The sequence below is a fragment of the Panthera leo genome, chromosome C1 (assembly GCF_018350215.1).
Source record: "Panthera leo isolate Ple1 chromosome C1, P.leo_Ple1_pat1.1, whole genome shotgun sequence".
In the NCBI taxonomy this organism is placed as follows: Eukaryota; Metazoa; Chordata; class Mammalia; order Carnivora; family Felidae; genus Panthera; species Panthera leo.
The window spans coordinates 42910192-43052007 of record NC_056686.1 but is presented as its reverse complement, the minus strand read 5'-3'; the positions used below and the strand labels follow the sequence as shown (position 1 = coordinate 43052007).

At 51.6% G+C, this 141816-nt stretch overlaps 1 protein-coding gene across 1 annotated transcript; it reads left to right on the top strand.

Moving 5' to 3' along the window:
• The first annotated feature begins 42153 nt into the window (after positions 1–42153).
• Positions 42154–132908, top strand: GLIS1 (GLIS family zinc finger 1). Its single transcript, XM_042951433.1, has 9 exons — positions 42154–42316; positions 49054–49936; positions 110883–111044; positions 115620–115730; positions 119398–119524; positions 124143–124299; positions 129177–129355; positions 129975–130142; positions 132436–132908. The coding sequence occupies exons 2-9, from the start codon at positions 49142–49144 to the stop codon at positions 132591–132593; spliced, it is 1857 nt and encodes a 618-aa protein (XP_042807367.1). The 5' UTR covers positions 42154–42316; positions 49054–49141; the 3' UTR covers positions 132594–132908.
• The last annotated feature ends 8908 nt before the right edge of the window (positions 132909–141816 follow it).

Sequence of the window (141816 nt, the reverse complement as noted above, 5' to 3'; positions counted from 1 at the left end):
CAGATCAGGCAGAGTTTCTCAGAGCAGAAGACACCTAATCTGAGACATGAAAGGGGAGCTGGAGTTACAGCTGCAGGGGTAAGGCAGAGAGAACGATTAACATGAGAAAAGATGGAGCTTAGCTCTGTGTGAGACTGGAAGAAACCCCTATAGCAGGAGGGAGGAATGCTTTACTGGTGGCATGCTCAGAAGGCTTCCTGGAGGAGGTGGCATTTGAGCTGGATATTGCAGGATGGATCGGCACATAGAATGACCTTTGCAGAGGCCTGGAAATGTGAAGTGCTGTGGTGAGTATGGAGTGCAATAAGCAGTGCCAGCAGGGTATTACAGAGGTGGGGACCGGAGGGGTTGGCAAGACCCCACGGAGCAAGGCCTCATGTGTTGTGCAGCGACTTGAAACTCTAGCGGTGTGCCGGGAAGACAGTGCAAAAGGACCCAGACTCCTCCGGCCTGCAGTGTCCCGAATAATCTAAGTCGAGCTGCTCTGCCACTCGTTCCCCCATCAAAGAAAGGCGGCAGCCCTGATCCCAGATTGCCAGGCAGCTGATGTTTATAATTTCAGCTCCTACCGTCACAATCTTTGTTCATCAGGCTTCATAGGCTTGATTTATTTGACGGGCACTGGTCCTTGCTCATAATGGGGAACAGAAGCAGGGCAGCAGGCTGCCTGGGGATTCATCAGGGTGGGTGTGCCCTGGCCCGAGGGGCTCTGGGCCTGCTGGGCCACTGAGGTGTCTTGGCCCTGGCCAGCTGGCCCCAGGAACAGCCTGTGAGGCTCAAGGCCTGGCGGCGCCTGAGGGTGGGGTAGACGCCATGTGAAGGAGAGCTTTGCGCTCAGCCTAGGGAGGGCGGTATGCAAAGGACAGGCTCTGGGGTGGGGCTGCCCTGACCATGAGACCTGGGCCAAGTACCTCACCCTTGGCATCAGTGACTACCTTGTGAAAGAGAGGTAATACGCACCCACCCCTCCTCAGGGCTGGGGAATTAACTGCGGTGCTGGCCGAGGCAATTCTCAGTTGCGCAGAACAAGTGCGCAGTAGTCATTAACTCCTCTACTTTTTCCCAGCACAGATGGGCAGACTGGCTCTTCCTTCCCGAGAGGAGAGGTGGCCACATGTCAGGAAGACGTGTTAGGGATCTCACCCTCACTCCACCAGCGAGGTTGCCTGTCCCCAGCATCCAATTATCATCACCACCCCTCCACTGTCCTTATCAACTCAAAGCTACATAATTCACAAAGTGCCTCCATATCCTCAGTCTCATTTGATCTGTGTGACAACCGCACAGGGCAGAGTTAAGACACCCACAGTTTTTCAGGTGAGGAGCCCAAGGCCCAGAGGGGAAGTGAGTTCCCCAAGGTCACGCAGAGTCAGGACCTGCACCCAGGGCTTCACCTAGAGTGCTGGGACTCCTCTGGCTCCCCCTGCCTTCCTCCTTTCTCAGACACTACTGGAGCTCCTACTGTGGGCACCAGGAGGTTGCGATAGGAAAGCTGTTCCTGCTCTGGGGGAGCTCGTCTGTGGGAGTCAGCAGATGGGCGGAGTGGTTCTGCACTGTGCCAAGCAGGACACAAGAGGGGACAGCACAGGAGCCCAGAGGCGTCAAGGAGCATGCCCTGGAGGAGGTGAACACTGGAGCAAACCTTGTTGGAGTATGAGTTCTCCAAGGGGAAGGGCTTTCCAGGCTGAGGGACCAGCATGTGCAAAAGCCAGGAGGCCAGCTTTTGTTGAAGGATGCTGGTTCTTTTCATTTGTGGAAGGACAGCTGACATTTCCAGGACTTTCTGGTTTTGCTGCTCATAGATCCCTTTGGGGTAATGCTCAGGAAGGCAAGTAAGGCTCTTTGTCTGGACGGATGGGTTGGTCCAGGGAAATGGGGGCAGGACTCACAGTCAGGTCTGGGTTTAGACTCTGCTGACTCTAGGGCTGATGTGTGTCTTCAGGCAGGTCCCTCTGCCCCTCTGGACCTCAGTGTGAGACATGAGGTAGAAAAGCCTCCTATAGGAGGAGGGCTAATGGTCTGAGCTGTCATCAGGTGAGGCCCCTGGATTTCCCTCGAGCTGGGTTGCTGGGATTCTTGGGCCCTTGGTTAGGTGTCTCTAAGTAAAAAGTGGGAGAAGGGATATTTGTTTCTGAGCTGCCGCAGAGAGAAGCCATTGGCCAAATGCTCTGAGGTCAGGCATGGGAAGAGGCGGGAGGATTCACAGGGCTTGATGGGGAGGCATTTCTGACTGTGTTGGGAAGAGAACAGGAACAGAAGCACTGTCGCTGGCAGAGTAGGGAGGGACATTGGGTAGTATGTGTGAGGGAGTGGGTACCTAACCCCATCAGGATTTCTACTCTCAGAGCCCACAGTGGTGGAGCACACTCCTGGAATTTGGTGCTTGAACCTGCTGTGGTTCCCTACTGCCTCTGAAAGCCACAAGCACCTTGAGGGGCAGGCAGAAAAATGGCAAAATGACAAGCACTGAGGTCAGACATACCCGGGTTTGAGCCTTGGCCCGACCTCTTTCCATGGAAAGCACTTCACACCGGGTCTGGCTCCAAGTGTTCATTTTGCGGGTCCCAGTGCCCCATTTTCCATCCATCTGTTTGTCCATCCAGAGCTCACACAACCAGGGCGACCCTCTGGAGCCGGGAGGCCTGGAAGCTGCTGGTTGTGGAGGACCAGCTGGGCTGCTGATTGTTCAGAAGAGCTGGGGGCTCTTTCAAAGGAAACTGCAGTCAATTAGTGGAGAGTGGAATTTGAAAGGCCCAAATCCCTTTTTTCCCCAAAACTTCAAATCTGGTTTTCGTCAGTGGCTTTGAAAACAAATACCAAAAGAACCCTTTTTTATTATTTTTTCCTTCTCCCCTTTTCCCTTCCCTCTCTTGTGCACTCTTGTTTCTCAGGCTTTTTTATCTCTTTGCAGAGTCAGCTTTGGCAGCCTGGCCTGCCTGGCCTGGCCACACCGTGGTGCTGAGCAGGTGGCCATCGGACTGTCACAGCCTCTCCCTTTCCAGAGCTGGTGCTTGGCAGGAGAACCTAATGGGACTGTATTGCCTGTGATTTACGGTCCCTTCTGAGTCCCTCGGGTTCACCTCCATGTTCCTTGGGCCCATCCCAGAAAAGGAGTCAGTATGGGTGCCCTAAAGGAGAGGTGTAAGGGGAGGTGGATGGACAAAATGCTTTCAGGGCACAGAGAAGACACAGTGGGGGAAGCACAGAGGCTGGTTTTCAGGGAGGTGTTCTGGCTCCCCATCCCTGCCTCATCCATCTGTTGAATTACTAACTCATTCATGCCACAAATGTGCACTGAACACCTGTTCTGGGCCAGGCCCTTGGCTGGGGGCCCCAGGTGAATAGACACAGCATTAGCCCTGGAAGAGCCCAGAGTCTAGGAGAGGGGAGTATGTAAAGCTGTGTAACCCAGAGTGAGCATGGCTGGGGTGGAGAGAGGCCAGGAGCAGCCAGAGCCAGAAAAGCCTCTAGCCTAGCTTATAGTAGTGAGAAAAGGCTTCCTGGAGGAGGTGGCTGCTGAACTGAGTCCTGAAGGATGAGTAGGACTTTGCCAAGGAAAGGGATGATGGAAGATATTATGGGCAGGGTGATTCCGAGAGCATAGGCCCAGAGGTGGCAAAGAGCCAGATTGCTCTGAAAGATGTTGGGTATAGCTGTACCCTAAGAGCAGGTCATGGGGAGAGGTTGGCCGAGGCCAGGCTGCGGGGGCCTCGGGAGCCAGGATGAGACCTGTGCTGTGTCCATCTTGTCATAATTCTCTGTTCTTGGCTGTTCCATTATAAGGGCAGGGAGGCCGTGTCAGCTTGACCTCTGAAACTGTATGTCATCTGGTGTTGTTTATTCTCTAAAACAACCCTCTGAGGTACGTGTTGTTATTCCCTTTTTACAGATGAGGAAACTGAGGCTCAGAGATAATAAGGTCATAGTCCTGCTGTGACTCTCAGCTGAGCCTAGACTCTGACAGCTGCTTCAGCATGTACATGAGAGAAAGTGTGTGTGTGTGTGTGTGTGTGTGTGTGTGTGTGTGTGTGTGTGTAGGGGAACAGGGTAGGGGTAGGGCCAGTAGAATGGCTCAGACTGCCTGGGTTTCAAATCCTGCCTTTACATCTTTAATGACTTTGGGCCAGTTATTTAACCTTTCTGCACGATAACGCTCCTCTGTACGGCGGGCACAGTGATGGTGCTCCTACCTCGCAGGGCTGGGGTGAGGCGTGGGGTGGTCTGGGTGCTCAGCATGGTGCCGGCGCATGGTACACGCTCAGCAAATGGCCGTGGTTGTTAGATTCCACACACCCAGCTGGCGGGCGGCTGCCGATCCGGACCCCGCAGAAGGGCAGAGTGCCGGGGACCGCAGACGCCCTGCCATCCGATGAAAAACCGAGACCCAGGGAGGGGCAGGTCAGGATTTTAGCCAAAAAAGGTGTGGAATCACTGGCCTGCTTTTAAACCAAGACTCGTGGCCTAAATTTTATATTCCTCCTGTTTGGTTACAACAAAAAGTAGTTGAATCATTAACTGGTGCTCGGGTATTTTTCCTTCTTTCTGGGCATTCTTCATACAGGGTGTCTGTGGGACTGTGGAAGGGGGAGTCGGTGTTTGCCCTGCCTGAAGCCTGGCTGCCTGGGACCCGGCCGAGTGGTGCTGGCCACGGACTCTGTCTTCCGGGTGTCCCATCCCTGCTTCGTGGGGCAGGGGCCCAGCACACAGGCGCACCCATTGTGGCGTATTTTCCTTTCCTTTTCTTCTCCTTGACCGGCTGCCCCGGTGCCCCCTGTGTTGAGGGAGGGACCGGTCCATCCAGTCGGCTGCAGAGGAAGTTAAGAACGGCTTGGGCTCTGGAGCTAGCCTGCTGAACTTTGTGCCGTGACCTTGTCACAGGTGTTGAGCTGTGTTCCTTTCTGAGCACTCATCATCATACTAGTGACAGCTTATCAAATATATAAAATGTGCTGGACTCTGTGTAAGCTATTCCTGTGTATTATTTTCCTTTAGCCCTCGCCTCACTATGATGTGTTAAGTGTTCTCATCCCTGTTTACAGCACAAAACGGAAGTATAAACTGAGCCTCAGGGAAGTGTCAGACCTGGGGTTAGAACCCAGGACCACGGGCAGGAAAGCCACAGCTTTCGCTGTTGGTTTCCTCAGGCAGAGCCCCATGGGTGGCTGTGAGGAAAATGGAGTCCCGTGGGAGAAGGTGTTCGCACGCTGGGAAGCCCCACAGCGGTGCTGGCTGTCCTGGTTACTGGCTTCCCCAAGCCCAGGGGTCTATAAATATGCACTGAGTAAACCTGGGTTTGCTGTCAGCCCAGGAGAGAGGGCTGGAAAAAAAAACCCCACCCTGTCTCCGAGGTAAGACAGGAAAGAAAATATTATCGTCACCCGCTGGTGGATCCAGGCCCGGCCCTGTCAAATTCTGAATCACCTGAGAGAGTCTGGTTTCACGGCAACCGCAGAGAAGGGCCAGGGTTCCAACTCAAACAACTTGTGCGCATCTGCTTGGAATTTATTGATTGATTTATAGGGCGCCTCCTGCCAGCCCTGAGGAGATGGACAGGCCCTCTCAGAGCTCCTACCCTGTGGGACGAGTGGAGAGGGGAAGGCGAGTGGCCCTGGGGGCCAAGGAAAACTCTGACTGAAGCGGGGAAGCCGAAGAGGTTTCCCCGGCAGCCAGGCACAGACTTGGTGCAGCTGGGAGGATCTGGGAGGAGCGCAGGGGCCTGGTGGAGGCTGCTGGACCCCCCAGCCTTACCAGGCTCTCTTGGCGTAGATCTGGAGAGTGTGAACGTTGTCACATGGCTGCTCTGCGTCTCCTGGTATGGTTCAATCTCTAGAACAGCCTTATGAGGTGGTGTTATTATACCCAGTTTACAGATGAATAAGGACTTGTTCCAAGTTGCACGGCTACCAGAGGCAGATCCTGATATTGAGGCTTGTGCTGTCACTATGAAGCTGAAGGGCTTTGGAAGCATCTGGTCCAGCTTTCTCCTTCTGCCCTCCACCCCCTGACCCCCATTTGTGGATGAGGAAGTCCAGACCCCAGAGCCCAGTGGCCCTCTTCCCACTGGTTCTGCTTCCTGTGTTTCCCAGTCACCCGGTCAGGTCCCACTTCCTTCTTCCAGTGACCTCCCTAACCACGCCCCTTCAGGGTCACTGCTGGTTTTATGTCCGTTGGCTCCTCCTCCACATCCCTCCTTTGGCCTCTGGGTAAGTGAATTTTTAGTGTTGGAAAGGGGCTTATTGACAGCCGTCTGGCCCAGACTGGCCGTGACAGGAGCTGGCCAGGGACACACAGGGGTGTGCAGCTAGGACATGGACACGGGACTCCCTGCTCCCAGGCTCCTGAGGCCTTGCTGTTGCTCCCTGTTGCCTTGGTGGCTCTGCTGAGGTTGGGAAGCTGCTGGGCTGGCGAAAGAGAGAGCTCGGATCACGTTCAGGACTGGCTTGGCCATTTCTACACTCTGACTCTGCGGTGGCCTCTGGTTAACCCCCTGTGGGTCTTGGCCTCATCTGTCAGCTGAGGGAGGGACCTGGACTCCTGACCAGCTGGGCCTGAGATGACCTGGAGGAAGCCTGTCCTTTTGAGCCAGTATCTGTTTTGCTCAGTCTTTCCTTCCTGCAGCTGACACCCATTATAGTCGCTGTGATCGTAATGAGTCGGCGGGCACCCTTGCCTTTGGATTTCTGGTGTCCGGCACCAAACAGACCTGTAGTTATTATCTGTCAAAATGAAAAAAAAGAGGGGGGGGGAGGGGAAACTTCCTTTCCCTAGAGATACTTTCCTGGTCTCCCCAGACCCCTTCCATATGCACTGTCTCTCTCAAGTCAGGCCCCGCCTTGAACATGACAGTTACCTCCATCATGTTGGATCCCTCTTCACACCCAACCAGAGTGATCGCTCTAAGCCCAAATTGGATTCTGGCTACCCTCTGCCTTCGGGATAGCACCCAGGCTCTGGGATCTGGCCCACAAGGGCCAGGGTGTTCAGTCAGTGTCCTGGCATCGGATCCTTCAGCCAGGCCCCCTGAGACACCAGGCTCTTTCAGGTGCACATCCTCTACTCACATGTGTCCTGTTTCAGGAACAGCCTTCTCTCCCCTGCCTGTTTGACATATGCTTATCCATTATTGCTTGGCACGTGGTAGGTGCTTGGCAATTTTGGTAACTGTGATGGTGCTCACGAGGCAGATGGTGACATTTCCCTCGCAGTGATGGAGCCACTGCAAGGCCTGTGCTGGACACACTCTGCTCAGTGCCATGGGCCAAGGCTTGCAGGACCTTTGCAAACTGGAAGTAGAGTGTCTGTTCCAGCTGGGAGGTCAGCCTTAGCCTTGGAGGGATTATTTTGAATCTTTTTTTTTTTTTTTTTTTTTTTTTTTTTAATTTTTTTTTTTCAACGTTTATTTATTTTTGGGACAGAGAGAGACAGAGCATGAACAGGGGAGGGACAGAGAGAGAGGGAGACACAGAATCGGAAACAGGCTCCAGGCTCTGAGCCATCAGCCCAGAGCCTGACGCGGGGCTCGAACTCACGGACCGTGAGATCGTGACCTGGCTGAAGTCGGACGCTTAACCGACTGCGCCACCCAGGCGCCCCTGGATTATTTTGAATCTTGGCCCACGTCACGGGCTAACATGATCAGCAAGTGAAACTCAGTTGTACTCTTCTTCCCTAGGTCTGGACCAGTTTGATTTTGCCATCCTCAGGAGACCGTCCAGATTCTTAGAACCTAAGGGTCCAGGATGGGCTTTAACATATGTGCACAATCTGGTGACTGTGTCCATGCATTTTTCTGGGGGGAGGGGGAGGGTCCACGGTTTCATACATTATAGGAGTGACCTCTCTCGTCTCAGTGCCCCCCTTATTCCTCATTGATGCTCACGGCGCTTTACCCTCAAGAACCTACCTGTACCTCCTCCTCCTGGGAGACTCTCCTGACCTTACAGGCTGGGTCAGGCACCTTCTTGTTCCCACCATCCCATGTGGCCACTGTCAGCCCTCCGCAGAGGGGCTGGTCTCAGTGTGCCCTCTTTGTGTCCCTAGTAGCCACCCAGTGTAGGGCAAGTATAGGGTAGCTGCTCAGTGCATAGCAGCAGGAATAGTCTCTTAAGGAAGAAAGGCAGAAGTTGATGTATGTTGGTAAAGTAGAAAGGCCCTGCCTGGGAGACAGAATTCTGCAGCTGCAGTCACAGTCCATTTATTCATTCATCGTTCAGCAAGCACTAGCTGGGACCTGCTGCATGTGCAGGGCTAGGGGCACAGGTGAAGCAGACCTGGTCCTGCCCACAAGGAGCTAAAGAAGCAGAGGGCAGGACAGTCCAGCCTGCAGAACAATACAAGAGGGGTCCCGGCCCCCAGAATGCAGTCTGTGAGGAAGGGAAGTCAAACACACCATAGGTCCAGAGCAGCGGTAGGCAGAAAATATCAGGTGATGAGTGGGTTCACAGACAGCCCAGCAAACATTTGCTGAATGACTGAGTGAGGGAGTAGGGGCAGGATTAAAGACTGATAAAGGAAAACAGAAACAAAATCAGAACAAAGAAAAAAACAGGTAAAGCTCAAGTTGGAACCAGAGGTGGGAGCGCTCAGTGTGGGCTAGAAACAGAGAAGCCTGGGCGTGGATATCAGGTGTATTCATACATTCTAAATCTTGTCATTTCTTTTTCTTGCCTTTCCATTCTGGCTAGGACCTCCTTCTGACATTATTATATAGAGTATGGTATAGAATGTAATAGGAGTGGAGGACGGGGGATAAAAGACAAAGATGAACATCCTGGTCTGCTTTCAGTATCAAAGGGAAAGCTTTCAACATTTTACCACTGTCTGAAATTTACTTGTGGCTTTTTGTAACATACTCCTTATTATATAAAGAAAGTTCCCTTATTTTCCAGATTGGCTAATTGTTTTCTTTTTAAATCACAAATGGATATTGAATTTCATCAAACGCTTTTTCTGCAGTTATTGAGATGCTTTTATTATTTTTTGTTTTTAAATCTACTGATGTGGTGAATAATGTTACGTGACTTTCTAATGTTAAACCAATTTTGAATTCCTTGGATATACCCAATCTGGTCATTATATATTTTTTTCCATTTACATACTGCTGGATTAAATTTGTTAATGTTTTATTTAAAAATTTCCCATTTATGTTCACAAATGGAATTGACTTGTGATTTTCCTTCCTCATACTGTCTTTTTTGAGATTTAATAGCAGGGGTTCCTTAGCCAAATGAATTGTGCATTATTCCCTTTTCTAGTTTCCAGAAGAGTGAGAGTTAGATTAGGATTGTTTCTTCCTTGAATGTTGGGTGTAAATCACTGGAAAAGGCATCTGGACCTGGCATTTTCATGGTAGGGAGATTTTAGACCATTTACTCCATTACTTTAGTGCCTATAGGACTATTCAGGTTTTCTATTTCTTCTTTAATCAGTTTTGGTAAATTACATTTTCCTGGGAATTTGTCCATTTTGACTACCTTTCAAAATTGTTGGCATAAAGATATTCAGAATATCCTCTAAACATTTTTAAATTGCCTGTAACATCAAGTGTTGTCTCTTTTTTCATTCTTGATATTAGTTATTCATTCCACTTCTTCTCTCTGGTGATCTGTCTTGTCAGTTGTTTGTTGATGTTACTCATCTATTCAAAGAACCAACTTTAGACTAATTTACTGATCTCTATTATGTGTGTGCACATGTGTGAATATATTTTCTATATTCATGATTTCTACTCATATCTTTATCATTTCTTTCTGCTTTATTTTGTTCTTTTTAATGTTAATGTTAATTTTTATTTTTATTTTAGAGAGAGAGTGAAGGAGAGAGGCAGAGGGGGAGAGAGAATCCCAAGCAGTCTCCATGTTCAGCACAGAGCCCGACACGGGGCTTGATCCCACGATCCTGGGATCATGACCCGAGCCAACCAAAATCAAGAGTCAGCCACTCAACTGACTGAGACAACCAGGCACCCCTGTTCTTGAAATGGATATTTAACTCACGAAATCTCAATACTTCTTTTCCAAAAAACACACTAAAGACATTAAAAGCCATAATTTTTTCTGAAGCACTGCTTTAGCAGCATCCCACACGTCTTGCTATGTAGATGTTTCATTATCAATCATCCAAAATGTTTGGTAGTTTCCATTGTGTCTTTGAGCTGTAGCTAAAGGGGCATGTTTCTTCTAAACCTAGGAGATTTCTAATTCTCTTTTATATTGTGGCCAGAGAACACGTTCTGTTCATTTCAGTCCTTTGAAATTTCCTGAGGGTTGCTTTGTGGCCCAGTTTTTGGACCCTCCTCTCACTCACTCAAGGACACCTCTGCTCCAGTGTTTCTCCCCTTTCCTGCATCAGTTTTTGCATCCCTCCTGGATCATTGCCATCGGCACACAAGCCTGCTGTTATTTCTGACATCTTTAAACAAACAAAAGCAAAATCCTCTCCTGACTGCATATCCATCTCCAGTCCCCTTCTCTTATCCTTCCCATCTGTCTTACCCTGTCTTCCCCTTGAGGCAGAGATTTTCATGCTCTGGTACAGGTAGTTTTCTTGAGAGGTGATTCCAGGGAGCCCGAATGAGAGATGGAGGAGTCAAACAAGGCAGTGGGGAGAGCCTGTCAAGAGAGTCTTTCGCATGCCTAGCGGAGTGCTGTCAGGGAGGAAGTACTTACTCATGGGTGCCCATGCCTGCTGGCCAAGGGTGCTCCAAAGCATTAACCCCTTCCCACGTTAGGGTTGGGTGTGTGGAGTTGCACCGCACACACTTGTTCTGTAGGAGGCGCTGGCAGGCTGCCCCTGCCTGAAGCCCGAAGCCTGCCTGCACCTGGCCCCCGCAGCAGTGAGAGGCAGCCGGGAGGATGGCAGAGGAGCATAAGAGAAGTCTGAGGATGCATTGTAGCAAACTGAAAGAGCTGCCTACGCTCAGCATCTCGAGTTTCTCTCCTCCCGTTCCTTCATGAATGAACTCCAACCACCCCTTCACTCCCTGCCTACCCCCAAGCAGCTCTGTTCAGGGTTTCTAGCGGCTTCCACATGGCCAAATCCAGGGGATAACTCTCAGTCCTCATTTTGGTTGTCCTCTCAGCATCAGGACTCTGCTCAGACGTGGCTTTCCTTCTGCGCCTCTGGCCACCCCCATCAGCTCTCTGACCTCTACACATTGGTGTGCCCAGGCTTAGTCCTTGGACTGCTTTCTTTTCTGTTTCTTAACTCACTCCCTTGGTGGTCTCATCCTGTATCACTGCATTTCAAACACCATCCATCTGCTCTTGGTCCAAAGTTATGTCTCTGGCCCTGATCTCCCCCCCAGACTCCACACTTGTCAATCTAGTTGCTATTCAGTGTCTTCATTTACATGTCAAAAAAGTCTCTCGGGGACGCCTGGGTGGTTCAGTGGCTTAAGCGTCCCATTGTCCCACTCTGGATTCCTCTTGATTTTGGCTTGGGTCACAGATCTCATGGTTTGTGAGATCGAGCCCCATCTTGGGCTCTGTGCTAACAGCAAGGACCCTACTTAGGATTCTCTGTTTCCCTCTCTCTCTGAACTCAACAACGACGACAACAACAACAACATTTGTTTTAGAAAGTCTCTCACACAGACTAAGACTGAGCTCCCAATGATCTCCCCCAAACCTGGTCCTTCTCCTATGTTTCTCATCTCCGTAAACAGCAGCTCTGTCCTCATAGGTCTTGAGGATATAAAACAGACTCGTCTTTTTCTTTCATTCCCCAAAGGTGATCTGTCAATAGATCCTGATGCCTCTGCACTCACAGCATATCCTCAATCCAGCCACTTCTCTCTGCCTTGGCTGCGGCTGCCATCATCTCACTGATTGATTGCAGTGGCCCCTTAGCTGGTTTCTCTGTCTCCGCCTTTGCCCCATCAGCACAGCGGCCAGAGTGGTCTTGTTAAAGCAGTGGTTCTCAACCAGGGCCATTTTGTCCCGTAAACAACATTTGGCTACGTCTGAAGACAGTTGTCACAACTGTGTGTGTGCACGTGCACACACATGCACGCTCACGCTGCTGAGGATGCTGTTAAACATCTTGCAATGTAGAGACAGCCCCTCAGAATGAAGAATTATTTGGCCCGAATGTCAGTAGTGCTGGGGTTCAAAAACCCTCTGTGAAAACATTAGTAATGTTGTTCCTCTGCTTAAAACACATCCAAATCAATCATCCCATCCAGATGTGGAAGTAAAGCAAGATCTGTATAAAGCCCTGTGAGGCTCTACGTGATACACACACACACACACACACACACACACACACACACCCACCTCTCTTGTAACTCTGGTCTCAGCTCCTCCTTTGTGCCTTCAGGCTTACTTACTCCTCTCCAACCACACTGGTCTGCTGCTGATCCTGGAACATGTTAGGTCTCCTGCTGCCTCCGGGCCTTGGAACTGGCTGTTTCCTCTGCTAGAATGTCCTCCCGCAAGCCCCAACATCTCATGGCTCCATCCCTCACCTGCTTCAAGGTTTTAGCCAAGAGACACTTCTCAGCGAGGCCTTCCTTGAACATCCTATGCAGAAGTACATGTTCCCCTCAAATACTTTCCATCCCCCTCCTGTTTTATTTTTCTCCTTATCACTAACATTCTGTATAATTTACTCGCTTATTTTACATCCCCTATTAGAAGGTGTGCTCCGTGAGAGCACGTATCTGTATTATTCCCGGCTCTATTCCTAGCACTTAGAATAGTCCCCAGTGCATAGCAGGCGCTCGACAAAAATGTGATGAATGAATGAATGATGAATAACGTTTTGTAAAGCGTAAGTACATACACGTGATATCTGTGATGATTATTATTACACTGTGGTCGCTACTAAGGGAGATGGTAGAAACTCTGCCATAAGGTCTTGAAAAAAAAGAACACAGATGGGGACAATTGGTTAACTATTCGGGGAAAAAAATAAAGTTAAATCCTCACCTACATTATCCTGCAAAATACATTCCAGATGGATTAAGGAGCTAAGTGTGAAAAATGAAGCCGCACAAAAAAATTAGAAGGTATTATAGGGAAATATTTATCTTATGTCTGGTTGGAAAAGGGCTAGCTTTACATAAAGCCCGTGGAAATGATCTCAACCAAAGCCCTGTTACATCGGACTGTGTGAAAATTTAGAAGACTTTTCGGTGTAAAAATGGATAAACAACAATAAAAGGCAGTCAACAAGTTGAGAAAAGCATTTGCTACAGAGAGCAAGCCTGATGTCTTTAGCACATGAGAAAGCCACCCCAAAGCAATAAGAACAAAGGAGGAAGGACAGGAGCCGGCAGTTGACTGAAGAAGAAATACAGAGAGCCAAAAAGTGTATCCAGTTTTTTGCCCCCTTTGGTATTCAGCTCCAAATAAAAATGAACTATCGCTTCAGTCTTGCAAAGTAGCAAACGCAAAGGAAATCCTGCCGCTCCTTGCTGCAATGTGCAGTGAAGTCACTGGTGTGAGTATAAATTGGGACGATCTTTCTGGAGGGCGATATTTTCCAGGAACCTGGAAAGTATTCAGTCCCTTTGACTCAGGAGTTCCTCCTTTGGGAAATTCTCCTGAGGAAACATTCAGAGATGCAGACAGTCATTTATGTCCAGGGGTGCTCATCACGGCATTATTTATAACAGTAAAAAATTGGAAACAACCTAAATGTCTAACAACAGGGAATAGATAAATAAATTATGGCGTGATCCCATGATGGAGTACTATGCAGCCTTTCAGAAGGGAGTTTTTGAAGAATCCTTCATGACAAGGGGAAAATGCTCATGGTTTGTGTAACAAATGCTAAATAAATGTCAGTATGTAATAAGATGCTGAATATTTGTGTATATATTTGTATGTGTGGGTACCTATAAACACAGACACATTCACACACGTAGGTGTAGTGAAAAAAAGGAGTGTGTCAAAATCTAAGCAGTCTGAGAGATGAGATTATGGAATTATTTTTAATTTGGGGAGATTTTCCTCTGAAGGTTCACCATAAATGAACATGCACAGTTAGCCATGAATGTATCTCAGGAGGGAAAGCCCAAGGCTCACACATTGCACGGTCTGTGATGGCTTTCTCAAGGCTGTGTGTGTGCGGGAAAGAACAAGAAGGCTCTCCAGGCTTTTCTAGAGTTCACCTGGTGTAGCAAAAATACGTACTGAGGCCAGAGAAACTCCCTGTCCTCATGGAGCTTGTGTTCGAGTGGGGCAGACAGACAGCAAATAGATGATATGTAGGTAGTGGCATGTGCTAAGAAGAAGATCGAAGCAGGTGAGGGAATAGTGAGTGGTGAGGAGGCCAGGGAAGGCCTCTCTGGGGAAGCGAGCTCTGAGTGACAAGAAGCAGCCATCCATGAACTGTCTAGGGCAGCGCACATCAGGCAGAGGAAACAGCTAGTGCAAAGGCCCAGAAGGAAAAGCAAGCTGCTGGTGTGGGATGGGGCCAGCGTGTCTGAGCCGTGGTGGGGAGAGTGGAGTAAGGCTCCCAGTGACGCTTCTCCTTCTCCTCTTACCTTTGGGGGGAGGCCTTCTCTCCAAGACCACCTCATGCCTCATTTGTTTCCAGAGCACCATTCTGAGCCAGGCACTGGGCCAGGAAGTGAGGCTAGCGGGAGAACTAGAGAGAGGACCTGAGGCGCCAACCTCAGGGGGGCAGCTGGGATCTGGGGGTGCATGTTTATGGGGCTCTGAGGCACAGAGGAGATCTGGGAGGGCATAAGCAGGAATGAGTTCGCCACGTTGAAGTAGATAGAAAGGCATTTCAGGAGAGAGAAGGGCACGAATCAGGACATAACAGGGGAGTGGGAAATAGCTGTTAGGCTATGACTGTATGGGGGTATGTGAGCGTAGGTGCAGAGAATCCCGGAAGATCAGACCAGAGAGGTGGTTCGGAGCCAAGGGCCTTGAATGTGCCAGGCCAGAGGTGAGACTCACTACTCTTGAGGTTTGGTGGTGGCCAAACACTAGGTAAGGCTGGCACTAGGCTGGCTGTAGCAGGATCCTCTGTAGCCCTCATAAAAGTACAGTTTCCTAGCCCATAACCCCTGAGGTTCCGATCTGATTTATCAAGGGCAGGACCCAGATATATTTTTCAGGTCCCCCAGGGTGATTCTGATGTGAATCAGAAGTTTGGAGCCCACTGCCACGGATGAGGAGTGGCTGAGAAGTGTAGACGGAAAGAGTCAGGACTCTGCCCTCTGCCCTGGAAGTCCTCCCTGATGGTTGCCCCTTCTGACCTCTCAGGGTGGTGTTTCCTGTTCCTGTATTTGAGCCTTTGGTCATTAAGTCCATCCTGTCCCTGCATTTTGCACCCCTGGCTGCCTGATGCTCAGCACATAGTAGACTGCACTTAGACCCACTACGTTGGCGAGTGGGGTGGGGCTCTGACGGGTAAGGGGGACCTGACGGGTGGCCTTGGTGCACATCCCACTTGATCACGGCTGAGCTGCCACACCTTTTGAGCCTCAGGTGGGGGTAGTTATCCCTTCCCCTAGGTTGATAGGGTTAAATTAGTATATAAAGTGTCTGGTACTTAAGCTCTGGGTAGGCTGTAAGTGGGCACCATGTCCAGTTCGTGGTTCTATCACTGGTGCTGGTACAGAGTGGGCATCAAAACGGTGTGTTGAATGAATCAGTGAGGTGCTCTAAAATATCAGCTTCCTCCCCTGGCCATTCCCCTGCCCTTGGTGGATGTGATCCTGGTGTTCAGGTGCTGGGGCAACAGAGAATTCAGTAGAAACAGCATTGACCATCTCCTAGGTGGCCGTGGGAAGATGCAGGGATGGATAGGGTTATATTTATTTGAGGCAAGCCCTCTGGGGATCAATAAGGCAAACACAAAAATGCTGTAATTGAGCACACTCTCTTGAGGGCAGAGACCCAGGCCAGGTCCTGGCCTGATTATGAGCTCAGGAAATGACTGCAGAACACAGCCCAGGTAGAGAGCATAGGAAGGCTAAAAGGACCGGTGGTGGACAAGTACAGGGGTCACTTGGGGAGATGGCCCCTCAGGGTGCCGGAGCTCATGCTCTTGCTGTCTGCTTCTCTCTTCGGAGATCTGTGCTGTCGTATTGGGCCATCTCTTTTCCTATATCCTGTTAAGTAGAAAGAGCAGAGCTTTTGAGGCAGGGAGGCCAGGCTGTGTGGCTTGGAACAAGTTATCTTGGAGCATCTTAGAGTCCTCTTCTGTAACGTGGGGACAGTATCATGTTCTTCACGTGGTTGGCATCATGGCTTAGATAAAACAAGTCATGCCAAGCCCAGTGCCTGGCACACGGCAGGTACATAATTAATGCTGGTTCCTATGTCCCTCCTCCCTTCCTGTCCCACCTCTTCTCTGGTTGATAATCAGCCTTGGGAAGTCCCCAGTGGATTTCCCAGCCAGGCACATTGGCCCTGCGTTCTGCTATCTCTTCAAGATAATAAATACGAACAAAACCGAAATCCATTATTAGCTTCTTCTAGACTGTCTGCATGATTTATGGCTTCAAAGTGTCTCTAGTTAATCTGTCGAAAGGGATTTTAAATTTCATCCGTCTTCCCTGCTGGCAGCCTCCTCTACCTTGAACTCAGCTGTTTGACATGGCTAGTGCCGGGGTCCCATTTTAGAAACATTACAGTGGGCCGGCAGGAAAAAAAAAAATCTGAGATGGAGAGGCAAGTAGGAGGCTCAATTTGGCACATCTGCTTTTAATTCCACGCATCTCCAAAAGTGCAAATAACTTGAAAGTTCGCCCAGGGAAGAGGTCCGCTGTGCCCACGAGGGCTGCCTTAGGTGACTTTAAAGGAGAGAAGGATAATTACTGAAAATGAATTGTCACTGAAATAGAACTCTCCGACTGGCCAGGCTGACCATCTGCTGCTCACATGTTCAGGCGGCCCTTTGCGCCTCCCCCTCCCAGGCTTGCAGAGCGCTCAGCGCTGGGGTTTTCTTAACCTCTGCCTCCCAGGCTGCTCAGGTAATTGTTCAAGACTCATGCCAACCGTGGTAGTGGCTGCGCAGTTCCAATGCGTGGCTGTGATTATGGGACCTGGAGTTAGGGCACAGGCAGAAACTGCCCAGAATTCAGTTCAGCAGATGTACGGTAAGGCCCTGTGACCGTCAGGCCCTGGAAAGTGTGTGTGTGTGTGTGTGTGTGTGTGTGTGTGGTGTGTGTATGAATGCTCGTATGCATGTGCACATGGCACTCCACAGTTTGCAGAGTCCTTCCACATATATCACAGGTGGTGAAGCTGAATTGCATTCATTTATTTATTCAGTGAAATTGTATTCAGCCCCTGTGGCAGGCCAGTCCCTGTGTAAGGTGCCGGATGTGGAAGTGAATCAGCCACAGCCGTGCCCTCGGGCACCTGGGGGAGAGACTGCGAGGTCTACACCTCTGAGGGAGCTGAGCAAGGGTGTCCAGGCAGATTTCACTGAGGAGGCATCATTGAAAGCTGGGCCTTCTGGGATTCATGCATGTGACAGGTATTTGTGAATTCCTATCGTGAGCCAGGCTGTGTTCTCTAACCTGGGAAGTGATCAACACAGACCAAGTCCATGCCCGCAGAGAGTAGAAAATCAAAGATGTGAACAAAGAAACAAGATGCTGTTAAAGAACACAAAAGGCCGTAAAGGTCAAATAGGACAGCATGACCGTGAGGCTCCCAGGAAGCAAGGGAAGGCTTCCTGGATGAGGCGACGTTTGTGTTGAGACTGGAGTGGTGATAAGAAACTGCTGTGTAGACCTGGGAGAAGAGAGGCTAGAAAATGCAAAGCTCCTGAGGTATGTTTGAGGACGAGGCAGGCATCTTAGTTGGTCCAGGCTGCTATAACAAAGATACAATGGACATTTCTCTCTCACAGCGGTGGAGGCTGGGAATTCCCAGACTCCATCTCCAAATATACCATCACCCTGGGGATATTCAACATGTGGGTTTGGGGAGGACATGAACATTCAGCTCATAACAGTGAGGGGCTAATAAGGAGGCAGAGAACTTAGCCCCCAACTAGTTCAGGGGTTCCTGATACAGGTGGGGGACCATCAGACTTGGGGAATGGGGGTCCCTGAAGAAGGTTTGGAGCAAAGTTGGGGCTTCCCGGAGTGAGGTGGCAGTGTGTAAAGCCTGTGACTACTGGGCTATCGAGGTCAGACTTGGCAAGAGCTCCAGAGGGGAGGTAGGGGAGGCTGTCTCCCGGGGAAGTAATGGGTTGTCTGTTGTTTGTTTATGTGACTTGCCTGTGATTGGATTCGTGACCCCACTAGCTGCAGTAATGGGAGCTTCAGTATTTGGCCAGGGTCTGGTCATACCAGAGGTGTGGGCTCAGAGCAGAGGAGGCTAGACCTTGGCACCATGCACTGCCCCCCATGCCATTCCCAAGAGCAGTCCCCAACTCTGGGCCTGGTAGTTCTACAAGGAGGCGAAGGGATAGTGCATCCACTGTTGTGAGTGGCTAGAGAGGAGAGCCAGGGAGACTGGGTCAGTGTCCTCACTACAGCTCCAAGGTCACTCAGCCCGGGCATCTGGGGGCCCACCTAGATCTCTGTGATGGAAGGTGGCTCCACCTCTGATAGGTGAGGCAGTTGTGGGCAGGCAGGCGTGAGCTCTTCAGAGGCAGCATCGTGGCCACCTGTGTCCCCCACCTGTCTCCCTGGCCTACAGCGTGCACTTGGGCACCATTTCTGCACAGATGGATGGATTGATCTGAATAGGGGTTTGGGAGTCAGATAGGCCTAGGTTTAAATCAGTTTCTGATCTGAGCTTCTCATTTCTTCATCTACAAAATGGAGAAAACACGAGTATTAAATAAGGTTTTGCTTAAATAGCATCAGGCCCAGCTCCTGGCGTATAGTAGGAGCTTACTCTATAGGGGCTGCATTTCCCAGGGAAAGAGTGTGGGCTGGGAATGAGGGAGACAGGAATGTTAACAGTAGGTGCACAGTTAATGTCTGTTGAATGAATACTTAAATAAATGAAGAATGAATGGCTAATAATATGGCGTGCATATTGGGATTTGGTCCAGACCTGGGCCAAGTGATAAATCTATGGCTCTGTCATAATAGAGGATAAAGTCCAAGGTTACTGGAGTGGCCCACCAGGCCCCACCTGCCCCAGCCCTGCTCGTCTTACTTCCTGGGCTTCTTGGTCCTAGTTCTGAACACTCAAAACCCCCACATGCCTCCTGCCATTGCATATCTCTGGCTGGTTGGTGGTCCATGCACTTTTGATGCTCTTCTTGCCCTTTCTGGAAAATAATCTTTCAGGATTTAGCTCGAGAGTCATCTCCTCTGGAAGATTTTTCTGACTCCTTCCTGCTCAGAAGCAGGAAAAGAATCTTAAGGGGAGCCTGGGGTGGCTCAGTCCGTTGAGCGTCCAACTTCAGCTCAGGTCATGATCTCACGGCTCATGAGTTTGAGCCCCGCGTCGGGCTCTGTGCTCATAGCTCGGAGCCTGGAGCCTGCTTCGGATTCTGTGTCTCCCTCTTTCTCTGCCCCTCTCCCGCTCATGCTCTGTCTCTTCTCTCACTCTCAAAAATAAATAAATATTCAAAAAAATTAAAAAAAAAAAGAAGCTTAATACCAGGTATGTGATCCAGACCTGAAGCTGCCAGAAGCTGGGCTTACATTTTGCTTTCTGTTCAGAACTGTTCAACAAGAAGACAGTCCAGCAGTAGGTGTGCAGGTCCAACCTTCCAGCAAGCCAAGGTTGCTAGGACTGGCTGTCTCCCCGTTTTAATTTCCCTGGTGACTAAAAATGTGGAGCATCTTTACACCTTCTCGTGTGCATATTGGCATGTGCATATCTTCTTTCAGAGTCTATTCAAGTCCTTTGTCCATTTTTCAGTTGCACTGTCTGTCCTGTTACTGAGTTGTAAAAGTTCTTTATCTCTTCTGGATACAAGTCTTGTTAGATATATGTGTTGGGAATATTTTCTCACATTTTCTGTCTTGCCTTTTCATTTTCTCAGTGGTGTCTTTTAAGAACAAAGATTCTTAACTTGGAAGCAGTCCAACGTATCAACTTTTTCTTTGAGATATTTTCTGCTTTTTGTGTTCTGAGAAACCTTTGCCTGTCCCAAGTCATGCTCTCTTCTAAAAGTTTTATGGCTTTAGCTCTATGTTTAGATTGATGGTGTACTGTGAGTTGATTTTTGGGTATGATGTCAGAAAAGAGTCAAGGTTGTCTTTTCCATGCACTTATTTAGTTGTTCCAGAAGCATTTACTGAAAAGACTTCTTTCTCATTGGTTTGTCTTGGCACCTTGGTAAAAAATCAATTGTTCATAGTCGTGTGGGTTTATCTATAGACTTTTCTATTTGTTCCATTCATCTATATGCCTATTCTTCTACCACCACTACACTGTCTTGATTACTGTAGTTTTATAAAAAACCTTGAAATCAGATAGTCTAAATTCTCTCACTTTGTTCTTCATTTTTAATATTTGTTGGCTATTCTAGGTCCTTAATATTTTCAGATGTATTTTAGAATTAACTTGACAAATTTTGCCAAAAAGCCTGTGGGAATTTTTATTAAGATGGCATTAATAATGTTTATAGTCCATTTGGGTAGAATTGACATCTTAACCATGTTGAATCCTCCATCCATGAACATGGTATCTCTCCCCATTTATTTAGGTCTTCTTTTTTTTTTTTTAATGTTTATTTATTTTTGAGAGAGAGAGAGAGAGACCAAGCGCAATCGGGAGAGGGGCAGAAAGAGAGGAAGACACAGAATCCAAAGCAGCCTCCAGACTCTGAGCTGTCAGCACAGAGCCTGACCCGGGGCTCAAACTCACAAAATGTGAGATCATGACCTGAGCCAAAGCCGGACGCTTAGCCAACTGCACCACCCAGGCTCCCCTATTTAGGTCTTTTTTAACTTTCTGTCAGGAGTATTTAGTAATTTTCAGGGTAAAGGGTCTTATACAACTTTTGTTAACCTTATTCCTAAGCAATTTATGTTTTTTGATGTTATTATATATGGTATTATTCCTTAAATTCCATTTTTGCCTCATTTTCTCTAGTATATAGAATTATAATTTATTTTTATATGCTGGCCTTGTGTCCTGTGACATTGCTAAATTAATTTATTATTTCTGTGTTTTTGATTTTGGAGATTACTTAGGACTTTCCATGTAAACAGTCATGTCATCTGGGAATAAAGAGTTATGACTCTTTATTTTCTTATTTTCATGCCTTGCCTAATTGCACCAGCTACGACCTCTGATAAGATATTGAAGAGAAGTAGTGAATGTGGACATCCTTACTTTGTTCCCAATCTTAGGGAAAAGCATTCAGTTTTTTGTTTGTTTGTTTGTTTGTTTTGTTTTGTTTTTGCCATAAAGCATGATGTTAGCTATAGTTTATCATTGATTTTATTTTATTGTATTGAGGAAATTCTTTTCTATTCCTAGTAAGCTGAGAGTTTTTATCATGAATAAGTATTGCTTTATTGCTTTTTTTTTTTTTTGCATCTGTTGAGCTGATCATATGGCTTTTCTTTATTTTTTTAATTTAGTGAATTATGTTGATTGATCTAAAACCTTGCATTCTGAGGATAAACTTTACTTGGTCATAATGAATTATCTTTTTTATATATTGCTGGATTTGATTCACTGATTTTTTAAAATAATAGATAACAAACTTGATATCTTTAACCATAAATATGAAATTTTATTTTATTTATTCTTTTTTTTGAGAGAGCATTCAGATGGGGGAGAGGGGGAGAGGGGGAGAGGGAGGGAGGGAGGGAGAGAGAGAGAGAGAGAGAGAGAGAGAGAGAGAATCTTAAGCAGGCTCCACACTCAGCACAGAGCCTGATGCAGGGCTGGATTCCATGACCCTGAAGTCATGACCTGAGCCGAAATCAGGAGTCAGACAGTCAACTGACCGAGCCACCTAGGTGACCCATAAATATGAAATTTTAAAGAAAAAAGTAAGAAGTTATTTATAAGCCATAAAAAGTCCTAAACGATGGGTAAAGTAATAAATAAACTAAGAAGTCATGTACGCAGCCCTGTCACAGATGTGTGTTAATTGCCAGAGATAAACAATCTCAAGTCACTAGGTTTCTTGAGAAGTTAGCAAAAGAATCCCTTAAAAAGAAAAGAGTTGGCAAAATAGGAAATGGCATAAAATAATGATTTAGAAATATGTATATTAGATTCTTGAGGCTGCTGTAGCAAATTACCGTAAACTTTGTAGCTTAAAAACAACAGACATTTATTCTCTTACCCTTCGGGAAGAGTCTGGCATCAGGTGCTGGCTTTGGAGGCTAACGGATAGAATCCGATCTTCACCTCCTCCAGCTTCTTGTGGCTGTTGGCGTTCCTTGACCTGTAGTTGCACTGCTCTAGTCTCTGCCTCTGGGGACACATTGTCTCCTCTCCTGCGTGTGTCTCTCATGAGGATGCTTCCCATTGGCTTTAGGGCCCCCAGGATAATCCAGGAAGATCTTCCCATCTTAAGACCCTTAACTTCATTACATCCGCAAAGACGGTATTTCCAAACAAGATCACGTTCACACATTCCAGGGATTTGATGTGGGCTTATCTTTTCGGGGGCCACTCTTCAGCCTATTACACAGTGTAACTTTAAGATTTCCTGTATGAAACAATGGTACTTGATTTCTGATAATGAAATAAACTGAATAAATACTAAATAAGAAGACTAAATCAATCTATGATCCTTGATTTTGACCAATTTAATACTTTTTAAAATGCTACTCTGAACACAGAATGAAAACTTACTAAAACTAAAACTGTCTCCTCCAACACAAATTGTCATCGTTATAAATGGTTAAAATAAACAAGTTTTGGGTAACTGTTTGGGTAATTTGGGAATATTGCCATTTGGCAAGGTAATTTGTGGCTAATTGGCTTTTGATAAATTGGTCATTTGACATGTTGATTTTTGGCCAATTGGCTCTTGGAGAAGTGATGTTCGTCAAGTTGGACTGCCTCCCACATGGGCCTGGGGCTTGATGTCTGGGGCCAGGCTGTGAGGCCCACACGGGCGCCTGGCAGGCTGAGCGCCTGGTCCAGGATCCAAAGATCATCTTAGATCAGGAGGGGAGAATCCCAGAAGACCTGGCCACCCCCGCTTCATCGTGAGACCCTCCTCCAGGAGATTTAGGAGCTACAAATAATTAACAGAATGAGAGTGACCTTTCATTGACTGTGTGCTGGGCCCTGGGCTAAGTGCCTGTGGCATTTGACCCCTACAGCAAACCTGTGCAACAAGCATGATCGTCTGCATTTTACAGTTAAGGGAGGGGGAGGTTCAGAGAGTTTGGGTTACCTGGCCATGACCACACTGGCAGATGAGTGGCAGAGTGGGGATTCCAGACCAGGTAGGTTGTCTGTCTGTAAAGCCCATGCTGTTAACCACTTGGTCAGAATGAATCAGATACAGTCCTTGTTTTTAAGCAATTGCTGGTGCAGTCAGCTCATTCAGAAAGAATTTCTGTGGGCCTCATTGCAACCTGACAGTGAAGCCCTTTCCTGTTTCTCCAGATGAGGAAACCGAGGCCTGGATAAGGTGTGAGATTTGTGGAAGGTTGCACAGAGGATCAGCGTCAGAGCTGGGATTAGAACCAGGCGGGGCCTCATTCCTCCTCGATCGGCCACCTCCACCTCCAGCCCGGCTCCTGGATTTCTGCTCCTTTGTGTCCTTTGTGTTGTCTCTGAAAGTGGGACAGACCCCAGAGGCCTCCCTGCCTTCCATCCCCCAGCCCTCCTTGTTTATGTCCATGTTAATGGGCCTTTGCAGGCTGGTCCAGCTGCCGGGTGTGAGCCAGCGAGCCACCTGGCGCTGCGTCTGCCACAGAATGTTTACGGTGCGTGGAGCCGGAACGAAACAACATCCATCTTGTTGACTCTGCTCCCAAACACTGCACTCATTCATGGCCGGCCCGCTGACAGGGTCCCTGTGCTTGGCAGTGAGCTGCCACGGCTCACCCGGCAAAACCTGGCAGCCAAGCAGGGTGAGGAGGAAGCAGGCAGCCTTTGGGGACCTCACGTCCTGAGCCCAGGCCCTCCTGCCCCTTTCTGTCCCCACTCTTCTCTAGCCAGATGCCTGCGTTAAGATGGCACCCTGCAATGTCAGGGTTGGCCTGAAGAAATGATGCCGTGACACTGAGCTGGCATCAGAAGCACAGGTCAGTGATAGCCATAGGCTTCGGTGAGGCCCAGTGGGGCTATACAGGTTACCGTGAGGTGCCGTATGGTCAAAGCCAGCAGCCTAGCAGCCTGGCATCCTAGAGAGAGCCTGGGCGTGACCCCAGGCAGTTTACCGGCATGGTCCTCATTGCCTCCCAGACTTAGTTTCTTCATCTCTCCAGTAGGGTTAACGATGACCTCTGCCTTCAGAACTGACGGGAGAATCCTTGAGACGCACTCATAAACCAAGTTGTGCCTATGAATATCTTATCTCTTCCAGGAGGCTAAGGAGAGTGTTACCCCCTCCAGCCGCCATTAAGAGGTAGAAGTGAGGCACCATGGAGTGAGTGCCTCTTGGGGACTGCAGAGAACTGGGTCTGATCCTGACTTGGCCACTGTCTGTGTGAACGTGGACAAGCCCCCTTGCTCTCTGTGGTCCTCAGTTTCTCTTTTCTGTAAAACAGGAGGCTGAGATTAGATGATCGTTGTAATAGAGATTTTAGCCTGTTTTAGCCCTGGCATCTTAACATCAGAATGACTGAGGTGATGCTTCTTAGGATGTGTGTTTGTGGTCCCACTGGGAATGGCCTCCCTGGGCCTGTGGGTTGTCCTGTGGGTGGGGCATGGGATGAACACTATAACCCTGGCTAAGGGGTTATTCCAAGTCTAGAATCAAGTCCCAGGTCGGCTTGTTTCTAGGTGTGTGACTCGGGAGAAGTCATTTCACCTTTCCGGGCCTTGGTTTCCTCACCTGTAAAATGGGCTAACTGATCTATCTAGCAAGACTATTGAGAGGCTCATGTGACCCACTTAGCATAGTACTCTGCCCTACCAGGTGCGGACGTAACTTATGTCACGCAGTAAGGGCTCAGGAGTGGGACTCCCAGCATTCCTGGGAGCAGCCAGTCACAAGGCAGGGTCAGGAGGAAGTGGCCACGACGCTGGAGAAAGGATGAGTACCAAGGTATGCCACCTCATCCTTGGGGATGGGGGGCACTTCAGTACTGGTACTGATCCATCCTGATGTCCTTCTGTATTTAAAGGTCCATGTCACTCACCACTGACTGGCTCCTGAGGGCATCACCAGCGTCTGGCTCATCTCAGTGTCCAGTACCCAGGCCTGGCTTGGAGTAGGAGTGTCGGGGAGGGATAGGTGCTGTTCTCAGCACATTCCAGAGAAAGCCTTGGGTTCCTTTGGGAGGTGGCAGGCCCCAGGGTAGTGAGGAGCCCCAAGTGCTAGGGCCTGGGTTGGGGCAGGGGAGGCTGGGGCCTATCCAAGACCAGCCCCTCCTCTGGGTTGTGAGGCCTTTGACAGGGAATTCAGTATGGCTGTCTGGGTCTAGAAAGGACACGAACATTTAGGGGCGCCTCCAGTGCACTTCCTTTATTTTATAGGAAAGGAAACAGGCCCAGGGGCTGGGAGCTGCTGAAGACGTGCAGTGAGTCTTCAGGGAAGCCTAGAATGCCAGGCTCGGCGTCCCTGCCCAGGGGGCCTTTCCTCGGACTCTTGACCCCAAGTGTGAGATATGGGGTCAGCACTGAACGTGAGGGCCACTGGACCAAAATACACCATTGATGCGTTTACTTTTAATGAGAACCTGCCTGCCTCCCCACGGAGGTGAAATGTGACCTCGTGGGCAGACTTTTCTGCAATCACAGCAGCCATGAGCATCCTCGAATGGGCTGTCCCTCATCAGCTGCGTTTCCTAGAAACCTCTTCCTTGCAGCCTGCAAAGTCCGGGCGGTGCAGCTGGGAGCAGAGCCCGGGCTGGGCCAGGGCTGCGTCCACCCACACTTCCACCACCCCACAGAGGCCTGCTGCTGTTTGGAATGAAAACACTGCTAGGTGCTGCTTCCCAGACCCTCAGACACGTTTGTGGATATGTTCGCTGCGTTTCCATCCCCCACTTCTCAGGGGAATCTGTGGGTTTCGGTCAGTAAAGCTGTAATGGCTGGAGCGGAGTCTGCGCCTGGCCGGCCCACCCCCAGGGGCTGAATCTTAGAGAAAAGGCTTCTTGTCTCTCTTGCCTTTCTAGATCTGCCTTTCCTGGCAGCAGGGGTTCACGAGTCATCCAAAGCCTTGTTCGTGGATGTGTTCGCTTCCGCATTTTTTCTTCAAGTTTCCACCTGAGCCACACTGCATGGTGCACGGGGAGCTCTGACGGGGACCCAGGGCCGGGGCGGGTGGCGGCACAGGGGGCATGTGTGGTGTGGGGGGAATGGCAGGGACTCAGAGGAACAAAGAACAGGCCAGGTCTGTGAGCAGCTGGCCTCAGCTGCAGCAGGGAGCATGTTGGGAACGGCAGGAGAGGGGCTGGGGCCAACAGAAGGTGCTCCGTCTTGTTTTCCTGGCTTAGACATTCAGAAGCTATCTCATGGGTTGTGGGGGCCTTGGAGGGTGAGGAGCAGGGGGGTACTGGTCAGACTCTCGTGCTTTGGAAAGACCACCTGGCTGCTGTGGGGTGCAGGGATTGCATTCAGGGAAGAGGGGAGACTGTCGTCCAGGTGAAAGAGGTCGCTGTTTGAACTGAGGCAGAGATTGAGAGTGGTTAAGTGCGGGAATGGCGGGCTGAGGGAGAGAAGAGAGCTGAGTTGGGGAACATTGCAGGAGAGTGGGGAAGGTTTGGGGTGGGGGAGGAAAGGGGTGCGGAGGTGAGCTCAGTCTCAACCCCCCAGCCGCTGCTGATCAGCCAGTGCCGGGGACTGCACCTGCTGGAGCCCCTTCTATGGCCTGCCTCTCTGGGGGCTTCCCAGAGTCATCGTGGCACAGCCCACCTTGTGTCCCCAGGCCCCTTCCCTGGGGACCCACCTGGGAACCATGCACCTGCCTTCTTGACGGTCCTTCTGGGTTCAGGGCTCTCTCTGTGTCCCTGAATCCAGAAACGGACCATGAGATTCAAAGACCTCAAGACATGGGCCCTCCCTCTGTGTGTCTGAGCACTGTAGAATCAGACACACTTGGCCAAAAGGCTCTCTGGTACTCCCCTCACTATGCGACTGTGGAGGAGGCCTTGCTTTCCCCATCTGAAAAATGAGTTGGCTGCGGTCGGGGGTTCACATCAGCGCTTCCTTTTTCTAACAGAGCCCTTCTTGTCCTGCCTCCTTTACTCTCCTAAAATGAAATTCACAGATAATGTAACCCGCCTACACCATAATTCTTAAAAATTCCATATAATGTTTCATTTGTATTATAAAAAAGAAATGAAAGGGAAGGAACTCCTAAGTAACGTGCATTTCCCTGCATAAGCTGAGGCACAACCGTGCCAGGAGACGGGATGAAGTCGTCAGCTGCCTGCACCTGCGTGCGGCATCCCCAAACCTGCCAGCTACAGACGCACAGACATCACAAGCTGAGTGACCGAGGGTGACGTGATTTTCTGAAATGGTGAACAACTCCTGGGCAAGTTCCAAACAAAACACAAGCCAGTCTTTCCTCAATTTACATGGTAGTTCCATTCCTGGAAAATTCAGTATATGTTAAGACCATGAACAAGTTGTTTATATGTAAGATGGAGCTATGTTCTAGGCATTGGTGGTGAGGTTGCTCATTTACAGTTCTTTTAAGTATCTGGAAAGATATACAAAAGTTAGTGGAGAGCTGACCCTCCTTGGGGCCCATCCCTGACTCCTCCCCACTAAATGACAGTGACTTCCAGTCCTTGTGACCAACAGAAATTCCCCCAGTGATTTTCAGCATGCTCCCTGGGGTAGAACATACACTCTGGAGAGTCCCTGTTGCAGTGATGCCCCTTGGGCCTGGTGGGTGACAGTGCAGACTGGAACACTGGCTGTAGTTCCTCGACGAGGGCAGAGGAGGAGAGCAGAAAGGCTTCCTGGAGGAGAGGCCCTGGGAGCTGTGTGGATTCAGATCTGGGGTACCAAGGTCGGGAATTTTTTCAGAAGCCGAAGCAACTTCTATGACTTCTTCAGTAGGCTTTGCCAGCCTTTTGTGGCCTTAATACGAAACAAACCATCTTTTCCAGAGTCTGAAACTCTGATTCTCTCTGAGGGATGAGGAAAGGTTCCCTCTGCCTGCTCTGGGCTGCATCCCAAGATGCACCCTTTCCTGGAGGTCGAGGTGTCTTCCTGCAGGTGGTGGTATTTTCTCAGTCAAAACAACTGATCCTTCCGAGGGAGACCGAATTGGAAGGATGGGGATTTTAACGTGCTGGCATCTCACATCCTACCCCACATTCCCCCAGCTGCCCGGAGCTGGGCATTTCTCCCTATTGTTATGTCTTTCTTCTTGTTTCATATACTTTTGAGCACTTTGGGGGAATATTTCATCGGTTAGGGGGAAGAGCCAGCATGAGCATAGAGGTTAATTAGCCTGATTTAAAGGGAAAGAGGTTTTTTTTTTCTTTTTTTAAGTCAAGCATGAAATAATAAATATATGCCTCATGTAAACATTTATGGTCCTGTATTTACTGAAAAAAAAGACAGATGGAATATGTTTGTCTTTGAGAAGTTTTTATAGATTCAACAGTCATTTCCTCTGAATTTCTTGTCATCCTATGACTCTTGGGCTGTTTGGGGCTTGGATAAAAAGTGGTTCTTGGTGATCATCACTTTTGCTCCCTGATGATTTGGACCAGCCAGGGTCGTGCGTGGGCTCAGGGCACTCTAGGTAGTGGCAGGACTTCTGATTAGAGACATGTGGGATTTTACAATCCCAGAACCAGAGAATCTCCTCGTGTCTCATCTGTGACATCACAGAATCTTAGAACCGTAGTAATTGAAATGCTTAGCTTTCTAAAAATGCATCATCTCAGAAGGAGAGAACTGTGGAATTTTAGAATCCCAGATGCATGGAAATTTCTCATTTTAAATTTTGGAATCTTGATGGCTCAGCATGAGAAAGTGTAGAAACAGACTTTTAAGAGATACCAGTTTATTAGCCCTCCGCCGCCCCCCCACCAATATATTTACATACGCTAAATACACATAATGCTTTCTTCAGCCAGCCCCTGGGTTCCCTCCCCACTCAGCCTGGAATCTCAGTCACTCCTGGGGAGTGGGGGGAGCACACTAGCAGTCATTTACAACCAATGTGGGTGCAGCCTTTCAGCCTTTCCCAAGGATGGAGCTGGGAGGGGGAGGGGAGGAGTAGAAGGAGAGGGTGGGGAGGAGGACAGGCTAGGAGGCTGTGAGACAGCAGGGGGAGGGCAGAGGCTCCTCTTGAGGAGAGGAAGCCCTGAGTCCTGAGGACGTACTGGGCAGCGCATCTTTCGAATCAGTTCCCTTACCTCATGTGAACATGCCTATGTCCTTTAGGGCTGTTCTCTTCTGTAAGCCATTAAGAGGACAGGTACCCAGAGGTCCCCCAGGCTGGTGTCTGGGCGTGCTCACACGTACCCTGCCCCAGAAGTGCTTGTGGTGGGCTGGGAGGGAAGGGTATGCTGGAAGATGGTCTGTGCCATGTTAGGGACAGCCAACTCCATCTTGGGTCTATACTCAAGGATGGATTTTGGCACAGATTTTTATTAAAATAATAGAAAATATTTTGGAATGTGTAATACAGAGATTTTCAAAAGAAATTATTTTAAAATTTGTGTAAGGTAAAATTTACATCACATGTGAGTGTGAACAGTTCCATGCGTTTTGACAAATGCATAGTCATTACGTCAGGAGTGCAAACACCATTACAGTCAGCAATTGGGACAGTTCCCTCACCCCCCAAAGGAATGGCGAGTTTAGAAAACATTCCTATGATGAAGCCACCGCTCTCCCTGCATCATCTACTCTTTTCCTTCTAAGGTCTATTTTCAACACAAAACTCAGATGTGATCCCACACCATAGGTGAGATCTGGTTGCTCCTGCTTTCCCCCTCTGATGGCTTCCTGATGCATCAGGGTAAAACCCAGATCCTCACCAGGACCTTCCCAAGACCCTGCCAGTCAGGTCCAGCTTGCTCATCACCTGCCCCTTTCACCCCTGCTCGATGGGCTACAGCCACCCCTGGACTTCTTGTGTTCCTACTCTGGAGAACACTCCTACCTCAGGGCCTTTGTACTTGCTGCTCTCTCTGTGGGAATGCTCTTCCTCCTGGTTCCACCTGGATCTTTCCTTCTCTTAAGTTTCTGTGCAGACCCCTCAGAGACACCTGTCCTGACCATCTCCATCTCTGTACTTTCTAGCTTCTTACCCCTATTTTAATTCACAACGTTTATCTCTACCTGATATTGTAGGATATATTTGTGTGTTTGCCTTTGAAATTGTCTTCTTCTCTCTTAGCAGAATGAAAACACTGGGAGAATAGGGATTTATCTTCCTCATTCATCCCTGCATTCCTGGTGACTGGTACCTAGAACACTGCATTTCTGGTGCCTAGTGCCTAGTCCTGGCACATAGGCATTTAGTGTACATGTGTTAAGTGGGTGAAGGAATTAATAGCATTTGATGTACATTTTGCATTTGATATTAAAGGAAATTTTGCATTTTTTTTTACAACCCAGGTTATTTTCATGTCTATGGAATTTTGAATCCTGCCCTTTCCTTTGAATATACTTCTCATAAATATTTTCCCTTCTAATTAAAGCCTTTGATAAATCCAGCAAAACCTATCAGGTGCCTCGTGATGAGGCAAATTCATATAAAACATGATTGGCCGTTGCCTCTGCCCTCCATCCCTTCTCTTCACAAATGGGGCTTTGAGATTGTTCATTTCTCTGGGGCTTGCAAGGCATGCTGGTCTTAGGAACTGACCGCCTCACAACCACATGAGACTTTCTCAGTTCCTTGTGTGCTGTGTATTTTGTGGTAAATGGGCTATTCCCAACATATCTAATAACTAAGAACTTTTTTCCCACATATTAGCTGGAAAACCACCAAAAGTATAATTTTTAAATTATGTAATAACATAACTCTGTACTTCTAATTAATTATAGTTTTTGCGCCATGCTATTGCATTATGGTGAGATTTTACTGTATCATGTTTAATGGCCACGTGAAATTTCTGAAGAACCTTACTGTGGTTTACCTAATAGTTGTTGTATTATTAGATATACAGGCTGTCTCCTACTCTTTTCTGTTATAAACAACCCTGAACTGGTAAATTAAGAGATTTGTTTGTTTGTTTGTTTTAACAAGAATACCAGACTGGCGAGGGTACAGGGAAACAGGTATTTTCCTATACTGCTGATGGTATCAAATGGTATATTCATATTACTTTTGGAGAGCAATTTGAACTGCAGGTAGCTAAATTCTTAAAATTTTGCATGTCTTTTGATTCAGCCATCCCACATCTAGGAATTTATCTTAAGGCTGTAAATATGGACGGACATGAAGACAGGTCTATAAGGACATTCATTACATGATGGTTTCTAGCTTTAAACTTTTCTAAACAGTCTTAATCTCAATTCTGGAGGCTAGGTTAAATAAAGTATGTACAACCATATGATGGGATACTAGACAGTCATTAAAATTATTTGCTGGAAGGGGCTTTTTACATTTGGCTATACCAAGTAAGTTTGTATAAAATATAAAAACCAACTGTTTGAAGACATCAGAGGACTACCAAGACATCCAGGGCTTGAGAAACCAACATTCTGAAGAGAAAAGAAATGCACTGATGTGGATTTGACACTCTGTACCACTTCTTCCTTTCAGGTATTTGCCAATTTGCAAGTGGTGTAGGACTAAGAGAGAGCTGAACAGCTTTCTACAACCTTACTTTGCTGGAGAGACAAAAATTGGAGTTTAGGGTTACCAAGATAGGCAGTTCTGGAAGGGCCAAGATTCCATGGAGACAGGAAGTGGCAAAATGCAAGCCTAACATTCAGTGTGTTGCTTTTCCTTTCAAAATATTTGTTGCTTCTTAAGTGGCACAGGCTAAGTGGCTGAGAAATCAACAGAGTATGGCAGTTAAGAGGTTGAGAAGCTAAGCAGAGCTTTCAACAGCTTCAAGTTCTAGGAAGACACATACTGAAGTTTAGTGTCAACCAAGGAAGAGGAGCCCTGGCCTCCCAAGCTTTTAATTGGGACCCCTGAAGGGCAGCATCCTAGGAGAAAGGATGAGCAAGACATAGATCTACTTTTACAAAGACTTAAGCCCAGCTTTAAAGCAGCTAAAGCCTAAAGTGGATAAAGATGATCTTCCCCTCTTTTAACTACTTATAAGAAGCAAAAGAGGGGCGCCTCAGTGCTTAGCTGTTTAAGTGTCTGACTCTTGATTTGGGCTCAGGTCATGATCTTATGATTCATGAGATTGAGCCCTATGTCAGGCTCTGTGACAGTGTGGAGCCTGCTTAGGATTCTTTCTCTCTCTTCTCTCTCTGTCCCTCCCCTGGCTCACACAGACTCCCTCCCTACCCGCTCTCTCTCTCTCAAAATAAATAAACATTTTTTTTTTAAAGAAACAAAAGGAAATTCTCTCTTAGGAAGGTAACATCATCTGAGGCCTGTAAAAATTTCATACACAACATTGGAAATTTAGTCAAAAATTATCTGGGATACAAGGAAACAGGAGCAAGAGGGGGAGAATCATGATAAAAACAGATTCACAGGTCCACATTTTGGGGTTATCAGACATAGCATTTAAAATAACTGTCATGAATATGTTTGAGAAAATAGAGAAATGGAGAATTTCAACATATCTGAAAGCTGTAAAAATAAATGAATTGGAAAATTAAAAGATACAATAAGCTTAACGACTCAAAGGTGGATTTAATAGATTAGATATGGCTAAAGAGAAGATTAATGGATTGGAAAATAGATTAGTAGACAATATCTAGACTGAAGCTTGAGTTTAAAAAGATGGAATACAGAAAAGAGCATAAGAGGTTTATAGAACATGATGAAAAGGTCTAACATACATTGTTTCCCCAGGAATGTAGATGAAAGATAATGGGCAGAAGTAATATCCACAGTGATAATGGCCATCAGTTTACCAAAACTGATAGAAGACATCAAGCCACATATTTAAGAAGCCCTATGAACTTCAAGCAGAATAAATACAAAGAAATTCACATCTAGGGGTGCCTGGGTGACTCAGTTGGTTAAGCGTCTGACTCTTGATTTTGACTCAGGTAATGATCTCACTGTTTGTGAGTTGGAGCCCCACACAAGCTCCATGCTGAGAGTGCAGAGCCTTTTTGGGATTCTCTCTGTCCTCTCTCTTTGCCCCCCCCCCCCCCCCAACTCACTCTCTCAAAATAAATAAACTTCAAATAAAAGAAAATCACATCTAGGGACATCTTAGTCATAGTCAAACTGTTGAGAATGAAACGTGAAGAGAAAACTTTAAAAATAGAGATGGGGGGCAATGTAGTATCTTGAAAGACTTAAAGATGACTTTTCAGCAAAAATGATGAACTCGAGAAGACAGTGGAATGAATCTGTAATGTACTGAAAGAAGGTGACTGCCAACCTAGAATTCTATACCCAGCAAAAATATCACTCAGAAGTAAAGGTGAAAAAAGAATATTTTTAGACAAACAAAAGTTGAGAGAATTCTTTGCCAGCAGACTTAACAATTTTTTAAATACCTTCATGTAGAAAGAAATTGACTCCCATATGGAATCAGTAGAAGGTAAAATATTTGAATAAATATAGACTATATAAAACATTGATAATATCTGGTGAGGTTTAAAAATATATGTAGAATTAAAATACACACAAGAATAACCCAGCGAGAGAGCAAGAGAAAGAAAGTGTGTGTGTGTGTGTGTGTGTGTGTGTGTGTGTGTGTGTGTAGTCCTGAGGTTCTTGCACTTTACAGGAGATAGTAAATATATTAGTCTGTATTAGACTGCATGCAATAAGTCTACAATGGAGACTATAATTGCTAGAAAACCACTAATAATAAAAGAATGTGTGTTTAGCAAGTTAATAGATATAGAAACTGGTATGATAAAAAAAAATCCCTGATCTGAAAGATTGCAAGAGAGAAAAAGAATAGAGAGTAGGTGGGACAAATAAAACACAAGTAGTAAGATTGTAGATTTAAAGCAAAATATAAGTTACTTACATTAAATGTAAATGGTATAAATGAACTACCCAACAACAAAAGTTGTCACAGTAGATAAGAATTATTTTCTAGAAGAATATTGTATTAGTAAGGATGCTTTTTGTTTTAAGTAACAGAAAACCCATTTGAGATAGGCTTAAAATTGTATAGGAACTTCACTCTTCACACAAAACGTTCTTAGCGCCACCAATGCTATGATTTAGTGTCTCTTGGTTTATTGTTCTTGCCTTCCAACCAACTTCCCGTGGGAAGACAAGATGGCTCCCCCTAGCTGTCAGGGCCTCACGCCTCCTCACTTGCATGTAAGGGAGGAGAGGCTGCTCTTTCCCCAGTTGTCAACAGAAGTTCCAGGACTCTAGTTAAACCAACTTGCATTATGTGCCAATCACTGTGGCACTGTGGCTGGCAAGAGAACGTCATGGTGATTGGTTCAGGCTTCCACAGCCCCCTCTGGAGTGGGTTAATGAGGAAACAATGAGGCAAACACTCACATGGCGTCTACTATGTGCCAGAGGTACTATCTATCGTAGGCATTTTACGTGTGGTATAGGAACCCATTTCACCTTCATAAACCGGCACAGAGATGTTAAATAGTTTGACCCAGACAAGGTCACAGCTAGTAAATGGAAAAACCGGGATTCAAACCTAGTTACTTAGGCCCCAGAATCTGCATCCCACATGCTATCTATACTGAGTCTCCTTCTCAAGCCCCATAGATATAGGAAATATGGGACTCTGTTAAGGAATGAATACTATGTGTTATGGACTGGATGTTTGTGCTTCCCCAATCCATATGTTGAAAGCCTAACCCCCAGTATGACTGTAATTGGAGATGGGGACTCTAAGGAAGTAATTCAGGGTAAATGAGGTCATAAGGGTAGGGCCTGATCCAATACAATTAGTGTCCTTAAAAGAAGAGATACCAGAGGGTATGTGCATTCACTCCCTCCCTCCTTCTTGCCCTCTCCTCTTCTCCTTCTCCTCCCTCTCTCTTTTCTTTCTCTTTCTCTTTTCTTTCTGCATACACTGAGGAAAGGCCATACGGAAGACATAGTGAGAAGACCACCATCTACAAGCCAGGGAGAGAGCTCTCACCAGATACCAAATCAGCAGGAATCTTGATCTTAGACTTCCTGCCTCCAGAACTGTGAGAAAATAAATGTCTATCGTTGAAGCCAGCCGGGCTGGGGTGTTTTGTTATGGCAGCCCAAGTGGACTAACACACTGGGGAAGCAATCACTGCATTGCCTCTAAATCCCTTCATGATGGGCAACAACATCAGGCCAATCCTGCCTTCCAAGTCCGAGAGAGCTGGGCTTGCATCTCCCGACTCCACCCTCTGCCAGCTGCGTGACCTTGGACAAGTCAGTTACTCTTGCTCTGGAAAATGGCATTGGTAATTCTGGCATGGAAAGAGCCTAGTACTTCTCAGGTTTCACTAGTCTGAGTTCCCGTAAATAAATCTAGCTTAGCTTTAAAGGGGGAGTTTATAGAGTTTGGGGGATGTGGGATAAGAGACGATGGGCAGCCATGAGCCCGGTGTGAGGCCTTGAGCATTAGGCTCTGCGGCTCCAGAAGCCCTGACAAGATTACAGGCCCCCTGATGGCTGTGAATGCCCCAAGGTGGCTCCAGCGTGGGTGAGTGGACCTTGGCTAGCTCATCCCACCTGGTCTGTGGACATGAGAACGAATCTGGCTGTGTGCCTTCCTGCTTCTCCTCTTTCAGAAGCCCCCACCTCCTGCTGTTTGCGAGACCTTTGGGTTTGGTGAGGAGAGGGAGGTATAGGGTTCCTATACCACACATAAAATGCAGCCTGGTGAGGCCAAAGGGGTCCTGCAGGGTGGCAGTGCGGGCCCTGCTTCTGCTGTGTGTCCTGAGAGAACCACTCGCCCTTCCTGGGCCTGTGAAGTGGAGCCTCTTGTCTCCCACTCTGTGGGATCTCTAGTGTTCCTCCTGCCCTGGCCTGGCACTCCCACTACTCAGAGGGGAAAGCTGAGGCTCAGAGAGGGGGCCAGGGCCCTGCTCTACCCTGACCGAGCCTGCAGAGCCCAGGCTCAGACTCAGGACCCCATTAGCCTGAAGTTGCCCTTCTTTGGCCATTAGTGCTCACTACTTGGCAACACGCATTTCTGTCCCAAGAGACACAGGTCACCCTGGGAAGGCGATTACTCTGTCTCCTCAGCCCGTCAAGAAAGTAAAACAGAGGGACCTTTTCTAGGGTGCTGCACCCACCGTGCCTCTAAATACATTAACTCATTTACTCCTCACTGCTTTTTTCTGGAGCTGGGATTCTTATCCCTGTTTTACATATGAAGAAACTGGGGCTCAGAAGGGTGAGGTAGGTCATCTAGGGTCACATAACCTGAAAATTCAGGGTAGGGCCAGGGCTTCAATCTGGGTGGATGTGTCACAAAAACAAGTGACAGTGACAGTCCTTCCAGCTACCCACCTTCCCAGGGTTTCCAGGCACCTCCTGCGGGTCCAGCCGTGTGCTAGGAATGAGGGGAATATCTCCAAGGGGGCCTTGGTGTCTAAAGAACCTACTTACTGTGTGACCAAGATAAGCCTGTCCTTCATCTAGGTTCATGTTTTCTGTATGTGAAGTAAGTTGGACAAAATAATGTCTCAGGAGGCATTGACATTTAGCAGCTCTGGGGCTCCACAACTCTTGTCCCGAAGGTTTTTATAGACTTGTGGGGGAGGCAGGGTTCTAACTGCACTTGAAAGCATTGGTGTGGCAGTACAGAGTGGTGTAATCTTGATTTTGTGGTGACATGGTGGAGATTTAGAAATAAAATATTTCAAGTACTTGGCATGCGCTGGGTGTGCATAAAGTACACCTTGAATGGTAGCTGTTCACAGAGACTGCTGTGAGCTGAGGTAGGGGAGCTCGGAGGGCAGGGAATATCCTGGAAGGAGATGCACTGCTCCCAAGCTCTGAGGGCCCAGAGGAGTTTGGGGGGTGTCAGGCTGTCCTCACTGGGTGGGTGAGGATGTGTGCAGCATAGCAGCAAAGCACTATGGGAGTGCAAGGTAACGCCCAAGTGGAGGGATGGGCCCAGGCTGTGAGGGCCCCCCATCCAGGCCAAAGGGACTTCATTTATTGAATGCCTGCAAGGGACCAGCCCTGCATTCAGTATTTTCCAGGGGTTTTCACATCAACTCCACCTTCTAAAAATCTCCCCGTATTACAGATGCAAGAAGGTGCGATGGTTTCATATTTTGAACCTCTGTCTTTCTAACTGCAAAAACCCTATGTCTAAATGCTGCATGAGCTCAGGGGTTGGCAGATTACAGCCCCAGAATCAATGAGCTGTTTTTCTAGATAAAATTGTATTGAAACAAAGCCCCATTCATTTATTTACATATTGTCTGCGGCTGCTTTTCACTGTTGAGTAGTTGTGGCAGACTGTGACCTGCAAAACCTACAATATTTGCTGCTTTGCCCTTTTTTAGAAAACATTTGTTAGAGTAAAAATGTTTGCTAGACTAGATAGCTAAGTCAGAAGATTCAGTGTATGTCTGAGCCCTACACTTGCTGTGTGAGCTTAGGCAAATTGCTTGCCCCCTCTGAGCCTGCCCAGCCAACTCTTGACAATTGTGGTGAAGGTCACAGGTGATGGCTGCAAAATGTTTTCTATACTGTGAAGTGTGGTACCCTATCGCCAGCCTGGCACCTGGTGGACAGTAAAACTCTGCTTGTTGGTGAACGAGGAACAGTCATTGTGCAGGCCTTCCTAGACCCAGCTGCTGGCTGCTCCTGGGACCGCAAGGAGGTGGCATCTGGGCCTGAGATGCTGAATGCATCATTGTTCTTCTCGTGCAGACTTGGCAGGTTTGAGCATAAATTAAAATTCTTGTGGGGAGTCACCTTATATGTGGTACCACTTTATAGCCAAGTCATTACGGTAATTTGCAAAACTCTCTGGTGTGTAACTGGAGTCATTTGCTTCAGATTTGCTGGCTGTGACCTCATTCAGGCTGCCCGGTCCTGCATTTGGTGACCCTTGAGCCTTGGAGACTTGTCCTGAGTCTGGCCTCAGGGTTAACCAGACCTGACATTCTGGGGCTAGAATACAGGGGCTTTGCCTCCCTCATGGATAAATAGGAGAAGAAAATGATTATCATTATCATCCTCATTTCTTTTCAAGTGCTGTGAGCTAGGCACCATGCCAAAGGCATTGTGTCCATAATCTCTTGTGATTGTCCTCACAACCTTGTGAGTAGCTGTTAGCACCATTTTACAGATGAGAAAATAGAGACTTAAAGAGGAAACTAAACCAAACCCTTACCTAGTCCTGGGGGTGCCATCCAGGCTGTGCTGTGGATTTGCTGTCTGACCAAGGCAGGTCCTTTCCTTCTCTGAGCCTCAATTTCTTCATCTGTTCATTAAATGAGTGGGCAGTCGGTTCCAGCCCTAACATTCTAGAATTTCTCACTAACTTATAAAAGCGAACATAGGACTTCCTCACCCTCCAAGTCTCCAGTGAAGCTTCATTTACATGGAAACCAGGTCTAGTATCTGCTCTTGGCTCCAGTGGCACAGAGAGAGACATGGCTGTGGGCATAGCCCTTCCCAGGGCACCTCCCTCCCCCAGCCTGCCTCAGAGCAGCAGGGCCAATGTGCCCTTCTCATTCCTCTGCCTGTGCAGGGAAAGACTCCGCCCTTGCTCCCTGGAGATGAAGAGTGAGCAGGGATGGTTCTTGGGATGCCTTTGGGGACGGAGAAGCAAGATACCAGTAGGCGGGAGGGCAGTGGAAGGCCCCCTGGCTGACTGGGACCCGTGGTGGGCAGTGGTAACAGCATCTCTGGGACACACATTATAGTCTATGGTTTAATTTCCAGCCTTTGAGAAAGCAGGTGGCCCAGGGAAGGGTCTGGCATGGGCTTTGGGAGACCTGGGTTTGGGCCCCGACTGTGCCAGCAGTTGCCACGAGACCTGGGACAGTCGCTCGCCAGCTCTGATGCTCCCCTCCCTCTGCGAGTTAGGGAGGCTGATGCATTTATCCAGAGTGTTGTGAGGGTCACACAAGACAAGGGCTTGGATGGGCTTGGAGCCCTAAACAGTGCCAAACTGTGACCTGAGGGGCTCCTTCTTTCCTCCCTCCAAGAGCTGGCTTGTTTGTTTATTGTAGGAAGACATCTTACATATCCAGTGGAGAAGAAGCCAACGGGCCTTGATTATTTGTCGGGTAATAACTGTTTTTTCCCACGGAGGTGATGGGTTTGCATATCAGCTCTGCCCTTTACTCCCTGTGTGACTTTGGGTAAACCACTAGACCTCTCTGAGCCTTCATGTGCTTGTCTGTAGATGGAGTGGTCCTATCCTGTGACAAAGACTGAAGTTCAGGAGCCATTGGAATGGTTGTACTTTGACTTCCCACAAGACCCCCCCCAATATGATCTTCATTGGAGTCAAAGGTGGGGATGCCTGTTTGGGGTCCCCAGTTGTTCATCGGTTGGCTGAGAAGCAGCAGGACCGAACTCAAGCTTTGAAGTCTGAGAGATCTGGGTTTGAATTGTGACCCCCACCTCTTACCCCCGAGCCTGGTCAGAGGCACTTAATCTCTCCAAACCTCAGTTTTTCTCATCTGAAAAATGGCTCTAATGAGCCCCCCACACAGGGATGGACACTTGAAGGGAACCATGTGCCTCATGCCTAGGAGGGGCTTGATAAGTGCTGGGCTCCCCAGTGCCTTTCTGGGGGCTCACCTTCCATCGCTCCACACATACTCCTTAAGTGAAGGGAGGGTAAGCAACCCAGAGACCCCCAGTGGGTCTGGTGGGTTTTTGGAGGAAGCTCAGAACCACCTCCCCAACCCAAAGACTGGGAGAAAGACCCTGGCAAAACAGCTCTGTGTGATGATTAAGCTTTCTTTGCTCCAAATGCTATTAATGGTCATAAAATTATCCACAGTTTTCTGAGGCCCAGGCCCAGGGTCTGCCTCAATGGGACAATAAAATCGCATGCAGAAACGATTTGGAAAAGGGAGAGACCGCCAAGCAGAGCTGGGGCTAAACGAGCGGCAGCCTGCTCTCATTAACTCAGGCCATTCACATTTGTTACCAGGGATTTCTTTTTAATTAAAAAACAACCAAGTTATTAAAAAATAGGCTTGTGAGCGGCTGGCCCAGCAGCAGCCGGAGCCAGCGGGAGTGAGCGTTCCTCGCAGCAGGAATGAGCCCAGGGAAGGTGACAGGCGCTTCTGAGCAAATCTTCATGCGTGCCCTCTCCAGCAGGCTCGCCTGTGCTTGGGAATGCAGAGGCTCAGCTGAGCCCCGCCTCGGCCCTGGGAGCATTGCTTCCGGGCTGCAAACTGCAATGTGCTCGGCAGGTGGATGCCTGGAACCTGTCAGAGCTGTGGGCACTCGGCAAGTTAGCACGGAGGCTCCAGCCCCCCTTCGGGTTGGGCGAGGATTAGGGTTGGGTGAGGTGGATCCTTGAGGATGGGGTTGCATTTTTGTCTAAGAGGCTACTTTTTGTCACGTAGCGATTCAGAATTGGGGTTTGGGTGCGACAGACCTGAGCCAGAGATCCAGCCCAGACTCTTACTAGCTGTGTGATCTCGGGCAAGTGACATAAGCTCCCTGAGCCTCTGCTTCCGCTGTGCCTCTCCTCATCCTCAGTCTCGGCAGCTAAAATCAGGACCTGGGGGCAGCTCCCTGCTCATCTTAACGGCTTGTCTTGCTCAGAGTTGACCGTACTGGACAAATACCTGGGCCTGTTAATAATGCTTTATCATAGGGGTGCCTGGGTGGCTCAGCCGGTTAAGCGTCCGACTTCGGCTCAGGTCACGATCTCACGGCTTGTGAGTTCGAGCCCCACATCGGGCTCCGTGCCGACAGCTCGGAGCCTGGAGCCTGCTTCGGATTCTGTGTCTCCCTCCCTCTGTCCCACCCCTGCCAGTACTCTGTCTCTTTCTCTCAAAAATAAATAAAACATTAAATAAAAAAGAATAATGCTTTATCACATCTGTAGGACACTTCATGCTTTTCAGAGTGCTGTTTGACAATGAGAACAATTTCCATTCCTGGAGCTCACCCACTAGGTGCCAGCACTGTGCTGGGGGCTTTGCACCTCAGCTCTCAAAACCTCACGGCCATCTCTGGAGAGCTGGTGCGCCTGTCTTCATTTTACACCAGGGAGCGGAGGGTCAGCCTCGGGGAGGGATGTGTCCAAGGCACAGACTTGGTTAGGGGCGGTCGGGGCTCACCCCGAGGTCCATCAGGCCCCAAAGGCCGTGTCTTGTCCTCCTTAGGGTTATGGCTGCCAGGCGACAGGACAGAAAGACTGAGAACATAGCTTCCAGATTAACCCTCCTCGTGCTGTAGAAGAGAACGCTGAGGCCCAGAGAGAGGAAGTAGCTTCTAACAACTGTGCCTAACAGTTTTGTTACACTGTGTACAGTTTTTTTTTTTTTTTTCAGGGTTTTCATATCTTCTCCCTCAATTAGTCTTCATAAAAACCCAGTAGGTGGGCAAGGCGGGGCATGTGACAGGCTGTCAAAGAACCGTGGAGAATCGTGATGTGGTGCAGTTTGGGGAATAACGTAGATTGAGCTTCAGTGAGAACAAGAACAGATGCTGTTGAGCGAGCACCTGCTCCGAGACGTACAGATATCAGAGCTGCTCACCCGGCCTGCCCGGCAGCGCAGCCCCAGCATGCATCCGTACACCTTGTCACATGAGCGCTCGGTGACCAATGTGAGGGTCATAGATGGTTACGTTCCAGGAGGCAGGAGCTCGTCTGCCTGGTTCGCCACTGTTTCCTGCACCTGGCAGGGTGTTGGTACGTCGTCAGGGCTCAGCGCTTGTGTCAGGGTCCTTCGACTACTGGAGCTCGGCATCCACATCTAAGTATTGGGGATTTTATTCCCGATCCTGCTGCTGATTATGGAAATTAAATAAGGGATCCCCAGTGCTTTGAATGCAGCAGGGGTTCAGTTAGTGTGCTCTGTCCCACGCTGTGCCCTGGAGACTGCCCTCTCCCTGCACCCCTCTGCATGCTGTCTCCACTCACGTTGTCTCCTCTTCCTGTCTTTCTTTGCACAGTGAACGGGAGCTACGGCCACTGCACCCCAGGCTCGGAGAAGAGCCTGCTGGACCTGGACCTTGCGGAGGGCCCCGGCCCCACCTGCCGCCAGGGCCTTTTCCTCCCCGCGGGCACCCCACCACCCCGGGGCCACCCCCCAGCCTGCGAGAGGCTCCTGCACTTCCCCCACCCTAGCAGGTAGGTGCTCTATCCTCGCCCATCAGCTGCCTTCTGCGGACACTTCCTGAAGGTCAGGGACCTCACCTGGTCTGCCCGGTTGTGGGATACGCAGGGGAACTGTCGCACGGGAGGGCGGGGGACCAGCCAGAGCCCGGTAGCACAGTGGTGGCTGCCTGGTCTAGGCCTTGAACCTCTCGCGTCGCGTTGCCTCATGAGAGACGGAGATGGTTTTCTTGGGGTGTCTTTCCCCATTATGGAAGCTGAGGTGGCTTTTCACAGAGAATCAGTAATTTCAGAAGAGGACGATGCATGGTGGGATGGGGATGGAAAACCCAGCTCAGGGTTTGTATGCATTGTGCTGTCAAATCCTGGACTGCTCCTGGAGGGAGGGGCTCCTCCGCCTGGGGCCATCTCCTGCCCCAGGAGGCCATACCTCGCAGAGCCCTCCTGCCAGGTGACCTTCATTCAGTGCTTGCACATCTCCAGTGACGTCCACTTGCGGACAGATGTTCTATCAGATTGCGTATTAGGCTGGAATCTGCCTCCTGGGGTCCCAGCGGTGCCTCTGTGCCCTCTGGTTTGTGACCTCTGACAGGCAGAGGTCAACCGCCGGCAGGCCGCTGTTCCCATAGCTCAGCCCCAGGGCCTGCACCTCACCGCCTGGGCATGCTGGCCGAGGCCTGCTTCACAGATAAGAGATTCTAAAACCTGGCCCAGTTGCCTGTTCGCAATTCATTCTTTTATCATTTATTAAGTATGTGCTGTGCGCCAGGCACTGTAGGATGCTGGAGATGCCTTGGCAAAAGAAGCAGAGGGGCGCCTGGGTGGCTCAGTCGGTTAAGCGGCCGACTTCGGCTCAGGGCATGATCTCGCGGTCCGTGAGTTCGAGCCCCGCGTCGGGCTCTGTGCTGACCGCTCAGAGCCTGGAGCCTGTTTCCGATTCTGTGTCTCCCTCTCTCTCTGACCCTCCCCCGTTCATGCTCTGTCTCTGTCTGTCTCAAAAATAAATAAACGTTAAAAAAAAAAAAAAAAAAAAAAAAAAAGAAGCAGAGAGCTCCTCAGTGGCATTGATGGTCCAGTAAGAGTTTCAGGTGAGAGATATTACTAAATAGCAGGATGCTTATTCTTCCACACGGAGCCTTTTTTTTTTTTTTTTTTTTTTTTTTTTTTTTTTTTAGCACATAGGATCCCTGTGGCCTTCATTGGTATTAGTGAGACTTCTGATTTCTAGGAGTGTGTTAGTCTGCTTGGGCTGCCCTAGCAAAACACCACAGCCTGGGTTGTTAAAACAACAGAAGTGTATTTCTTACAGTGGTGGAGGCTGGAAGTCTGAGGTCATGGTGTCCCCTCAGGCTTCTCTCCTTGGCTTGCAGACGGCCACCTTCCTCACATGGCCTTTCCTTTGTTTGCACGCCCTTCGTCTTCTAAGGATGCCAATCATATTGCATTAGGGCCTCACTCTTACAACCTCATTTATCCTCATTTACCCCCCCAAAGGCCCTGGCTTCAAAGACCATCCCACGAGGGGTTAGGATTTCAACATGGGATTTTTGGAGGGACGCGATTGAGTATGTAACAAGGAGCAAGCATCTTTTCGACTTCGAGCCACGTGTTGGTCGGTGACAGGCCAGTGCATTTATCTGCTTGATTATTCACTGAGGCTCCCCCAGCAGCATCTGGTTTCTCCAGGGAAGTTCTTCCTATCTCAGGGTAGAAGCTATGCTAACTTAGGGAAAGCTAAAGCAGGTGGGATTTTTCTTTTATTTATTTTGATACAGATGATCCAAAATATTTGTCATTTTGAGTGTCATTTTGACAATTTAGAGCCTGTACCTAGAACCCCACATACGCATTGATCTGAGGAGGTGCTATTTTTTCTGCTGATGTGGCAGCATCATACCCCCTCATTTTCCTAAAGCAACAGAGGGCTCTAGCCCCTGTCCCACATCCAGTTGGATCCTGTCCCTTCTCCCTCCCATTGGACTGCCTTATGTTAGGGACCCCTCCCCTCCCTTCATACTGCCCCCTTCCTGATCTCTGACTCCTTGACCCACTGCCTGGGTTCTGGGAGGCCTCCTTGCCTCCAGCCCAGCTTTCTTTTTTTTTTTTTTCTTTTTGCTTTCTTAATTTTTTTAATGTTTTTATTTTATTTTTGAAAGAGAGAGACAGGGGCACCTGGCTGGCTCAGTCAATTGGGCGTCCGACTTCGGCTCAGGTCATGATCTCGCGGTCCATAAGTTCGAGCCCCACATCGGGCTCTGGGCTGACAGCTCAGAGCCTGGAGCCTGTTTCCGATTCTGTGTCTCCCTCTCTCTCTGACCCTCCCCCGCTCATGCTCTGTCTCTGTCTCAAAAATAAATAAATGTTAAAAAAAAGAATTAAAAAAAAAATTGAAAGAGAGAGACCGAATATGAGTGGGGGAGGGGCAGAGAGAGAGGGAGACACAGAATCCAAAGCAGGCTCCAGGCTCTTAGCTATCAGCACGGAGCCCGATGCGGGGCTTGAACTCACGAGCTACGAGATCATGACCTGAGCCGAAGTTGGATGCTTAACCGATTGAGCCACCCAGGCACCCCGGGCCCAGCTTTCTAATACTAATAAAAATGGCTCCCGCTTTCTGAGTGCCTGAAATGTGCTTGTGCACATCTCTCATTTAATCCTCGCTGCTAATGAGTGACAATCCTGGAGTACTTGCTATGTGCCACACACTAGGCCAAGCACTCTTCATGTTATTAGCTCACTCAATTCTCGTCTGCCAGAGGGTGGGGAAATTAAGGTTAGAGAGGCCACAAAACCAGCCTGAGGTCACCCAGCAAGTGGTGAGAGTATTAAGTAATGTCAGCGATACCTTGATTTTGTCATTTCTGTGCTAAAAATGACTACCCGCCACTGCTGTGGTCAATAGAATGTATTCGTACATGCAGTTTGAGGTCTAGCCCCATCACTGGCTTTCTGGGTAACCCCGGGCAGGATGCTACTCTTTCTGGACCTTGTTGCCTTACCTGTAAGGTGAGGATAGGAACACAGAGTGCACAGGCCCCCAGTAGTGTGGGAAGGCGCCCTGTGATCTGGCCGCTGCCTGCCCACCCATCACGTTGACCTCCTGGCTTTGGGACCCGTGGGCTGCACACTTCCCCACCTTCATGCCTCAGCCTTCAGAACTCCCCCTTGATCACTTATGTTTGCCAGAAATCTCTCCGCCTCTTAGCAGAGTTTAAGTGTTCCCATGAGAGCCGGTCCTCGATCTCCCCTGTGAGAAGGGAAGCTTCTCGAGGGCAGGGACCTGGTTTATGAAACATCTCGTGTCCTCAGCATCACAGAGCACAGAGGGAAAAGCCTGCAGAGCGACCTCACTGGCCCCTAGCCCAGGCTGTAGCCCCTGAACCAAAGGGTGCATGGACCCCATGAGATCCAAAGACACCCTCCTTTCCGCTTGAACCTCTGCCCGAGAAACACTGGTTTTCCCAATTTCAGCAGCTCCCTTCCAGGGACCAGGATGACAGACAGAGTTGGAGTTCTTGATACTCACAACATTGAAGCTGCCAGGAAACGTAATGGTCATCAAATTACATCATTTTATATAAGAGGAAGCTGGGGCCCCTGGCAGCACATTGTTGTGGGAAAATCCCAGGCTTCTGATTCAGACAATCTAGGTTCAGATTCCTGCTCTAACACTAACTGCCTCTGAGGGCTTGGGCAAGTTGCTTCGGTTTTCCGAAGTATAAAACAGATGGTGGTCTCTCCCCCGAAGAATTCAGTTATGCATTCGGCAGATACCATGCATCGGTTCTGCTGGGGTCGGGTTGCGTGGGACAGCCTTCAGGAAGGTTCCTGGCATGCAGGGCTGCTCAGCAGTTGTTTGCTCTGTCCAAGGACCCCTGCTCACAGTTTCCAGAGATGTGATGGGGGTTGTCTGGGGAACCCAGGGCTCAGAGGCAGAGCAGGGCAGGAATCGCTGCCGGCCTTCCAGGGGCTGAGGGACCCACGAGGACAAGCAGGGGGCTGTCTCAGCTAGCATTTGGAGCCAGGAGACACCACAGCCTGAGCTGTCCCCTCCCCACCCGATACTCATAGGTGCTATAACTGTTCTCTTGATTGCTTCTCCTGTTCTCTTCTGCTGATTATTTAGCCTGATGCTAAGCTGGGTTTTTTTTAATGTTTATGTATTTGTTTTGAGAGAGAGAACAAGCAGGGAGAGAGGCAGAGAGAGAGGGGGAGAGAGAGAATCCCACGCAGGCTCTGTGCTGTCAGCATAGAGACCAATGTGGGGCCCAGTCCCACGAACCATGAGATCATGACCTGAGCTGAAATCAAGAGTTGGACGCTTGGGGCGCCTGGGTGGCTCAGTCAGTTAAGCATCTGACTTCGGCTCAGGTCATGATCTCACGGTTCGTGAGTTCGAGCCCCGTATCAGGCTCCATGCAGAGAGCTCAGAGCCTGGAGCCTGCTTCGGATTCTGTATCTCCCTCTCTCTCTGCCCTCCCTTGCTTGTGCTCTGTCTCTCTCTCAAAAATAAATAAACATTAAAAGAAAAGAAAGAGTTGGATTCTTAACCGACTGAGCCACCCAGGCACCCCCTGATGCTGTCTTTAAAGGGATTATTCCAAACAGATGCTCACCTGGGGCCCACCCCTGCCACGCCCAGGATGACAACCATATGGAAAACAGCTATGCTTTAATTTTTTTAAGCTTCACAAAGTCACAACTTTCATATCAGCTCTTTAAGCTCCTCAGTGCTTTCTGCTGGCAGTGGTGGCCCAGCGTCCCCAGGCTTGGGGAAGGGGGGGATGTGCATCTGCTGTCCACCTTGGAGTGCAGGATCCTTCTGATTCCATCTGGTGGCCAAGCTCTGGGCAGGGAAGGGAGGTCTTTTCTGGGTGAGGCAGATAATTATTGGTCAAGTGTAGCTGAGAAACAGAAGGGCCTTCCCGCAAGCCTTTATCCGGGAAGTGCCTCGGGTCTACAGTGAAGAAACGCACACCTCCAGGAGAAGGGGAGCCTGGCTCCTGGCCCAAGCCCCATCACTGGCTTGCTGCTCGTGACTGTGGGCAAGCCCTGTGCCTTCTTGGCTCCTTTCTTGTCTGTGGAGTCATGAGGTTGGAGCCCATGCTCTCTGAGGGCCTCTGGGCTCTGCCTTCCTGTCTCCCGTGCCCCTTCGTTCCTTCTCCTCCTCCTGAGTAGTGCTGGGGCTGCTGCAGCTGCAGGGAGCCAGAGACAGAGGGGCTGGGGGCTGCTGGGCAGCTTGGAGAACAGGGACAGGTGATGACCCCACAGCCCATCTGCAAAGAGTTCCAGAACACTGGCGGTGATATGGCGGTCACGAAGGCAGCATTCACCCTGCTGTCCCCCTTTCCAGAGGACTGTCACGGCACCTGCCGTCCCACTTGGTCCTGGTAGCCACCCTCTGAGGTAGTGAGGGTTAGTCCTCGCTTCACAGGTGAGGAAACTGAGGCTCAGGCCCAAGGACACATGGCATGTCCTAGTCAGGACAGTGGGCCCATCGGCAGGCTTCCTGTTCTGCCCAGCCAGCCAAGGGGCTTCTCTGACCCTTCATCTACGTCCCCTTGCTGGTGGCTGGAGGCCCTGGTGCCTCTACCTGCACTTACTTGTCCTGCGTTTGGGAAAGGCCCTCTCTACGAACCCGTGCGCCACATGCCTAAGGAAGACAGCACCACGTGCGGCCCTGCGCGTCACACCGTAGTCACGCTCGGGAGAAGAACGTGCAATGAGGAAAGGGGCCCAGAGTGCCTTGCCCAGCTTTGTGCAGCTGGGAGTGGCCGAGCCTGGTCTCAGACCCCGGTCTCCCACCTCTCCCGAGCTGCCCTCCCAGCCTGCCTGCCCGCCCATAGCCTCACCCCAGAATTGAGTTTCATGTAGTCACAGTGTCTGGGCTTGAAACCTGGGACCACCCCACCTGGCTTTTCCTCAGTCATTCCTAGGATGCCCCCTGTCGTCGTGACTTGTGTTTCAGACCCCCAACTTACTGATATTCACTGTGGAAAAGACAGACTGCTTGGGGCAGAATGTCACATAATTAACATTTCTAGAAATTAACGAAGATTACAAAAATTAAGAAAGATCTAAGGGACAAATAGGCAGCATTTAAAACATACTGGACCTGGGGTTCCTGGGTGGCTCAGTCGGTTAAGCATCCGACTTCGGCTCAGGTCATGATCTTGTGGTCCTTGGGTTTGAGTGCCACGTCGTGCTCTGTGTTGACAGCTCAGAGCCTGGAGCCTGCTTTGGATTCTGTGTCTCCCTCTCTCTCTGCCCCTCCCCCACTCATGCTCTATCAAAAATAAACATAAAAAAATTTTTTTAATTAAAAATAAAACATACTGGACCTAGATGTCCCTCAAAATGACCGCCTCAGCCTCCTTTCTCCAGAACTCACTAGAAGGTCACAGGGAGAAGGTCAGGGGAGACCCTAGGGAAGCCTCAGCAATAGGACAGGATGGCATCTGGGGCTGGAGAGGTAAAAGGATGAAACGGTGGTCTTTCCTGGCATCCTTTTCAGACCTCCTCCCTTTCTGGAACCTCTCTCCAGCCCCTCCCCTTTTTCTCTCCCCCATATTCTTTCCTGCTGACCACATCCAGCCTCTGCTTTCTCTCTCCCTCTGCCTCCAGCCCTCAACCTTCACTCCTGCTCTGGGCTTCTCCATCCTTTGGTCCCAGGCTCCCTGCTGTCTCCTGCCCGGGTCTCCCCACTGTGAAGTGCCCACCCTCTCACAGCTTCTCTGGTCACTGTCTTTCAGGTCGCCCAGACCCCAGGCCACGTATGTGAATGGTGGCCTTCCGGCCACACAGCACATCAAGCAGGAGTCCCTGCCTGACTACCGGGCCATGACGGAAGCTCGCACACCCCTGTCTGCTCACTGCCGGGCCCCGCCAGCCACTGGCCTGCACTCAGATCTGGACCTGCCGGGCCGAGGCCTCGCCAACCCCGCACCTTCCTGCTACCTTCTGGGCAGTGAACCCAGCTCTGGCCTGGGCCCCCAGCCCGAGGCCCACCTCCCCGAGGGTGGCCTGAAGCGCTGCTGCCTCCTGGGCCTGCCCTCCACCTCTTCAGCCTCCCCCTCCCCCTGCGCTTCCTCCGATGTCACCTCCATCATCCGCTCTTCCCAGACGGCTCTGGTCACTTGCGTGAATGGACTCCGGAGCCCCCCTCTGCCGGGAGACCCGGGAGGGCCCCCCAAGCGAGCCCGGCCTGGCCCTGCAACCACAGAGAGCCACGAGGGCGGCTTGCAACTTGAAGCCTGCCGGAAAGCGGGCTTCCTGAAGCAGGAGCCTGCGGATGAGTTCTCAGATCTCTTTGGGCCTCCCCAGCAAGGCCTGCCGCCCCCCTACCCCGTGTCTCAGTTGCCACCCGGCTCAGGCCTCGGAGGCCTGGGGCTGGGCCTGGTGGGCAGGGGGGTGGCCGGACGGCAGGCGTGCCGCTGGGTGGACTGCTGTGCAGCCTACGAGCAGCAGGAGGAGCTGGTACGGCACATCGAGAAGAGCCACATTGACCAGCGCAAGGGCGAGGACTTCACCTGCTTCTGGGCGGGCTGTGTGCGCCGCTACAAACCCTTCAATGCCCGCTATAAGCTGCTCATCCACATGAGGGTGCACTCGGGTGAGAAGCCCAACAAATGCATGGTGAGTTCCCACGGCCACCAGGCCGTGCCCCTGCCTGGCCAAGCAGAGCAGTCCCCACCTCCGTGCTAGGAGTGGCCTACCGGGGGCTCCTTCCCTGGGGGCTGGCTGAGATCCCCTGCGGTCGAGGAGGGGAAGGATCAGTGCTGTGGATGTGGTCATTGGTCAAGATAATCAGTGCCCGTGTCACTGGGAATCTTTGGCTCCTCTGCTCACCGGGTGCCCTTCCCCCACCCCAGGGTACATGACCTGGTCAAACACACTTGTTCAGGTGGTGACAACACACACTCTGAGGTCAGAGCAGGCCCGGCCACCTTCTGTATTACACACAGATGCTCAGTGCCTCACCTACCACTGGTCGGGCAGCCTTCCCAGGGAGGCTCTCCGGGCCTTGGAGCGGCCCACAGGCTTGGCTTCCTCCAAGGAGCACTGTGTCCTCACAGGCATCTGGCTTGAGAGCTTGGGTCCCTGGAGCAGGTTTGGAGGTAAGGGGAGGGGTAACAGATAAGGCCCTGGATGGCACCTGCAGTGCCATGGCTGGGGTTGAGCCTGAGGTTTCCAGGGAAACCCACACCCACCCCCCCACCCCCCCCCCCCCCCCACACACACACACTAACAGTGGACACCGAGGCCTCCAGCCCTTCTCACTGGTCATTTCTGTATTATGCTCTCACGGTGGTAGAAATCCCTATCAGTCTTAGTCCCTGATACCCTCCGCCGAGCTGCTGTGCCTAAACCCAAGGCCCAGCTACCCCACCGGGAGAGGCTCCCGCCTGGGAGTGGAGAGGCTGGAGGAGCCACCCAGTCTTCTAAGGCCCAGCTCCATCTTCCAGCCACTGGGGCGTTGGTGACGCAGGAGAGAAAGCAACGTGTCTGGTCTGCAAGACCAGCGTCATAGCCAACGTCAGGTTCCCCCACGCGTGCATGCTGTCACTGATGCTGGGCCCCTCTTCATGAAGCACTCAGTCTGGGATGGAGTGCCCCTCTGTCCCTGCACAAGGCCCAGGGTAGTATTTACAGGGGCCGGGGGAGGCAGGAAGCTTTGGCAACCAGCAGTATAAACTCCACCTTCCTGGGACTGGGTGGTCACCCTTGGGGCCCCATCTGCTTGTGGAGCTGTGGCCTGGGCATCCAGCTAGACCAGCTTATTCAGCTCAAGGGGGCCAGTTCTTGAAGAGGAGGAGGAGAGGCAGTGAACAGCCTCTGCAAAAGGACAGCCTCAGATTAGGAGGGAGCCTGCGGTTGGCGTATTAGTGTTGTGGGGAGAGGCTGAACTGGGCAGGCTGAGGATTTGACTTCATCGTGTGCCTTGGGGCTAAAGCCATGCTGGGAAGGGCTGGGGGCCGGGCCAGTCCCGGGCATGCCCCTGTTCCTCTGGGGTGTTGTAACACAAGGCTTGCTGAGAGGCATGCCCCCCCCCCCCCCCGCCGCCGCCCATCTCTGGAAGGAGATGATCAGCAGACTACTGGAAGACTGAGGGTACCGTCTCTGAGACCCTGGAGCTGACAGCTGTTGAACAGTGGTCCCTGATGTCTTCTTTCCTGTGGGGGTCCTCCTGTCTGTGGGGGCTGGGGCGGAGGCCCAAACCCTGGCGCGGTAGGTCCGGGGCCTCCGCCCACCAGGGCCTCTTGTGTGGAATTACAGCATCCAATAGTGCCCGTGCTGGACGGCAGGGACCTTGAGATAATCTAGCCTTCCCTGCCCATTTGCTGGGAAACAGAGGCCTAGTAATTGGGTCAGAGAGGCCCAGCTTACTCAGTGCGGTCTGGGGATCTTTCTCTATGGTTCTTTTTCCTGGGCCTTCCAGGATCTCATTTGGTTCAACGGACTCCACACAACACTGGCTTACACCTGACTCGTGCCTGTCTCCGGCGACCCAGACGTAGACTTTCCAAGGTCTTTGCCTGAAGGCAGTTGTGGTCAGCAAGGGGTGGGAGATGGGTGTGGACAGGTTCTGGATGGAGTTTGCATAGACCCAAGGACAGGAGGCCCACAAGGGCTTCATGGAGGAGGTGACGTTCAAGCTGACATTTAAATCTTTACAAAAACCCTGTAAAACCAAGGTTTTACAGATGAAGAAACAACGCTCAGTGGTGTCCAGCCGGCCTTCTCCCTGCTACTATGAGAACACTTTATCTTGCCTCCTGAGGGATTTAGGATTTTGATGATAACACCAACAAACAGCTTCTGAGTGTTGACTGTGTGCAGAAGCCATTCTAAGTGATAACTCCATGCAATCCCGGGAGCAGTTCTACAGGGTGGAGACTATTAACTCCCATTTTACAGATGAGGAAACTGAGGTTCAGAAAGATTGCTGAATTTGCCCCACGTCACACAGCTAGTTAGGAGCACACAGTAACAACAACAATAATAACAGAGACTGCTAATCATCATGGTAATAATAGTGACAACAATAAAAATAACTTGCCTGAGGTTACACAGCTAGTAACCGTTAGAGTGAAATCTGAACCCACATCTTTCTAAAGTGTGATGCTTTTGTTTGTGTAGATTGTCCCGTTACACTCCTCATTCTCTGGGGTCCTCGGGCTAGCCTTGCTGGGTGCCATCATCTGGAGTGGTGGGAGAGACCTCCTCTGAACATCTCCCTGCCTGCTGTGGGAGCGCTCCCCCTTCCTGTGATGCTGGTGCAGTAGGTGACCCAGGGGAAGGGGCAGGCTCCAGCCCGCACCCAAATAAGTACAGTCTCCCTTCCCTGTAAAATTATTAATTTCTCATGACAGGCCTCTGCTACCATGTGCTGTAATAGACAAAGGAATTTTGGGCCCAGATCCTCTGGAGAACAGGAAATAGATGAGACACTTTGATTGAAGAGTAAATGGCCCACTAAAATAGCAGTTAATCCTTTTATTATCTTTCCAGCAGCCGTTTCCACAGTTCTTTCATGAGGTAAGCCTTCCCCGCCCCATCCAACTGTACCACTCCGGTCCCTGCCAGCTGGTTTACATTTAGCCCGCGGAGCCTCCGCTCACGCACCAGGCAGGCCCGGAGGCACGGCGAGGAGCCGGCTGCCCTCTGCCCAGGTTCTCAGGTCCGTCCCGGGATCGGGATCGGGCCTCGGCTGGCGGGGGCCCCCGGGGTAGGCCGCGCCGTCCATCCCCCCGCCCCCCAGCTCTGCCCTCTCCCCGGCCCATCCACGCCATCCAGAGGAAGCTCCCTAATCTCTTTGCAATATCCTGTTATGTTTCTTATGTTGTCCGAGTTGTCTTAGCCTTATTAAATTTGGGGTTTCATCTGCATTAGGATAGCGAGGATACGTCCAACCCAAATACTGCCGCGACGCCTCGAAGACGTTAACTTTGAAAAGATTAATTTCTTGCTTTCTTAGGTTGGCTCTCCCAGACAGTTGGAATCCTGATTGTCTGAGACTGCAGAAATTAGCAGGCTGTGTAGTTTGCTTTCCTCCCCATCAAGAAAAAGAGAGGGAGAGTGAAAAAGGAAAACCTTTCATAACCTTGGGTTTCATAAAATAACAATAATAATGACAGCAATTCCTGCCTTTGTGAAGAGCTTTAACCGAAGCTGTGAGTGCAGTGTGGACGGTATGTGTAGGCAGGTCTGGAGCCATACAAACCCAGTTCCCTCCTGGGCCAGCCACGTAGCAGCTGTGTGACATCAGGCAGGTGACTTAGCCTCTCTGAACCATAGTACATTTGGTTGTAAAATGGAATGATAATCGTACCTCCCTTTTAGGATTTTTGTCATGAGGGTTTAAAGAGATGACACAGGGAAGTGCTTCGTTAGTTCTCTTGTCCCCCGTCACACTCCGTCACGTCGACCATCTCAGGAGATTAACACTGTAGCCCTGAGAGTTACAACAGGATCATTTGTGGCTATCTTACAGATGAAGAAACCCAAAAGAGCCAGTCAGTAGTGGAGCTTGGACTTGAGGTCAGCCAGTTCCAACGGCCTTCACTGTGGGTGAGGTGGACAGGGCTGTCACCCATGCCGGTGGCCTGGTCAGGTGTCTGCCAGCAATGTGGAGCACCTGCTCTGTGCCAGACGGTGTCTGCTCCGGGTGACGGGAGCTAGAAGGGGAAACTGGGGTGGGGACATAGGGAGGAGGCTCTGGTCCCTGCCTTCCCAGGCCCGGTGTGCGGCTGGAGGCTGGGCTCACGTCCTGCCTGGGCTCCTCTGGTAGCTGCACCTGCTCTGGCCGCTGGTCTCCATCCGTTATGCCCCTCTCCACCACTGGACCTGGCACCAGGGAAATACAGCCCACTGAAAGCCGAGCATTATTGGTTGGCCGTAATCAGCCAAGGAATCAGACACGAGCCACCTGGCTGGGCCTTTTGGGAGGGCCTTGCCCACCTCCTAGAAGGGCCAGCCTGGGCCAAAGCTTCTCTCCTTTCCCATAATCCTGGGGCTTCCGGCTCTCCCTTTTGGCTTTGCCTCAGTCCCCCAACCCCTGAGAAACAAAACGCAGGGTGCTGGAAGAGGTGAGGGAGGCGGAAGGAGGTGCTCTTGGCTGAGACGCCGAGATTCTAATACCCGGGCCCAGGGCTAGCCATGTCCTAGTCCACCTTCAGAAAACCACTGGTCAAAACGCTGAGGCCCAGAGAGGCCAGATCAGGTTCCAGGGTCACACAGTCGGCCAAGTGGCCGGGCACAGCTACACGTCAGATTTGCCCACCTGCCCGGCCAGGCTGTGAGTTGGGAGTCAGAGAGAATCTTGACTGGCGGTGAGGTCATATCTCATTGGAAGTCGTCAGGGAGAAGAGAACTAATACATTCTGAGGTATGCTAGGTACAGCCACGCATCACCATGCCCATTCTTTCAGGAGAAATTGATGTTCACGGATGAAATGGCTTGCTCTTTGTCACCCGGCTCAGCTGCCTGGGCCACTCCATGGGCCACACGGCCCCCCACCCACCTGCCTTTGCTCAGCCTCTTCCACACAGAGGCGAGTCGGTGCTTCTTAAACCACAATGAGTGGGTCCCTGGGCATGTGCTCCCCCTGTGCCCCACGTCCTGAGACTGGCCCCGTGGGTTGGGCATGTTTCTGGGCCAGCGGACACCCCTGACTCACGTCAACATCTCCAACTCATTCTCGGGAATTTTCCTAGAGCCCAAAATGCATGCTCAGGTGGGTCTTCCGTCCATCTTCATCGTTACAGAGAAGAGACAGGGAAGACAGATCCTGAGAAGACAGTGAGGGGCCCAGGATCCCACAGCAAATGGGGCAGCTTCAGTGGACAGGGAGTTTCCTGAAGGGGCTAGTAACCAAAAGTTGGGGAAAGTTAGACCGTGGGGAAAGTGACCGCAGATGAGGGAAGAGTCCTTCCCAGAAACACTTGCCTCACCCAAAAGATGGGTGCCCCTGTGTGCTCAGCCTCATGCTGAGCTGAGGGTCCTGAGACAAAGATGAGGTGATAACGAGACTTCTGGCACCTTGGGGAGGACACCAGCCACCCTTGAGTCTCATGCTGTTATTGCTGGATGAAGGAGGGAGGGGAGCCAGACGCTGAGGATTTGAGGCCTGGCTGCATAACCTTGTCTAAGTCAGTCAAGGCGGCTGGAACATTATTGGGAATTTTTCAGCTTATATAGGACTTCCACACAGGCATTCCTCAGAGTGGAGGAATAATTCCTGGGGACTGGATCATTATCCCCATTTTACAGATAGGGAAAGGGTAGTCCGGTTCATGCCCAAGTTTAGGTCTCAAGTGCATCATAGGGTGAGGTTTGAACCCAGGTCTCAGCCTGACTCCAGAGACTGTATGCTAGCTGTGACCTCGAGCCGCTTCCCAGGCAGAGGACCATCAGTCTGCCTATAAATATGAAGAAAATATCCAGATTTGAAACTCATTTCAGCAAGCTGTCAAGGAGCATGCACCTCCTGTATGCCAGGCCCTGGTGGACCCAGGCGTCACAGAAGGGAATCAAAGCCAGCTTTGGTCTGGAGGAGGCTTTGTTAAGCAGAGAAAACCAATAGACGCTTGCATTTTTGCATTTAACTGTTTTCCCACACGAATCCCACCCCCCCACCACCACCTTGAGAGCCTGTCGCAGGCCCCCTGCCTTGCTGATATGATGACTCCTTTGTTCTATCTTGGAGGAGAGGGCCCTTGTGGGATGAGGGGGGAGACATTTCAACTTCTTTATTTTATTTTATTTTTTTAATTTTTTATTAAAAAAATTTTTTTTTTAACGTTTATTTATTTTTGAGACAAAGAGACAGAGCATGAACGGGGGAGGGTCAGAGAGAGGGAGACACAGAATCCAAAACAGGCTCCAGGCTCCGAGCTGTCAGCACAGAGCCCGACGCGGGGCTTGAACTCACGGACCGTGAGATCATGACCTGAGCCAAAGTCGGCCGCTCAACCGACTGAGCCACCCAGGCGCCGCCATTTCACCTTCTTTAAAATAAATAAATAAGTCACCCGAAGACAAGCTTACTTTCTGGTGAGCTAAAAAGCTACAAAGTAGAGCATGGTTTAAAACCCCTGCCCTTGTAAATGAGCACGGAGAGGTCAAGCTGGCCCAACCAGCTTAGGTGACAAGTCCACCCACTTTGGAAATGGGGTCTGAGTGTCACTTTGTTCTCAGGTGGGAAGGGTCTGGGTAGAAAGACCTTTCTAGGCAAAGGAAGCTTTTAAGTTGGCATGCAGATGTGCCCTTTTCAATGACCGCGACTGGGGTACCTCCTGGGATCATAGCAGTTCTCGTGTCTACTTATTATCAGGTGGGAAACCCGAAGCCCAGAGAAGGTGCAGAGTGGCCCATTGTCACCCAGCAAGTTAATGGTAGCCGTGGGATACCTGCTTTATTTCTCCCTGCCCTGAGGTTTCCTCTGCAACCAAACTCCTAGAGAGTCTTTGCACACTCCAGCTCCTTTCACTCCTCTGGGCCTTGGCTTTTGCTGGTCTCTCTGTCTAGAATACCTTTCCCAGCCCAGCAACTCCTAACCATCCTTCAGAACCCAGTCCAATGTCCCCTCCTCCACGTCCCCCCTTTCCATGCCTCCCGCTCTCCCCACACATGTTGCCCCACATAGAGCAACATTTCCTGGTATGGCCAAGTGTCTTGGGGACCGTGTGCCCTCTGATGTCTGGCTCAGCCTTGAGGCAGAGGAGCTAAGCCTGCCCTCTGGTGCAGAGGCTCTGACCAGCTCTGTGCATGAAGCAGCCTGGGCACTGTCCTCCAGAGCAGTTTCCAGTGAAGTCACAAGATGGGCAGGGCCCTAAAGATGGGCACGTCCACCCTCTAGTCTGGTGCTTAAAGTTTTTCTGCAAGAAAGTCTGAACTTGACACGTGGCTTTGCTACCTGACAGCCTGTGACCGTGTGTGAGTAACCCGGCTTCTGTAAGGCTTTGCCTTCTTACCTCTGAAGTGGAGGGAGCAGGACAGCTGGGAGGCTCCCATGAGATGCCGTATGTGCGGTGCTTCGGCAGTGCCTGGCACATAGTAGATGCACAGCAGATAGTTCAGACTGTTTTGGGCAGGTTGTACTAGGAAAAGAGAAAAGGGAGAGTCTGAAACGGATAGTAGCTATGCAGTCGTGAACATCCCCATAGGAACAGAAAGGGCTGGTGTAAGTCCCAGCTTGGTCACCGACTGGCTGTGTGACCTTGGACAGGTCACCTCGCTGTGCTGAGCCTCAGCTTCCTGAGCTGTGAAATGGGATAATGTCTAGCACTCTGTATCCAGTGGGAGCCCAGTTTACACTAGTGCCTTTTACCCTCTTGGACCCAACGCTCCAGCTCCACAGAACTTGGCTCAAACTGGGCTGCCTCCCTTTCTCCTCTAGTTTGTAAAAATCAAACTCAGGGGACTTCCTAAGGAGAGGCTTCCTAGAAGCTCTGGCCTTGTGATTGGGTCAGAGCCCTGTACAGGAGGAGAAACTGAGGCCCCCGATGGAAATGACTTGCCTGGGGGAAGGGAGGAGAACTGGAGGTAGGTGTGGGGGCTCATTCCAGCTCTCCTGCGCACTAGCTGTGTAACCTCGGGCAAGTCATTTCGCTCCCCAGTCTCTGCTTCTGTGTCTGTAAAATGAGGGCTGTGATGCTCGCCCCAGAAGAGTGTCTGTGAGAGCCAGAGGGGCCATGATCTACAAACCGCAGAGCGCCCTTCAGGAGGGAGCCACCTGACTCCCGGGCCTCAGAGGACACAGGCACCCTCATAGGCGTGTTCCTCCCAGATAAGCTTTCCATCAGGAGCGGTGCTGGTTAGCCGCAGGCTCCCCAAATGCAGTTCCTAGCCTGCAGCTCTCCAGGGCCTCCTCCCTCCCTGCACCACAGCCCACCCTCCTCACTTCCACCTCCACGGCCCCATCCAGTTCCCCACCCCCTCCCCTACCTCGTCCCCATCCCTGCCCACCCCCTTCTGCCTTATTTAAATTCTGAGTCAGGAATCCATGAGCCAAGTGGAGGCCTAACCAGCCCTGGGACCTCAAACAAGCCACGTGGCCTCTGGGAGCCTCAGTTTCCTGTGTGTGTGTACAGGGGAGACAGTTGTGAGATTAAATGAGATCATGCATGTGGAGCACTTACCTCATGCCTGGCAAATACTTGGCACTTGAAAACAGGAGCCCTTGTTCTTCTTTTTTTTTTTTTTTTTTTTGAGTCATCAAACCCAAGGTCTCGCTCGCATCCTAGGAGCACCAAACTTGAGGGTATGGGAACGCTGGCCAAGTTTTGTGAACTCAGTACTGCTTTATGGAATATGAAAAAAATTAAGGATAAAAAAAAACAACCTTCTGAATTGAATTTAAAATAATAAAAGGGGGGAAAAAAAGCTTTTTAATTTAATGTAAATGGCATTGAAATGATTGTCTTATTAGAATGAGAAAGTCAGATAAAATCAACAGTGACTCTAAGAAAGTGTCCAGACCATGTTTTCTGAGAGGAACATCCTGGAAATGGTAAACTTCATGATTGAGCCTTAATAGGCGCTGTCTCCACTGGATGGCAGATGGGTTAGCTGAGCTGACTTCCCGTGCCTCACTTGGACTGCCACAGTGATGGACCTCAGGATCCTGCCCTCATCTGTGAGACGGGTCACGGTCTCACCACCCTGTGGCCTCAGTCACCGAGGACACTCTAAGACCCGGGATACTCAAGACTCCTTACCTGTGCCCCTCCCTGAGGAGAGAGCCTTGTGCTGTCTGTGTTGTCTCTTTCCTCACCCCTGCCAACCCTTCACCAGCTTTATTGACACCCATACCGTGGCAGGTTTGATGCTAGAAGCGTGGGGTGCAGCGTCAGTAAGGAATGGTGAAGGAATTAACAGAAGGGGGAGAAGGCTTCCCCCAGGATGTCATGAGAGCTGGGCTTTGAAGGGTGTGTAGGAGCTTTTGAAGGGTGTGTGCGAGGAAAGGCTTTTCAGGGAAAGGGAACAACACATGCAGAAGTTTTGAGATGTGACAGTCTAGGCCCTCAGGGGGAACATAGGTGTCTCCTTGTGCTTGGGGTGTGTTACCTGCACGGCGCTGGGAGCAGAAATGGTAGTTGGAATTGGACCGTAAGGGGCGTCCAAGTTCAGTATCGGGAGCTTGGCCTGTGCCCCGAGGAAAGTGGAGGGAGTGGTGGAAAGGTTCTGAGCAGGAGAGCAACGCAATGAGTGCTAACATGGAGAAGAACGCTGGGCATGTGGTGGGTACACAGTCCTCGGAGGGGGAGTGACAGCAGGCAGATGAGGACATGGAGGCAGGAGAGAGCCTTCTTTCCCAGGTCCACCCGCGCAGCCCAGGTCAACTGTGACCCCCAGCCAGCAGAGCTTGGCTGTCAGCCAGGGCCTGGGCACCGCGGGCCAGGCTGGCTCAGCCCAGCAAGCCATGCAGGGGCACTGTGTCCGTAAGGTTGGGTAACCGAGCTCAACTCCCTTTGGAAGCAGCGTCCAGCACATTCACCAGTGGGAAATGGGAAAGGCATTTCCCATAATGTGGCTCTGTAAAGTTTGCACAACTGTTCTTTGTTTTCCGTCCATCCCCACAATAAATCTTCCTCCACTGCCAGGACCGGGGCCTCCGTGGTCTGTAAGTGATTACAGCACCGAATGGTGCAGCACTGCCTCCTCACGATCGCTCTTCTGACGTGGGTAGTGATAAAATGGGAGCCCATCACTGGGACTCTGTGGCTTTGTACGTGGCGATTTCCAAATAGCTAGGAGGTGGCCTCCTGAAGGGGCACAGCCCACGCCTGCCCTCCACATGCCCCCGACCCTCTGGATGAGTCTGTCACATGAGCCCGAGAGGGCAGACATGCACAGGAGTACTGGACTGTGCATTTCTTGCAGATGGGACAGTGGGACTGGAGGTTTCTGCAAACCTGTGCATTCCTGTGGGCAAGACTGGGAAGTCTCTGCTGGGCCCGGCACCCAGTGAGTGTTCGATGAACCATCCACCAGCCTCTTTGTTTTATCAGAGCTGAAACGCATAGCGTTTTGAGCTGAAGGTAACATTTGCACCTTCCCAGGGCCCTGGGATGCAGAGTTTTGGTGGGTTGTTCCCGTGCAGGACCCTGGGAATGCACAGGGCAGTGGCAGAATCCGTTTTACAGTGAGGTCACTGAAATCCAGAGCTTCTGCTACCTGGCCAGATGTCCCATCTGGGACTCCGCCTCATGTCCCTGGCTCCCTGCTCTGTGATCTTCCCACTGCCCACAATTGCCTCTGTACCCCCATTTAACCATAAGTCCGTGCTTCCCAGAATCTTCTGAACCCACGTTTCAGGAGTCCTTTTGGCCTGTGGGGTCATTTCTGACCAGGTTTAGTTGCCAACGGTCACCATAGCAATTGGAAGTCAAGAGGGTTTGGCTCCAGGGAGAAAAATGAGTCTGCCATTCTCAGATATTTCCTGGAGGTCCTCCTCCCCTTCCAAACCCTGCTCCCTGCTCCCATTCCTTCTCCCCAGGCATCCAGGGGAAGAGGAGGTGGTTCACTGAGGCTGTCAGTCCCAAGGCCTGTTTGTACTCTTGCTGTTTGCTTATGTGGACACAGGCCTGTAGAGAGGATTTGGCTCATTGAAGGTCACAGGGCAAAGGAAGGAGAGCTCGGCTCCCTCGCCTCCCAGCCCAGTGCCCGTCCCACGCCACAGAGCCACTAACTGTTGAGAACCTACTATGCGCCAGGCCCCGTGTTGAGGGCTTTTGTGCACTGTCTCCGTCTGTACCGTCTTTCCCTCCTGTATCCTGAAAGAACACAGGCTTGTGTTGCGTTTGCACCAGGGCGTCTCATCGGATGCTGCCCGCAATCCCTGCAGCACCCTCTGACGGATGGGGACCTGATGACCCGCTAGAGGTCACACAGCGGGAGATGACTTGCGGCCTGTGCAGCTCATGCCTGTCAGCATCACCTTCCCCTCCCGACAGGGTCTGGTTTGTGAAGCACTGCCCAGCAGGCTCCAGGGAGACTCTAGCGGCCAGTAGGTGTCAAAGCTCACACCTCTTTACGTGCACTGGGAAAGCATGATGATTGATCACTGGGGGTGTCAGGCCCCAAGGAAGCCTGGCTTCCCTGCAGAAGCCCGCAGGCATGCTCTTCCCCTGCCTGCTCCCACGCTTTACTTTCTTCAAGCACTCAGAGCCACCTGGCCTTGGGACCTCACTTTCTTCACCTGGGTGATGAGGTCTTTGCTTAGTTCAAAGCTCTTAGGACTCAGGACCCTGATTTGGTCAGTAGAGGTGGAGCATGGCCCACGAGTTCAGAGCTCAAACTGGGAAAGTCACGAGACCCCTTTGGGCCCTCAGTGTTCCCATCTACAAAATGGGAGGCTAAGTCTCCAGGACTTCTAAAGATCCTTTGGACTCAGATGTTCAGATACCCATCTTTATCATCCCGGGGGAGGAAGGAGAGGGAGTACAAAGAAAGGGCAAGTGTGGGGGCCCCCAGTGAGCCCTCTGGTCTCAGTTCCTTCCACGCTTTGCTCTGCTCCAGCCACCCGGCTCCTGACTATTCCTCCAACACGCCAAGTTCATTCCTTCCTCAGGCTTTTTGCTTGGCTGTTCCCTGTGCCCCAAATACTCTTGCCCAGCCCCACCTCTGCCCACTCGGCCTCTGCCCCCACGTGCAGCAGCTGCCCACTAATTCGGTCTCCACAGGTTCTGTCGTTATGACCGTGGGCCCAGAGCTGGAGGAGAACAATTTTGTATTAATTGATGACAAAAACGCATTACAGCCAAGAATGCAACAAGGGAAACGATTAAACTACCCAAAAGCAGCTACTTGAAAGTGCGAGGAAGGAAGGAAGGTGGTATTTGTTAGGAATGTGCTCTCCTCCAGACACCAGGTTAAGCCCTTTGTTCATGTTTTCTCAGTAAACTTTTGATGTTGGCTTTAGTGCCCCATTCTGTGGATAAGCAGACTGTAGCTCAGAGAAGTTAAGTGCTGGGGTATCAGCCTCTGGCCTCCCACCGCTCCAGCTTACTCTCTGTGTCCACACAGTTTTCTGTAATCAAGCATGAGCTGATTATTCCTTGTTTTCATTGAGCTCACCCAGGGAACCCCTAACAAGGAATCTTAATTCGTTACTGGGACTCCTCAAAAGCAATCACATGGAATCTGGGCTTTTCATGGATCTGGAGCTGATCCTTCCAGTTAACCTGCACTGGATGGCAGGGAGGGGGTGCTGGATCAAGAATCAGCACCATGAGTCCAAGGACTCTTCATGTCACACTGTCTTGGCTTCTACGTGCAGAAAGATAGCTGGCCTCACAGCTCAGGGTGGCCTTGCAGGCGTCAGAGGAAGGAAGAGGTTGGGGGACAGCTGCCTGGAGCTCCAGACCCGAGAAGCGGTGCAGGAACCAGGTCAGGATGGAGGGCTCTGCAGCTCATGACTGCATACACCGGGACAGAAGAGAACGTGGGGAGGTCTTACAGCCAGGAAGAGTCAGGGTCGAGACTTGAATCCAGGTAAGCCTGCAGGTGGAACTACTCCTTGGAGAGATCTAGACCCTGCCCTCAAGGCTCCTGGAATCCAGGTCCAGGTCCAAGGCCTTGCCTGACCCCTAATTTACCATGACCTTGGCTGGGTAAGCTGTTTGCTGGTTCTGGCCCCAGTTGCCACCTCTGTTCAGTGGGAATGATAATCCTGCCTTATCTGGGTGCAATTGCTTAGGGTTCTTCGCTCCGTATCATCCTCATAATGACTTCGTGTCTTTGAGAACATTGCCCCATCTTCACAGGAAGGACACAGGGGCCTGAACAAGCAGGGTGGTCAGCAGAGGGTCATACACGGGGCCACAGTCATGCCCAGAATCACACAGCAGGTCAGCAGCCTTGGCCAGAGTCCTACAGCGGGTTAACAGCCAGTCCCAGGGTCACACAGTGGGTCCGCAGCCAGGCCCAGGGTCACACAGTGGGTCTGCAGCCAGGCCTAGGGTCGCACAGTTGGTCCGAAGCCAGGCCCAGGGTCACACAGTAGGTCCGCATCCAGGCCCAGGGTCACACAGTGGGTCCGCAGTCATGCCCAAGGCAAGGTATTCCCCTGCCACACCTGTCCTTTGAGTCCTGTCAGCTGTTGTGCCCAGGGATTATACGGTGTCTCTCAGCCCAACCCTGCTGCTGCTGCTGCTGCTGCTGCTGCTGCTGCCCGCACAGTGAGCCCAGCCCAAGAGCTGGGGGAAGACGAGGTGTGGTCCTGAGACCTGAGGAACAGAGGGTCTGCCGCCTGCAGTCAACACCTCTGTCAGGAAGTTCTCGGCTCGTGCCTTCAAAGCGCCAGCCTTTAATTGTCTCCACATTGTGAACCCAGGAAGGTTTGTCCTGACAAGCGGTTGGTGAAATCAGCCAGGAGATCCCCCTCCCACAGCTTTTCAAGAGCTGTCTGAGGTGGTTACCGAAGGGTATAAATTAGATTCACCTGGCAAGGCCCCACTTCCCTCTGGAATATTCGTAAAAACGCTCCCATTGGATCCTGTCAGACGGAGAAGCATGGATTAGGCCTGGGCCCCCAGGAAGTTGGGCAAGTGAGAAGTAGGAGCTTCCTGTATTCCCTGGTGAGGTGGTAAAGGGAACAGGGCCTCACCATGGCATTTGCCAACCCCAGCACTTCTGGCTTCAGCTTCTCCCTCCATAAAAACACTAAAAACTACATTTTATGATGGCATTGGCATAAAGACACATATTCATATTATGTATTAAAACATTTTCTTTGACCTAGAAGTTCCTTTTTTTTCTTCCTATTTTAAATTAAAACATTTTCACGAGGCCCTGAAAATTTTGTGGACTCTCGCCACTGTGCCTGCATGCCCAATGGATAAGTCAACCCAAAAGCCAAGCCCTGCAGAGGCTGGAAACGCTTGAAGTACGATCCATGCCTCGCCTTTCCCCTTCCTTCCTTGGGCTTCAGCTGCATCCTCTGTAAAGAGGAATAGATAGAGGAAACACCAGAAATCCTGTTGTGATTTTCTAGTCTCTTCCCTTCTATTCTAGTCCATCTTTTTTTCTTTATCATCGAGTTCTTGGCTTCCATTAAGGATTCATAGACATTTACAATAAAAGATCTATATGTAGTTAAACTGACAGTGAGAGAAAAGGATGTAAATACATGAAAAACCTAAGTTCGTTTAGTTATTGTGTGTTTTCTTGGAGCTTCCTAGAAGCCAAGGCAAAGAAGGCAACTTGTTGAATTGCAGAGTTCTGGCTGTCTGGGAAAGGAAACAAACCAGCCAGCTTGTGTATTGGGACCAGTTCTTTGCGCTCTCAGATCCTTTTGAGGCAATGGTGAGAGTCACCTGGATTAAATGGCTGAAGGAAGGCTGTTGAATTGATTGTTGATAATGCAGAGTCACTGAACAAAACAGTAGACCTTATTTTCGCCAATAACTTTGCTAACATTCTTTGAGAAAAGCCGGGGCAAGTAAATACTGGCAGTGAAGGTACCTTACTTGTGTTCTCTAGTCTATGTCCTGCTTTTAGTCTGTCCACCCCCCTTTTACGGATGAAGAAACTGAGGCTCAGAGAAGTTAAGTAACTTGGCCCTGATCATCCAGCGGGACCTGAATTTTTTGGCAAGTGGCCTTTCTCTGCAGATGTCACGCTTTACTACTTGGGGCATAGTCGGTCCCTTCCTCGAGGAGCTCATAGCCTAAGGGGACTCTATGGATCTTAAAAAGAGGGTAACATTGTGTGCTGTGTGCTCTGAGGGAGCTCAGGGGGTTTGGGGGGCTAGGAAAAGGAGTAGCTATCAGCCTGGGCCTAGGGGAAGGCAGAGTCAGAATAGCATCATGGAGGAGGTGAGAGAGGGCATCCCAGGAGGTGGCGCTAGCATGGGCCAGGACATGAGATGGTGACACCTTGGTCAGAGCTGTGGCAGAGTGGAGAGAGGCGGCTGCTCTGGCCGTAATGAGCCCTGTGTCCCCCCTCGCCCCCCCACCCCCTAGAATTTATCGGCAGGCCCTTGTGAGCACAGACCATCTGTCTAAGGAAAGAGGAGCGAGGCCTGCAAGCAGGGAGCCTCCACCTGCTTCTCTAAGACACCTCTGTGCTCTCGCTGCAGGGCCAAAGCTGTAGCAGGACATCCCAGTGGCCTGGCCTTTCTCTAGTCTCCCTCAGGCTGACGGAATATCACTTCCTCCTTTGTGGAAGGCATAAGGGCCCTCCCTCTTCACACCTTCACCTCCCACACTGAGGGACTCTTCAGTGTGGGGGAAACTGGGCTGCCAGTCAAACCAGCACATGTGTCAGCTACAGAAATGATTGGCTCTGAGAGATACCCAGGAGAGACGGTGGGCAGAAGGGGATGAAGCTGTTAAACGAGGGATTGGTGCTTCACGCTGGCCTGGGATCATCGAGAGGATGCTGGTACAGCCTTAGCAGCACAGGAGAGGAGGGTGTGAGCCAGTTGGGTCCATGCTGAGTAGGGAAGTGCCAGCCGGAGAGTCCCTGGGGTTGGGATGTGCAAGAAGATGGGCATCATCAGCCTGGGGGCCGACCCGGTCAGTGATATGGGAGGGACTGGAGTGAGCCTATCGGCCTTTACAGGATAGGGGAGGCCAAAGCCAGGGGGAGAGAGGTAAGGCGTTTGGGTAGTAGGGTAGAGCACGGTGGTCGGTTGAAGAGCCAAGTGATGAACTTGGTTTCAAGAGAGAGAATCTTGGACTTGCTGGAAGTTGGATGAGACAGGCTGGAGGAGAGCAGGGGAGTTTTGGAGAGGCGGAGAGGGGCGTTGGAGGGAAACTGCGCACTGGGCTGGGTGGCTCGGACAGAGGAGCCGAGTCCACGCAGGCAAAGCTCATCTGTGGATTTGCCCCAAGAGTGGGGTGATGTTGGGCAGTAGCCGAGAAGCTTGGGAAGAGAGTGAGAGGCGTCTGAGCTGGGCAGGGAGGGAGATGGAGATCCGAGAAACCAGGACAGACAGGAGGCCCGTGGGTGAGCTAGTTGGAAGGAAAGGTAGCCGTGGTAACAATGCTTGAGCATTTTACATGTGTCATCTTGAACTGGGAGAGACATGTTATTACCTCTCTGTTGTGGATGAGAAGACTGAGGCACAGAGAGGTTAGGTAACTTACCCATGGTCACACAGTGCCAGAGCTAAGTTTGTCCCTGCAGTCTGGGGCTATACTCAGACTCCCACTCAGATGTGCAAGTCTGCAGCCGGAACCCAAAATGTGGTGGGGAGAGGGGGTGCGTTTGAGGTGAGCAGAGGAGGGAGGATTGGGGGCCCAAGACCAGTGCAGGGAGTCACTAAGATGAGGCCCTGGGCCAGGGAGCGAGCCTGAACTGGGAAAGAGGGACTTTGCTGAGTATGGAGGGGGAGGTGCCCAGGGACCACTTCTCTAGGAGCCAGGGAGGAAAGGGGGTGGGCGTCTGGAAGGTTGGGAAGGAACAGTGGCCATCCAAAATGAAGAGGCAGAGAAAAGTGGGCTGTTCCCACTGAGAAAGCTTGGTGGAGTCACAGGGGACAGCGAGGGCAGTGTGGCGGTGTGGGTTGTCTTGCCTAGTGAATCGGCTGGATCACATAGTACGGGATGCTTTGGGTTGTTCGCTCACCTGGGCCCTCTCGGATTCTCATCCACCCCCTACTGACTGGGCTGGCCTGTTCTCCAGGAAGAGATAGCAGTGGGCCGGGGTACCTCTTCATTCTGCTGGGATAAGGGGAGTCCTCTGTGCATCAACTCCTGCGCCGTCCCCAGTGCCTTGGGCAGGTGCATGGGCCGGCTCAGAGCAGCTTCTGTGTGTGTCCATTCACCGCCATGTGCCTGCTCTGCGCCTGCTTTGTGCTGAGTATTTTCCACACAGCATGGAGTCCTGCCCTGGAGATGCTCATGGTTAGAGGGGGGACAGACGAGGGCCCAAGTTACTAGACCCTGTGATGAATTCCCCTGGAGGAAAATAAATGGGAACCGAGAGGAGAAGATTTAATCCAGGGGGAAGAGGCTTCTGGAAGAGAGCTAGGTAAGAATTATCCAGATGCAAAAGGATGGGAAGGGTGTCCCAAGGAGAGGGAACAGCATGGAGATGAGAGCTGCAAGTGACTCAGAACATGGAATGGGGGAGAGGTAATAGGGCCATATCAGAGGACCTCGTGTGTCAGATGGAGAAGCCCAGGCTTTGCCTACAGGGCTGCAGAGACCCGAGAGTAGGTTGGAGCAGGAGGGGCATGAGGTGTGTGTGAACATACACGCGTATATGCTTCTTGTGCCTCACGAGAGCCAACATGCAGACGGTCATGCCAGGCCACTAACCAAACTCTCTGCCCCCCTCTTGTTAATTAATAGGTAATGACTTGATTTTGGAGGCTTCTCCAAGAACGTAGTGTCTTTGGTTGCAGTTTCTCAGGGTTTAATAAACCCTTTTCTCCAGATTTATATAGGCTGCTGGAGAACACTGTGCTTGCAAGCAGTTTTCCAAGTTGGCCCAAGAACCCTCGGTGCCGGGCCAGGGTGTCCAGTGAGGAACCCTTATGAGATGTCAGGGCCAGACAGGGCCGCCTGCATTGTGCCTGGAGTAATTGCACTGTGTGTCTAGAGAGGCCCTCCAAAGGAGCCCGAGCTTTGGGTCAGGTGGGCATCCCCCCTCCTGCGGGCCTGAGGTCAATCCCTGGCTGCACTCAGTTCTTCTCCTTTTAACTATATTCGTATCTAGACCCCAGAGCTAGGCGAGGGTCACAGTGGCCCTCGTCGATGGTACAGCTGGAACCACGAGTGTGGCTCGGACACGAGGGCAAAGTGCAGCTGCTTTCTTTATTGGGGACCAGCAACCACCCCAGTCAGATAAGGTCTGGGGAGCTGCCTCCCCAGAACTAAACCTCAAGGGCTGGCTATGCTATGTGGCATGGGGAAATTTTCTTTACCTTTCTGAAGCTTCCGTTTCTTCCTCTGTAAAATGGTGCTTAGGTGGCTGTCCCAGAAGCAGACCCTGAGAGGAAGATTTGTGTACAAGGATGGGAGGCAGGGTCTGCCACATACGGTAATGTGCCTGTCTTGCAGGGTGGAGAGGGGGTTCAATCATTCCTTCAACAGTCTTTTAGTGATCCTTAGAATATGCCCAGCAATGTGTGAAATGCTGGGGACACAGAGGTGAGTGGGGCCTACGAGAAAGACAGGCTAGGTGGAAAAGTTGCAGGGGAAGCCGACCAAAGGCTCAGTAACACTTGGGGAAACTGAGGCTCAGAACTGTGCTTGACCGGGGCCTTACAGAGAGTGACCTCGATGGAGCTCAGAGCAGGACCGCAGAAGTGGAGATCAGAAGTGCAAATGGTCCGGAGGTGGGTGAGGCCCTGTCCCGGATCACCGAGTCCTGCTGTCTGGAGGGGGGCAGGGGGTGGGGGGAGGCGGGCTGCAAGGTCTGTGTGCACCGGCTGACTGGCCTGCAACAATTGCTGCTCTAATTGTCATTGTCGTGTAATTTGTCCAACAGCTTGCGTGGCATGGAGTCGAGCAGAGGCTGTTTCTGCCATTTCTAAAAAAAGAAAAAAACGCCCCTCCCATGCCAGGCTTGCTGAGAGTGGCCAGAGGGAGACCTGTGGTCTCTGGCATTAGCCTGAGCTGCCCCCAAGGAATGAGTTCAGGGTCAGTCAAGTCCATCTCTAGGGAAGCATGGAGCCCTCCTGCCCTGAGGTAGCTCTGACCCTGGCCGTCTGGCTTCTGAAGTTTCCACATGCCTCTGAGGGCCTGCATTTGTGCTTGCTGTCTCTGGGTGCTTATCACCATGTTTCTAACTACATGTACCTGGTGTGTGTGTCTGTGTGTGTGTGTGTGTGTGTGTGTGTGTGCGCGCGCACGTGTGCACGTGTGCACGTGTGACTGCGTGTTAGTATCTGTGGGCACGTTTGTATGGTTGAATGTGTCTCCAGGGGCCAGGTGTCGTGTATGTTCCTGTGAGTGAGTTGGTTTGTGACTATGTGACTGTATAAGGGGTGGGTGCCTGCACCTGTCTTGTGTATCTGTATTCTTCCTGGCCAGAGTGGCCAGGGGAGGACCCCTGAGAAGAGCAGGCTGGATTCGGGACCTGGAGAGTGGGTACCAGTGGGGAGTGGGGAGGCTTCTCCTCCCCACTGCCCTTCCCCCATTCTCAAGGCTCAGAGGAGGATACTGTCAGGAAGCAAGTTCAGCTCGGTACCAGGAATGACTTTCTAACGGGCAGGACCTTCCCCAGTGGAGGGAAAGGGTGAGGTTCTCATCCCAAAGTGTGGGTGCAGAGGCTGGCCTGCTGCTTGGTGATTTCAGTCAGCAGACATTCCCTGAAACTTCTGTACCAGCCCTTGCTCTGAGCCCTGAGAATAATTAATAATAATAATAATAATAATAATAATAATAGGGGTACCTGTGTGGCTCAGTCAGTTAAGAGTACGACTTTGGCTCATGTCATGATCTTGTAGTTTGTGAGTTCGAGCCCCGTATAGGGCTCTGTGCTGACAGCTCAGAGCCTGCAGCCTGCTTCAGATTCTGTCTCCCTCTCTCTCTGCCTTTCCCCTGCTCATGCTCTGTGTCTCTCTCAAAAATAAATAAACATTAAAAAATAACTAAAAATAATAATAATAGCTAAAAGCGATGGAGTCCTTACTGTGCTAGACACTGTTCTAAGCCTCTGATGCACTTGAGCCAGGTGCTGTTTTACAAATGGGAAACTGAAGGCCGACTGATGAAGCAGCTTGCCTGGGGTCTGCACAGCAAGAAGAGACATGGAACCCGCTAGGGGTGGAACCTGCATGCCCGAGTCAAGAGGACCTGAACTGCCAGCCTCCCTCCCTTGCCCCAGCTCCAGGCGATAGTGCCACCCAGGGCCTGGAAGAGGCTCATTTCTGTCCCCAGAGCTCATGTGCATCCAAGAGGTGCCCGGGCCATCCCGCCTATTCCCTGCCAGCCATCCTCTGAGAGCTCTTAGCACTAGAGCCAGGTTATTAATCACCAGGGCCCCGAGGCCGCCGCTGCAGTGCCGGCTGAGGATTTTAATCCTCCAGGAATGTAAACGGCCCGTGACTGCATGGGGGGTGTTGGCCACTGTGCTGCCCACTGCAGCTGCTCCTCTGACAAGGCCTGAAAACTCGCCCTGCTGCAACCCCCAGCGGCCTAGGGACACCAGGCAGAAAGGGCAGCGTAGAAGGAATGTTGGAGTGGGAGGTGGGGGTGGCCCGGGTCCCTGCCCCAACACTATGTTTGTCGTTATCACAAGCAATACAGGTTTCCCCCACTATTGGAAAATAGTGAAAACTTTTGCGAAGCCAAAATGCAGGTCTTTGATAAATGCCAAGGGTCATAATTCAGACTTTCGGAAAGCGGGGGATACCTGGCCATAAAAATAGCAAACGTTTATTGCTTCATACATGCCAGATACTGTGCTAAGTTAGGATTGGCTCCCAACACTCCAGGAGGGAGGCGTCACTATCCCTGGTTTACAGATGAAGAAACGGAAGCTTAGGAAAGCGAAGAGAATTGGCAAGGACACACGCTAGGAGGTAGAAGCACCAGGCTTTAAACAAGCGCTGATTAGCCCCAGAGCCCTTACTCATGTTTACATTTTTAAAAATTACATCCTATTTGATACAGTCAAAAGAATACATGCAAATATGTGTACCTAATAAAGCGTAGCAAAATGAACATCCATGAGTTTCTGGAACCCCTGTTCTTTTTCTGCTTAGCATTCTCTGCTTTTCTGTACGTAGTTTCATCACACATATTTATCCATAAACAGTGCATTGTTTAGTTTTGCTTGGTTTAAAACTTTATAAAAATAGTATCGTACAGTATGTGGTCTTTGCAATTGTTCCACATAATATTATGTTTTTAGGATTTTATCCTTATTATGGTATGTGGCTGTCATTCGTTTTCACTACTGTGTAATATTACATTGTGTGAATAATCCAAACTTTAATCATTTTCCTGTTGGTGGACATTTTGGTTGTGTCGGTTTCCTGCCAGTTCACGGTGCTGCTGTGAACGTGTGTCTTTATGTGTCTTTCTAGGCCAGTGGAAGAGTTTCACTAGAATGTGTGCCTAGAAATGGAATTGCTGGGTCAGGGAATGGGAGATAGTGCCAGGTTGTTTTCAACAGTCCTTCTATCAATTTACACTTCCACTGGCAATACCAGGCCCCCCTGCTTTTCAGAAGTTCATGTTATGCCACTTTACTTTTACAAAAGACTTTATGTTAGTACCCGTTTTCGCTAACCAGAAGAAATCGGAGGACGATTTTCACTTTTATTTTTTAAAAAAGCTAAAATAATCACCTCACGCCAGTCAGAGTGGCTAAAATGAACAAATGAGGAGACTATAGATGCTGGAGAGGATGTGGAGAAACGGGAACCCTCTTGCACTGTTGGTGGGAATGCAAACTGGTGCAGCCGCTCTGGAAAACAGTGTGGAGGTTCCTCAGAAAATTAAAAATAGACCTACCCTATGACCCAGCAATAGCACTGCTAGGAATTTACCCAAGGGATACAGGAGTACTGATGCATAGGGGCACTTGTACCCCAATGTTTATAGCAGCACTCTCAACAATAGCCAAATGATGGAAAGAGCCTAAATGTCCATCAGCTGACGAATGGATAAAGAAATTGTGGTTTATTTACACAATGGAGTACTACATGGCAATGAGAAAGAATGAAATATGGCCCTTTGTAGCAACGTGGATGGAACTGGAGAGTGTGATGCTAAGTGAAATAAGCCATACAGAGAAAGATAGATACCATATGTTTTCACTCTTATGTGGATCCTGAGAAACTTAACAGAAACCCATGGGGAGGGGAAGGAAAAAAAAAAGAGGTTAGAGTGGAAGAGAGCCAAAGCATAAGAAACTCTTAAAAACTGAGAACAAAATGAGGGTTGATGGGGGGTGGGAGGGAGGGGAGGGTGGGTAGTGGGTATTGAGGAGGGCACCTTTTGGGATGAGCACTGGGTGTTGTATGGAAACCAATTTGACAATAAATTTCATATATTGAAAAAATAAAAAAATAAAAATAAAAATAAAAAAGCCAAAAAACCATTCAGGGTTTGTTTTGCAGCAAGCCATTATATGGGCAGCATGCGCCCCAAGCAGCCCACATGGCATGGCCACGCTCCTTCCCTGGGACCACACTCAGCGTCTCAGCATCCAGCGCATGGCTTTGAACTGTGTCTGTGAGCATCTGTGTTTTATCTCCGTTTATTTTGTACATCTGTTAGCGGAAGGTGTCCTAAGGTACCAGAAAAACCTAAGAGAGTTTATTTTTTGAGTCTGGAAACCCTCAAAATATTTTTCTATTCATGGTAATTGCTTCTTCACTTTATGCCATTTGGGCTTACAGAAGTCTTCACAGGAATGCTCTATTTTTGCATAGCAGGGGAAACCTGTGTATAGAAGTTCTGTTGTTCCACACCCTCAAAAACACTGCACCACTTTGTCAGTCTGGTGTGAAAGGGTATCGGGTGGTATTCTTAATTTTCATTTAGCTGATTACTAATGATTACTAGTACCTTTTCATAGTTTGTGGGCCATTCATGTTTTCTCTTCTATGAAATGCCTTTAGTGTCCTTCCCCATTTTTCTATTGGCTGTTTGCTTTTTTCTTTATTAGTTTATAGAAATTCTGGATACTTTCTGCCAGCTTAGGACTTGTAATGTCTCCTTTTTGACGGTGTTTTTCTTGAGCAGAAAGTCTTAATTGTAATGAGTTGAATTTATTAGTCTTTCTTTTCATTGCTTTTATCTTTTGTGTCTGTTACAATAAATCCTTCTCTACCTAGATGTTGAAAGTAAATCATCTTGTATCATAATGAGAGGATTTATTTTCAAGTTTTTCAAGTTTTAAAGTTTAACTCTCATTTAAGGTTTTAATCCAGTGGAAGTAGTTAGGGTGTATGGTGTGAGGTAGGGACTCAATTTAATATTTTTCCATGTGGATAACCATTTGTTGAATTGCCCATCCTTTCTCCAGTGATCTGCAGTGCCATCTGTAATATATCAGTTTCTTACATTTGAGTCTGTTTCTAGGCACTTTTGTTCTATCAGTCAACTTTTCTATCCTTGGACCAATATCATACTAACTTAATTACTATCGTTTTTGTAAGAAGTCTTTGCTAATCTAATGGAAAAGTCCATCCCCCCCCCCCCCACTCCCACTCCAGTCTCTTTTAATGTTCCTCTACTGTTGTTGGGACTTTAACCCTAGCCCTTCCATTTTTATTTTAGAATCAATTTTAAAATTTCCACGAAAGGGGTGCTGGGTGGCTCGGTTAAACATCCAGCTTCAGCTCAGGTCATGACCTCATGGTTTGTGAGCTCGAGCCCTGCATCGGGCTCTGTGCTGACAGCTCAGAGCCTGGAGCCTGCTTCTGATTCTGTGTCTCCCTCTGTCTCTGCCCCTCCCCTGCTTGTGCTTTGTCTCTGTGTGTGTATGTCTCTTTCTCTCAAAAATAAACATTTAAAATAAAAATTTAACATTTAAATTTAACATTTAAAATAAAAAAATTTTAATTTCCATGAAAAAAATCTTGTGATTTTGATTGGCATTCCGTTTACTCTATAGATCAATTTGGGGAAATGGATCTCTTTATGATATTAATTATTCCTGTCTGTAAACATGGTCTTTGTTAATGATTTTCTGCAAGGTTTTATACATTTTCCATACGTGTTTTACATATATTTCTTTTAAATATTTATTCATAGGTTTCTTTTATTCTTTGTTGATAATTTTAATTAGATCTCTTTATAAATTACCTTTTTTTCCTGGTGAATAGGAATATAATTGCTGTTTTGTATATTGATCTTATACCCAGCCATCTTAACAAGTTCTTCTGTTATTTCTGTTAATTTTTGATGTAGATTCTTTTGGTATTTCTATATAGATTTTAATATATGTGAGTAATGATAATTTTATTTATTCCTTTTCCGTCTTTATACTTTCTCTTTTATCTCTTGGAAAAGAAACAATGATAGTGGACCTCCTTGTTTTACTGCTGATTTTAAATGCGTCTAACATTTTATTATTGGTATAATGCTTTCTGTAGGATTTCTGTAGATACCTTCTACAAGATGAAAAGCATTTCTTTTTTTTTTAATGGATTTTATTTTTTTAGAGAAGTTTTAGGTTCACAGAAAAATTGAGCAGAAAGTACAGAGAGTTTCCATGTATCCCCTTCTTTCCCCAGCCCCCTGACTATCAACATCCTGGACTCGAATGTGCGTTTGTTACAATCAGTGAACCTACACTGACACATTATTATCATCCAAAGTTCATAGTTTACATTAGGGTTTACTCTTGGTGTTGTACATATGTGAGTTTGGCAAAGGTATAATGACATGTATCCACCATTATATCATACAGAATGGTTTCACTGCCCTAAAAATTCTCTGTGCTATATTTATTTCTCCCTATCCCTTAACTCCAGGCAACCAGTAATCTCCATAATTTTCCCTTTTTGCAGAATGTCATACAGTTGAAATCATAAGATGTAGCCTTTTTCAGATTGGCTTCTTTCATGTAGCAATATGTATTTTAAGGTTCCTGTATGTCTTTTCATGGTTTGATAACTCATTTCTTTTTAGAAGTCAATACTATTCCACTGTCTGGATATATACCATAATTTATTTATCTACTGAAAGACGTTTTGGTTACTTCCAAGTTTTGGCAATTATGAATGAAGTTTCTGTAAACATACAGTGCAGGTTTTTGGGTGGACCTACGTTTTCAACTCTTTTGGGTAAATACCAAGGAGTGCAGTTTCTAGATTATACGGTAAGTGTATGTTTAGTTTTATAACAAACTGCCAAACTCTCTCCCTGAGTGGCTATACCATTTTGCGTTCCCATCAACAATGAACGAGAGTTCCTGTTGCTCCACATTCTCTCCAGCATTTGGTGTTGTCAGTGTTTGGGATTTTAGCCATTCTAATAGAATGGTAGTAGTGGTAGTGGTAGTGTAGTGGTATTTCCTTATTGTCTTAATTTGCAATTCCCTAATGGTATATGATGTGGAACATCTTTTCATTTGCTTCTATGCCATCTATATATCTTCTTTGGTGAGCTGTCTGTTCAGACCTTTTCCCCATTTTTTAACCAGGTTGGTTGTTTTCTTATTGTTTAGTTTTAAGAGTTCTTTGTATATTTTGGATAATTGTCCTTTATCAGATATGTCTTTTGCAAATATTTCTTAGTCTTTGGATTGTCTTCTTGTTTTCTTGACAGTGTCTTTTGCAAAGCAGGAATTTTTAATTTTAATGAAGTCCAATTTGTTAATCATTTCTTTCATGGATCATGCCTTTGGTGTTGTATCCAACCCAAAGTTGTCAAGATTTTCTCGTATATTGTATTCTAGGAATTGTATAGTTTTTCATTTTATACTTAGGTCTGTTATCTGTTTATAGTTAATTTGGGTGAAGAGTGTGAGGTGTGTGTCTAGATTTTTTGGTTTTGTGGACGTCTGGTTGCTCTAGCACTATTTTTTGAAAAGACTACCTTTTAACCATTGTATTACCCTTTTTCCTTTGTCAAAGATCAGTTCATTTTATTTATGGGAGTCTATTTCTGAGCACTTTATTCTTTTCCATTGATCTGTTTGTCTGCTCTTTCACCAGTGTCACACAGTCTTGATTACTGTATTGATATAGTAAGTCTTGAAGTCAAGTAGTGTCAGTCTTCCAACTTTGTACAGAAGTCTTCTCCTTCTGTATTATTTTTGCTCTTCTGTAGATTTTGCCTCTCTGTATAAACTTTCATATCAGTTTGTCAGTATTCATAAAGCTGGATTTAAATTGGGATTTTGTTGAATCTGTAGTTTAGGTTGGGAAGAACTGGCTCCCTGACAGTGTTGAATCTTGTTATACATAAACGGAATATCTCTCCATTTATTTAATTCTTTGATTTCTTTCATCTCTCTCTCTCTCTCTCTCTCTCTCTCTCTCTCTCTCTCTCACACACACACACACACACACACACACACACACACACACAAACTGTGTAGTTTTTCTTATAGATCTTGTACTTATTTTGTTAGGTTTATATGTAAGCATTTCATTTTCAGGGTGTATGTGTGTGGTGATGTAGATATTATTGTGTTTTCAGTGTTAGTTCCATCTGTTCATCACTGGCACATAAGAAAGTGATTGACGTTTGCCTATTAACCTTGTATCCCTGTAACCTTGCAATAGTCACTTATTAGTTCCAATAGTTTTTTGTTGGTTCTTTTGGATTTTCTGCATTGTCGTGTCATCTGCAAAAAAAGATTTCATTTCTTAATTTCTGATCTCTTCTTTTTATTTTCTTTTCTTGTCTTACTTCATTAGCTAGGACTTTCAGTGTGATGTTGAAAAAGGAAAGAAGGAGGACATCCTTGTCTTATTCAAGGCATTCATTTTTATTTCTAATTTGACAAGAATTTTAGAAAATATGAGCATTGAATTTTATCAGATGGCCTTTCTGAATCCATTGAGGTTCTCATATGTATATATATGTATAGTTTACTTCAATTTGTAAATATGATGAGTAAAATTTCTAGATTTTTCTGTTAAATCATTTTTCTGTTAGATCAGTCTTACAATTCTTAGGATCCACCTTTCTCTACTTGATTATGGTGTACTTTTTTTTTTCTATTATTAAATTCAGGATTTTACATCTTTATTCATGAGTGACACTTGCCTATAGTTCTATTTTTGCATACTTTTCTCATTTTGGTATCTTTTTTTTTTTTTTTGGCTTCATAGAATGAGTTGGGGAGTGTTCCTCTTTTTTCCTATTCCTTGAAAAGTTTGTATAGGATTGTAATGATATGTTCTTCAAATATTTGGCAAAACTTGCCTGTAAAACTGTCTTGAGTCTGGAGTTATCTTTGTGGGAAAATTTTAAACTACTGTTCCAGTCACCTCAATTAGCATAGAACTAGTAAGGCTTTCTATTTCTTCTGAAGTCAGTCCCCCCACCCCCGGAATTTGCCTATTTTGTGTATGTTTTCAAATTTATTGGCATAAAATTGGTCATAGTGTTCTCTTTTATTTTATGGTCTTTGCTGGATCAGTAGTTATGTCTCCCTTTTTATTCCTAACATTATTCTTTTTTTTTTGTGCCTGCTCTTTTTTTTTCTTGATTCATTTCACCAGAAGTTTGTCTCTGTTGTTAGTCTTTTCAAGAGCTAATTCCTGGCTTTGTTGATTCTTTCTATTGTGTCTTTGTTTTCTACTTTATTAATTTCTGCTTTTGTATTTATCTTTTTCCTTTCATGTTTTTGTATAGTTTATTTTGCTGCCCTTTTTCTAATTTCTCAAATGGGTCGCCTAGCACGTTAATTTTTCAGACTTTCTCTTTTTCTAGTATAATCATTTGCAAAATAAATTCCTTTTAATACTACTTTTACTGCATCTCAGAATTTTATATGTAATGTTGGTATTATTGTTGAGCTCTGAATAAGTATTTTTAATATCCATTATGATGCTTTGATTTACCCAGTGAGCCTTAATTTTCCAAACATAGGGGAATATTTTCCCTTTTTGTTATTGACTTCTAATTTGATTTCAGTGTAGTTGGAGAATATTTCTTTATAAAATATCAACCATTATGACTTATGAAGCAGTTTTTTATAAGTGTTCCATATGTACTTGAGAAGAATGTGCACGTTTTATTTTCACTCAACAGATCAACATTTTGATAGCCTTGCTAATTTTTTCTTTGTGAGACCTATTAATAATTGAGAGAAAGGTGTTGCCATCTCCCACCAAGTTGGTAGGCTCCGCATTTCAATCAATATTTGCAACAAAATTAGGTCCCTAGAAGTTTAAAACCTTAATCATTTAGAGAACTCTACTCCTAATAATTTTTTAAGTTCTACTTTATCTAATATTAATATGGCCATTACAGCTTTGTTTTGGGTAGCATTTGCATGATCTAGGTTTTTCAATCCTCAAACTTAGCTTTTTCATGTGCTTATGCTTTAAGTATGTTTATTGTAATTAGCAAATAGTGGAAGCTGTGGTTTGCTTCTTCAGTTCATTTGGGCGTATTCTCTTTTAATTAGAGCTTTGTCTGCTCTCAATTATTGTGATTACTAATGTATGTAGATATGTTGCTGGTATCTTACATTTTGCTTCTACCTCTGCTTTTTCTATGCTAACTTTTTTTGTTCGTTTTGGGCTTAATTTTTGTTGTTTGTTTTGTTTTGCTTTTTCGATCGATTAAGAGAGGGTTTGTTTGTTTTGTTTTGTTTTTTGTTTTTTTTTTTTTACTCTTTATTACCTTTCTCCCTCTGCTGATTTGGAAGTTATATACTCTAATTCTTTTGTTTTAGTGATTACCTTAGAATTTCCATCATGCATTCTTCACCTAAGGGAGCCTAAAGTGAATACCTTAATCCCTTCCCCAGTAACAGAAGGACCTCAGAACACTACCTCTAATTACTCCATCCAAGTTTATATCCAGTTGTCATACAGTATTCTCTTTCTGTCCTGGTTTCAATGCCACAAATTAGAGAACGTTATTATTTTGTAAGACAATGTTTGTTTAGCTCCACCTCCATATTTACCTGTTTACACATTTATTTGCCCATGATTATTAATTCTTGAACATTTTAGACCCTCCTTCTGCAATCCTTTTACTTCTTCCTGAAGTTCATCCTTTAGAGGTTCCTTAGTAAGTTCCTTAGAGGTTCCTTAGAGGTCCTTAGAGGTTCCTTGAGTAAGTCTCTCTTCCCCTCTCATTTGTTTATCCGAAAATGTCTTTTCTTTCACCATTGTTTTGAAAGATAGTTTTTGAAGTGCCCCATTCTGGATTGACAGTTACTTCCTGTCAGCATTTTGAATACATGATTCCATTGCCTCTGGTTCCCATTCTGTCGTAGAGAAGCCTGTTGATAGAATCGTCATTCTTTCGTGGGTTTATCTATATTTTTTCTCTATTGCTTTTATGATCTTGTACTTTGGTGCTCTGCATTTTCACTACTCTGTGAGTAGGTGTGACCTTGTTTTAATTTTTTCCCCCAGCTCTGGAAAATTCTCAGCCATTGTCTCTTGAAATATTGCTTCTTTTCCATTCTTTCCTCTTTGCCTTTGAGGCTTTGATTAAAGGTATCCATGCCTTCTTCTTCTGGCCTCCACACCTCTTATTTTCCAAGCTGCACATCTCCTTGGTCTGAATTCCTGAAATTTCTTCAGCTCTTCCAGTTCAGCTGTGTCTGATCTGCTGTTTCACCCATTTCAGTTTTTAAACATTTATGTCAACAATTATATTTTTAATTTCTAAAAATTCTACCTGATCCTTCCCAAATCTCATTGGTTGTTTTTGACTCCATCTTATTACTTGCTCATATTTTGTGATTCCAGCCTTTATTTCTTTCAACATTTCACCCATAGCAGTTTATATGCACAGTCTGATAGTTTTAAACTGTGAAATCTTTGGAGGGAGCATCTAATTTTGTGCTTCTTTGTCTCCTAAGTTCTCCCTGTGCTTGTCCCCTAGTTGCTGGGTAATTTTGAGTGTGAGGTCATGTAGTTGGTCTTTGTCTCTGGGCACGCTTGAGGCGTGAGTTGACCTGCTTTCCTCTCTGGAAGATTAGTGTTTGCATTTGCCAGAAGCCAGGGAGCACTCAGAATCAGGTCACTCCAAACTCCAGCCAGACCCCAAGCTCAGTCTAGGAGTCAAAGGTCCCCAACCCTGCTGCCGTCCTGATGTTAACGGGACAGCTCCGCCCCTTATCTGTCTAGTCTGAGCTCATGGCTTCTTGCTTTTGTGTCTCCCCGAGCCTCTGAGAGCCTTCTTACCTTCTAGGATACAAACAACTCAACAAAAACTCTTTTATGCATAATCTGGTTCTTTGCCTGGAAGCAAAACCTCAGTTTCCTCATCTGTAAAATGTTCACCGATACGAAGAAGAAGAAAGAAGAGCTGCCCCACAAGTCGTTGTAGGAATCATAGGAAATCATATATGGCAAAGCACCATAAAAATGTTATTTGAAGTATAACCACCATATGTTGTTGATCTTTTACGGTGCTGAGTGCTTTACATGCATTATTTCATTTAATCCTCCGGCAGATCTGGTTCTGTCATCACCTCCATTTTACAAAGGAGGAAGTTGATGTTTTAAGTGGTTAAGGTTCATTTGCATCACTGTTATTATCATTGTGTTGTTGTTGGAGGAGAAGGAAGTGAGAGTACCTGTGGGTGTCCTAGGGTCTAAGGGAGCTGGGTAGGCCACCCGCCTGTTGGTTGAGAGGCAGTGTGGTGTGGTGGGAAGTTACGCAGCGCAGCTCGGACTCAGGAGGAAGGGTGGCGTTGTGGCTCCGACAGGTTTCTGCTGGGTGATCTTGAGCCAGCTCAGCTCGTGGTCTGGGGTGCTGGCTCATCCCTTAGAAGCAGAGGGGTGAGCTGTGGGTGCAGGAGTGTGTTTCAGTACATCGTGAGTCACTGCAGAGGTGTGGCTCTGAGTGTTTCACTGGGAGAGTTGCACTTCTCAGATGTTGCCAGGTTCCTTGTCTGTCTCATCTCTGTGGCCGGTGGAATTCTTGGTGCCCTGTTTTCTGCCGGCTTCTTAGCTCCTTGAGTGGCAATGCTTAAAGTCATGGATTCTGCTTGGCTCTTTGTCACCTGGCAAGGGCCTGGTGCACCGGTGTTCAGCAGACGCTGCTTCCGGGAATGGACAATGGCTCTTCTCTACTGCATCATGCAGGGACCCCACCCACATCTACAGCGTCTTCATGAGCCTCTGCTCGTTCATCTCTGGGAAGCTCCCTCCCTCCCCCCGCATGGTGTTCTGGCATCATCTTACCTTCGATCTGTCATGTTGCCCTCATAATCACCCTGGCACTTGTCATTCCTAGCGGATAGATCTTCTGGTTTGGCGAGTATCTGTAACCCGTTTGCCCTCTGAGTGCCACACACTCTGTTCCTGTGTGACATGGAAAAGGGCTCTGGAACTAGTCAGCCCTGGACCCACGCTGTGGCTTCTACAGTTGCTGGCTCTGCGGACAATAAATATAAACTCTGGGAGCCTCTGTCTCTCTAGCTTTGAAATGGGGATAGTGAGGCCGGCCACCCAGGAGTGTGGAGAGATGTGCATGCTGTAGGTTCATGGTCAGGGTGAGTTCCCTCCAGTTTCCCTAGCTGGCCCTTGGCCCTGCTATTGGCCAACATGTTCCACCTGACCAGAACACTCTGGCTCACAGGGGCCTAAGTTCCTTTGGTTCCACTCCTTAGGATGACTGCTCCATGGGTTGCTGGGCCCATCAGCCCCTGCCAAGCCCAGCATGTTCTGAGGCTTCCCGTGTATGAGCCCAGCCCCCACCCCAGGCCCTTTGCTCTGTTCTTGACTGGCTGGGAGGCAGCTGCCAGCCAACTGTTTACCTTGGGAGTGCGATCGCCTCTCCTGCAGCATTTGCCAGCCATGGAGCGAGGGCAGATTTATGAACTTGGTCACACAGAAACTATTTAAGGCCCTGGTTGGCCAACAATAATGTAAAGACATACAGTACTTGTTTGAAAAAAGATTGCATTTAGGTGCCCACACTCTGGTCTGATTTACAGCGTAGGCTGACGATCCAATTAGCAGTCACAGTCGTCTTTCAGCTGAAATCCAGCGCCTTCCAGGATTATGCAGACTTTCCAGGGTCTGTGCTATGATGAAATTATAGCTGGAGGCTTGTAAAGTTGCACACCATTTATAAATGCAGTATATTCTTAACTGTTTTGCTGCTCAGCTTACCTGCAAGCCTAGAGCCCCTGTGGCCTAGCTGCTTGTTAAAGTGACCCTAGGAGATTATTAGAAAGGGGGACCTGGTTTCAATCCTGGCTCTCTACTACTTGCTGTGTGACCTTGGGCAAGTGGTTTAGCCTCTCTGAGCCGAACTCCTTCATCTATAACTTGACTAGGGTGGCAGAGTGGGACTTGGGAAGAGTTAAGTAGATAGCTCTGCCTTGTGGGAATCAAACAGATGAGCAAAGGGCAATAGGGAGCCCATCACAGTTCTAGCACATAGGAGGTGCTCAGTGATGGCATGCACGTTCAGGCTCTTGAAAGAACCACACTTCTGGCATGGGGCTGGCCTCTTCTCTGGTACTCTGCCTGGCTGCCTGAAGCCGGATGGGGCAGGAGCAGAGGCAGACGTGGGAGTGGAGAGCAGAGTGTAATATACCACCTGCGGTCCTTCGGGCAGCAGGGCCTGGAGTCCTAAATTCACGAGCCTGTCAGGGTCGCTGCTGCAGGGGCTGAGATGGGCTGGAGCTGGGCTTGCCGGTGGAGGTTGAGCAAAGGGAGAGACTCACAGGGGCCTCAAGACCAGGACCCTGTGCCTCATTAAGGCAGTTGGGCTTGACCCTGAGGACAAGGAGAGCAACACAGTGAGAGGATGGATGGGAGGGGCAGGCCTGGCAGCCAGATACCAGTCAGAGCCTGCCAGTCATCATCCCAACCTGAAGTGGCATGGCAGGATCAGGGCAAGGCCAGAGCAGATGGAGGGATCTTTAGAAAGACAATCGCCAGGGCTGAGGGATTGACAAGCAGTCAAGGGAGAAGTCCTTGGTGAGGGCAGGGACCCAGAGTCCATCTGTCTCAGAGAGTCCCAAGTTCTGGGCCAGTTCTGGGATTGAATGTGTGACGAGGCAGGGTTGTGACTTTGTGGTCTTTGGGGCTCCGAGGTCCTCTTTCCAGTCAGCAGCCCCAGTGCCTGTCCATTCTGTGCCAAGTTGGGCTCTGAGAGGGATTGGCACAGCCAAAAAAGATTTAGTCTCTGCCCCTAGAGAAGCCAAGGTCTGAAAAGACAGGGTTTATACAAATGGCAGAGGCCAGCAAAGCCTACTGCATTATGGGTTACCATTTCTACGAAGCCCCCGGGTTCAAGACTAGAACGTTTTCTAGGCTCTTCTAACCGTGCGTCTGAGTCTTCTCTCAGCTGTGGCACACACTTAACCAGGTTGGGCTTTGTGCCTCTCAGCTTTTTGGTTTCTGGGACAGCACAGACGAGTCCAGGATTGTGCTCCGTTTACCTACAGGCCTTGTTGGCTCTGTGACAAATTCTAGGTGGCCTAGAGTCCTACAGAGTCCTAGGCCTACAGAGTCCTGAACTGCACAAGTTAATTGGCTCATCCCAGGGGAGGATGGGCATTCGTTTGCTCACTCATTCGGCCTTTGCCAAGAGTTCCTCTGGGCCCGGCTCTGGGTTGGTGCTGAGCACCACAACACGAATGGAACACCCTTCTCAACCTTGCCCTGAGTCTTGGCGGGTGGAAGCCAGGCAACTGGAACAAAGGGAGTAGACGTGCAGATTGGCCCAAGGGGTGGGAGTTTGCTAGGAAGAGAAGGAGGGACAGTGTGAGCTAAGGACGGTCATGTTCTAGGACTGACTGGGAGTCTGCTGGGGCCAGAGTATAGGGCCTGGGGTGAAGAGCAGCAGATGGGGACTAGAAAGGTCTCGCAGGGCTGTGTCACACAGAGGAGCTGGGACACGATCTTGGAGATCCAGAGGAGTGATACCATCAGCTTTCAAAAGATCGCTTTGATAGTGTCAGAGCAGTGACTTAACCCCAGGGGATGGCGCACGGTATGACACTCAGCCTGCCTCCGGGGTCATTAATCTACCTTCTCTACATTGGACCCTTTGAATGTGTCCCCCTGCCCCACAGCCCCACCCATGTGCTGTTCCATTTCCTGAGCCCAGGCTCCCGGCACATTGTTTACACATGTGTGCTTTTGACCGTGTGCCCTTCTGCCTGACAAGCATTGCCCACTGCAGGGCCTCATCCCTCATCATCTAGAGCCCTGTTCCCAGTCTAATTAGTGGCTCCATCCTGCTTTGATTGGGGCTCTCCTAAAGACATTTGATTGGCAGTAACTGGAGTCAAGCATAAGCTCATGTGGAAAGGCAGATTCTTTACGTGTTTTCTTCTGTTCTGTTAACAATGACTTCAGAGGGGCATATGGAACAGATAAGAGATTATTTAGAAATCAGAAATTTGCAAGAGACTGGAAAGAACTTGATAAAAACCGTTTAGGTACTATAACGTGCTTCATTTGAAAAAGATACATATTTACCTAGTCTGTCTGATTTTACAGGAAGTGAATTGGGAGAGACATTCAGAAATGTAATTGGAGTGACAAGATATTTCATGGTAGCTGCTTGTCGGTGCCACGCACCCATGCAATCTGCATGAACTTTGTCTATCTCAAGGCATACCTGATGGGGTCACAGGCTCTGCTCTTCCCAGGCTGGCCTCTGCCACAGGGTGTGATGCCTCTGCCTCTGGAAGCCCACTGGTGCCCCCCCCCCCCCCCCCCCCCCGCCAATCCCTTTCCTCCAGGACCCCAAGAGGCTTTCTGAACTCTTCCTCACTTCCTTACATCTAGTGCATCACCAAGTGCTGATGACCCGGCCTCCTAGACCTTTCTCCCAAGCCAGGCTGCTTGAGTCAAATCCCAACAGCAACTACTTTCTCTGGGCAAGTTAACGAATGCTCTGTGCTTCAGTTTCTTCATCTGTAAAACGGATGATGGTGATGCCCACCGCTGAAGCTGATCTGAGGACGCAGGCATGGCCAAACGGATACAATTTGTTTCTGGTCCCAGCCCTGGCCTGCGGGATCACCCTGGGGTCTGGGGAAGTGAGTGGGTGTGCTGTGCACAAAGCTTGCTGAGCCCCAGGCTGCTGGCTCTGAGGGTGGCTGGCTGTGAGTGCTGGGTGAACATGGTCTGTAGCTTAGCATTCTCCTCCCAGAGCCGGGAGTGAATTCTTCGCCTCATTTTGACTAAGTGCTGCTCCCCGATGTGCCTGGTGTTGAGGAGCTGAGTGGTTTTGTTCCTTAAACCTCTCCTGAAGCTCGTCCCTGGGGCCACAGTGCTGCAGCCTACACGCACACACGTGCTTGCAGTAAACCTGCACGTGGCCAGGGGAGCCATGCCCTGTCTCTTTCAACAGCCTTCAAAGCCACGGAAAAGGTCTGGGGTAGAGGAACTAAGGAACCAGGGTGGCCCAGGAGCCTCTCTTGTCCTAACACACTGCTTTGTAGGGAAGGGAATGGAGTCACCTGAATGGAGAGGAGGGGTGGCCAGGCTTTAGACCTGAAAGTCCCTGTGGAACTTTCTGGAACATGCCAGCTCTGTGGGTTGCTGAGCCTAGAGAAGCCACCCAGTGGGCAGCACGCATGTCTGCCCAGAGAGAGAGCTTCAGGGCCCTGGGAGCTGCCAGTCCTTCTCAGATCCCCAGGTCTTCTGCCCTTCTTATGAGGTCTTATCCATTCTGCACCTCAGAGAATGTCCCCTTCAAGCCTCATAGGCCCTGATGGAACCTGAGAGGATGACACAGTGTCCTTCATTGGTGGCTTCAGCAGGACCAGAAGGAATGTCAGGGTGGGGAGCCCTCCTGAACCCCCGAGGCAGTGGTTCTTAGGTTCTTAGTGTCCCTCAGTTTCTCAGAAGTGGCCAGTGAGGCCCGATGACAGGTCAGAATTGGTGGGGCCTGTGTCACTGCCTCCCTGAGGTGACGCCTCACCATCTAACCCCACACTCTTCTCCCGGTGACCCTGTTGCCCACCACTCAGGTTCAAACCTGAGACCAAATCAGCATCAGAAGAGGAAATTTGCCTGAACAAGCTGCTTGATAAGTCCTTTGGTGCCAGACTTGAGTCAAGTCCTGGCCCCTCCTCAGATTTGCTCTGTGACCTTGCGCAGGTCGCTTCACCTCTCTGAGCTTTGGTTCTCTAATTTTATAAGCTAACGTATGTAAAGGGCTTGGCCCCTACTGCCTGTCACTACCTCAGTTGCCCAAACATTACCTCATAGGGCTGTGGTGGGATTGATGGGGTCCTCTGGACACCCCAAAGAAAGGGCTAGGGTTCAAGTCCCACTCACCAGGTGACCTCAGATGATTGTCCTAGGTCTTTGTGCCTCAGTTTATTCATCTGTTTAAAGGACATTGTCATGCTTGTCCTCCCTTCCTTGACTTTGGAATGCTCAGATGGGATTTCCTTTTTTTTTTTTTTAATGTTTATTTTTGAGAGAGAGTACATGCAGGGGAGGGACAGAGAAGGAGAGAGAGAGAGAGAGAGAGAGAGAGAGAGAGTGTGTGTCCCAAGCAGGCTCCGAGCTGACAGCACAGAGCCCGATGTGGGACTCCAGTTCATGAGCCATGAGATAATGACCTGAGCCAAAGTCAGATGCTTAATCAACTGAGCCACCCAGGCACCCCATCAGATGGGATTTCAAGTGTGAAAGTCTCACAGGGCATGTAATGGAAGGGGCTGCAATAAGGTGGGGTGTGGGTTAGAGAATGCAGGGTGGAGTCTTGAGGTCTCATGGGTTCAGGATGGCATTCTCTGCACCAAGAAGTGGCCCTGGCAGGGGATCCTGGAGCCAGACTTTGGAGAGGTCTAGTGTCCTCTTTACTGTTTAGGAACACCCAGGGAGGCTATCAAGGCTGACACTATACTGTCTTAGTGGGCCCTGTCTCCCAGATCATTGGCCAGACCCAGCAAAACAGGCTCACTCATCTCTCTAGACCCCTTTGGCTATCTTTCCCCTTGCCCAGTCTGCTCCAGCCATGCTGGCCTCCTTGCCCTGCTTTCTTTCCTGCCTCAGGGCCTTTGCATTGGCTCTTCCCCCTACCTGGGATTCTTTGTCCCGAGAGCTCAGTGTGCCTTGCACCTTCTCATCCTTGAGGTCTTGTCTCAAATGCCACCTCTTCAGAGAGGCTTTCCCTGACCGTCTCTTCCCTACCACAGCACTCCCATCACATCACAGGGCCAAGTGCTTTTGCCCACTGCACTCACATGGTCTGACATTATCTTATTGGTTCGCTTTCTTGGTTGTTATCTGTGTCACCCCACTAGCATGTGAGCTACGAAGGGCAGAGGCCATGTAGTGTCTTGTTCACCACTGTGTCACCAGCAGCTGTGACAAGGGTACCCAGCATCTTGTAGGCACTTAACATTGGATGGGTAATGGATGGGTGAGCGTGTAGATGCATGAGTCATGGTTGGATGGAAAGGTGGTAGATGGATAGGAAAAGGCTACCTCGGGTGGGGGGCACTATCTCAGCAGGTGTGTAAGCCAAGGGAATGGTTCCTGGCAAGGAGCCATGGAGTAGTTTCCTATCCTGGGGGAGGGTTGGGTGAGGTGACCCCACAAGTCCTTCCAGCCCTGGCTGTGCTTTCTTGGTGTCCTCTGGATCTGAAGCACAACCTGTGTTCATCAAGGCTCCCAAGGGTGGGACTGACTACAGCTGCCTGACCGGCCACTGCGGGCCAGCTAGGTAAGGTGAAGTATCTTAGGAAGGCAGAGAAGGTTGGTGGTCTCCTTCCTCAGCCTATGGAATCTGCTCAAATAACGGCTCTGTATTGCTTTGTCTGAGCCCTGCCACTAGTTGAGGACTTGAACAAGTTACTTATTGCCTCTAAGCTCAGTTTTTTTGTGTGTGAGATAGAAATAACAGTAGTACTTACCCTCCAGGGGGTATTATTTGTTTAAAAGGTCCGATTAAATAAATGGCAGTTTCCTTCTTTTCTGTCACTGAGGTGGTTCGTCTCTGCCTGCCCAACTCCTCCCTCCAGGGTTGATGATAAGACTAAAAATAGGAAAAGGCTTGTAGAGATAGTCCCACAAGGGGCTGTGGCCTTGGTGTGGCCGGATCCTCCTCTGGGCCCTCAGCCTCCAAGTGGGGAGCCATCCCTGGAAATGAGCCAAGCCTGCAGAGGAGAGGAGGGAGGCAGGGAGGGAATGTTTCTATTAGGCCACGGGAATGTTTGCTTTTCTTCTCCAAGAACTGGTTGTGGTCATGTAAATCACCCTGGAGGAAAATCAGAGGGTCCCCAAATGCATCTGTTGGTTTTTATATTAAAAAAAAAAAAAGAGAGAGAGAAAGAAAGAAAGACAAAGACAACAATCTTTGTGGTTGGCTTGAAAGTATTTTAATCATCAATGAACAAGGGAAGAATAAACCTCTGGAGCAGGCAGGAATGTAGCCAGGGGACCTGAGGATGAAGGCCCAGTGGGGGCTGCCAGTCTGTGAGCCACCTGGGCCCCGCCGTGCAGAACTGGCCCAAGCATGCAGTTTGTACACAGGCTCACAGGGACCTGCCTGTCCCACTCCCATAGGGACACAGTCTCCACCCGTAGAGGTTTAAGGCTGAGGTGTGTGGTGAGGCCTGGGGAGCCAGTAGGGGAGAGTCTGTGGGGAGAGTCCTTCTTGGGACCTGGGGAGGTGGTCTGTGAAAGTGTGTATGTGTGTGGTTGGCTATACCCGGGTGTGTGTTAAGCATTGCAGGGATTAGGAAGAGAGGGGGTACACGTGTTTGTATGATTAGATCTGTGTGGGTGTGGGGGTGTTGTTTGCAGTAAGATTGGAGGTATATGATTTCAGATTATACATTTGGGATTGTGGTGGGGGCGTGTAGCGTTTGCTGTGGGATGGGGGTGTTATGCAGTTAAGTGTGTATATACTGGGGATGTGGTCGGGGAAATATATGGCTGAGACAGACATATACCATTGCACACCCCATCTGTCCCTACACATCAACACCCAGAGCATACCCAGACACCCCTAATACCACACCCAGCACCTAGTGAACACACACATCCGGCCCCTAGTGAACACCCCCTCACCAGCATATACTCACATGACACCCTCCCAAGCACGCTCCTCCAGTAGACGTACATCTGTGTGCCTGCGGATGAGTAGAAGCTTGAGTTTGTGTTTGGGAGGTGTGGTATGGTCGTGCATGTGCTTATATTGGGGGAGAGTGGTTTGCGAGTGTGGTTGAGTGTTTGGGTGTGTGTTGCATGTGCTGTGTGTGTATGTGTTGAGTGTATAGTGTTGCATTGGGTGTTGATCATATGTTGGGTGTGCATGTGCGCAGTCAAGGCATGCGTGTGTTTGGAGGAGTGTGTTTGAGAATCTGTTTCCTGTGCGTACGTGTGTATCGGGTATGGGAATGTATGTTGATGTTGGCTTTGTGTGTGTGTGTTTAGGCATGTGATGGGATGCTGGATGTGCATCGGGTGTGTGTGTGTGTGTGTGTGTGTTAGGTATAAAGGCGCCGGAGTAGAGCTCGCACTGGCTGGAGGAGATGAGTCTGCTGGCTCGGCCCAGCTGCAATTTGAACCCAGGAGCCTGTAGCTCCCACTCCTTCCTCCTCGAGTCAAGGACCATGTGAGGTATTGGAGGGGGCATCTGGGAAGATTTCTTGGAGATGAGCAGAGCTTAGGGTGCTCAAGAGAGCACCGGCACCCAAGGACGTTCAAGGCCAAGGGGCCAGGAGGCGGAGGTCATGCAGTGCATTCAGGGAAAGCAAGTGGGCGTGAGAGTGAGTGTGAGGTGAGGGAGAGTAGAAGGAAGTGGCGCTTGGGCCATGACGCGGTGACTCTGAATGTCAGGCCAACAAGCAGAGACGTGATTCCGTGGGCAGCGGAGGGAGAGATGGAGCAGGCTACCGCAGAGGTCCTGGGAGAGGCCCTGGGAGGGCCAGTGTTGCCATTGGTGGTTTCTGAAGTGCGCAGAGCGTCCCTGAGAAGAAAGGCAGCCACTTCATGAGGCTTCCGTTGGTCTCCAGGGCTCTGCCCAGGTGCCTGTAGAGCGACTGTTTGACCTGGCACCCTCCCAGCACGCACGGAGGCAATAGGCCAGACATGGTTGCCCCACTGGACAGATGAGGACACGGGATGGGAGGGAGGAAGCAGCCTGAGGCCTGGACGTCTCCCATCGTCTGTGAGAGGCCTCCCTCCTGGGCTCAGATGCTGAGTGTAGGTGGGCTGCCACAGTTCCCGGAACGCCACCTCATTCGTGACCTCCACAGGCTTTGCTGCAACCCCAAGAGGCCGGGGTTCTGAATTTCTTTGTATGAACGTGACATAATCGTATGCTGGAAATTTTGCGGAACCAAAAAGAGAGAGCGGACCACTCTGGACCAGCACGGGACGCAGTTGCCTTTGGGCCTGCTCCCGTCCATGTGTGACATAGTGCTTAGCGCAGCATCTGGCACACAGCACGTGCTCAACAAGTGGTGGCTTCAAATTCATTGCTGGGATTTTAGAGTGAGAAAAGTCCAAGTCCCAGCCCAGCCCTCAAATGTCGGATGAAGTATTCACCGCTCTGTGCCGGTAGGAGGATTATTAAGAATCAGCGTTGAGGGGCACCTGGGTGGCTCAGTTGGTTGAGCGACCGACTTCGGCTCAGGTCATGATCTCACGGTTTGTGAGTTCGAGCCCCGCGTCGGGCTCTGTGCTGACAGCTCAGAGCCTGGAGCCTGCTTCGGATTCTGTGTCTCGCTCTCTCTCTGCCCCTCCCCCAATCATGCTCTGTCTCTGTCTCAGAAATAAATAAACATAAAAAATAAATAAATAAATAAATAAATAAATAAATAAATAAATAAAAAGAATCAGCGTTGATAAATTTAGCATTGTGGCTAAGGAGCTTCCGTGATTCCGTGGCACATCATAGCCATCGTTTTTCATGGCAGTATTATAGTCCATCGCGTGGATGGTGGTACAGTTCACTCCGCTTTGCTCGCGTTGTTGGATCTAGGTTGCTCCTGAACTTCCACTCTTCCTACTTCATAACAAGAACGTTTCATTAACTATCTTCTGGCATAAAGCTTGTCTGATTGCCAACCTGCGTAGGTGTCCAGAACCCAGATGGCAGTAGGGCAGTTGGAACGTGGCACTGTGTGAGTCTGTGTTCACCCTACACACAGTCACACCTAATCCTCCAACCCCTGGGGCAAGACTCTCCCATCAGGCTCGCTGCTCCTCCAGCATTACTGCCTGCCTCCTTCCTGCCCAGACTACAGAGAAAGGCCACGGATGCTCGCTTGCTAATGTGTTAATGGGCGAGGTTCCCTCTGGCACTGACGGCTCAAAACCTCATCCTTTGTGATTTTTGCAGTGATTTGATTCCTGGACAGGAGTCTGAAACCTCCTGGGAGAGGTTTTCCACCCAGTTTGAGCCTGTATGGCTTATAAGGAAACTGAATCCTTCCCGAATAAAATTGAACCCAGCTCTTCCGAAGGTGGCAAAAGAGACAGAAAATCCCCTGGCTCTTGTCAGGAGCATCGGGTCTACTCTGAGGGTTCTCTTGCCACTCTGCCCCATATCAGCCCCAGGGGCACCATGCCCTTCCCTTAATGCCCCAAAGCTTCCACTTTGCCACTTCCTAGATGGGCGACCTGAGCAGGGTACTGCTTTGTGACTCTGTATACTCATCTGTAATATAAGGATGATGATAACACAACAACAATAATAATACCTGCCTCATGGAGTTGTTGTGGGGATGAAAACACTCATTACATGTAAAGCACTGGCAATGGGGCCCAGCACATAGTAAGCACTCAGTCAGTGTTAGCTGTTGTTGCTTTAGCTTGAGAATGGCTTTACTTTTGCAATCACTTTTCTGATAAGGGACTTGTACCTGTAATATATTAAGAGACCCGTAATATATTAAGAGCTGTTACGATGCAATCGTGAAAAAGATAAATAATCCGTTGTAAAAGTGGGCAAAGGATTTGAAGAGACATTTCTCCAAAGAAGATACACCCATAGCCAAAAGCGCATGAAAAGATGTTCAACATCGTTATCATTAGCCATCAGGTTAATGCAAATCAGAACCATAATGAGATACTAGTCCACATCCACTGGATGGCTACAATAAAAAAGATGGGTAATGGGGTGCCTGGGTGGCTGAGTCAGTTAAGCATCCGACTCTTGATTTTGGCTCAGGTCATGATCTCATGGCTCATGAGGCTGAGCCCTGCACTGGGTTCTGCACTGACAGCCGGAGCCTGCTTGGGAATTCTCTGTCTCTTCTCTCTCTGCCCCTCCCCTGATTGCTCTCTGCTCTCTCTCTCCCTCTCTTCTCTCTCTCTCTCTCTCAAAATAAATAAACATGAAAAAAAAAAAAGATGAGTAATAACAAGTGTTGGCAAGGACGTACAGAAATTGGAGCCCACATGCACTGATGAGAGGAATGTAAAATGGTTCAACCACTTTGGAAGTAGTCTGGCAGTTCCACAAACAGTTAAATATAGAGTTACCCTAAGATCTAGTAGTGCCGTTCCTAGGTATTATACCCAGAGCAAATGAAAACATATGTCTACACAGATCTTGTACACGAATGTCCGCAGCATCACGATTCCTGGCAGACAAAAGGTGTAAACAAACTGACCGTCCATCAACTGATGAATGGACAAATGTGGTCTCTCCATACAATGGAATGTTACTTGGCCATAGAAGGGAATCAAGTATTGATTCATGCTAGAGCACCGATGGACTTTGAAATCATTATGCTTACCTGAAAGAAGCCAGTCACACTAGGCGTGGCATGCCAGAGCCAGAAGGGGCTGTGGGATTATCTTCAACCCTCTTCCCTTTATTTAACAAATGGGGAAACTGAGGTCCAGAGAGGGAAAGTGGTATAGTGGAAAAGAGGAATCAGGCAGACTTGTATTCAGGTCTTAGCCTGGACTCCTGGGGTGGCTTTGAGCAAGAGTCATCTTTAAAACGTAGAGTTGTTGAGGTGCCTGGCTAACTCGGTCGGTAGAGCGTGTGACTCTGGATCTCAGGGCTGTGAGTTTGAGCCCCATGCTAGGCACGGAGGCTACTTTTTAAAAAATAAAATAGAACGTGGAGTGGTTGAGAAGGTAAAGTGAGCAAACCCAGGGTCCAGGTCGAGCTTGGCAACTGGAGGGGAGAGATTCATCCCATTTTAGCAGAAACTGCCCCAGTGCAAAGAAGCAACGAGGGAGGCAGGCCATTGGGGAGGAGTCGGAGATGCAAGAGGATTCTGTCCTCGAGTTTTTAAAAACAAATATTTGTAGAAGTTTTATATGCATATTGCGGAAAACATGGAAAACACAATAAGCATAGATTTATAAGAACATGAAAGTCCTCCCTGCTCTCCCCTCACAAAAAGACTCTCAAGCTGGACCTCTCTGGGCTGCTCCTGGCTCCTTGAGTCAAATAGAAATGGACTTTATGAACCATATTTCTAATGAGAAATTACCGTCATTCTGCTCTGGTAATCCCTGGCAGCCCAGGCTTGGCTCGGCACGAAGGGAGAGGCAGGGAAATAGAGTTTGTCAGACCTGGACTGAGCCAAGTTCGCCAAGTTTGTGTTCCAGAATGTACAGTCATTCCAAAGATGATGAAAACCCACTGTGGTGCTTGCAGTTAGCAGATACACTTTAAAGCAGGGCCCTTGTGGATCCAGGCTTGAGTGGGCCTGGAGGGGCCCACCGGGGAGCCCTGGCTCTTGGTGAAGTTCTGGGGGGCTAGGTGTGTCACGGGGGCTTGGCCTGGGTCGGGGCCTGAGACATGGAACATTGCAGAGATAAGTAGCACCGTCCATCCATTAAAAGGCAGGAGCAGGCGGTGAAAAGTGGAATAGAGGTCAGGGCCCAGGAGTCAAGAGCTAGTTCTGTGAGCATGCAAGAGGAGATGACCTTGACGTCCTTTCTCTGCGTGAAGGAGGCGAATACCCTTGAGGCCAAAGGTCAGAGAGCACTAGGCTGGGAGTCCGAAGACTTGGCTCCCTGTCTTGGTATCACCACCGACTTAATGGGCAGCCTTGAGCCAATCTTTTCTCCTTCCCCAGCCCCAGTGTCCCCATCTGTAAAATGGGGGCAGACTTCCCCTAGCACTCCTTCCAGCTCGGACCTTCTGTGATTTTAAAAGAGCCTTTCTCCCTACCCGAGGGTGGGACTGGACAAGGGTGACTAACAGCGACTGAGCAGATTGTTCCAGTCAGCAAATGTGCCCTGAGCCCCCGCTGTGTGTCAAGGCCGTTGCTGGGCTCTGGAGTGAGACCAGTCAGTGGACCATCCCCTGTCTGACTCACACCCCCAGCTGGCAGGAGGAAAGGGTACAGAAGCTGACAGTTATAATCCTGAGTCCCGGGGGGCTGTGATGAGGTGAAGGACAGGGCTGTGGAACCCCAGAGAGGCCTAGCTGTACCAGTGGGGCAATCAAAGAAGGTTCCCTGGAAGAGATGGCATATGAGCTGAAGCTTGGAGGATGAGCAGGATTTTGCCCGGGGCAGGGGCAGAAGGGCACTCTAAATAGACAGTGATGGGAGCAGAGGCACTGGCTGCATGGAGTGTGACTCCCGTCATTGTCATGTTGTATTGCTGGGTCGAGCCCTGTCCCAAGCCCAAAGATGGTGGGGCTCTGCCACCTCTTATCTCATTTGGCCCTTACAACAAACCCACAAGGAAGGCTTGTTGACTCTTTTCAGAAGATAGTTCTGGACCAGAGAGGCTAATTACATGCCTAAGGACACAAGCCAGTAAGCAGCAGAGCTGGGACTTGAACCTTGGTCCGCCTGACCCGAAACCCACACCCCATCCAGCTGGCTCAGAATCGTGTCCCCAGACACTCAGCCGAGGCTGTAGAGATGGGTGTAGAAGGAGCACTGTCTCCTCCCCAGTGCTCTGAGCTCTTGGCGGCTGCCGGGAAGTGAACTGCAGCCTTGCTCTCCCTCATCTGGGCTTGTGGCTCAGACTTGCCTGTGTGTCCTCTGCCCTAGGAGTGAGGCCGTCTGTCACCATTATTTAATTAAACTGTCCACTCCGTCTCCAGAGACTCTTCAGTCATCATTGGCCACTGTGTATCTAACAGCTCAGTGACATCATCCTGTGAGGAGGCATCTGTGTCCCTCAGGGCATCCAGGGGGGTGGGCCTTGGGTCCCCTGATGCAGGTACACAGCTGTCATTGTCATGGGCTTCCTCTCCTGTCGTTTGGAAAGTTGGTCACATCCATGTCTTCCTTGATCCTCAGATCCTCTCTAGAGGTCATCGTGTTGCCCCCATATATTAATGTGGAAGGAAACTGAGTTCAAAGCAAAGTCCTTTGCCCACATCACAGAGGACGGAGGGAGCACGTGTCAGGTCCAGACCTGACTCAATCTCTCTGGCTCCACATTGAGGGTGGGAGCATCCTCGGGTCCTATTCCCCAGGACGATTCCTCCAAAGCCCCATGGAGAGCTGAGAAGTCTGGTTCGGCAACCTCAATCTGGCTATGAAAGGATTACATTGACCACTGTGATTTTTTTGTTTTAACTTCCAACAAAACAGAGTAGCATAAAACATAAAGTAAAAAAATGTAAAAGTATAACCTATCAAGGGGCACCTGGGTGGCTCAGTCGGTTAAGCATCCGACTTTGGCTCAGGTCATGATCTCACAGTTTGTGAGTTCGAGCCCTGCATCGGGCTCTGTGCTGACACCTCGGAGCCTGGAGCCTACTTCAGATTCTCTGTCTCCCTCTCTCTCTCTCTCTGCCCCTCCCCCGCTCATGCTCCGTCTCTCTCTCTCTCTCTCTCTCTTTCTCAAAAATAAACATTAAAAAATTAAAAACAAAAGTGTAACCTATCAAGAAGTAGAAAGTAGACAGTGAAGTACAAAGAAAAAAAGGAAAAGTTACTCCTAACTACACCACTCAGAAATACCCCTTGTTTAACATTTTAGAGTATTTTTCCAGACTTTTCTCTGTACATATGATAATTATACTCTTTAGTAGAATGGAATCATGCTGTATTTACTGTTTGGTTACTTGCTCTTTTCACTACATTATATTTTGGACATCTGGTTCTGTGCACTTAGCTGAGTGAGTGAGTGAACGAGGAAATGAATGAATGGCTAGTAAAGAACTGAATGAGCTGCTATCTTGTGTCACTGAAACAAGTCAGGCTTTGGGAACTGCACTCAGACTGCCTTCCCAGGGGCAGGAGCTTCTGACTCTGTCCTGTCACTGATGCCCCATCCTCTGTAGCCTCAGACCTCAGTTTCTCCATCTGCACAGGGGGGTGATGGTCGGTGTTGCAGCAGTATCTGATGCTGACTCTGCACAGCCCTAGGAGGGGGTGACCCTATGCTATCATTACCATTCTTGTAATGCCGACAGACGTGGAACCTCAGAAAGGTTAGATGGTTTGCAGCTCTCACGGAGCTGGAGGGGAGTTGCAACTTGAACTCAGGCCTGGGTGACTCCAGGGTACTCTATACCCCAGAATGAGCCTGTGGGAGCAGAAAGAGCCTGCCCTAAGAATCCAAGGGGCCAAAGCTAGGGCGGGGGGGCCAGGGAAGCCTTGGTCAGCCCTGCCCTCTCTGGTCTGCCTCGATGTCCCTATGTGTAACACAAGGGCCTCCAAAGGCTGGCCAGTCCTAACACTGAGTCTTGGGTTCCTACATAGTCTGGCCCAGCCATCCTGCCTTTATCCCAGGACCAGAGTGGACCCAGAGAGGTCTCTGGCCCAGGGCCTGCCTCAAAGCCCAGAGCTTTTGCAGAGGAGCCACTATTGGAGTTTAGCCCTGATGCCTGAGGGAATTCCAGGCTAAGGGAACAGCATATGCAAAAGCTGAGAAAGTACAGGAAGTTCTGGAAGCCCAAGTAGTCGGTGTAACTGGAGCCCGGAGAGGAAACAGGAACTTGGGGAGCCAGCCACAGCTGGAAGGCCTGCAGGGTCAGATGCTGGGAAGCTGGAAACACCAGGCTGAAGGCCTTGGGTCCTATCCTGAAGGCAGTAGGGAGCCATCACTGGGTTTTGAGCAGTGATAAGGACAGGCTTGCGATCTAGGAATCTGTCTGACTGCAGGATAGGTGATGGATTTGAGCACAGTGGCCAGGGAGGTAAGGAGGGGCCAGTGAGGAGAGCGGCAGGGTGGGCGCGAACCTGGCACTGCCATGGGGAGTGAGCAGTGGGAAAGCCTCACCTGGGCCCTGCGCCCCCAGCCGCCCCCCCCCCCCCCACACCGGGCTCCCAACTTGGCTTGCCCCAGGACAGAGCTGCAGACTCATCGCTCAGCCCTCAGTCTTGGGCTGGGCCCAAGTGCAAGGCAGAGATTTATATTCTGTAAATTATTGGTGCCCAAGTCATAGCTGCATGGCTCAGCACAATGGCATCCTTCTCTTTTTGTCCTCCTTAATTTTAGAAGCCAAATCTAAATGTTTTAATTTTACATTATTCCTGACATAATGCTAATGAATTCCAGGCGTCCCCCTGAGTTGGGCTCAGCTCTGCAGGGCCAGGCTTCTGGGAGGGGCCCTGCTCCCCGGAACGCCCCTCCAGCCGCCCCCCTTGGTTCTCGGCCAAGTGCCTTGCAGCGTGTTTCTCCTTAAGGACCCCTTTCTGTTTTATCTATGGTTACACTTTTTTTCAGTTCACTTGGTCTTCTTTCGTGGGGTGACCACAGGGTGTTTCCCTTTGTCTGAGGGACAGAAGGCTCCCAGGAGAGCCGGACAGCACGCCTGACCCAGCAGAAGCCACATTTCTCCTTTAGAACCGTGGGGCATTCGAGGCACAGGTGAGGGGTGGGATGCCTCCCCCAGACTCTTCCAGAGTTTTCCAACCTGTGCTGGACTGAAGAGCGGGGGGATTTGGGTTTTAAGGGCAATCAGTGCTCTTAGGGAATCTGAAAAACGGCGTGGTGGCTGTTATTGCTAGTACTGCTATTTTCTGGTAAGGTGAGACACTTAATGTTTTTTGCCATTTCTTTCCCACGGCCTAGTGTTTCCTAACCATTCTGCTTTTTGTCGAATGCAGTGTAAGAGCAGGGCCAAGGGCTTTGCCCCACAAATCAGTCCCCCGTCAGTTCAGTCCCAATGCTGCCTCTACTCCACGGGTGCCCTGAGCTCAGGCTCTCTGGGATGGCCTGTCTCCTTATCTGTGAAAGATGGTGATATGGCACCTTGTGTCCAGGGTGCCCTGAAGGTCAAAGAAGGCAGTGCACCAAAAGGGTCCACGGCTAACTTATTCACGTCAGGTTCAAGCATCAAGTCTGAAAACTCCAGTGAGAGAGAAAGAAATGTAACGTGGACATTTTCCTTGAACTCCCTGCCCATTCTGAGCATCTACATGCTTGCATTTCAAGAACACTGCCATGTTTCCTCTTAGTTGTATCTAAGTTCTTGGGGGTGGGGGGCATACACTGAACCGAGGGGTCCTCAGGGCCTTTGTCATGCTGGCACCTGCTGAGCTGTCCAGCATCCGGCCCCATCTTTGGCCAGACTCTGCCTGTGCGCCGTCCATCTGAAAGGCTGCCTCAGGGCCAGCTCAGACTGTCTCCCCCATAGTGCAGGGTGGGGGACCTCCTAAGACATCTGGAGCCCTGCCTGTAAGGGGGCCTGGGCCCCGCCTGGGGAGAGCCCTGCTTCAGGTCACACAAGTCTAGCTGGGGGTGCTGTTGCATACCCAGGGGTTGGCCCCAGAGGCGTAAGAGCAAAGTCCAAAGCCTCTCCACTTCCAGGGACTGCAGCCGTCTACACATCTCGGTACCCCTCCTCTGTCCCTGTCACAGCTGGAGCGCTGTCTCAGGAGCAGGGACACAGGAAGCTTTGCTCTTCCGACAAAACCTCTCCTGACCTCTACTAATTAGGGGTCTCCCTGCCCCTCACTTCCCTCGGGGCTCAGTTGTTTGTTGCTCGAGGCTCAGTTGTTTGTTGCTCGGGTCTTTCATTCATTAACAGATATTTACGAAAGCCCACTCGGTGCCAGGCGCCGTGTTGGGCACTTTTAGGTTTATGGCAGAAAAAATCGTTTGAAACATTAACTGTGCGTGACTCATCTCTATCTCCAGAGATCTTTCCATTCGGTCCCTGGGATGGTGAAACCCAAAAGCCAGAAATTCACTCCTGTCTGCCCTGCTTTCTACTAAGTTATCTCTTCCCTGAGGCACCTGAGTAGAAGCATAATGCTGTTCCACACATACCCATTCAACAGATGAGAATTGAGGCCCAGCAGGGAAAGGGGCTTTCCCTGGATACCTGGCCCAGGGGCTCCCCTGTGGCTGACCAGTTGGGTGCCTGGCTTGTAGCTGGATGTCACTGTGCACAGTGGGGCAGTTGGGGACAGGGCAGAGGGGCCCTGACAGCAGTCCCAGCTACAGAGAAACCCCACAGCGCCTCTCACGGTGTTGCTGTGATGCTGGTGGAGCCAACAAGAAGAAGTGTTCTGCCAACTGAGGCACTTGGCCACCAAAACGGTTTGCTGCATCTCTTCTTGAGCTCTCATCCCCTCCATGGGTTGGGTTTCATTTGGGGTTTTTGCTTGGGTAATTTGTTCCTAATTGTAAGTGACCTTCCTTCACTAGCTCAAGTACAAGTGCAAGACTGTCACCTCTCCTTCCACCCACTGTTACTAAGAACCCATTACGAATCCATGGCAGGAGGATGTGACATGGGCCCGCTTGGCCTCATTCAGAGTGTGGCCCTACGTCACCTGCACAGGGTCAGCCCACCTTGGCACCCCTGAAATGATCAGTGATGGCTGGCTAGATGAGGGAGTGGTAGTGGTGCTGAGGCGGGTCATCCTGGCCCGTTTATACCGCTGGGCCTCGGGTAGCAGGTCCAGCCCAGTTTAGAGCCGGTGGCTTTGGGAGCCATCTTGTACCGTCCAAACAGCCCCAGTGAACACAAAGTTGCCTGGTTTTGTTCCTGAACATCGGGAACAGGCCACTCCCCTCCTCCCTGCTAGGGTTCCTCCTAACATTGAGCAGGGCCTCTGTGACTCCTCCACCGACCTCCGTGGCCCTTGCTGCCCCCAGAGCTGCCCGTGCGGGACCTAGTCTGACCCAGCCTGCTCCTGCCCCTCACAGGCCTGGTTCTGAACGCTGCTCCCACCTCAAGGTGGGGGCCCGGAGCCTCAGAGGACATCCTCGGACGATCTAAATCCCAGGTGCACACTGGGCAGCTTGCTCCCACCCACCCACAACCTTAGATGGGAGCTTTGCATGTTGTACATTTGTAATGTTTCCCGGTGGCCTGATGTGAGGTTTTCTTTCAGGAGATGGGTGGGAAGTCTGGGGTCTCTTTCCCCCCCGAGCAGTCCTAGGACACTGGGAATTATGCTGCTGCCACCTGTATGACCCTGGTGCACATTCACGCCCACTGTCCCACCCGTCCTGGGCAGGCAGCCTTGGGGTGAGCCCAGGGAAGGCAAGTGACTGGTCTAAGGTTACATAGTTGGCCTCGGGTCTTCAGACCCTGATGTTTTTGCATCTGGACCCATCCCGGCTGTTGCTGTTTGGAATTTGAGAGAGGAGCCAAAAAGGGGACTAACATTCCTGAGCACCTGTCCTGTATTCAGTACCAAGGGCATGGCATTCTGACGTCCATCACATGCATCTCAGGCCAGGAGTGTCACCCCATTTTGCAGTGGGAACACTGAGCCTCACCGGGGCCAGCAGGAAGAGGAACCGGCCCTGAACCCCAGCTGTGCTGGTGGTGGGGAGATATCCTGGCCAGACCGGGGCTCGAGCTTATTTGGGAGAAGGCAGTGGGGTTTGGAGCTGATGGCTGGAAAGGATCCTTTTGTTCACCGTGGTCCCTCTCCCTCCTCGTCCCGAAGCAGCTCTTCCAGTTGGACACTGCAGCCATCTGCAAAGGTGTCACCGCAGTAAAGGGGACCAGGCACTCCTGCTTGGTGGTTGGCTGTGGAGATGGGGTCGGCTGCATGTGGCTCTCTGGCCTGTGCCTGCCTGCCTCCCCTCCTGGGGGCGAGTTTCTAGACACCGGGCCCAGCAGCAGGCAAGGCCCCAGGGCATGTGTGGTGTCTGCACCAAGGGTGAGCAGTGAGAGGCGGGCAGTCCTGGCCTCAGCACCAGGATGGCGGCCCGGCAGAACTCAGTCCCAGGTGCTCAGAGAAGGGCGGAAACAGGGAGGGTTAGGGAAAGACTGGGAGAGGAGCAGGCGTGAGCCTTGAGCCAAAGCTTTAGAAGACAGGGAGGATGAGACAGGCAAGTAGATGGACCTCATGTGAAGAGGACACTGCATTGCCAAAGGCCTGGAGGCAGGAAGGTGTGGCTTGTGGCTGAGCACAGGGAGGAGGAGGGAGCATTGGGCTAGAGGTCAGCACAGCCAGAGGGCGTTCTTGGCCTTGTCTTAGGGTTCTTTAAGGTCATGTGTGCCCTCCCCAAAGCCAAGCCAGTCCATCCAGCTGCCATGGGAAAGTTGGGAGATACGGTGGGTCCCTGAGGGCTGCCTAGAGCCATGGAGAGAGGCGAGTGGGAGTGGGAGTGTCCACAGGACTGGCTGGGTTGGGTGTTAAGATGGTATGAGGTCTTTATCTACTGACCTCTTGGAAGACTTTCTGGATGTTGTCTGGGTGAGTGTCTTCTCCCTGTGCACACAAACCATCATGAGGCCGTCCTGTGCCGAGATATGGGCCGGTTTCTGCATGTGCTGTGCTGTGCGTGGGGTTGTCTGTCAGTATGTCTGGGGTCTGGGGGGGTTGTACGTTTGAGCCTGTGGTGGGTCCTGGAGCTCGGTCCTTGGTTCATGTGTGGGCGTGTATGTGCTGGCCTCTGCGTCTCTGTGACATGAGTCGTGTTTGTGTGGCCATGTGTTTAAATCGGTGCTGTGTGTTGGTGTCCTGGGTTCTGTGTCTTTGATGTGGAGCTTGGTTGGAAGGGGAGGTATCAGGCAGAGTGTGTGTGTGTGTGTGTGTGTGTGTGTGTGTGTGTGTGTCTCCAGGTCTGCGGCTGGGGGCTTGGTTCGTGTGCGTGTGCTAACCATTCCGTGCTGTCTCCTTCTGCTGGCCCCTGGCCCCTAGTAGGGCCTCTTTCCACATCTCCAATGATGTCTGGCCTCCTCTTGACACCGGGAGCCTCCCCAGATCCCACCTGTCTACGCAAGCAGACTCTGAGCACCTTCGCTTCTCCCATCCCACCTGGAGGGGTGGCATAGTCCTCTTGGCCCTTGCTGCCTGGGAATAAGAACCTGCTTCTGGCCCAGAGACCTTCTACTGGAGAGTTCTCGGCCAAGAGCCTCCAGTGCAGTCCTGGTGAGGAAAGACAAGGGGTCTGCAGCCCTCATCCCCCCTTGGAAACCTGGAGAGCCGTGGTGCCTCTGGCCCAGTCTCCCTTTGCCTTTTGTGTGCCACGCCCCCCACCCCCACCCGCCCTGCCGCCTCTCTGGATGATTACGAAGATGAAGACGCAGAGAGCTGAGCAGTTGTGAAGAGACCCCCACGCCGCCTCGGATCTCAGTCCTGGCTGGCCCAGGGCACAGAGCTCAGGCGCTGGAGGCAAACCCAGGCTCCCTCCCTCATGAGCTCTGGGAATCTGACCCCTAAACTCTCTGGGCCTTTGTTTCTGCCTATATAATGAGGTGGGGGGGGGGGTGGTACACTGTCCTAATGGGACAAAGGAGATCGTATTTAGGAAGAGTTTGGCCCAGTCCCAGGTACAGAGTAAATGTGATAGTTGCTGTTAGGGTCATAGTCTCCCTCGTACACACATCTGCCCACTCCTTCATTTATTCAGACGGCACTGCATGCCCAAAGCTAGACCAGACCCTTGTGGGCTCACAGCGCAGAGTCCAGGCTGGCCCTCCAGCCTCACCTCCCAGGGATCCTTCCATATCTGTTCCTCCCCTTCTTGCCCGGACCCCCTGAGGACTGGCGAAGCACAGGCTCTGAAGAGACTTCCATGGAAACCCCAGAGGGCCTCATAGGACAGTAACCTCGGGGCCAGAGTCCCCTGCAGGGGTGCGGGAGTGAGGAGTAGACCTCAGCTCCCGGCTGGCTGGCCTTTCAAGCTGGCCAAACACAGAATTATTTGACATCTTGGAGAAGAATCTGGCACTGCACGTCCAAATCATTGTTATAAAGTAAGTTAAAAGTTTGCACAAAAATGAGAAGTTGATCCCCGAATGGCCTGCCAGACTGTTGTAACCCAATATATTTTACCCTTAAACCAGAAATGTGTTTGTTTAGAAGCAAGTCACTGGCAAATGCCAAAAGTGGAGGCATTTCCTCCCCTGCCCCCACCCATGCCCTGTTCCCCCAAGACTCCCTCCTTGCCCTTTGCGTCCAGATTCTTAGCCAGAGCATGAGAAACCAGGCCCTCGCTCCTCTTCGGGCCACAACAGCGACAGGGAGGAAACTTGACGTTCGCTAGACGCCTACCGTGTGCCAGTTGCAACAGTAGTTAGTGGCAGCCCCGTTTTAGAGAGGAGAGAAGTGGGGGCAGGGATGGGACACGATTTGCCCAAGTTGGTGACTCTCGGTGGTGGAGCCCCCGGGAACAAGCCTCTGTCTGCACGACCTTGGGGTCTGTGGCATGCGGCGCGTTGCCCTACATGTGGAACGGCACTCTTGCTCCTTTCCCAGGGGCCAGAGGGAGAGAACGGTCGTGCTCAGCACCAGAGGTGTGTCTGGCACCGTGCTGGGGCTTCCCCGAGTGATCTTGCTTAGCCGTTGATGAGGGCGAGGCTCAGAGAGGGCAGATTGCTGAGTGGGGGTGAGCCCAGGCCTGCAGATTCTGACAACTGACCCAGTGCCCTCCCCCACCCCCAGCCAGAACTTAAAGGGCCCTTTGGCTCAGCCTCCCCGGCTCCTGGGATGGCTCCCCCGTCTTTCATCTCCTGCCCTTGGTTCTGTGAGCTGCACGCAGCGGTAATGGATTGCAGTGGACTTTTTTCAATTAGGTTCTGATTCTCCCCTGCCTGTTACTATAAAACTCCAGATGGTCTAGGGCTTCACGGTTCCCGGGGTATTTTCCCCCGTTATTTTAATCTTCTCTTGTAACACGCCCCACATGTGGAAACTGGGCCTTTCAAGACTCTGCGCTCTGTGCTCTTTCTTCTCTGCTCTGCCGCCTTGTTTTTCCTTTTTGTGTGGTGGTATCTCCTCTCTTGGAGGGCGTCCTCCTCTCCCAGCGTCGGCTCTACATCCTGGGCCGGGCCTGGCCTTTGCCTGGGAATGGAACCCAGGATGTGGGCCCAGCTGGAAATCCTAGTAATAGCTGCTGAGTGCAACCCCGTTGTTGGTGCTTTACTCCTGAGGCAATGGCCAGAGTGTTTAGGGACACATAGGGACAGACTGGCACATCAGCCATCGAGATCAGACCCCAGCTCTGCCGGTTACCAGCTGTGAGTTGAGCCAGTGGTGTCATCATTCCGAGCCTCAGTTTCCTCATCTGCACAGGGGGGCTAAGAAGGAGGCTTATCAGCAGAGCATGTTGTCATGATTAAATGACACAGCCTGTGAGACACACACAGCAGCCGGCCCTTGGTAGGTGTCCGAGAGGGTGTCCCCCAGTCACTTACATCATTCTGAATTCACCTGTTTTGTCTTATGATATAGTTCACGTTTATGCATTATAAAGTAAAGAAGAAATCCCTAACACCCATTTCTTTGCATTTTTCTAGACAGAAGTCCTTTCTGTTTCTTCTCCCCTCTCTTTGTACCTCCTGTCCACAGCAGCTACCCTCTCTGCTGCCCATGGCGTGTGAGCCTTTGTTTCTGGCCAGATAAACTGTGTTGTGTGTTTGGTTATTTGAGCTGGTGTGTTTCACATTCACCCCAAATAAGACGGAATGCTGCATGCACCCTGTGGTTCACAGAGACCACCCACCTACTGTGTGCCCAGGTGTGCCCGAGCGATGCCCCACTTATGGATGAAAAATCTGGGCTCCGGCAGAATGAAGTGAACTTGCCCAAGGCCATCCAGCTGGGAAGTGTGGATTTGCATCCATGCCGCTCTGATACTGAAACAAGCCGGTTTGGAGGTGGGAGTTGGAGGGGGCGGGCACTACCAAACTGTCACCGGGGACCAGATCACACCAGCTGGGATGCCGTGGTGAGGATTTGTACTCCCCAAGCACTAGGGAACCGTGCAGGGTTTGAGCAGGGAGGGACTGGGACAGACCTGTGGGCTTCAGTTTTCGTTCTAGATCCCAGATATCCTGTGGGAATGAGTTGAGAGAGGAGGGGCAGGAGGCAAGATGGTGGCTAGTGCAGTCACCTGGGTGAGAAATGCTGGGGGTGTGGACCAGGGCAGCGGGGCAGCGAAGAAGAGAAGAGGGTGCACGTGAAAGATGGTTTAAGAGGTGGCATTCCCCTGACCTGGTGGCCGATCAGATACAGCGACCAGGGAGGAGGGAACAGGTTCCTGGCTCAGGCATCTAGGTGGAAGGTGGGAGGTCCAGGTAGTGGGGAGTCTAGCCAGCAGCAGTGGCACCGGAGTCCCCCCAGTGAATAGCCTCGGGCCACCCCATTTGCTGAGCCACGTCAGTGAGTGCACAGGGCAGTTTCTGTGGTGTCTTAATGGGATCGAAAACTCCCTAAACTTACCTGCTCTAGAATGGATCACCACTGCATGGGTAGGAATGAAGGGAGCCCCCGAATTCCCATTTCTACTTCCACCTCTCCTTCCCTGCTCCCCTTAATCTCCAGAATATTCAGCACCCCTCCCAGTCTCCCTGTGCTTCCCACCCTGTTTGTCCAAACCCTGCCTGGGCGTCAAGTCCCGGCTCCTCCAAGAAGGCTTTAGTGACCTCCGACCTCCCCAGCTAGAAGCCCCCTGAGATTAGCCCCTCCTTGGGGCTGAATACATGTCTTTCATTTGGACTTATGGGTCTTTTGTGGTCTTCTTTGCCCTGAAGTCTCAGCTCCCAGAGTGCCGCCAGGCACACAGGGGCAGCTGAGTGAGGCAGAGGATATGAATCAATGTGCAAAAAGATGAGAGGATGAGAGTGAATTCCAGAAGTGAATAGGTGGAAGCCTGGGCAGGTGCGGATGGGATACCAGCAGTGAGGGTGAGTGATAAGGTCGGGGGCAGGTGGATAGGGTGCATGAACAACTTTCAGAGTCAGGGGGTTTGTCCGACCTGCTAACCTCGGGTTGAAGATTGAGGAGTCCCTTCTTTCTGCGAGAGAGGGCAGTTCTGATTGTGGCTTGGCCCTTCTGGTACGGTAGAGACAGTTCTCCCTGTGCCCCCCTTGCAACAGGGTGAGGGATGCCCCAGGAGGTCTGCTCTGCAGGGTTCTATACCTCAACATTGACAGCCGGGAGGAAGGGGTCTGTCTGTCCAGGGCAAAATCTGCCTTTGAACCCTAGGGGACTGGAGTGTTGTGGGAGGAATGTCAGGAAGGCCCTTGTGTGTACCCCCTGGGGGACAGACCCCATGGAAGCATCCTTACGTCCTTGGGTCACAGTGGCATTGCCTTAGGACCCATCTTCCACCCCACTCAGGGAAACCAAAGCTCAAAGCCAGAAACAAAGCCAAGACCCATGCTGTAAGACCCTTCTGCTACAAGACACGTGTGTCTATTCCAGCAGCATCTGTACCCCCACAACACAACAGTGGTGGGGCACCTCTCCATGCTGACCTCCCAGCCCCCACACGGCCAGTAGATGGGGCCCCATCGGGCCATTCCCACCCCCAAAAGGCTGCCTTGCTCTCATTAGAGGCTGTTGCTGGCACCCAAAGGACACCACATGGGGTTGCCCTGGTAAAACCTGACCTAGGCTGGTGTTTTTTTCTGAGGGCAAGATAGAAAGAATCACCATCACAATAACAGTGATGACATTTACAGAGTATGTCCTGTGTGTCATGCACATATGCACATCGTCTCACCCCACAACCAACTCCGTGAGCTGGTTTCTGTCTTCATATTACCGAGAAAGACACTGAGGCACAGAGGGGGCGCTGACTTGCTGGACTTTCTGCTTTCCAAGTCTGGACCCTTCACCCCAGGCTGTGTGGCATCAGACCCTAGAAGGCCTCCAATGCTAAGGGGATTGACTGGTTGTGAGAAGGCATGATGAGCCCTAGAGAGTCTTGAGTGGAGGTGACCCACCTAAATGTGCAGCGTAGAAATAGACTCACAGAGCGGGAAGGGCCGTAGGGGTGTCTGGTGACGCCGCTGGCTGTAAGGCAGCGGGGAGGGGCTCATAAGAAACTCAGATGGGCAGGCTTCAGCTTTAGGCTTCCAGATCCAGGCTACCCTGGATCCCCAGGGTAGAGAGACAAGGGGAAACAGACCTGTCCAGGATGCATTTGCTCCTGTAGAAGTGGAACCAGGACAGCCCTGGACACCTGCCCCTCAAGCCCCCATCCTGTTCCCCAGTCCCCATGCTGCTCCAGGCCCCAAGCCCAGGCTAACCGCCCCCTACACCTGAGCCAAGGGGTTTGAAAGCACAGGGTGTGATGGGATGGTTAGTCCAAGCTGCCAGGCCGGAGGAGGAGGATGGGGAGCAAGGTAAGGGGTGAAGGAGTGAGAAGTGGAAACGGGACATGGGGAGATGTGGGAGCCCACCATGCCACACACACACACACACACACACACCCTTCCACTCTACAGAGGGGCAGCCCGGGAGACGCCACCCCAGCAGAATGCCACCTGCTGCTTACCTGCTTGGTGACCTTGCCTGGGAGCAGCAGTGACAACACTAGGTGGGGACTTGGTGCTGAGCTAAACACTTAACCTGGCACTCTTTCGTTTCACCCTCACAGCCACCTTCCACAGTTGGAAGGACTCACCTAGTTTTACAGATGAGGAAACTGAGGCTCGAAGGCTTGGAGGGACTCCTCCCGGAGCACTCAGGGAGTTGAGCAGCCAGGACACAAGCCCAGGTTGTCTATGACTGCTGTGCTGGTCCCCTGAGCCCCAGCTCCTGGCAGGAGGAGAGGAATATTTGCCCCTAGGGCTGTGGAGGGATACGAGGTCACCCTGGTGACAATCCTGGGCCCAACAGAGAGGGTGCACCTAGGTGTGAACCCACAAGTGTGCCATCCTCCTCTCTCTGCCTCTGTGGGCCATCTGCGCGGTGCTTGAATGGGGAGGACCGAGTGGACCTAGGCAGCTGCAGACAGAGCCCCCATGGCCTCAAGGTCCCTGGCATGTCTGGGTGCTGGCCTCATGGGGAAGTTATTCTGCCGTGGTACCTGCAGCATCCTCACCCTGGAACAGTCTTGATGGGGCAGCAACCTCTCCCCACCTACTGCTACTACCTCTGGTTCCACCTCGGGGGTTCTACTCCGATAGCTGCTTGCCGCACCCCAGCCTGGGACTCAGCTCTGGGAGGTTCCGCGGGTGTGGGGTTAGGACAGGGCTGGGCCAGTGTACGTGGGCGTGACACAGATATAGGGCACAGGTATCAGGGTACTTCGATGGACACTGGAGGGAAGGGGGTGCACTCACAAGGGCACGTACGTCCCCAGGCCTGGGAATTTCTGTTCGTGCTCCCATTGGCTCAAGTTTCTAACCCACCCTTTGTCCCGTGAATGAGATGCCAGCCCTGCCGTCAAAAGAACTCCCAAACCCTCATCCTAGAGGCATGGTGAGAAGTGAGTGTGCAGCAAAAATCTTCTAACCCCTAAGCTCAGGGTGTGACCAAGGAGCGGCCACGGAGGTTGGGGAAGCTTCTCAGAGGAGGTAGTGCTTAGCACCTCTAGTAGACGTCTGCAAGATGAGTGGAGGAAGGGAGAGGCATTCCAGGCCCAGGGAACAGCTCAAGCAAAGGCCCAGGGGCATGAAAGTTCCTGACACATTGAGAATCACACTCCCATGCAGCTATAGCAGGACACACGGTGGGTGTGCAGACAGGAGAGGCGTCGGGGCTGTGGTGGAAGGCCATGAACACCAAGCTTGCAGATCCGAGGCTTTTGAAAAATGTATGAATTAGAATATCAACGAATTTGAAGGGAAGGTGGGGTACCCAGGAGGGGTACAGCTTGAACGGAGCAACGCTGCCGAGACGGAGGCTGGCCAGTGGGGAGAAGATGAAACACCGGTCTCCAGGGTCTGGTGGACTCCCCCAGAGTCAGGAAAAGCACACAGCACATTAGGAGTCACTGCCCCTCGGCCTTAGATGTCCACCCTTCTGGCATGGGCCAGAGGAGGAACAGAGGGACCGGCTGAGCGCCAAGAGGCAGCCCACTTTCCAGCCGTGGCTCCTCCACCTCATTTCGGGGTGAACTTGGCACAGGGCCATTGCAGGAGATCAAGGGAGTAGTTGTGGCCTATTTATTCCCCAAACAGGATTTCCTCCTGGTTTTGATGCATGGAAAAGGCGCACCATCTGGGAGAGGGGGGCGGGGCAGGCTCTGAAACCCGGCTGCAGGCGGCCTGCCCCGGATGAGCCCCAGTAGAGCTCCCTTGCGGCCAGGCCTTCAAGGGAGAGACAGACGTGAAGGGAGTTCACCCGAGAGAGAGTCATTGTCTCTCGAGTCTCTGTCCTCGTGTCTGTCCTGAGCTGGGGGATGAAACTAATGATTTGGGCAAAGGAGCTGGTTCCTCTGGCCTCGTCCTCCTCAAGGGTCACCTCCCCCTGCCCACCTGCAGGGAGTGGGCGTAGCAGAGCCACCTGGGCTTTGGCGTCAGTCGTGGCCTGCACCCTGTCGTTGCCATGTCACAGCCCTGTGATCACCACACGAAGCGTCTGTCCCTGAGGTGTTGAGGCCTCACACTTCAGAGTGATGGTGTGGTTCAACACCTCACACCATGCCTGGGTGGACAGAGCAGGTTCGGGTGCGTGTCGGTTCCTCTTCCCACCCCGTGGTGCCCACCACAGGAACACCGGCCTGGCTGGGCCCCCCAGACACTGAGGAGAAGCAGGAAGGAGCGGCCGGTCACACGAGGGGACCAGGGAATGTGCCATGGGGCAGCATTCAAGCTGGACTCTGAAGGCTGAGGGGAGATTGGATGGATGGTTATGAGAAAGAGGACGTACCTTGCTGAGCAACTTGTGTGAACTAAGGCTTGAGATTGCCCGGTGGGCTCCTGCCGTGTTGAGGGTGTGGGTGGGAGTCGGGAGGGGCAGGAAGGTGTGGAGGGTGCAGGGCTTAACATTTTTTTTTTAACGTTTATTTATTTTTGAGAGAGAGAGAGACAGAATCAGAAACAGGCTCCAGGCTCTGAGCTGTCAGTGCAGAGCCCGACTCAGGGCTCAAACCCACGAACTGTGAGATCATGACCTGAGCCAAAGTCGGACACTTAACTGAGCCACTCAGGCATCCCAGGGCCTGAGGTGGAGCAGCGGGATCCTGTTGTTACCTCAGAGACCTCGGCTGGTCACGTGGGGAGGAGTGAGCAGTTAGAGGATTCTGGGGTGGCAGGTGGGAGGTGGACAGAGGCTGTGGGACGGAGATGGGGCAGCCTGCGCCATGGGAGGAGGCGGTGCATTTGTTGCTGTCCACCCCCACTGCGGCCAAGGGCATCGCTAGGTCTGTGCTGTACCCGCTGCATGCCCACCGCATGCCCACCGGCATGGGGCCTGGTACATGGTGGGCACTGGACAAATAGCCAAATGATAAATCAAAGACCCTGAGTTTACACATATGGTTGTTACTCTGACAGCAATCAGCACCGATGCCGCACTCCAGGTGGACAAGGCCCTTTGACAGTCATCGTCCCCCCACCCTGAGGCCCTCATATCAGCCCTGGGTGGTGACCACAGGGTCTCGAGTTTGTAGGCAAAGAAATAAGGGACAGGGAGGTCAAGGGCACTGCCCAAAGCCTCACTGGGACAGAGCCCCACTCAAATCCAGGCCTTAGGTTCCGAATGCGGGTTGTCTGCACCTGCTGTCCTGTCTGTCCGTTCAGGGTTGCCAACAGCGGTGTGTCCTTTCCACATGCCACTGGGATCCTTCCAGATCCAGAGTTGGAAAGACCGCTTTCTTTTCTAGCACCGGGAGCCATCTCTAAGTCAGGGGAGTACTTTTTCTGGACCCACCAGGGCTTCCCAGATATAGTCTGGGTCCTGATCACTTCACGGGGAGCTGAAACAGGGCACCTGGAGGCCTTGGGCAGGACTGGGGGCAGAGGAGACGGGGGCCATTTCCAGGCTGAGTAGTGGGCCCTCCGGGGGCTGCGGAACGCCCCTCACCAGACTCTCCTGCAGTTCGAAGGCTGCAGCAAGGCCTTCTCACGGCTGGAGAACCTCAAGATTCACCTGCGGAGCCACACGGGCGAGAAGCCATACCTGTGCCAGCACCCAGGCTGCCAGAAGGCCTTCAGCAACTCCAGCGACCGTGCCAAGCACCAGCGCACCCACCTTGACACGGTAGGCCCGAGGACAGAGGCCGAGGGGGAAGGGGTGTGGGAGGCGTGCACAGTCCCTCGCTCGTCTGATGCAGGGTAGCACCCAGGGTCCTCGCAGAAACCCTGCCTTCGTCCCGAGCGCTGGGCGTTCTGGGCAGGATGACGGCATGCAGGGAGAGGGAAGTCTCATCCTTGTAGGACAGTTAGTAGTATCCCTGGCGTCCAGCCACTAGACAGGTAGGAGCAATTTTCCCTCTCCCAGTTGTGGCAGATGTCTCTCAACATTGCCAGATATCCTGGGGAGGAGGAAGCAAACTCTCCCCAAGCTGAGAACCACTGCTTTAGTCTGTGGATACTGGCCCAGGCACCAATGGCCAGGCACGTCCCCATGGAGAGAGTGGGCTCACCACCCTCTTCCTCTCCCCAGGCCTGTCAGCCAGCCCCAGAGCAGGCCTTCCCCGCTCCGCCCACCCCACGCCCTCCGTGCAGACAGTCCAGAGCCTCTCCAGAGCTGTTCTTTACCCCCTGAGCATGGTGGGTGAGGGGTTGAAGTGAGCAGGTCCTGAGACTCTAATTCTGGTCCCCAGATACCTGTATGTCCACCCCCTTTCCCTTGTTTGGGCCGAACTATGACAACCTGCAGCTCTATCAGTGTCAGTCTCCCCGTTTTCTCCCAGACCTCAGAGGTTAACAGGGCACTTTCTAGAACATCGTGTCCACCATCTCATACTGACCAGGCCAGTCAGTCACTATGCCATTTGACAGATGGAGGAAGCAGGGCTCCAGGAGGTTCAGTGCCCCGAGCTGGGCCTCACACCCCTCTTACAGGGCCTGTGTGAGGGGGTGTGTGCAGCCGGGTAGGAGCCCAGCCCCCATGTACGGCAGGAGATAGTTCCACAGCCGGAGCCCATGTACCTGTGCTCTTTGGGCAGATGTTTGGGGAGCTCTACTGGTCGGGGGCTGGGAGACCCGAGTGGCCATCCGGCCCAGCCTGTCTAGTACCAGATACACAGATGAGGAAACAGAGGCCCACAAGGCCGACTAACCCCTCCAGGGTAAGTTGGAGGCCACAAGACAACAGCGGTCAGAGCTGGAGACCCTCTGATCCAAACCCTTTATTTGGATGTGAATAAGCTGGGAAAGCGAAGACCCAAAGAAGATGGTGGGGAAGAGGGTGGCAGAAAACATAGGGAGGTCACTGTTTTGGGTCCCAGCCAGGTCCTGGGCAGAATGTTCTATACATTTTCTTCACAATCAGTATCACGTATGCTCTCCTCGAGTTTAATGTTGGCAACAACCCACAAAGGGGTTGGGCCCTTATCCTCATTTTGGGCCTCATTAAGGGCCATTATCCTCATTTTGCAAGGAAACTGAGACTCACGTTAAGTCACAGACTGTCACGCAGCTCCTAAGTGGCAGAGTCCAGTGGCCCTTGCTGGAAAAGCCAGTGTATCGGCCACCCTGGAGAGGTGGAATGGAGTACAAGGGACAGGGTAGGAAGGAGGAGCCCTGTCCCTGGCTGAACCCGACCCTTCTCTCCACCCCTCCCCTCTCAGGCTGCATTATCACAGGCTTTGTTGGAGACACAAGTGAGGAGGCATTCTAACAAACCCCTGCCTTCATTACCTTCTCAGAAGCCCAGCCCCTGGGGCCCATGGCCCCCACCCAGGTCCTGAGGGGCACAGTTTGTGCCCAAGCCTCCTGGTTACATGTCCCAGAGACCACAAGGCAGCACCCACAGCACCAGGCCTCTCTGCACGCCCCACCCCCAGCCTGAGCAATGTCCCTCCAGGCCTCTCAGGGTCACCTACTCTGACTTACTCCCTTCCTCCCTCCCTCCTTGCTGCATTTCCTGGACCCAGCCCCAAAGCAACAGGCCTCTGGCCCCCACTTGGTGTGTGAACAGAGCTCTGAGGACTAGGTCAGGTCAGGCCCAGAATGAGCCCACGGGGTTATCTCAGGCCTTCATCTCCCCAAAGGTCCTGGTGAAGCCTGTAGGTACAGCCGCCAAGCCCTGCACCCACAGCCCAGAGGCCAGTGGGTCAGGCCCATGCAGGCTGGGCCTTGTTTTCCAGAAGGGACCCCGTCATGTTCCCAGCTTCCCTCTGGCGCCAGAGATCGGAGGATTCTCCCCACGGGCAGGAAAGTGGAAGAACAGACTAGAGAGAGCCAGCCAGGTTTTAACTCTGGCCCTCCACCTGGGCTCAGACCTCGAAGAAATGCCCCTAGCCTCTCTAGGCCTCCATTTCCTCAAACACCTACATCATAGGGGAATCAACTGAAATGATGCAAAGACAGGCTTGACACACGGTCTGCACGGCAAATGTGAGTCCCTCCTTTCCCTCCTCTGACTCGCTGACTGAATGCTGAGCAAACCCTGCCGCATCCCCAGGCACTCAGTGTGGGCTTTCAGTCCTGACTGCCACGGCCCCAGGGGGCGATGGTCTCTCCTTTGCCCAGACGAGAGGAGGCCTCCTAACAGAGTGTCACTGGCACGCTCTTACTGCGAGATCTTGGACAAAGCTTCAGCCTCTGTTTCCTCATCTGTGCTTCGGCTGTGGCACTGTGTCCTTACTACACCGTCACGAGTGTCCTTGTTACTAACAAGGCTTCGGAGCTGGGGCAGTGACTCCAGGCCTGGGGCTTGGCTGCTGCTTGGGACAGCCACAGGGTTTCCTGAGGGCTCACGGAGGAGCGGGGCTGGAGGAATGTTCTGCACACGTCAGGCCCTGGAAAAACAAACACAGAGATGGGCCTCGCGCCCTTTCCAGGCAAGCGCGCCTGCACACACGGAGCTCTGTTTGTTTGCTTTTTGGCAAAAACGTGTGGATTTGTATCAGCATCCCCCGGGGATGGGGCCTGGGGCAGGACAGGGCAGGGCCCACGAGAGAGAATGTCTCTGTGTATGTACGTGCATGTGTTGGGGTGGGAGCAGGCCCATAGCGTTGTGTGCATGTGTGTGTGCGTGTGTGTGTGCACGCATGTGTGTGTGTGCAAGCATGTCTGTCTCAAGCGGCTGGGGAGGGCACGTCTGAGTGTGCCTTCCACCCTCCTGCCCCACACCTTCCTTTCAGCGCGGCAAGCCTCTCACTTCACTGTCTCTTTCTTTTTGCTCTCCTCCGTTTCTTTAACCTGGCAACTGTCCGTGGCAGCACCAAGGTATGGTCGTCTCTTTCTGCTTGCCCCTCCCCATGAGGTCCCTGGGTCTGCAGTTGGACTGGCCTGTCCTCAGGCCAGCAGGGACAGAGTTGCCTGAGGTCTGGGGTGGGGGAGGGGGGCAGTTCCACATGGGCATGTCTGACAGGGACATAGTGGTCCCCGGTACTTAATGTGAGAGGCACCACATCCTGCAGACACCCTCCCTGCTAGTTGCTAGAGGCCGGAGGGCCCTGAGAAATCAGGACTACTAGGTATAGTCAAAAAGGGAGGCCTTAGGGAAGGACTGTTTCAAGCCTCAGCAGGAGCCCCTAAGGGAGAGCTCAGAATTCAGTTGGAGCAACTTCCTGGGTCAGTCCCTGGGACCTGAGATGAATCCGAAAGGATCATCCCCCGAGGAAATGCACCACCTGGTAGAGAAGGACACTGAACAAACCCAGCATTGCTGGGTGCACAGTGGTGCCCTTGGGAAGATCAGGAGGTAGAGACAGAAAGAAGATTCCAGGAGGGCTGGGTGGGTGGGCACACAAGGACAGGGGCAGGAGGAGAGGTGAGAATTTCAGCAGGCCCAAGTCACAGCACGCCCTCAGTACCGGGAGATGGGCTGTGTCCGAGGGCACGAGGGAGCCATGGAAGGATTTTTCAAAGGTGAGAGCATGGCCAGGTCTGTGAGAAAGGCTCTCTGGCTGTGGTGGGAGGGGAGATGGGAGGCAGGGAGAGCAGCATGAGGCCCAGGCAGGAACAGGGGAACAGGGGAGGTGGTAAAGGGTATGGATTGGTTCTACATGAGCAGTGGGGGCCCATAAGAGGAAGTACACAAAGGGCACAGACCCCCAGCCTCCCCAGGCCTGTGTCTGAGATCCACCTTCCCCCAGCTTCCCGTGATCATCGGAATGAGGATCTGGTTTTCTCATGGTCCAGAGAGCAGTCTGGCATCTCTGGACCCACTACAAGGTGTGATTAGTCACTCCCAGCCTGGGGCCCTGCCGTACTCCAGCTTGGCCCTGTGCTGTCCCCTCTCTTCCCCTGCCCCTCCTCTTCCTCTCCAAGGCCGCCACCTCACTGTACTCCTTGTCCACTCGCACCTTCTCTGCAGCCGTGGGCTCCAAGGGTGTACTCTGCTCAGAGCCACTGTCAGAGCTGGGAGAATCCTTAGAACTCAGTTGGCCCCATTTTGCAAGGGAGAAGAGTGAGGCTCAGAGATGGGAGGCGACTTATCTGAGGTTCCAGCACGAGAGTAGAATGGAGACACAACCCCTCCTTCACTACGAGGCTGTGGGCAGGGCTGGCAGAGTTGGATCCTTCCTGGCTGGGGACAGAGAGGGAGGGACAGGGTGTGAACCTGCTGCCTGCCCCCTCCCAATTGCAGGTCACACAGTATGACCTTGGGGCCTGGCAGATGGCCCTGACTCACCCCACCTCTACACCTCTGATGTTACAGAAGCCGTACGCCTGTCAGATCCCTGGCTGCTCCAAGCGCTACACGGACCCCAGCTCCCTCCGAAAGCACGTGAAGGCCCATTCAGCTAAAGAGCAGCAGGTGCGTAAGAAGGTAAGACGGTCTTCGTTCCAGGCCCACCTCTGCAGATGCCCCGCTGGCCTCCCAGACACCTGTCCAGCATCCAGCCAGGTGCCCGCACTCCTTACGTGCATTCACCCACACGCCCGAGGATGGTCCTGTCCATCGTCCAGGATCTGCCTCCCACCTGGCCCCAGAGTTCACTTCCTTACCTCCAGCCGGCCAGACATCTATCTGCCCACAGACCGTCCACCAGCTTCTCTGTCATCCATCTGCCCACTTGCCATGGCTCATTTAGTAAATACATGATGTCGGGCCCTGTGTAGGCATCGAGGATACAAAAATGGAAAACCAGAGATAGACATAAAGAGATAATTCAATATAATATAATAAAGATGGCAATGGAAGGATGCAGAGAATAGTCAGGGTGGGAGCAAGAGGGTCCATGGAAGAAATGACATGGGGGACAGTGGACTGCAGTTGTGTGTGCTCTGGAGCCAGCCTGCCCGTGGCCTTGGGCACATCTCTTAGCGCCTTTCTTCTTCATATTCCTCAACTGTCAGATGGGGGCAACAGAGGACTTGTGTAGAGGGTTGCCGTGAGGCTTAAACTAGTAAGGGTGTAGAACAGTACTTAGCCCAAAGTAAAAGCTCCGAGAAGAAGTTGGTGCATGCATGTTGTCATTAAGCAGTGGGCAGGCCAAGACAGTAAGGAGAGCGTTCCCAAGAGTGACTAAATCTTGAAACAGCAGGCACCTTGCCTGTCTCGAGGCCAGGCAGCTACGCAAGGAGGAGAGGCGTCCTGTGGGGAGCAGACGTGACAGGCCCAAAGCTCTGCCGAGGAGTTTGGGCCATCCTGAGGACAGTGGGTGTCATCAAGGGGTCTTAAGCAGAGAAGGGACATGTCACCTTGAAAGATGGCTCTGGGGGCCATATGGAGAATTGGTTGGGGCTGGTTGGGAAACCTGAGGCAGGGAGGCCACTGCTGGGAAGCAGGAGAGGTGGTGGGGGTGGCTTGGGGCAGAGCGGGACGGCGGGTGGGGGCGGGGAGAAGGGGGTTGGCAGAGGAGTAACAGAAACAGATTCTGGGGGGCAGGATGGTGGTGGCCCCCTTCACCAGGACAGAGGGTCTAAGAAAGAAGCAGGCTTGCGGGAGAAAGCATTGAGTTCTGTTTGGACAACAAGTGTGTGAGCCACAGAGGGACCCAGTGCAGCAGGGGGATGGGACAGCTACTTGGTGCAAAGCCCACCTCTCGGTTCATCCCGCATCTCCAGAAGAGCACCAGGGCCATGTGCGGTGGGTACTTGAGTGCAAGGGAGGACGGGGTGGGGGTGGGGGGTGAAGAGAAAACCAGGGCCAATCCAGGGACATCAGCATGACAGTGGAGAACAGAACAAGGAGGGCCTGTTAATTTGCCCTGCAAGATTTATGGAGCACGTACTGTTTTCTGAGATACAGCTGCAAATAAAGCAGAGAAAGTCTAGAGGCTGGAGAAAGAAAACTACTTCAGTCCTGTGGGGTGGGGGCGTACAGAGATGGGTCTGGGACAGGCAGGCCTCAGCTGGGAAGACGTTGCAGGGGCACAGCCAGGCTTGAGGCTTTGGTCTTCATCCTGCAGGCAATGGGGAGCCACTGGAAGCAGAAGAGGAGAGGAGGGACACCGTCAGAGTATGCACATGAGCTTGCTGGTGAAAACACCACATGTGTATTCACTCTGGTGAGGGAGGGACGAACCTGAACCTGAACCCAGTGCTGAGCCTGGTGTTTCACACACCGTATCTCATTTAGTCTTCTCTATGAATCTAGGGGGTGGGCAGTTTTTAATCCCCCATCTTAGACGTGGAAACTGAGGCCCAGAGAGTTAACAAATCTGCAGGGTTGTGCAACGCAGGAGTGACGGAGCCAAGGGTCCCACCCCAGACCTGCCTGTCCCCGGGGCCTGAGCTCTCTCTACTGATCTCAGGTTGAAGGGCCTGAGCAGGGACAGGGAATGGCCCGGGCTCCATGCCAAGGAGGCCTCTATCCCGAGCAGACTGGTGCCCGAGGACCAGAATCCTGCCCTGGTTTTCCCAGGCCCCATGCTTGGCTCGCACTGAGCCCCAGGGACCTGGGGCCGCAGATCTGCAAACTTCCCAACCATAAGCATCCATTAGGAGCCATCGGGGACGATGTATCTTTCTGGGTAAAGCGACCCTTGTATTATGACAGCTCCTTGGCAGCCCTGCTGCGTTTCAGAGAGAATTAGAAATGCTTTTCTTCCTTAATTCTCCTCTCCTGCTGCTCCTAATCCGATCGACATTGCGGTCTGCAAGAACATGCCTTGGCCCTCTTTTGCCAGAAACTTAATTTACATGGAAAACAGCTGCTGGGTCAGGGAGCCGAGGGCCCATCGGGAGGCTGGGCACACCTTCCCCAGGCCTGGGTGCTAGCCCTTCTGGCCTGGGAAGGTGGAAAAACCCTTGGGGCTGACTCTCAGCTGCGGTGTGACGTCGCACAAGGCTCTCACCTTCTCTGGGTCTGTTTTGTCCCAGGTGGAATGAGGATCTGGACAAAATCTTCAGGGCTCTGAGAGTCAGGCTTGGGGACTTCCCTAGGAGAGGGGCCCCTTCCCTTCCAGATGAGCTTTTGCCTCATGGCCCGATGTCCCAAGGGCCTCAACTGGCCACTCCCTGTCCCCATCTGGCCTCTCTGGGAAGGCGAAGACGTTCTGGGCTATGGAGCTCGAGTCTACCTTAAAGACAGCTAAGGGTTGTTGGCCAAGGATTTGCCCACCCAGGCTTGCTCTCAGCCAATGACCTCAAGTCCATGTATGGATCCAGCATGCCTACTGTCACATGACCATGTGGGACACGGCCAGCTGGGGTCAGCCAGCCCTTCACACAAGCTTGTCCATACCTGTCATCTCCTTACTCCACCTAGCAGCCTGGGGGGTGGTGGTGGTGATTGTCATTGCTTATTACAGGCAGGGGAGAGCCAGAGAGGTTAAGGTGTTTGTCCAGTGTCACACAGGGAGGAAGAAGAGATGGGAGTGGAGTTTGAACTCGGGTTGCCCTGGACTATTTCCATCATGCCTCATACCAGGAAGAAAGGAGGATGGGGGCAAGGGGGAGAGAAGGAAAGACACTCCCTGGGTGCCCTCTGTATGTTACTCTGCCCACATGAGTTCATTGTGGGGCAGCCCCGAGAATGGGCCACACGGAGCTCTGGCTACCTGCGGGAGGCCCCAGCTGCTGTACTTTGACACCCTTCTGGGCACATGTGTGAGGCCATGGCTCCTGTAGGCTGCTCCCAGCCAAGGACTGAGTGTGGCAGGCCCTGCAGAGATGCTGATGCCTGGGAGACACAGGACCCCGTGACTTCCAGCACACTTCAGCTCCCTGAGGACTCCTAGTCTAGAAGCTTCCACCAAACTCCTTCCTCCCTCTTCCCTTTCCCAGACTGCCCAGGTCCCTGGTTTTCTCTCACGCAGGCACTTCCCCTGTTAAAATCCTTGCGTGTTCACTCCTGGTGTTTGCTTCTCAGACCTGAACTAACCCAACGTATACAGTTCGCTCCATTTTACAGATGAGGAAACTGAGATGCAGTGAGGTGAAGGGTCTTGCTCTGGAGCCACCATCCTTGCCCTGTCCCCTAAACCGAGGGTTGCCGGTGGGAAGATGGTCTCGCACTAACACCCTCTCTCCCTCTGCTTGTTCCTCAGCTGCACACAGGCCCTGATACTGAGGCTGACGTTCTGACCGAATGTCTGGCCCTGCAGCAGCTCCACGGGTCCACACAGCTGGCGGCCGGCGAGAGGAAGGGTGGCCGCGCCCCGGAGCTGCTCCCAGGTATGCGTGTGGGGAGGCAGCGGCCAGGTGCACAGCCCAGGAGGGCTCTTTCACAGCCAGCCAGCCCTGCAGGAAGACAGTGATGCTCTGTGGGTGCCCAGGGGCCGGTGGGGGGCACCCGCTCCTCTGACATACCTTCCTTCACACTCTCGTGTGGCTCCAGTGCCCAGGGGAGGAAGCCCAGGATCCTTTCAGCCTGGCCTTCGGGGCCTCACGGGGCCGAGGCCCTCCTAGCGGCCTCCCACACCAGCCTTGATTGGCACGTCAAACATAGTTCCTTGGACATCCCGTGCTCCCTCTTGCCTCTGAGCCACCGTATACACCCTGCCGCCTCCTCACCCCAGCCCTTCACCGAGGCAGCTCCTGCACTTTCTTCAGGCCCCACCTCAGGGTTCAGGCCTGGGCCTCAACCTAAAGACCCACATGCTCCCCACCAGGACTCCATACCACAGCTTCCGGCTTCAGAGGAGAAAACCGAGGCTCGGAGAGGGTGGGCAAATTTGTCCGAATCACTTCCAGCTTATTCAATTCTGTGGCCTAGAGGTGGAGCCCCTCAACCCCTGGGACCCTTCAGGGCCATCCAGCTGGACACTCAGAGCCACTGGTCCAGCCGACATAGGAGGCCTCCCCAGGAGGCCGCAGGCCGGGAGGCGGGTCTCGGGTCCGGCAGGAACGCTTCACTGCGTGGCTTGCGATGTGGCCCGCGGGCGGATTCCAGCTGACAAGACTTGTGCTCTACCCTCCCCATCCCACAAAGAAACCACAGTATCAGAGCAGAAAGCTCTTCCCACCCTCTGGGATTTCTTGAATTACTCTAACCATTTTAGACATTTTTTATTTTCTAATTTTTAATGCTTTCCCCTCAGGGTTGAGGTAGCAACAGATTTAAAACTATGTCAAAGCATTTACCAAACAGCCTCAGGGAGAGAAGGTGTTTACACTTTTTCTGGGTTGCCCTTACACTTTTTCTGGGTTGCCCTACCCTCACATTGGTCCACAAGGGCAAGGACACCCCGGGAGGGTGGATCTATGGAGAAGGAATCACACCCTCCTTCCTCCAGCTAGAGGCCCCTCTGCCATGGCTGTTTCTCACAGCATCAGATTTGCTAAAATAGCTGGCGACAAAGAGACCCAAGGGATAATAGGGATGTGTTGAGGATACTGAGGCTCGGCAGAAAAGAGGGCTGTGACTGATTAGCAGTGGCTTCCTTGGGGAAGAAGTCCTGCAGCCCCATCATTTTTATCCTGGGAGGATTCAGGATTGGGCAGGAGGAGGACTGACCCAAGGTCATCTGGAGAAGTCAGCAGCAGATCCAGGCTAGAAGCCTATTCTCCCAGATACCAGGCCAGGGCCTATCCCAGGGAGAAGGGCTAGGCCAGCAACAGCCACCTCTTGAGCGCCCGCATGGGCTGGTCACTAAACAAACATCATCTCATTCAGTCCCCATGAGCCCATGCTGCAGATGAGAAACAAAGTCACTGAGGCCGCAGCATGGATGGCGGGGGCATTAGGGTAATACACCTATGCAGGCCTGCTCCAATAGCAAGCGAGTGGTGTCCTCCTTGCCTCAAGCCTCAGTTTCTCCCCCAGACTTGCTGTGACAACAGATGTGATTGTGACGCCATCACTTATATAAACCCGCTGTGACCGATAATTTTTGTCATCATTATTATTCTTGCTCATCGTGAATGAAAAGAGGAACCATTTATTCACCCATCTCCTAATAATTTACAGCCAGCATTTATTGAATATTTTTCACCCCAGGAAGCCATTCTAGGGGTTGTACAAGTACATGTTCACAGAATCCTCACGTCGGCCTCATAAAGTACATGCTACTATGCTCTTTCTTTTCCAGATGAGGAAACTGAGGCCTCGAGAGGTTAAGTAACTTTTTGCTGACGTCCCACAGCCGGTAAATGGCAGAGGCCAGGCTTGAACCTGGGCTGTCTGGCCACAGGCCCTGCCCTTAATCAGAGAGTCTGCTGCCTCCCTGCTGTTGATGCTAGATCTCACCATCCTGGGCACCTGCTGTGTGCCAGGCTCTGTGCCGGTCCCTGTCCTCAAGCTGCTTCCAACACAGCAGGGAAACAGGGACCAACCAGGAGAACCCAGAAGTCCTGGATCCCTCTGGGTTTCAGTGCCAGGTTCTTCCTTAGGCAACACTGCAAATGCTTGAGGCACAGTTGGGAACAGATGTTAGGGCCAGAGGTTAAGCGCTCATGGCTGATGATTGATGATGCTGATTTATAGCCTCAAATGGTGCATTTGGGGAAGAGGCCAGCAGGCTCCATGGCGTCCTCCTCCTGCTGCCCCTCATGATGACTCCCTCATTGCCATCCACTGTCTGTCCACTGCTTGACATGCCTAGTTCACACACTCAGTGGCCCACCCTGTGTCTGTCTGCGTGGGGCTGGACAGTCAGGGCAGAAGGCAGGGGGAAACGGGACAGATTCAAGGAGTGTTAGGTCAGAGAAGTCCAGGACAGAAGAGTTGAGGACAAGGGAGGAGCTGGCAAGGATGACCTCGAATTTTCGTTGTCTGATGGTAGGAAACTTCCCCAAACCTGTCTCTCATCAGGAAGGAAGAACTCACCTCACAGGAAACCCTCAGGAGTTTTTCTGGCAGGCTCCTTTAGCAGACCCAGGTAACGTGATGGGCAGCGAGGATGTGAGAAGCACGAGGTCGGCATGGCTGAGGGAGAGAAAGCAGGATTTATCAGGATTCTAGGCCTTCCTAGCTGTCAGGCCCCCAAATTGGTTCAAGATGGCAGGTGAGGAGGTGCGCCAAAAAGTGGTGAGCAGAGCAAGCCGTGAGCAGCACCGAGCCAGGCTCCATCCACAAAATCTTCTCCAGTGCCTTCCTGACAAAGCTGGGGGGTGTGGGGGGGGGGGGGAGGATGGGTGGTAAAGGGTGGTGGTGGATAGATGGATGGGCAGGGCTGTCCGTGGGCAGAGTTCCCTGAGACAGAGGGGTAAGGACTGCAGAAGGGAGGAAGGCCACCAAGAGCCCATTTAGAGCACTGGGGTCTCACAGCCCAGTGAAGCCTGGACCATAGGACCCTACCTGGCTATCTAGGACGTAGCCTGAGCCGGAGCCCCAGGCCATTTCCTGGGCCTCGCTTTAAACAGACTTTCTTTTGGTATCACTTGGGAGGCCTGATTAGCTGCGGTTGAAGATTTGAGCTTGCAACCCCTGCCCTGGCCTCCTCAATCCCTGGTCGTAACTCCCTGAATTGCAGGCCTGGGTGAGAGGGGCCAGCCTGAGACAGCCTAGCCTGGAACGGCAGCCATCTGACAAGGTGAAACTTCCTTCTTTATGTGGTTTGTGCTCAGATGGTCCTTGTGATAGGGAGCCTTGGGTCTCGATCCGTGATGACCAGAGTAATATTCAAAATGTAACAGCTGGCCCAGGTGAGCTCTGACTAATCAGCATGGACACCGCATCAGGACGGCTCTGCGTGTGGCCCCCCGGTCTGCAGAGTCTTCCCAGGGCATCAACTTGATGGGTTGATTTCTAGGAAAAGGATGTCAGTTTCTATTAAAATACAAATAAACGTGGCCAGATTTAAAAAGGGGAATAAGATTGGCCCCATTTTTTTTTTCAGATAAAATGGAGAAAAACATGGAACCCTTGCTGAGTCCCTCCCAGGCTCCAGTCCCAGAATAGGGGTCCGATCTCCCCTCTAATTGGGGTTCCTTGGTGAAGGCATTTGGGAAACACTGGCATCAGTAACTGCTCTCAGACCGTCAGGCCCCTGGAACGACATCTGACTATGACCTAATGTCCCCCATTTGATTCTTCCCCCACCTGTCTTCTTAACAAGGGTAAGGCGCTTAGGAGTAAGAGGTGACAAAAGGTGGTATCACCCTGCAGGTGTCTTCTAGAGGTTTAGAATCGTAGACTAGAGCATGGCCGACTCCTCTCCTCAGTCAGGACCCTTGTGCAGCGTACAGCCTGTGCAACCATCTCTGGTTGTACAACCATAGGTCTCCTAGGCCAGCCTGCCATCTAGCTAGCACAGCCATCCTCTATTTGGGGTCCTTCACAGTGGACATCCAGGCTGTGCTTGCACATCTCTGGGGATGGGTAGTTCATTTCCTCCAAAGGCGGCCCATCACCCTCCAGCGGCTCTGCCCGTGAGAAGCCATGGCCAAGCCCTGAGTTCCTCTCAAGCTTCTCTCCATTCCAGGACCCATGTCTGCCTCTGGGGCTGCACAGAGCAAACCTCTTCTTTCTCAGAACAGCCCCAGAGACTTGAGGCAGCTTGCTCCATACAACCCTCCTCCCCCAAACACACACATGTGGGCACACACACGCGCACACGTGCACACGCACACAGCCTGACCACCTAATGCCTCTGACAGCCCCTGGTAGTCCACCACCTATCCTGCTTTCAGGGTAGGCCTCAGTCCCACATGCAACCCTTCAGCCAGGGTATGAACCGCAGCGTGGAGCCATCGTCTCCCCATTTGGGCCCCTAACCTTCTGTTAATACAACCTTGATGGTTTCCTTTTGTGTCTTTCTCTTTCTGTCAGCAGGCACACAGCTCCGGGGTCATTCACAGCCACCGCTCGGGAGTGGCCGAAGCCCAGTGATGTTTGTTTGCTTTCCTGCAGGCGTATATCCTGGCTCCATCACCCCCCATAATGGGCTCGCATCAGGCATCCTGCCCCCCATGCACGATGTCCCTTCCAGGCACCACCCACTGGACGCCACCACGAGTTCCCACCACCATCTGTCCCCCCTGCCCGCGGCCGAGAGCACCAGGGATGGGTATGTACAGCCAGCCAATCCTCCTCCGGCATAGCAAGCAGGCACCTGTGTGGGACGAGGGCGAGGACAGGCATCCCACGCACTAGGGGGTCGCTACTGACCACGAAAGTAGCCAGCATTTATGCGGCACATACTGTATACCGCACCCTGTACCAAACACCTCCCGGGCATCATCTCATTGGCAACTCACGGCGACCCTAGCAGGTAGATGGTATTGGCATCTGAACTTTGTGCCGCCTCCCCTCGTGTGCGCCTCCCCTGTGAGCGCAGCCGTGGGAAGACGCTGTGCACCCGCACCGCATTCCGGACTGCCGTACCAGGCCTCCTTGGGAGTCTCACCCTGGCTTCTCTTCGGCTCAGACCATGCGTTTGGTGAGCAGACTGCCCGCTGCCCACACCAGAGGTGCTCATCCTGCCCTCACCCCCACTTCTGGCCGCTGCAGCCGTGATCATGGTTCAGCCTGCCGGGCTGTCCCGGGGCCCTTGCTGTAGGATCACTGCAGAGAGGAGTAGCCTTTTCTGTATTCAATGTGGTTCCCATTGTGGCTGCTTAATTGGCTGGAAATGGTAAATGTGCTAATTGCTGGTCCCTAATGCTGCCAGAATCTGTTTTCCTTGCAGATGGGCAGAGGGAGGTCACATAGCCCCACCGCCTGCCCTGCCTGCCACTTTCACTTATCGCTAGCAGGACTTGATCAGACTTGGCCCCCAAGGCCTGACCTCAGTACCTGCCTCCTCCTCTGCCCTTCCTCCCTAAGGCCACAGCCTTAGCCTTGGCATTGGCCTGCCTGTGCCTGGGACCAGCCCGGCTTCATCACCAAGTTTGTGGCCCAGGGCTCCGAACTAGGCTCCTTCTGCTACTCACTCATCCATTCATTCGGTGTCCGGTTCCTGCGTCCTTGGTGTGGGCAGGCCCTGGGCCCGGTGCTGGAGCCGCCGATGAGCCCAGTCCTGGAGGAGCTCACCATGAGGAGGGGAGATAGAGCCGCAGGGATTGACCACGCAGGACAAGTGCTCTGAGGGAAGAAGCAGAAGGGGCTGTGGAAGCCCAGAGGAGAACCCAGTGAGCTGGAGGACGTCAGGGAAGGCTTCCTGGAGGTGATGCTAAGCCGGGCCTCCGAGGTTAAGTAGCAGTTGACCGAGTGGAGAGATTGGGAGGGACTAGCAGCGAGAGTGTAGACATGGTGAGAGCTTGGCGTGTTCTGGGAAACATGAACCTTCGTGTGGGGTGACAAGCTCAGGAGGGAGGTTGCTAGGGCCAGATCACGAGGCCTGCGGCAGGAGTGTATCCGAAGGGTGCCGAGCAGAGATGTGGTCAGTCCGGGGAGGAGAGTGCAGCCTGCAGTGTGGGGCTGGTTGCCAGGGCAGGCATCAAATGTGGGTGGATGGCAGCCTGGGCCAGGGCTGGCGGGTGGGGAGGAGGAACACCAGGAGGCATTAGTGACAGAGCATAAGCAGGGCTGGGGAAACTCCCACTGGGCGGGGAGAGGAGGAGGGAGGAGCCACCAGAGATGAGCCCCTGGGGAGGCAGAAGTGCTGTTCACGGAGCAGGGAAAGTGGGAAGACTGTGAGTGGGGGGAGAGGCACGAAGAGGCTGCCTGATGGGGCTCAAAGGGGGGCCCAGAGAACCAGGCCTCCCTGAGCCTCAGTTTCTTCCTCTGTAAAATAGGTATTAAAATACCCTCCTCTAAGAAGGTGGTGAGGATCAGCCATGACTGAAATACACATGCCTGGCATTGTATGTGTCATCTGGGACAGGTTCCACGGACACTACCCACCTCCCCACCCACCGGCTCAGGCCACCTGCTCACCCACCAGCCGGCCCCAAAACATCTCCAACCAAGGAAAAATAAACCACACAGGCCTTTCCCTGCTCAGACCCGTGCTCTCTGCTCTGCCTCATTCATCACCCGCCTGCCGCCTGCATAAGTGCCGGTCAAGAATTCCTGCAGCGAGAGGCAGAGTGATGACAAGACCAGGACAGCCGGGCCCGCCATCCGCCTGCCCTTGCCTACGGGAGTGGGAGCGAGGGCTCAGGTCATCCCAACAGCCAGGCGCCTCAGCTCCTTGGGCTGGGCTGCAGGAGAGGAGGGCTCTCAAGCCCGACACCAGGCCCAGGCCCGGGCCCGGCTTGAATGGGTTTCTTTTTTCAGCCCCTGAGAAGAGAGGCAAGACGGGGAAAAGGCCTTCAGCCTCCCCTTCCTGCCAAAGTCAACAGGGAAGGCCACTCGCGGCTCCCCGGTGGTTTGCTGGGACGTTTAAATAGCTTGACAGAATTATCTGATTCACTCAAAAATATGCTAAGAGGGCCTGACTTCATGACCAAATTTATTTACCCTGGCTCAGATTAGACGCCGAATAGGGCAGTTTTTTTTTTTTTCCCCAGCCCCATACGAGGTATGAAGCCCTCAGTCTGCCAAGCCAGTGAGGTTTTATATTAATTTTTATAGGTTCCAATTGAAGCAAAAATATTTGATTTAGGAATCATTTGCATGACTCAGAAGAGGAGCTCCAGATGATCTTTTTTTCCTTTTAAAGAGTTCAGGTAGAGCAGCGTAACCTCAGCCTTCACGTCTGCTGTGGAGAGTCGTGTTCTGTTTAATTTCACTGGCTGTGAAGGTGGCAAATGTGAATTTATGGCAGGTTTGAGACAGGAAAAACAAACTTTGAGAATGCGTGGTTTTTTTCCCCCTTCAGATCTGGTTCTCCTTAATTCTGCAATGCTGTTAATCTCTGGGTTTTGTAGCTGAGTGATTAAGAAACCCATTTGTTAGTATTTATCAGCTGTTTGCTGTGTGTCAGGCCCAGTGCTAAGCACAGAGTGCCTCAGAGGCAGAGACCTGGCCCTCCCCACGAGCTCCCAGGGGAGGGGACGATCAGGAAGTCGGGGAAGAGCTGTGTATGGGTGCCAGGATGGGGTGGGCGTAAGGCCAGTGGACCCCATGAAGAGGGCTTGAAGGAGGACCCACCCCCCTGGCCACGCCACGGCCCAGCCTCTCTGGCCTCAGCCAGAGAACTTGTTGTGAGGACACACAGCTTGTGCACAGCCCTCTACAGTTTACAGACTGCAGTGGTAGACCCTGTCCCACTTGACGGCCCTGTGAGAGAGGCCTAAAAATGTTAATGATGACGATAATGAGAATTTATGGAGCTTCGCTGAGGATTCAGTTCATTAACTTGAGGTTGAGGGGTACCTAGAGTGTGTTAGATATTGGGCTGGGGACTAGGGACCCAGGCCTAAGGCCCTCCCTCTGTCTTCAGCACGCTCACAGTGGTGGGGTTCCAGACATATGAATGATGGCAGTGCAGCCAAGGGGCAGAAACGGCAGGATGCCCAGGCTGGAGGGAGCAGATGGGGACCCAGCAGAGTTACAGACGTGGAGCCCACTGGCCTCTCCCCAAATCTTTCTCTGTTTCAGAGAAAGGCACTGATCTGTCCCGTTAACCCATCATGTTTTAGAGGGTAGGCAAGGGTAATATTCCTGGCCTGAAAAGGTCACCTACAGCTGTGACATTGAATTTATACTATATTTTAATGTGGATGGTCCAAAATCCCAAATGCCAACAAGAAGATGGACTCTTTGATCTACCCCCCACCCTTTCTGCAATGCATGTAAGTGCTTTGTAGGCTAGGAGCCTTCAGCCTGATCCCAAGAGCCCCTAAGTCCATCCGACCTCAGGGCCATGTTGGTTCCTGTGAACAGACTCCAGAGGCTTAGGTGGCAGTGTGAGGAAGGAACCTAGTTCACAGTGATATGCAGTCCAGTTAGATGACCCACATGGGCTCAGCTGGGTTCAAGGTAACTAAACAGCTCTACACTACTACAGCCGCGTTTCAGAACATGAGCTTCCAGAGAGCCCAGACTTGGGCCTGTACCACCTCAGGCTCTGTATGAATGGAGGTGGTGAGCCCCCCATCACAGGATGTATGCAAGTGGAGGGGAGATGTCCAGGGATGGAGACAGAAGGCCCCTGAAGGCACACTGTGCAGGGAATAAAGCCCAACTTGGACATCAGACCTATCTTCTAGTTTTCTTTCCCACATCTTTAGAATAACGATGACGATTCGTGGAGTGGCTGAGAATACCTCTGATGTCATCTTGGGTGCTTTTTCTATTTTGATTTATTTAGTTTTACCCTTGTCATAACCTGTGAGGTCAGTGCTGTGTGGCCAGGAGTTGGTGAGCAGCCTCTCTGAACCTTGGTTTTTTGATCTGTGAGGCGGACACAAGAACTTCTCTCATGGGGCCTGAGGCGAGACAGAGGCTCAATAAGTGGGGACTGGAAGTGCCATGGAATGTTCTCCTGCTAAGGAAGCACGAGAGCTTTCAGTGCACCTGCTCCTGGGCTTGTCCTCCAGAGGCGGCCGGAGCGGCAAGCACAGAGGGAGAGTGTCAGGATCCAGTGGGGGAGGCTGATGGTTAGCCCTGGGTGATAAGAGTAGTAAGTGCACCAGGGGGAGACACAGCCACACTGTGAGGAAACCAAGGCTTTAAGAGACATTAAGCAACTTGCCCAAAGTCACGTGGCCAGTGAGAGCAGATGGGTAGAAAACAGTTTTGTCGACTCCAAGGCCCATGTTTATAACCAGTGTTCCTTGCTGATTTCCAGTCCTAAATGCCAGATAGAAGTTCTTTACTGATTCCTTTGGATTCTGAAGCTCAGAGGACTTTAACATTTAATTCCAGTTTGAACAAACTCAGAAGTAAAAGCTTCCTCTTCTAACTGCACTGTCTTAAGTCAGAGCGGAGCAGGTAGTGAGCTCAGCGTTGCTAGAGGGAAGCAAGCAGCAGCAGCCATGCCTCTGGCCCCCACTCCCCACCCCACACACTGCCCCCAGAGCCTCTCCTGCTGATGGCCATCTCTGTTCTCTCCAGGTTGGGACCCGGCCTCCTCTCACCTATGGTCAGCCCACTGAAGGGGCTTGGGCCACCACCATTGCCACCATCCTCCCAGAGCCATTCTCCAGGGGGCCAGCCCTTCCCCACACTCCCCAGCAAGCCACCCTACCCGCCTTTCCAGAGCCCTCCACCCCCGCCTCTGCCCAGTCCCCAAGGTAAGCTCTGGCTGAGGGCCTCTCCATATACCTCCACTGACTCCTCCAGTGTCCAGGAGGAACAAGGCACTGACCTAGGGCAGGGAGGCGGGGACTCGGAATGACAGAGGGCACTGAGGGCCACCGTGAGAGAAACCAGGAGTCGGGTGACCCGACATACCTTGTCCGGGGCACTTCCTGGAGGAAATTCCACCTGAGGGGTGAGGAAGCGTTTGTCCCATTGACAAGGCATCGCAGGGCTCTCCCAGCGGAGGGAACAGCATCTACACTGGCAGGGGGGTGGGTACAGCCTGCTGCTTGGAGGAGGTGAGTGAGCGGGCATCTCAGGAGGTGGGGATGGAGGGCCAATGGTCCCCTCCCTCAGAGCACTATGTCAGCCACAAAGTCCAGCGCAGCCACGTGAGGCCGCCTCGCCCTACCCCCTCCGGTGCCAGACAGAACTGGGAAAGGGGCCCAGGACCCCTGGCACCTTCTCCACCCTGGGGCTCTCTTCTCTGCTTTGCACCCACCGTGCCTGGACAGGACAATGCGGGAGGCTGGACAGTGCAGCGGGATGGTCCCCTCTCTGCCCTGGGCGGTTTTCCTTTGTTAACGCATCCCCTGCCGCCTCCCTTCGCAGGGTACCAGGGCAGCTTCCACTCCATCCAAAGTTGCTTCCCCTATGGTGACTGCTACCGGACGGCCGAGCCAGCAGCCAGTGGGGACAGTCTGGCCGGGGAAGCCCACAGCTTCAACCCCCTGCGGCCTAATGGCTACCACAGCCTCAGTGCACCTTTACCTGCCACAGGTGAGCCCCACTTGCACGACTCTCTTCCCTGGCTACCTACCAAGTCCCAGCCCTGTGCTGGGTACTTGTGCACATTGTCCTGAAGCCTTGGGACAGCCCAGAGGGGCAGAGTCCTCTCCATTTTACAGAAAGGGAAATAAAGGCTCACACAGGTCCCAGGACCCCACAGAGTTGGGATTTGCACCCTGTCTACCTCCGATGTCAGTGTTTCTTCCACACTGTCACACAGCAGGTGTGTGATACGTGTCTGGACTCTGGCAGGTTTCTGAAGACAGAAGACTCAAACTGGGCGCTTGAAGGCTAGTTGAGGTTTCCCTTTAAATATTTAGTGAGCACAGAGTATGTACACAGTTGTGGACCCTGGGGAGACAGCAGGGAAAGAGACAAATACTGATCTCTCTTTAACAAATAAAGAAAATGAGGCCAGAGAGGCCACCCTACCGGGAAAGACAGGACCTAGAGGTTGTGCTTGTTCCTTGTGCTGCATCCGTGTCCCGTACAGGGCCCTGGGCCTTCCCCACGTAATGCCCCCTGGCTGGGGTGGAGAAACCCAGTGAGAGGGAGGGCTTTGCACAGCCCAGGGTGGAATCAGGCTCAGACCAGCGGGGCCAGTGCTGATCAGAGCAGGGGCATCGGGTTGGGGGTGGGGGACGGGGCGGCCAGACCCTCCCTGAGTTCCCCAAGCCCAGCTCCACCCCGAGTCAGCCTCCAGGCCTGGGTCCAGCTGGAAGTTATAAGTTCTGGGCAGGCTGGGGGCCCCAGACAAAGGGGAGCCTGAGACCCTGTGCCAGAGGCCCCTTGGGCAGCTCTGGGTGTGTGCAGCCGGGGATCGAGGATTAAGGACATAGGGACAGTAATGAGGCCACAGACAAGCCTGCAGAAACCTGTGGGTCCATCTGCGTGAGGGTCCATGTGTTCCTGTTCACACACAGGTTCTCACGTCCACGTACGTCTTCTTTTGTCACGTGTTTGTGGTCCCGTCTGTGTGGACACATTGTGTGTTATCCATCCCATGACCCCTGTGTGCACAGACTGTGTTCAACCGTGGTGTAGGTGTGTCTGTAGGTGGACGCGGGTCACATACATGCACCATAGGCAGATGTGTGCCGATCACAGGGTGTGTGCGGGTGGGTGGGGCGTGTTCCGTGTGTGCACATGCGTGGGTTGGTGTGCGATGAGGCCCTGGCTGCTGTTCCCGGCACTGCTGGCTCACCACCTCATCCTCCCCCTGCTCCATCCGGCCTGCGGCGAGCTTTCTTGGGGTTTAGCAGCAGAAATAGGTAACTCTGATGGGCAAGAGGCAGCTTCCATGCCCCCACAACAGGGTGGTGGATTCTTCCGGCCTCCCGTCTCCCCTGCTATCTGGGTGGCAGCCCGGTGTTCAGTGCCCGTCCCAGGCCCCGTGCATCTGCCTGTATGTCCTCTGCCAAGCGGAGAATAGACACGCGGGATTGATCCAGACTGATAGGGTGGGGCTGTGGGGCCTCGGGGTAGTAGTTCGTCGTGATCCCACTGCACAGATGGGAAGACTGAGGCCTGCCTGTCATGGGCTATGCGGATCTGTGACAGCAACTCAGGGACAGAGCCCTTAGGGCAGGGACTGGATAAGACAACCTCTCCAGGCCCCTCCAGGGTAAGGGCCTCTGAGCAGCGGAGCATGTCCAATGGAAGAACCAGGTGTCTCAGGGCCAAATGGATCTGGGTTCAAATCCCAGTTCCCCCACTTACTGGCAATAGGACCTCAGGCAAGTGTCTTGGCCTCTCTCAACCCATCTTCTCAGTTATAATATAGAATAATGACTCCTACCTCACAGGATTGTTGTGACTGAAGGGAGGTAAGACTTCAGTGAAACCTGGGTAAGAGCCCAGTCAGTGCTGGTCCCTTCTTTGGGTTTCTCGTGTCTGGTGGGGTGAAGGAACCTGAAAGGGTGGGGGATGCGCTGTGCTGCTCTGCCAGGAGGGGCCCAGCCCCCGAGGACAAGAGCTGTGATAGCCCATCCCACCCTCCCCCACATTCGGCCCTACAGTCCAGCGCTGGGTGACGGACTGCTCCAAGCCAGCCAGCTGTCTGTCCAGCTTGCCCGGGTCCCTTGGCAGTGCAAGGCCTGGAGCACCTCCTCCCACCCAGCAGCTCCCCTGTCCGGAAGAGCAGAGGCTCTGAGCAGGCCCCACTGAAGGGATACTGTGTGAAGGGACCCTGGACAGGAAGGTGGGGTCAGGGGGCTGGGAGACAATGACAAAGCATAGCCCTTGCATCCTCCAGCCCGGACCCTGTTCCCTCCCACACCCACAGGCTACGAGGCCCTGGCCGAAGCCCCATGCCCCACAGCACTGCCACCACAGTCATCTGAAGACATTGTGTCCAGTGGCCCCGAGGACTGCGGCTTCTTCCCCAATGGGGCCTTTGACCACTGCCTGAGTCACATCCCGTCCATCTACGCAGACACCTGAAGGAAGGCCCAGCCTGCACCTGTCCTCCCTCCATCGCAGACACTACCTTGCCCACTCGCCATCTGTCCCCACCCTCTGTGCACCCAGCCTGAGCCGCCAGGCCAAGGCTCCCCACAAACTCAGGGTGCTGGGTCTGCGGCGGCTGCCCTGCGCTGGCCAGGGACAATCGCCTGAGCCCGAGCTGGGTGCTCAGAGGTACCCATCAGGATCCGTGACCCCCCGACATTCCCTTGACTGTGCCTTCCTTTTTTTCCTCCCCAATGGTTTTGAAATCACAGACCTCGTGTATATAAAATGTACAGAATTTGTTTTCCATTCCCCTTCCAGTTTTATATTTTGGGTTTTACAAGAAAAACATTAAAAACTGGAAACGAGTCATGGGGGCCTAGTTTTGCCTGTGAGCCAGCAGAGTAGAGGCCGAGACCAGCCGCGTGGCGGAGGGGTGTGTAACAGAGCCGGTGTGCGAGGCTCGGAAACCAGCCCAGGCCCTGGATTCCGTCAGCGGGGATGGGCGCCCACCTCACGCGGCCCCCACCATGTGCTAGTCCCAGGACCGCGCCGCAAGGCAGGTGAGCTGACCAAGGCTAGGGCTAAAATTGGAGCCCGGATCACCTGACTAGACCTTTGTTCTCTGCACTGACTTCTCAGCTGGCGGAAGAACGCACTTAAATTCTGGCCCGCGGTTGGGCCAGGCTGCAGACAGCATCCCAGGTACACAGAGGTCCACCCCGCACCGAGAGGTCTGGGAGGGGGGAGAGGAAATCACTTCTGAGGGCACCAGGGCTCACCCCCTGCCCGTCTCCCTCCCCATCATCCAGGCCTGTGCAGATGGCCTGGACGCTGTCCTGCATCTCACCGTGTCCCCCTGAAGGTCACCTGGTAAAAGAAAAGTCCTCCAGGAAAATTTCTGCCTCGTCGCCGCCGAAGTGAAATGAAACAAGGGAAGTCACGTGTACTGCATGCCTACTGCGTGCCGGGCCCTCCTCCTCCAGCAGCTCTACGAGGATCTTCCTAGCCCCTTTAGCTGCGGGCGAGCAGTCAGGATTCAGAGCCAGGTCAAAGGAACACCTCTGTGTTCCCTGTGGCTGGGTTAGGTAGGCAAACCAGATGGAAAGATCTAGCCAATCCCTCTTTACATAGTGGGAAACTGGGGTTCAGAGAAGCCACCCAGTCAAGTGGTGACAGAACCAAGACTGCACCCTGTGTGCGTGCCTGCTCTCTCCCCGCGACCGAGGGAGGCCGCGAGTGCTACTCCGTGTCTAGGGCTGACCTGTCAGCCCTTCCCTCTGGCTCCCAGCTGGCTCCAGCCAATGAGGAGCCCAGCTTGGGGTGCGGGCAGAGAGCAAGAGTCCCTGGGCAGGCCCCATTCTCACTCAAGGTCCCGGCTCCAGTCAGGTGGCCCTCTCCACACTGCAGGTCACCGCAGCTGCCCCCTGTCCTCCCTCTTCAGGCATGGGCTGGGGCTGGAGCTGCTCCCACTCTTAGGAAAGTCAGACCCCGCACTGTCCCTCATTTGCCTGCCACTGGCCCCCACCGTTGTACGGAGTCCTCTCCTTAAACCCTCCTCAACCGCCCCACTCAGAGGGCCGTCTGTTTCCTGCCAGGGCCTGACGGTTATCCCACTTTACAGATGCAGAGACTGAGGGACCGTGAAGGGAAGTAACGTGTCCGTGCCGCACAGCCAGCGGGGGGGAGAGCAGGGATTCACACCTGGGGATCGGGCTCCGGAGCACATGCTCTCACCCACCACACTTCCTACCCTGGAGGACTCTGGGCACCTGGCTCCCACCTCTGGCTCCCAGAGCAGGCCAAGTCCAGGCCCGCAGTGGGGAGATTCTGATCTCGTGTCACACAGCATCCCTAATGTCATCAGGGATGAGGACCCAGGACTCCTGACTCCCAGGCTCCCCTGGCCCCCTCGTCCCATCCTCCACTGGTTTTATGGAACTAATTAGGTCGTGGCAAAATTCCTTTAACAGGGATGCTCAGGAATCAATACTGCATGTCATTGTAAGCACTTAATCCACTCCAGATAAGCAGAATTAAGCTGTACAATGAGGACATATTTCTATTAATAATGAAAGGGCTGAGCTGTGAGCAGGAGAACACACAGGGAGCCAGCAGTTGGATCCCATTTAGTTTCTGAGAGACAGAGAGAGGGAGAAAGGGGGACAAAGGCAAAGACAAACAAAAGAGAAAAAGACAAGTGAGCTGGAGACAAAGGCTCGGCACACAGTAGGGATTCAGTAATAGCAGCTTTTATCATGCCCCTGAGCTGTAAATGTGACTGTTCCCTTCCCCTGCTGGGGTCTCCTCTGAGCCTCCGCTCCTCCTCTTGGCACCAGGAGGCCTTCCTCCCAGACGCCTGCAGGTCTCCATCCTGGTCGAGTGGGCACAGTAGCCGGTGGGCCCCTGGGGCAGGACCCGCCGAGAGACTGGATCCGAGCTCCCTTCCCAGCCATGCTTGCTTCGTCCCTTGTTTAGAAAGCACTGACCACCGAGGCCCCTCCTGAGCTCTGCCCGAGTGCCAGGGACTGCGGCCAGGAGTGCGGTGCCGTCACAGGGTGGGGTGATTACTGCCAACCCTCACACAGGGGGCGTTGGGTCAGGTGGCACTTCTTACCTGGAGAGGCCCCGGGGGATGGGCCAAGGCTTTGGGCACTGCAGGGTCTGTAGGGCAGTGGAGCTAAGTCTGCCCGAGAGCCCCTAAAGGGGGACCCAGGGTACCGGCATGGTGCCCCTGCCCTGCCAGGGGACCACACTGCCCTTCCAGCCCAGCCACTCCAGGCGGCCCCTGCCGCCCTGCCCTCCGTCCAGTCCAGGCTCATATTGGCCTGCCCCCCACCTGCCCTGTCCCCATCTCCATCAGAGGCCCTCTGTCTTCCATCTCCCCCTGTCCTGTCTTGCGTCCCCTGTCCCTCTGTCTTCTGTCCCCCTGTCCCTCTGTCTTCTATTGCCTGTTCCTCTGTCTTCCATTCCTCCCTGTTCCTCTCTGCTTCCCCCTCACTGCTACCCCTGGTCCCCTAGCAGCTCTCTGCCCCTCCAGCCCTCCCTCTGTCTCCCCATCTCTGCTGTGCCCTTTTGTCCCCCTCCCAGTTCTCTCCTTCCCCCCTTCCTCTGCCCCTCCAAGTTCACTCCCTGTGTCTCTTTTTCTTCTGTTTGTCTTTCCCTTGCCCTCTTTAAACTGCAGGTCTGTCTTCTGTGCCCCTATTCTCCTTGCCTTGTCCCCCTCCTCACTGGCTCTTGCCTCATTGTCTGGGGCCTAAGGCAACATAGAGCCTTAGTGGTTACAAGGAGGGGAGGCCAAAAAGGGGAAGAGTGCTGGTGAGACAGGCCTTTGGGGCAGGGGTCTGTGGTCACTTGACCCCCTCCTCAGCCACCTGCCAGGGGTCTCTGGGGAGAGTGGGTCTCAAGACCTCCCCTTCTGCCCTTCATGACCAGGCCCAGTGTCCCCTGATGCTGGGCACAGGGATTCCCCATTCCTGGATCTGCCTGGACTCCCTCTGCCTCCAGAGTCTCTGTTGCTGCTGGCCGTCGGGGTCCCCCATGACCCAGACCATCAGAACTAAGAAGCCCACTGAGGCCACCGGCACCGCCCCCTCTCACTCCATGGATGGAGAAACCCAGGGGACATGGAGAATGGGACACCAAGCAAGGGGGGAGTTGGGGTTGCTATGCCCGCTTTATCCCTCAGGACGCCCTCCGCCCGCTGCTGTGAAGGGAGCGGGCAGGGGGAGCTCCCCCTGGACCATGGGCCCCGGGAGGTGGATCCTGCTCTGCCCTCCTCACCGCTGACTGCCCAGCCCCCACAGCACATAGTAGGTGCTCCGTACTTGTTTGTTGAATACATCAGTGGAGCATGAGAGCCAGGAGCAAGGGAACCAGGGCCCATCTGCACAGAACCTCGTGCAGATTAGGGCCACAACAATCATTTTTGAACTCCCCACCCCATCCAACCCCTTGTTTTCCAAGCAAAGTGACACAACCAAAGTTACAGAGCAGGTCAGTGACCCACAGGGGACAACCCAAGCTCCCTGGTCCCCAGCCTACACTGTGTCCACCACCTCCTGTCAGTCGGCCTGAAAAATGACAGCATCCCGTGCTTTCTGGCTCCGAGAGAACCTACGTGACATCATCATGACACTCCACAAGGTATGTGCGATTAAGCCCATTTTGCGGAGGAAAGAACTGAGGCCACCAAGAGAGTGAGGGCAGAACTGGAATTCCAGACCAGGTCTGTGGCACCAGCGCCCGGCCCACCCTCCCCTGCTGACTGGGGTCCAGGGGAGCAGCCTGAGGAGTTTTGGCGCACTCCCTTCTCCCCCGTCCGGGGGGAATCATTAGGCTTTTACAAGTCCTGATTTATATACTCGCCTGGGCCGTCAGCCCTGCCAGGGATTTATAGGTTTCTCAGTGATCGTGTCTCTGAAGGGAAACGCCATCGGAACGTGAACCAGGAAGGAAAGGCCCGCTCTCATCAGCCCTGCGGCTCTGGAGCCAAAACTCAATTTATTCCCAGGGGCCCCAGGCCTGTGGTGCAGCAGGCCGAGCAGAAGGCCTGTCAAGGGGCTGGTGAGGAATCAGGCCTCCAGGAAGCCACGTGCCAGGCTTTACCACCCAAGAGATGTGTCCCAGTCTCTGCAGGAGGGAGGGAGCTGCTTGAGCTCCCACACGGCCAGGGAGCGGGGGACACGGTGGTGGATTTGGTCCAGTGGGTGATTTTAGGGCAGAGCAAAGAACTGGGGCAACCAGGCTTCAGCATAATTTGGAAGAGAGTGCATGGAGGGGATGGAAACAGGCTTTGCCTCGAGTTGACAATGCTAAAGCTGGAGGACGGGCCCATGATACTATTTTCTGTGGCTCGTTATATTATATCCTCTGTACTTTCAAGTATGTTTGAAATCTTCCAGAAAAAAAGCCGACCCAGCCCCAGTGTGGCCAGGCCGGGGTTTTCTTGCTTGTCTGGCAGCCTAGATGGGTACAGGAGGCAAGTTCAGGCTAGCGCTCTGGAGGACGGTCTGGGGCCCAAATTCACCTTTGCTGTAGGACTGTCTTGTCACAGCAGGACCTATGTTGGAGGCCTTATGTCCCCAGGGCCCAACACAGGGCCTGGAACGCAGTTGGTTCTTTGGGTTAATTTGCCAGTGACAAATAAAAGTTTGTGCAGAACAAGGGCCAGGTCAGGGAGAAGTCTGCTCACCTCACACCTGAAGGTGGCTGCAGAGTACGGGAGACTCGGGGGCGAGGTGAGGTGGGGGGGATCTTGAACACAACCCCAGAGCTCAGCAGAATGCCCTGAAGAGAGGGTGCTGACAGTACTGGGAGACCCCCAAGTAGGCTGGGACCCCAGGGAGTGGGGCTGAGGGGCAAATTTCAGATTTCTAAAAGGCAAAGCCCTCTAAAGTAGAATGGACTACTTTGGGATGAAGCGAGCTCCCCATCCCTGGGGGTGTGCGAGCAAGAGTGGGCAGGATGCTATGAAGCAGTCCTGCCCCTGGGTCAAGGGCTGGGCTGCACAACCTCCAAAGGCTTCTCAGGCCCAAGCTGAGACAGCAGCTGTCTCATGCCCACACAGGCAGCAGTGGGGCCCGCCATGCCGGCATCGTTCCTGAGACTGGACATAGGGCAGAGCGTGTCCAGGTGATTAATTGCACGTTTGCAGGGAAAGCAGGTGGCCAAGTCTTGGGTTACTGCCTAAATATTTTCTCAGAGGTTCAGGGCTGGCAGACCTCACACCCAGGCAGCTCAGGACAGCAGGAAGGGGCAGCCATGATGGGAGCCTCTGTTCTCATGTTTCCCCAACAAGGAGCCCATGCGTTAGGAAACTAAACCTTGTCTGGAGACTGCAGGGGAAGAGCGGTGTTGATGTAGGGCTGCAGGCTGGAGCACGTGAGCTTCTGTCGGTCTTTGGAGTCTGGAAGGCGGCCAGTCCACAGGTGGGACAGCATCTCACTGGCATTTCTCCTCACAGATGGGGAAACCGAGGCTCAAGAGGTCAGACTGGCCCCAAAGGGTGGGGGCAGCGAGGGACGGTGGTTATTTACAAGAGAAGAAATTAAGTCGCAGAGAAGGAAAGGCTGTGCCCCAGACAACTTAGCTTACCCATCTGCAGGATGAGTAGCTAAAGCAGAACCATCTTCTTACCGCCGGTGACTACACATTAGAATCATCTGGGAGTTTCCACACTTCCACATGCAGATCCTGCCTCTGAGCAATGGAATCAGCTCTCTGAGGGAGGGCAGGACTCCCCGGCAGGTGCCCAGGGAGGGCTGGGAGCATTGACTGGTTCAGAGGCTCCACCTGCTACAGGCCAGGCAATGTCAGTGCTCTACACGTGCTAATCATTTAACCCTTACACAGCCCTGCAGGGAGGGTCTTGTTACCGTCCCCATTTTACAGATGAGAAAACTGACGGCCAGAGAGGTGGCCAGCCTCACACACTGCCCAGCCAGGCTTCGGACTCCTCCCGACTGCAAAACCCTGCCCTTGGCCAACCTCTGAGCCCCAGCACTTTGCTGTCCCTAGACTCCCGACAGTGCACTGGGATGCCAAGTGGTGACAAGTTCCCAGAATCGGGCGACAACTTCCCAGTTACGACCTGGGGGATCAAGAGCTCTAGTGGAACGGGAGCCACGGCCTTGTGGGCCGTGCAGGGCTGTGCCCAGGCAAGCTGGTGTTTTCACCCAAGTTTGGCACTTTGCCCTCACCTGAGGTTTCCTCCGTGTGGGTCATGCCACCACCAGACAGTGAGCAACTTGAGGCCACACCTGGAGGGGGAGTGGAGTCTGATCACCCAGAAAAGAAGGGCAGGGGGGGATCAGGTCTTCTGCTAGGAAGCAAAGGGGGTGAAGTCACTAAGTCCTGCACCAGGTGTGTGCCAGGCCAAGCAAGACGCTGGGTGTTGTGCAGCCATCTCCATGGAGATCGGCTTTACTGGGTGGTTCCGTGCCCCAGAGAGGTCTGGAATGTGACAGGCAGACGCCTCTCGATTTTTATTGATGGAGAAACTGAGGCTCAGGAAGCTTGTAGCTCTCAAAAGATGGTGAGGCCCAGAGTGCTGCCAGCAGGGATTCCGTTGTCTCCAGATTTGCTCAGAATTGTAGACAGGTCCCCTCGCTGAGTCTGGGGTTCTGCTCTGTAAGATGAGACAATGGCCCTCCCTCAGGAGGCAGATTAAATGGGACAATACTGTCTGTCACATAGTAGGTGCTCGAGAAATATAACCATGGTGCTTCCGTTTTAGGACTGCCCGTTAAGACAAACGCCCCAAGTATTTTCCCCATAATTCTAAACCAAGCTTCATGTTGCAAGTAGGGAAACTGAGGCCCAGGAAGATGGTCTGCTTGGCTGGGGACATGTGGCGATTTGGCAATGGATCTGATCTCAGGATTCCCAGGGCAGTGCTCACAACATCCCATGCTATCTTGGGCAAAGGCCTCGCGGGTCAGAACACCCCAGCCTGTCTAGTCAGGGCCTGTCTAGTCAGGTCCTGCAACCTTGATTCAAATTCTGACTCTGCAGCCTTACACAAGTCACATGTTCTCTCTGGGCCTCCGTGCCCTCACCTGAGAAATGGAAAACCATGGTCACACATAGGGCTGTACTGAGGACGAGATAAGAAACCAGATGTGGTAGCATCTGGTGACCATGAAGAACCACAGTATTGGGGGGAAGGGAGGTGGCCTTCATTTATCAATTCAGCAAGTAAGTAATTCATTCTACCTCACTTTGTTCTAAGGAAGAATTTGAGGCTTCTTCAAGAATTCATCTACCTGTCCAACAAGGTAGGCTTCTCTAAACGTGTTTCAGGGCCCAGCACCCAGAAGTGCCCCCAACACGACCTGCCTTCTCGTAGCTTGCGAATCTCTGCCTTCTCTCTCAATGTCTCTCTGTGCATTTAATGTGCTCTTGAAATAGACTTTCCTCCATGGAGCCCTCTTGATGGCCATTTGGACATATGCCCAGAAATGGGCACTGCTTTTACCATCTCCCTGCATAGGCTGATAATTGGGGAGGGAAAAACCATGCCATTGCAGGAACAGATAGAATGTGACCCTGCCCACTGACAGGCCAGGGCTGTCTAAAAGCAAAGCCGTCGCTCCAAGGTCAAGACGTCTTCTACAGTCCGTGCCACCTACTCCCTCCCATTGGCCGAGAAAGTGCCTGCCTCGGTCTCGATAACTTCCAAGACTTGCTCGTTAGAACCGTTTATTAAGTACCTCTGTGTTCCAGCCACCTACCTATGTTAACTCATTCTTTCTTCAAACAACCTAGAGAGAAAGAAAGAGGAAATCCAGGCTCAGAGCACCAGACAGACAGGCCCACTGGACCGTGAGACCCCTCTTCTTTTTACCAGGACAAGCTGCCTCTCTGAATCCTACTTCCTCCAAACTGACCTTCATTGTTTCGTCCAGTTCTGCAGCTACGACCACCAGAGCATAGTCAGTGCCCAGCAATCCACTTGGATGGTGTGCAGGGTCTCAGGATGAGCTCATAGGGTCACAGTCTCGGGACCAGGAGAGGCAGGGAGGAGTGGGGCCTTCCCAGGCCACTCAGCAAGTGGAAGAGGGGTAGAGGCAGGATTCACAGGTCTCCAGACGCCTAGCCGGGGCCCCAGGACTCCCACGGCCCCACCCAGCTGGTCAGCCTTTCCCTAACTTTTTTTTGAGGTATCTTATCTCCCAATGACAGGGAGTTGCTCTAGGTCAAGTTACCCAAGTCTCCCATCCACACAACACAGCACTCAGTATGTCACACGGCGTAGATGCCAACAGGTTGGCTGGAGACTCCCACACAGCTGTCGTCCCCTGTCCGCCCACCCCCGCCCTGGGAGATGGCCCCAACTCCCGAGTCTCCAGTCTCTAAGGTCCGTCTGTCAGCAAGGCCTAGAGTTGCACCCAGGCCATCTCAGAAAGGCCAATCCCCATTTTACAAAAAGGGTAGGTGGGAAAGTTGCCCCTGAGTGTAGAGCCCAGGTCGGGACACTTCTGTCACAAATCCTTTTCCTGAAGAGATCCAGCCCGGAGAGACTTTAGACTCAGCTGTTTCTCATTTCCCTCTTGCGTCCCTTGGCTCGTGCCGATCAATTCATCAAACTGTCTCCACGTCTTCTCTGAGCTGGGCACAGGAAAGTGGGATTCGTCAGTCTGGTCCCAGCCCTGGGCGGCCTCACAGTCCTGGGGAGAAGACAGGCTCATAAACAGCCCATTAGAGTCCTTGTCCC

Coding starts and splice junctions, on each gene's coding strand:
- GLIS1 (XM_042951433.1), top strand. CDS start 49,142: ATGACGGAAGCTCGCACACCCCTGTCTGCTCACTGCCGGGCCCCGCCA. Junction 111,045..115,619: donor AGCGCACCCACCTTGACACG/GTAGGCCCGAGG, acceptor CTGATGTTACAG/AAGCCGTACGCCTGTCAGAT. Junction 119,525..124,142: donor CGCCCCGGAGCTGCTCCCAG/GTATGCGTGTGG, acceptor GCTTTCCTGCAG/GCGTATATCCTGGCTCCATC.